Below are 143,286 nucleotides of genomic sequence, written 5' to 3' on the forward strand. Positions count from 1 at the left end.
CTCAGAAACACCAGTACAGTTTTTTATTCTTTGCCAACATAAGTGGAAAGAAGAGGAAACATTAACTTAGGATCAAGCTGGCTAGCTGAGGAATCTACAATTGCAACAAATTATTTACTGAAGGAACTACAAGTGATCCAGGACTTTGAGCCAGCTGTGAGCTGGAACAAGCACAGAGACTTCAACTACACAATATTTACTAGCAATGTGGGTAGATGATACACAATTTCAGACATCTGTGGTTTCAGGTAAGAGTAATGTGGTGGGCGCCAAAAAGGATTGTGGTGGGTTGACCCCATCTGGAAACCAGCTTCTCAGCAAAGCCACTCTCCAACTCACCTCCTTATCTAGAGGTGAGAGAGAAAACAGAGCAAAAGGATCATGGGTCAAGATAAGGACAGGGAGAGATCACCCACTAATCACCATTACAGGCAAAACAGACTCAACTGGGGGAAATTAGTTTATTGCCAAACAAATTAGAGTAGGGCAATTAGAGATGGAAATGAAATCGTAAAACTAGCTTCACCTTACCCCTCACTTCTTCCAAGGCTAAACTCCACACCCTTCCACAGGGACAGACTACCTCAGTGCAGGTATCCCACAGGATCACACATCCTCACCCCCAGAGCCCATTCCACCCACAAACCAAAGCTACCCACCCCACGCCGCCCCTGGCCGGTTTTACACCGAGGCACTGCTGGGCGGCCCCGGGTCCATTTCGGCAGCTCCATTGGGCAGCTGTTTCGTCAGTCACTGTGAGGGGAGCTGCCCGCGGGCCGGTTCTGCTCGCCGGGCGCTTGCGCGAGGCCCGCGGGCGTTTCCCGGGGCGTACCGGGGCCGGGCCTCGGCCGTGTCCATGGAGCCGCGCCGGGGGAGGGGCCGGAGGCCGCGGCGGGGCGGCTCGGGAGGGCCGGGTGAGGCCGGCGGGCGGCGGTGTTGCTGCGGGGCTGCGCGGCGGGACGGGCCCGCACCGCCCCGCCCGGCCCTGCGCGTCCCGCCGAGCGGCGGATGGGCACGGAGAGGGCAGCGGCTCGGCCATGGCCAGCGGCGGCCCCGAGGACGGGGAGGCAGCGGCGGGGGAGGAACAAGCCCTGAGGAAGCTGGTCGTCCGGCTCCAAAACGTCCAGGAGAGGAAGCGGCTGGAGACGCTGGTGCAGACCCTGAGCGACCTGCTGGAGCTGGCGGCCCGGCAGAGCGGTGAGCGCCCTGCCCTGCCTTGCCCTGTCCCGCCCGCCGCCGGTCGCTAACGCGGTCTCTCTGTGTCTCTGTCCCCTCACAGCTCCTCGGCTCTTCAGCGGCAAAAACGTCCACGTGCCCCTGCTGCTGGTGGTGGATCTGTACCCGGGAGCGGCGGGCGTGCAGCAGGTCAGGGGCCGGGCGGGACGGGGCCGCGGCGCTTCCCCCGCTCCGGCGGCGCTCCGCGGGATGAGCGCGCCGCCCTTCCCGGGATAAAAGTTCTTGTTCCGCTTGTTGATTTATCCTTAACTTGCTGTGTGTCTTCTGGGCCGCTTCATGAAGTGCTCCAAGCTGTAGAAGGGCGCTGTCACCGCTGGCATTTAAAGGGACCAAACGTTCCAACTTATTGCAGACGCCACTGTCTGAGTCTCTGTTTTTACCAGCAGGAGTCGAAATAGAAAATAAAAAATAAGCCACGTGAATACTGTGTAATGTAGGGTTCTAAATTGCCAGTAATGTTATCTAATATATTTTTGACGAGTCCATATTGAATTTTGCCATAGTTAGACAAACTTCCGAAAAGCAGGATTTTATACTGTGAATATGTGTAGCCATATCCTTGAGACTTGTGTTAGCACAGTTTTTTAAAGGCAGGGGGAATATTTTAGCTAAGAGTAAGTTTGCAATTTAAGGTTCTACCTGCCTGCTCCTGTAATTTAACATTGGCCCATTTGGACTAGGTGTGGCACTTGCATAATTTGATGTTATACTTATGGTACAGCTGCCAGACTTGTCATATGAAACAGCTCCTTCCTGGCAGGCATATACTAAACTTCTGACTATGCTATGCATAGAGGATGTTTATAACATCCAGATTTCTTTGCATATCACTTGATTTATTATTTTTTTTTAATTATTAAGCCCATTTATTTAGTTACAATATTTTGGGCATGTTTTGGGGATTTTTCAATTCAGCTGGAAAGCAAAACATAAATTATATTGCAAATGCCTTTTAAATAATAATATATTTTAATGTTTTGAGTTTGAGGATTTTTCTGTGTACTAGACCATAGCTAGAGGTCAAAAGCCCAAAATCCAGATTAAGTATGAATTTGTATATCTGTAGTGATTAATCTGAAATAACAGTGATTTCGGGTTTTCTTTGAAGGCTAAATATTTGTGCAGTGTCTTAAGGTTTTACTTATTTTACTGTTTGATTGTCAGTTTGTTAACAAATACAGCTGTGTGAATCAGCAGTTATTTTCAAGATAAAGCACATTAGATATATAACAGTTTATAAAAGCTCTGCCCAGAAGTCTAAACTTGGAAGTAAAACATCAATCACAACAAGAAATTGGTGTGAAATAATAGCACAAGACTCTCAGAATTGCATAAGGATTATAGTGATTAATTTTCATTTTAACTCTCATAAAATACTTCATTCTAATGCAGAATTTTAAAGTTAATATTCTACCTGCCTAGATTTGCAGTTATACGGTGTTTCACTTTAGAAACTCTGTATCTCCTTTGCATTACTATGTTGTGTTGCAGTGGGAAATTCATAGACATTGCAAAGCTCAAATCTCATCCCTCATAAAATGTTTTGGGCAGCTCTTCTTTCACATTCAGTTCTGAGGTTTATGAACATTCACACTATGTAAGTAGAGCTGTCTTCTTGCTTCATTCACTGCTATTTGTAATCTTTGTGAATAGATTCTCACTTCACAGCAATGGCAAAGTAATGAGGTCCTGATTTCGGTGCAGTCTCTTCGCACTATTAGAGGATTTTTTTTATTGAATAAATAATTAATCATCCTCCTTTTACTTTTGGCATTGTAAAAAAAATTACTCATAGAAGAGAGTAAACACAGTCAGAAACATAACTGAAATGAGAATTTTCTTTACCTCTCCTCCTTAACTGGTTACAAAGCATTGTGGGTTGCTACTGTTCCACTAACTTGTACAGGGTTAATTTGCTCAGTAGATCAATATTACAAGGACTGGCCCAAGGCATAAACCCTGCAAGTTCCTTCAGAAACAGGAAGGTACTGGTGTGGAAAGCTAGGGGTTCCTGTAAGTAAGATATATGTCTTTAAGTAAATAGAGTAGTTTTCTACAGTTTCTCTGGCAATGATTGGAGCAGCTTAGAAACTCTAGAGCAAAATATGAGTGCACTTGAGTAAAGAGCAGTCAGCAGAGCTGTATTGTCTTACGTAGATGGTGGAACCTAATGTAATATGAATTAATTCATGCTAGCAACAAAAAGGGTGTCTGGTTTAAATATAATGAGTTTCAGTGCTGCTACCAACTCTTTCTGTGTATAGGGACCTGTTTACATCTTTATGAGGTCTTTGTTTGCTTTATTTCCCTTTCCTGTAATCTTTAGGACTTCTGTTATTTAAAAGATCCTTGCTTTCTTACTTAAATATCAAGCAGCTAGTAAGCTCTTTGTTATCTCAGGTTGTGATTTTAATATTGTAAAATAGACCACATATCACCAGGTCAGAAGTTTCCATTGGTCTTCTCTGGATCCACAGTTCTGATAAATGTTTTTCAGTAATTGGAGTCCTAACAGTCCAAAGAAAAATGTTCAATGGGAATATAAAATTAATCAGAAACAGTTAATACAAGAAGGAATTTTCTAAAGTAATTAAGCAAGTTTTAATCAGTTTCTAAATTTTATAAGAACAGTTAGGATGCTTTTATAAAGTGGGACTTTAAAAATGTTTTCTAAGTTTATCAATTAATAGTCACCTCTACAATGTTTTTGAAATTTGTCTGTCACCAATAAACTCTGTTGTGCTTGGAATATGTGCTTGTAAAGCTAAGGAATTACATATCCTCATCTTGGACTGATGGTTACTAAGACTATTCATTGTACCTACACTTAGGACTCAGTTGCACAGACCATCCCGAATGTCCGTAGTAAGTGATTTGTAGTCTCCTGCAGGGCAAGGCAGCTTGCTGTTCAAGGAAGAGAAATGCATGGAAACTGGCTCACAGTCAAGCTCAATCTGCAGACATTAGGGTTGTAATTGGCTTAAAACGTTTGTCTCTGCAGATCTAAACTGAAACAGAAACAAAAGTACTGCAGATATGGGCTATGCTCACACTGCAACCAAGTATGTGAAAGACAAAAGCGGAATTCCAGTCCCCAGGGAGCTGCATCACCTTTTGCACACTCTACAAAGCTGTCAAGAAAGCTGTCTAGATTCAAGCTTGTGCTGTTCATGTGGCTGACTCTGCATTACCAGACTTTTAATTCCATGTCTCTAGTCTTACTGATTGCAGGGTTAGGGATCATGCACTTTGTATGAACTTTGCTGTTAAACTCTTTGGAGGTAGCGATTTACATTCCTGTAGTTGGCTGCCCCATCTTGACCTCTTTGCTTTACATAACTCTTCTGTAAAAAAGTGATCCAGTTATGCAGAGTCTTTGTGACATATTATCTTCTGCCTTGACTCTAAAAGCATAGAGGCCTGCTTCCACTTTTTTATTTACTTAGAGGTTCAAAGAAACTCACATGCCTTGTTGTAATTCCTTTCTGTAAAATCTGCTTCATCTTGACTTTTGGCATTTCGAATCCCAATACAGAGGGATTTTCTTTCATCAATTATTTCTTTGTACAGATTTTGCTTACTGTTTTCTCACTGCAGCCTATTCAGTCATATCAGCCTGTAAGCATTCATAAGAGAGCAGATTTTTCCAATACAGCAGATCAAAGAGGAGCATTTTTAGCTTTTTGGCATTATTTACGGACATTTGAAAGTCAAAGAATTTGCATAGGGTGGAACTGGTAGTTATTAAGAACAAATACATTGGGTTTAGTTGTCTTTCACTGCTTATGATCTCAAAACTTCTACTGCATTCCTTACATTTTGAAAGCATACACTACTGAGTGTTGATGGCAAGAACATGAAATGAATGGTAATTGTTTATGTATCTCATCCCCATTTAAAACATTGAAGAGCTTTAAAAACCTATACTCTATCCTTGTGATTTGCAATTAAATGGCAAGTTCTTATGAAAACACACATTTTTCATTAAAGCTGAACCACCTGTAATAGTGCAGGGGTTTGCCCTGGCCAGTGATAACATACTATGGAGCACATCATATATTTCTGTCTGTCAGCATCTCATTAAACTTTGTGCCCTTTAACCTCAAGCAATGCTGAATCTGATTGGGAGTGATGTGTTCCTGCAAGCAATGCAATCAGAATCATTAGCATATGTTTTACTTCCATGTTTTAACTTTCCATGCCATTTGTCTTGCATTAATTAATTTTTCCTTGATTTCCTTGATTTAGCTAGGTAACAGAACAGCTGTCTTGCAAAAGCCAAGAATATTAGAAGACAATGTACAAGTTCTAAGCAGAATATCTATTCTAAAATAACTGCATTTTTGTTTTACAGATGGGCTGGTCACTTCTTTGTAAATTAATAGAAATTTGTCCAAGTACTCTACAAAACATAGCTCCTAAGGATGTTGGGAAGGACTGGGAAGTACTGGGTGTTCACCAGTAAGTATTTTGTATAGAAGGAGTTTGCCAAAATGTTTGGTCATTTGCATGTATATGCAATGAAATATATAAAGTTATTACATCAGCTTTTTTGTGCATTTCTTCAGCTTTGAGTGTGACATACACAAACAAGGATCTTATCTGTGTATTTAAATACCTAGTGCAGAAAGTAAAGGATATTGAGCCAGGCCTTTTTTAGTGACACTATGTGAGAGAAGCAAAAGGCCCAAATTGAAATATAGGAAATTCCACTTACACATTAAAAAAAAAAAAATCTGAAGTAACCTTTTTGGCAGAGGCAGTATTACCTGGATGTTCATATGTGTTTTTTCAAATGTGAGGCATTATATCCAGAAACCTAAAGTAGTGTAAATCAAGAAGAGGCGGTTTTGTCACTCCTGTTATTATTGTCTTAAAGGTAAGTATTTACACTGATCACCTAACTGTGTGAATTCAGTGGATACAGTTATCTTCAGAAAGGATGGTTTGTTCTGTCTTTTTAGTAAAAGGAGCAAATTGTGGTTTGGATTTGCTCAGCTCTCATTCATCAGCTGTCAAAGGAAGTCTAAGCAAGTGTTTTCTGGATGTCTGTGGTTAGATGGGATGAACACCCACACAGGTGACTGAATTGTTGCCCAATGGCACACATGCTAATGGTAGATGTAAGCATGATGCACGTGGGGTTGGTTTGGGAGCTTGGTTAGGTGCTTTCCCTCTTGGACAGATTGCTGCCCTCAGGGTTCATTATGGCAGCATCAAGCACCTACAGCCTTATAACCCCTGAATCTGCCTCCACAGTCCTCTCCACACCCTTCCTTGGAAAGGTTGCTATTGAAAAATAGCATGAAGATGCATTTTGATTTTGGGGGGAGTTTATTTATTTGTTTTATAGTGACTAGAATACATGGTCAGTAAGGGAATGAACTCCCTTGAAAGATGCGTTGGCAGTTTTTGTTGGAAAGCAAAAGTGATTTGGGTTGCTTTTCATGAGCAAGAAATAACTGAGCTGAAGCTGCAATTCTAGTTACAATTATTTTGGACACTTAAAAGCTTGTAAACTGACTGAAAGTTATCCTGAGAGCTGGAGATACTGCTGCTCTTTCTCAGGTCCCAGAAAAATTACTTTCTGGAACTGATCTTTCCCACAGCCTCCTCAGCACCCACGCAGTGTGTGTAGTTAACAAAGCATCCTTTTCAAACTCAAACTTCACTAAAGATCTGATGATAGCATTGCTGTACATGATTCCTTCTCAGTACCAGTATTTCAGCCAACTGTGCATCCCTGTCTGACAGTTTTCCTTGCTGTGGAGAGACTTTTGTGGGGGAGTGGGCTCAGGCATTTCTGTCAGTGCCAGAGGCAGAACAAGCCAGCTAAATTATGTCTCGTGTTCCTTGAGCATTGGTTGTACTAGAATTGCAGTGAATCAACACCATAATGAATCCATGCTGTTTACAGCAAGGCAGGAAATAGTTACAATAGAGAAGAAAAGGTCATTTTTTTTTCAGATTTTTCCTTTTGTGTGTGTAACTATTTTAGGAGAATAGGAATATTAAACTAGAAACAGCATTTCTTTCTTTTGTCTCTCAGCTATAATCCAAGTTGACTATACTGCAGTTATGCTTACAAATGGTAGTTTGCTAATGATTTAGGTGTTTTTGACAGTGTAATAAATATTTAAATTTCCTGAAGAGAAATGAAGAGAATTTCCTTCAGTGTGTTTGCATTCTTTCCACAAGCTTAAATAGACTTCATGAGATATTTTGTAATCTCTTATGTTAAACTTTCCTACAGCAGAAGAAGTTCAGAAAGTTTACATCCTTCTTGGTTATACTTGAAATGGGAGGATATATGGGAGGGAATTCTCTAAAGGTAAATTTAGAAAATTGATGTTATACCTATAACTGATGTTCTGCCTCTCATCAGATTTTGCCTCTCGTGTCTACTTTGGTCATCATAGCTACAGAACTAGTGCTACAACAGAGCAGAGAGAAACTAGCAGCATCATAGTATGAAGGGAAAACAGTGACACATTCATTCCAGCTTATAAATTTAGGCTTCAGCAAGGCAAACAACATCACTGCCAGAGCTGGGGTATGAAAGTTCGATGAAACTTCAAGTGCTGCCTATGTTTTACAAGACAGGTCAAGAATATCAACTAAAGTATCACTAACTACTGCACAATCTATTTTTATTTATTTTATACATATTATATATGCAAAGATTCACATTTTATTATTAAAATTGCAGAATCAAGCTCTCTAAAATAAAGTAAAAAAAAGTTTCTTTAGATTTCTGTGTGTAAGTCTATGCATTTTAATTTTTTGAAGAGGCGTTACAGATTTTTAGGGTTACAGACAGTAGTTTGAGTGAAATGTGTTAAAAATATCTACTGATTTTTAAGTGCCCAGTTTGATACATGACCTGAGTTTTGCAGTACTTGGCATTGTTTGGCTCTCTCTGTTTAACAAGTCAGAACAGACTTACAGAAAGTACAGAGTGTGCAGCTGGCAGTCTAGGAAATATTTCTTTTTAATGATTTGTCCAGCATCATGTAAGTGCTGTAGGGCTGATACGTAGGGTAGAGTTCACCAAGATGCTGTTCAAGTGCTTCAGCTGGGAAACTGCTGCTTCTCTTCCACTAAACCCTTGGTTGTTCAGTGTAACTGAGCTCTTGCTGCAAGCAGAGCAGTGCTGTGTTGTCCACACTCCCTGGTGCTCTGGAGAGTAACCACCTCCTAAATGACTCTCCAGAATTAATTTGTATAACTGACTAAAAATTGAAGTCAGTTGTATAAATTATACATCAGTATGCTAATGAACTATGAGTACATTAAAATTCTCAAGTAATTATCAACTAATAGTTGAAATTGCAATATTACTTCATTTGTAACTTGAAAAAATAGAAACTGAAATAAAACTTTTTCTTTAAATATTTGAGAGCTTTTTAAGGTTTTGCTAATTTCTGTAACTACTTCTGTTTTCAAAGTATATGTTTGATAAAAATTTGTGTGTCAATATTTCTTTAGCTATAACTCTTTTTTCCCCCCTTTTTTTTTTTTTTGTCTTTAATTTTTAGGCAGATTCTTAAAATGCTTACAGTCCACAAAGGAAATGTAAATCTTTCAGTAATAGGACTGAAAGCATTAAATCTACTCCTCATGTCAGGTATTGTATGCTTTACTTTCCTGTTTCGTCTAAACCTTTAAAACACAAAGCTGATACTAAGTATGTGACTGCACATGGCAGACTGGATTTTCTCTCTGTTTTACTCCATAAAGTCACTTGTCATTTATACTTATATACAAAATAATAAGAGTATTATTTTGCACCTTTTTTGCTAGGTAGGTGAGAACTGTCATTTGGTGGTAAAGTTTTGGAACATTGGTATTATGGTAAAATGGTACCTTAAGAGAACTTTTTCATGGGTTATACAAAGTTGAATTTAAACTGTCAGAGTAAACTTAAGGATAGTATTAAAGAATTTTTGATTTATAGTGTTTCAATGAAAATGTTGAGAAATAATCAGTGCAATGTGTAATCTCTTCTGCTGTTCAGACATAATTGCTTTCTTGCTCTTGGAAGAAGAGGTGGATGTGTTTTCCTTGATATTTAATGCCATGCACACCTTCCCTAAAAATGAAGAGATCCAGCAGCATGGATGTAAAGCGTTACACAAACTTTTTGAGAAAGGTATTTTATCTTGTAGTTATTGACATTAGAAAAATATATAGATTGGGAGGGATGACAGATATTAATTTAATTACAGTAAATGAATTTTTGCATTCTGTATTGGTTTGTGAATTATGTCTGTTCTTAAATGAGCTAGCACAAAATAAACTTTCCAAGTGATACCACAGATTCTATAAATTAGAGGAATGAATATGATATCTTTAAAAAAATCAAAACCTCCCTTCATTTCTAATTCCAGAGTTAACTGAAAAGATGGATTTAACATTGGTCAGTAACTGGAATAAAGAATAGTGACATTTGATTTTAATTATCAAAACCATTGTGCATTTAAAGACTGCTAAATTTTAGTAATGTGAACAGTTCTAATATCAAGCAAAATGTTTGTACTTTAGAAAATTACTTGGTTCTGCTTTTTGCCTTGACAATGCTAAAAGATGATCATGTGGCCCTACAATATTCCCATTTATTCTGAAAAATGAAGTCACTGTGTATTGAATTTTTGCAGAAATTTCAGGAACTGTGCATGTTACTGCCAGAAGTCCCCTTGTTTTGAATTTAATTTCTTGATTCAAAATAAATATTGAGAAATGCTGTCTCTCTGCTGTACTCCTCTGCTTCCAAGATAGTCTTCAGTTCTCCAGATTGGTTCTTCTTGGCACCATTCTGTATTACTTTTTTAAGTCTTTCTGCCACATGTGTGCTTGAAATTATCTTTTCTTTTCCTTTTCCTGTGCCTAAATACTTTTGCCCTGCGATATTTTCTCTTCGGTCTGCTCTAAACTCTGAACTTATGTTTTCTGTGCATGCTTTTTGTAAGTGCCAGATTTTCACAGATCTGGCTGCAGGTACAGCCCTGCATACCTTCTTCTTGATGGCATCACCAATGTGACAAGTTCCTAGGCTGTTCCTACTTCATTTTCTCTACCTCTGAGCCACCTTGTCAGTTTTTGTTATGTGGATGTTTGCATAACCTTATCTTGAACCAGATTCAGGAAACAATTCTGCTTGTGAAACTTAAAAGGTGCTCTTTCTCATCCCGGGTCAGTTCCCTTATCTGGTTCACTGCACAGCCAGACAGCTATGTCAGTATGAATAACAGGGGCCAGGAAGAGAAAAACCTTAAGCCATTAAGGTATGATATTAAAGCATTTATGGCATTAAGGCTTTATGTAAAAAGAAGTTCATTATTACAAAAAAAAAAAAAAAAAAAAAAAAAAAGAAAAAAAAATCAGAGTATGTGAAATGGCATTCCCTTATATTTTTTTCTCACTGTATGCTTAGCTTTTCCCTCACTTATTTACTGCCTTTGTTTGGACTATCTGTGGAAACTTGGTTTGGACTACCATTCTGTGAAATAGACTAAGATACTTCTAAAATACAGATTCACAAGGTAGCATTTAAAAGTCAGAACTCAATTACATAAAGTGTAAGCTAGCAAAATATGTTTATAAAGTAGCTCAGTTTTTAGTTAAAAAAGCCATAATCATGAATGTATATGGAGAGTACTTTACTTTCTGTGAAACATAGGAAATAAATATAAGGAAACTTGATAAAAACATTTTCTCAGGATGTACCAGGATAAGAACTATTTCCTCAAAACATATTGTATCTCTTGCCTTTCAATTTAGTTACAGAAGAGCAGCTGACTGAATTTGTTGAAAGCAAAGATCATATGATCATACTGAAAGTATTTAAGGAGTTTCCAGAGAAAGAAGAGGTGATTCTTCCTGCACTTTATTCATTACATTCCTTAGCTGGTCCACGTAAGTATTTGAAGTTATTTTCAATTCCTTTTCTCCCACAGTGTGCATCAGCTTATGCTTTCTGTGATTGCAAAAAAGTAATCTTTGTGTGATTGCAAAAAATCATTGAGAATTGGTTGGGAGTTGCCAGAAAATCACCTTCCTGTTTTCTTTGGGAATTTTTTTTTTTTTGTGGGGTATTTTTTATATTTTAACTATTAAAAGCAAAAATCTCTCCTAAATAACAGAAAAATATTTTCTTCCACTTGGAATAAGTGGAAGCAAAGATGCTTATGATGGTTGCAGGGACTGAAGTTTAAGACCCTGCCCTGTTATCTTTTATTACTTGAAAAATAAGATATATTTATTGACTAAATAAATCTTCAATGAGTTCAGGCCACAGATAAAGAATATTCTTGGCAAAGTCTGTCCCACAAAGGGAAAATTGCCCTTACAAATTCAGTGGCCAGGCCTGGGAAAAGATATTTGAGTTCAGGCACCTGGTGTGGTCATTCAGTGGTGGCTGCAATGGTGAGTGTTGGTAGCCCTGTGCATGTGGGAGTCTTACAGTGTCCTTAGGTATTGTGCAGTAAGACTGGAAGAAAATATCTTTGTTATCTCTTGTCTTCTGGTAGCAGCAGTCCCTGTTCTATGCAAAATCAGATCCTGAGAAATGTGACACAGAGGCAGCTTTTGTCAGCTTCCTGCTGACAAGTTTTGGGAAGCCTAGAGCAGGATTCTGCACTCCCTGTCTTTCATGAGGGGTGTAATGCAGGAGGCTGTACCTCCTGCAAATGTGTTTACTTACACATTTACTTATTTACGGAGTCTTGCTCATACATCTTGTCTGGCTTTATAGGACCTGTGCTGGCCCCATGAATGCCTACTGAGCAAGAACTAGACTAGAGTGTCCCACATAACATCAGACTCCAAGCTATCTAGTTCCTGTTTCTTAAAATTCTTGCTGTTTCAGTTTGTGTTTGAAAAGTTTAGTACTCCTTGAGTCAGAAATAATTTTACCCTAGCCCAGAAGTTACTGCTGTTTTTGAGGGAAGAAGATGGCAGCTTTTAAGTCCTATTCAAAACAGTAAATAAACAACATGAGAAGGCATGAAAAAGACTTGCTCTAAAGTAGGTATTGAATACTCTCATTTATAATATTGAAAGATTGAAAATAGCCAGAGGAACAGAGACTGCTTGCACATGAATGTTCAGATCTGGTATTCATACTTTTGGTTGGTGACATCCCTCAATAATCAACGAAATATATTCCTTTAAGGCCACCATGGAGAAAATAATTCAGGGTAAGTATGCACTGTAACTTACCCAGTAGCAAAATGTCTCCCCATACACTGAAGTTCAAGTCTCTATTGTGAATGAGTGCCTCACTGTGCCTTTTTTCATTAATACATACCTAGACTTAGTTCTGACTCATGTCATAAGAAATTGTACGATAAGTATTTATTCCAGTGCTGTACAAGAACTCTTAAATCTCAGTAGTATTTGTGGCATGAGAAACATGCTTTGCTGCTGACTGTCCTCCAAAGTGGAGTGGTGGATCACAGAATGTTACCCATCTAAATGGCAGGCATAGGGAGCCAGCCAGGCTTGAGCTCTGTTTGGTAGGGAGAAGCAGTCACCTCAAGAGGAAATTTACCTAACCCTAAAGCAGCTGGGATCTCCATACAGAGTGCTCAGATCTCATCATCAATTGTTGAGAGAACCTAAATCACCGAGTTTTGGTGGTTAAGATTAAATGAGATCTGTTCCACCTCTTTTTCTCTAACTTGTTCTGGGAAACAGTGATTCCTTGCAGATGTGCTGTTGCTTGGATCTTGCAGATTGCAACATGTAGTTCATTCTGCTATCTCCATAGTGATCAATTTTGGAATCATCTGCCTACTTTACTATATTCATAAGTATCACCTTTGAAATCATAACTTACTGTGGAATGATGCAGTACTGTCTTGTGAAATGTGTGTTTTCAGTTGAGAATGACATGATAAATTGCTGTCATATTAAATCATTGTGAAAGGTACCCTCCTTCATTATCAGATAGAGTGCTTCAAAAATACTTGCCACTCAGAGCTTGCTTTTTCATCCAGTAGGTTGTCATTATATAATATTTAGAGATGTATTATTTTAAAGATTTGCTGCTCTTTTAAAAAGGGTAATTACCTTTAATAATACTGTTGTGAATATTTCGCTTATGTTGTATCCAGGGAAGCCAAGCTGTTGAAAGAAAAATTAAGAAAATATGTAGACCTCAGCAGAGTAATGCAGACTCCCTTGGAGTTGGTGACAGGACTCCCTTTCATTAATTTGGACCAGGATTTTGGCCAAAATTTCTTGAGTTCATATTCTGTCTCATACCCTGGATAGAAAAACTACAAGAATGCTTTCATATTTCATATGCTATTCATATGTATTTTGTCTACCATGTTGCTGTTTTGCCTGAAATTACTCTGTGGGATCGTTCTGTCCTCAGTTGGAATGGATACATTCTGTCTTTGTATGGGCTCACATGATTGTTCTGTTGGTTTCTGTATCTGGCCTGAGTAATAAATAGTAAACAGGGTGAGAGTGACCAAGCTCTGGCACAGTTTCTTTGGAGGGGCTGTGAAGTTTCCATCCTTGGAAATACTCAGAAACCATCTGGACAACCTGTTGTAGGCAGCCCTGCTTGAACATGTGGGTTGGACACTGTGACCTTTTAGCTGTTCCTTCCAACATTAACCTTCTGTGATTCTGTGGAATACAGAGTGTGTAATAGCTTTCAAAATATTGCAGGAACATTAGGTGAACATTTCAGTACCCTCAGTACACAACAGGTATACAGTAGAGCTCATTTATATGAAAATAATAACTTCCTAACTTGCCCCCTAAAAAAAGAAGGAAAATTCAGAAGTACATTATTAAATCAAATAAATTACTACAGAATCAATTTTATGAGAAAAAAAAAATTTCTAAGTTATTTCTTAATTCTATGCCCCTGGGAATATTATTGAAATACTGTAAAATGTTCACTTGATCACAGTCACATTAGAAACACCATTTATAAGATTTATATTGTAATTATAAAACTGTTCACATTTAAGAAAAAAGCTGCCTAAGATTGGGAGGAGGTTTCTGTTACATGGCCTGATACAGAAAAGGAGAAAACCAGAAATGTTAATCTGAATTTTGACTGCACGTTGAAAACCACTGGCTAGATAGGAAGAAAAATCCTAGCAGTTAATTACCATTCTCTAGGTTATAATGAATAACTTCCAGATGTTCATTGTCATTTCTGTCTTTTATGGCCATGTCAAGAAATAAAGCCACCTTTCTTTCAAGATGCAAGGTTAAAAACTGCAATGTAGTCACAGTTCTCTAAATAAATCTGTTTAACTGAAGTCTGAATTAGAAACCAGAGAATTTTTTTTTCTCTCTCTTAAAAAGTTTTTGTTTCTGTTTCTTTCTTTAGCCAGCAATGTTGAAGTGCTCATGTCGGGAAATGTTCGCTGCTACAATGTTATAGTGGAAATGATGAAAAGTTTCCCCAGTAGTGAAACAGTTCAGGAAGTGAGTTGCTGTTTGTTGCACAAGCTTACATTGGGTAAGTTCACAGAGTTGTTTATATAGAGTCAGCTTGTTCTGACTGTGTAAGAGTTGGAGTTAACTGGGAGTGTTTACAGGCAGCAACTGCTATTCCAATAAATCCTCAGGATGGTGCATAGATCCTTATGCCTAATGATGCAAAACCCTGGCCACAGTCAATATGGTGTCCTTATGTGGTAAATATAAGTAACAATAAGCAGTTGCCATAAAGGACTCAAGTTAGGGGGAAATAATGAGTTAAAAAAGGATGAGAAAGCACAATGGGAGAATGGGAAATCAGTAGGTCCGATTCTGTATAAAGTTACTATAGAAAAGAAGAAAATTACTTAGAGATTTCATTTTTTGAAGTGCCAGTAGTGAATGAATGTGTGAGAAACAATTGGTGCTACAGAATTAGTTGAAAAGTGTTGTCTAAAACTGTAGCTTTCCTTCTTGCTATTCATTTATCTTCAGAGACCTGTGCTGCATTCCTGACAGTGATGATGCCTGTCTTGGGGCCTCCCTGTGCTGCAGCAGTGAATCAATCACTGGGTTCTGGACTTGCCTTGACTTGGGCAAAAGTGCTTTGGTTGTCTGGGCTAAAATGGGCAAGAGAAATTATGTCAGTGGCAAAAAGTTGTGCCTCTTAGCAGTTTTGTTCTCACACTTGTGACTATAATAAATCCATTTGAGCACTTGCCAAGAACCACATAGTAGGAAGTTCAAATGAAAATAAATATGTTTTTCCCCCTGCTGCATACAAATCCACTGTAGGCAGCTGCCTGAGCAGCCCTCACTCCATGGCTGGTTCTTCTTCAAGAGTTAGACTTCCCAATTTTTGCAGGTGGTGGCCTGAAGCTACTGCAGGTGCTGGTACCGGTGCATGACTCCCCATAATAAAGTTGGTGCCGTCTTTTCACCATCTGTTTCCGCTTCTTCAGGCACATATGGCAGAAAATACTGATCAGACTTGAGTGCAACCCAGAGCAACTTCCCATTTCCCTTCAGAAAGCCAGATATGATTTTTAAAAAAATGTGATGGCTGCTGAGGTGGTAATTGCAGGGTTTTTTTGGCTAGAGGTGATGCTAGCCTTGAATGGTTGGCTGTACAAGGCTAACTGAAGATTGGCAGGGAAACCAAGCTCTTGTAGGGACACAGCAACTTGGTTGAAAGGCCTTGATCTTGCCATAAGTGCAACCAGCCTGGTTTCAGTCAGATGTTTGCTGTGTGTTTATGCTGACCAACAATGAAGACTGGCAGAAAAGCAGCCACAAGATCCATTTCTTCTTTAAGCCCCTCATCTTAATAAAGAGCTGCTGCAGTAGAGTTATGGAAGAGGTGTTCACAGCACCACACAGTTATGGGAACAGATGTGAAATTGTTAGGTGCTCCTTGAAATAGTCTGGAAGATTTTCATGTGTATAGCCAGTGTTTCCTTCCAGATTATTCTGATGGACACTGTCTTCCTAAACTCATGTTAACTGGCAGTGAAATGGTAAAGTCAGCATCTACTAGTTTACAAAATCACCATCAGGCATTCTTGCTAATCTCGTAATGACTATCCTAAATCTGACTGTCTTTGGAATTTTAACTGGCTCATACCTGTTTGGCCAGCCACAAGACCAACAGAAATACTCATCACATAGCCTAGGTTTATTAATTTCTTTAGCTAAGTAATGCATTTACACAAACATATTTTTTCCATTAAAATATGTTAAGAAACAGCAATACTGATATAAAATGACCACATAACTGATCTTTCACATTACTACTCTGATTCTCATTTTTGCTAATCAAGGTTTAAATGAAATTGGATATCAAAATGGAAAGCATAGCTATCAAACCATATTTGACAAAGTGAGTGCTGATCTATTGTTTTCTGCATGATGTTTCCAAACAAGGAAGTTATTTGAATTTGCTTGCTTTTTGGAGAGTGCCTTCTATTCAGCCTATACTACAAAATACTATACAACCTATAATAATTGTTATGCTTTAAATATATTTATTATCCAGAGGCTTTCTTCTGTTTCAGAAGGAATCTATTCTATATTTATAATGCTGGTCTTGATTTATTTAATGAGGAGGGCAAAACCAGAGAGTAAACTAGGGTTAAATTACTTGTGTCATAAGATAAATCATTGCAGGAATTCAGTACCAGGATTGCATTTGCTTTCTGGGCAGGAAGTGAGATACCAACAGTATTTTTCTTATTTTGATGACAGTGTTTTTATCCTTAACCTCTTCTTTCCACAAATAAAATTTTGGTGTGTCAAGCCCTGTAATAAGAAAACCAACATTTGGTACAAAGTTTGTGCAATGTGTGCTGAGAAAATCATGTTAAATGCACGTAAAGCTCAAGATATGTGTTTGTATTAATTTGTTATCTTATCTGGTTTCAGGAAACTTTTTCAATATCCTTGTATTACATAAGGTTCCAGAAGTCATTGTGAAGGCTGTTACAACATATCCTGGAAATACAAAGTTACAAGCAGCAGCTCTCAGTTGTTTAGCTCTTCTAAGTGAGTAAATCTCTGTCTGCTTGTTAATTTTTTCATTCTAGTAATTTCCTCTAGTAATTTCAAACTCCGTTTCTTTAGCACAAAAGCCTCAGGCAGGGCAGCTTCAATAAAGCTGGATTTCCTACATTATTATAGTTTGCTGTTTCACTGTGATAAGACTGTGTTCATATCATATGCCAACATCTGCACAGTGTTCAAAGGTGGTAAGTTATATTGACAGATCTGAACAGAGCAAACTTTTTATTCATAGACAAATTTTGGATAATCCCTTCTTAACATAAAGTCTCCAGTGATAACAACACTGATTTGATGCTGTGTTTGCCAGGTATGGCAGTACTTGAATTGTGGCAGTTGATAGCAGCACAAAATCAATGCTTGTGCTTGAGTTCTGAAATCAAGTAAGAGAAGTAAACTCTTCCTCGAGTACGGTTCAGACAGAAATTAGTTAGCTAGTGGGAAAAAGCTAAGAATCTGATCTTCTTTGTCCTTGAGTAATTGCTGCATATAAAAATCAGTAGAAATGCTGTGTTAGAGTCCCCAAAATAGCAAAGATTAGAAATCAGTACACATTCCATAATGCCTCAGATATTATACTCAGTGTTGGTATCTCTTTCTCTTAATTGCTGAAAAATCACAGGTAGAAAATTATATATTTCAAATTCAGTTGTACTTTCTGGGATCAGATATTTCTCTCTTAGCAACTGCAATTTGCATTTTGTTTTTTAACAGCATTGCTTCAGAGTGTAGATGGCTCTGTAAGAAGTGGTTCCATGCAAATTATTCACAGTTATATTTCATGTCTGTGGTATTCTGTACATAAATACACAGCAAAAAGAGGTACTTGCAGGTCTTTTCAGAGCCAAACCTAGACTGATCTGTAACTATGTGACTCATTTACTCTACTACACTTAAGTTTTTAACTCTCTTTATAGCCTTTTTTCAAGTCTGTCTCAGAATTTATGTCAAAAAGATTTCTCTCTTCCCAGAAAAGGCTTTTCTTCCCACTGATTTTCACACATTGCCACTGTGAGTGCCTCCATGACTACAGAAAGGTTAAGACATGGATGTTTTGTTTTCACATAAGAATTTATTGTAAATATTTTATATTTCAAGCTGAAACAATATTCTTAAACCGGGACCTAGAGGAAAGAAAGGAAGAGGAGGAGGAAGAAAAGTTATGCTGGTTGGAAGCATGTTACAGAGCATTAGAACTGCATCGAAAAAATACAGATGTGCTGGTGAGAAATTATGGATGATGGGAATATGGAAAGACTGTTATGTATTGAATAAAACGTTTAGAGACATACTTTTCTCATCTATATCCCCAGGCAAAAAAAGGCCTTAATGTCTGGATTAGATTTAGAGTAAATCTTACCTTTCTTGCCTTTCTTTGTTCATCTCAAGAAGTTTTAGTTTTCCTTGGATCAAATGTAGGTGGTTAAGCTGAGGCTTGTACCTGAAACTTTGGCCATGCAAAGATTGCTGTTTACATACCTCCTCTGTAACCAACAGCTAAACACAGGCCCATCAGCAGAAGAAGTAATCTTGGCCTAAAATAGATATCAAAATGCAAATCAAATAATGAGATGGTCACTCGGGCCCATTTGTGCTATAAAGAATGTGGCAGTGTACATTTTGTTCTATTTCCACCTAAAGTAACTTGTACCTCTTTTGGGAACTGAAAAGCAGTCAAGCTATTTACATTTTTTCTTATGTTTTTAATCTTCTAAAGATAGATTTTCATAATCTTTTTGTCTTGGTTTATATTTAGGAGGCAGCGTGCTGGGCTTTGAAAAATCTGTTTCTGTATCAGCGCAACCTTCATGAGAAGATTGGAGATGGAGATAATCAGTCAGTGTTGTCTTAAACTGGATTTTTGGAAATGAAAGAAATGAGTGCCTGTTATTAAGCCATTTGATGTTTCACTTTTATTTTTAGTTCTGTAGTAGATGAAATGCATGATGGCCAGCCACACCTGGGAAAGTTTCTTCCAAAGTATGTTAACCTTGACTCAGGAAAATCTGCTAGTGTTTTCAGAAAGGGTCAGAGCACAGCCTGTTAGAGCTGATTTTTGCAGTTCATAAGGAATTGTGTCTTCAGTTGCAACAGGGATAAAGAATGTAAAAATTGTGAAAACAGACAGGATTAAGATACATAGCATGTAAGGAGTGTAGAAAAGCAGTCCTCATTTTCCCACAAATCAGATGAAAAGGCACTGTAGAGAGAATGCTACCTCATTAGGGAGAATCTACTAGGCATGGATAAGACACAGATTTCCATTTTAATTAAACTATTTCTCAGAGGTCCTTAAAATTTTAGTCGCTCAAGTTTTGTAAGCCTGTTCATACCCCTTTCTGGACCTCAGGTCCTTTGGAAAGCATGGTTCCAAGGAATTCAGTGAGGCTCAGACTAGACAAAGTTGCATTGGTTACAAAGGGTTTTCTGTCAGCTCTGGAAGCATTAGAAACCAAGAGCAATCACCTGAAATTTTCATTATGTTACATAATACCTTTTTAAGAAACTGAACTGCAATTATGAAGTAACTGGTGTAATGCAGTCAATGTGCAGTGATTTGTTTCTCTCTGAAAGGTTCCCAGTAGACAGAGCCGTGATGCTCTCCATGCTGATGCACTCCTCTTCAAAAGAAGTGTTTCAGGCAGCTGCTAGTACCTTGGCAATTTTGTCACAACAAAATGGTAAGGGACTTTAGTTATCTTTTCTTTCTCATTCAGCAGAAAGTTATTGCAAAAATATTTAAGAGAATTTAATGTACTGTTGAATGAATACAATACTCCCTGTGATTAGAATATTATGTTGTTGTGATAAGTAAGAAATTTATTCCTTGCTTTGAAAAAGTTGTTGGCTATTATCAAAAAATATGAGGAAATAAAGAGCTCTCTGCCAGTTTATATGTTGCAATTGCTACTTTTTGGAGCAGGAGACATGAAAAAAACTGTGCTCTCTTTGTACGTTTGTTTAAAAATTTATCACATGCTTGAATTTCGTCAAGAGCAGCATTTGTTGGAAAATCACATGAATAAGGAACACAGCCCAACAAATACTACTTTCTTGCTTAACACAGTCCTGTTGACTTCAGTGGATCAAATTATGTAGAAACTTAAGCATGTGCATGACAGTTTTCAAGATTGCTTTACTCCTGATCATGTCCCTAACATGGTTTCCTAACTGTTTTCAATTTACAGACCCCCTCAAAATTTTTCAGTGGAGATGTGGACCCCTGAGTAGAGTATTTAAGCCTACTGACAGTTGGCCTGCTTTTATTAGATAACTTTCACAGAATCCTTTGAAATGGTTATGGACCTCAAGTGGTTTGCAGACTGCACATTGAAAACCACTGGCTAGATAGGAAGAAAAGTCCTAGCAGTTAATTACCATTCTCTAGGTGAGAAAGCATTGTTTTATCACCAGTTCATTGAGCCATCCAAGTACATAAAACTTAACGCAGAAAAGGTTTTATAATTATTTATGAGATCAATCTGTATCTATACTGAGAAATAGATCTCATAAATATATGCATACTATCGTCATATACCAGCTACTTTCTTTCATAACATGTTACTGACAAGTGGGCCTCTGATTCCTTTTGAAAATCTAAAGGAAGTTTTTCTTCCTTTTTATCTTTTTTTCCCTGAATGAATGTGCTTACAGCAGAAATAGGCATAAAGAAGCAGCTTAGTAAAACCTGGCATAATGCTTGAATTACTTGAACAAACCATCTGAAATGGTTGTACTGAACTGCAAGTAACAAGATTTGGTGGTAGTTACTATGATAATTTTAATAGTACTCTAATTTTTATTGGTTACAGTTATAGGTAAAACATGTGCTTGGATATTTGGATTTACAAGAAATGAACTGATGAAGTAAATAGAATGAATAAATACAAGCTAATTTTTAAAGTGTAATTTTGCAAGTTAGAAGGTTTTTTGAAGTTTTAAGCTCTAGCTTTCCTACATGATCATAGAATGCAATTACAAGAAAAAAGTTTAAGAATAAACATTTCTGAAAATATAAGTAAGGCTATACACTCTCCTTCCCATATGTTAACTTTACCTATGTAAAGCAGATGTATAGAAACTTCTTTGATAGTCAGAAATTATGTGTTTGATTAAGCTATGCAAGCAGAAGTCAGCTTCAGCTCAAATTATTTGCTGTTTTAATTTATGCTATTATGTCTGTTTCATGAGGCAAAACATTGAAAAAAAAGAAGGGAAAAAAGAAAGAAAGATATACTTATAGGATGCTTGCTATTTTGTGTTTTAGTAAGTATTAGGAGGACACTCCTGGCAAAAGGCATACATATGAATGTTTTGGAAATAATGAGGAAACATCCACATTCCCCTGAAGTGGTTGAAAGTGCCTGCAGGATTCTGAATCATGTTTTCGAAGGAAGGTAATAATATTAAAAATGCATGTCCACTTCCATGGTGAGGGGTTTTGAGATTCTGTGCCATGAGTGATTACATTTAAGTTGTTGACTGGTGGTAAAATTGACCACAGACTGACAGCCCTGTTTAAGACATGGAATTTTGTAAGTCCTGTAGTCAAATGCCCAAGTGGGTGTGTGTAGGGAGCTGCACATTTTTCCTTTCATGGTTCTTGAGCAGTGAGATTCTAATAGGCAATTGCTCCCCTCCTGAATTCCATTGAGAGATAAGAAATTTCCCACAAAATTACCTCTGATCATTAAAATAGCATTTTGTTAATACTACTTTCTTGACTGGGATGCAATTATTTATGTAGACTGAATTAATGGAATGGCATGAAAATAATTTGCTATAATGAAGAAAAGTACAACAGTTTAATTTATGTTTCAGATTTAGTGTTCCGAAGGGTTATCACACTGTGTTAATTAAGGACAAATATGTGTAAAATTTAGAAATGCATTATTTTTATTTGTTTTATAAAAATTATTTTTAGTTTCCCTCATCTGGACGTAATGACAGTAGCTGTATCAGAAGTTGTAAAAGCCATGAGGAAACATGAAAAATCACTCTCTGTACAACTGGAAGCACTTCGAGTCCTCTTACACTTCATGATGCCCAGTAAGTTATCCAAAGGCATACACCAAATCAGATACAGACAGCTGGGTTTTAGTTTTTCTTATCTAATGAGATAAGCTTTAATGGGACTTTAAAAAGTTATTGTAGTTCTGTACATAGAGAGCAGCTGTAAGTCTTTAGGAACATACAAAATAAGAGAAAATATTTGAGGTATTGAAGGTAACAGACCAAAATTATCACTGCTGATTTCCCCTTGATTTCATCAGCGAAGAATTAGCTCCATTACTTCTAAGGAATTCCAGGAATGAATGTGGAGTTATCAGTGTCATTGTGATTTGCATCATCAATTCCCTTTAAGTAAGAGCAAACCATGATAATGACATGAACATTGTTGTACCACAAAATGCAATTGTTTTGATAGTATTTATTGGAAGAAATGTAAAACTGGACAGTGATCTTTATATTTAAAGATATAAAATATACAGTTATATACTATTTTCTATCAAAAAGAAGAAACCAAACAGACTAGTTTAGAAATTCCTTTCCAAAATAACCCCTCTTAATCAGCAATCCAGAGGAAGGAAAAATGTTCTTTATTAGTTTTATGCCTTTAGTAGAATTTTGGAAAAGCGTTAACTCTTTTTGTCCATGTACTGCTGTATATTCTGCTTTTTTCCTCTGATATTGAGTATAGGAGTACAGACATGGGGTACTGATTTTTTTCAGAACAACCTTTTGCAAGTATCTCTCAGCAGTTTTAGCTAAACGTTTACTAAACAAATAACTCTGAAAATAGTAACCTGATTGATATGCAGACTGATTGCAGGTTTTCAGTTTCCTTCTATTATTTGAGTAATAAACCTAATACTTTCTTCTTTTTTCAATGAAAAGCAAGATTTAGACTTGATATATGTGTTCTAAAATGGAGGCAAGGCATTTTTCTTGCCAGTATCCTGGAAATGAAGCCCTTCTAAGGTGTTATGAAACAGAGAATCAACTAGATGTTGGAACTTCCAGGTTAATTAGAGAATAAAAAAGTAATTCATGGGAAAAATAGTAATCATAATAAATATGAATGCTGAAGTGACTTTGAAAGGATCTTTGGGTGCTTTCTGTAGTGGCACTTGGCTGCAAGTGTCAAAAGCTACAAGAGTAAATCTGAAAGACCTTTCCCTTTTTTTTTGTATATGCTCACATTCCACTTAATGTCATCTGTGTGTAAAATTTGTGCTATGATGTGCTGCCAAGTGAGCAAGAACAAATACTTTATAGCTTCTCTATGGTGTCTCTTACCAGCAGGAAGAGGCTTTCTGAAGTAGGTATCAGGAAACTCCATAGCTCAAAAAAGTATTGTACTGCAATGTACCTTAGAACAGATTCTTTGGCATGATTTTGTATTTTCATAGTAAGCAGTGAGCAAATATGTGGTGAAATTTTCCTTTCAAACACAATGTACTCACGTTGCAACGTAAATCTGGAGGGATTCCAGTCTCTGCAATACAGTGTTCTGAAAGTGCCATAAGATCTGAAATATGCTGAGTCACCTCAGTGTTCATTTGACTGTTAGATTGTATTATTGGGTTAATGGTGGGAAGAATATGAAATCTGCTATTCTGAGGAAGGTTGTTTTCCATTGTTGCAGATACAAAGAATGAACACCAGAATGGTTCTTCCAGAGATGTGGGAGATGCTGCTTTTGCACTTACAGGAAAAGTCATTAAAAGCCAGTGTCTGTTGGAGGGAACTCACTCATTGGTGCTCAACGCTTTAAACAGGGTATAGCTAAGCCTTTATCCTAATAAATGTTGTCATTATTTTACGCTAGAAAGGGTGAATCATTTATAAGTTTTAGTTCTGCTTTGATTTTCTGACTGATTTTTATAGAATTAATCTTAACTCCCAAGTTTCATTAATGTTTTAGGGTTTCTTCTTTTCTGGAGTGTATTAGGTGATTCTTTATACAGCATTTCCAAGGGATATTTATTTTTTTAAAAACTAGGGTTTTTTTCAAGGATACAGTTTATTTGGTATTTCTTTTTTCTTAAAACAGGCTAGTGTGTATATAAAAAGTGTCCTTGTGCCTACTCCTCAGCTAGACATAGAACTGAGTGGACAGCTCAGTTGTCTGCATTCTTTTCACTGTTCAAGTTTTTCTAGACCCTGTAAAATGGAATGATCAGAGTGCCTTGAAGGAGAAATTGAAAAATGAGAGGCTGAAGAAGACTCAGCCTCTGCAAAGGAATGAGAACTTTGCACAGCAAATTAACCTTAAATCCTAGTGATCAGAAATGTTTAACTTCATGGCCTTCAGAAGAATCCAATCTCTGCAAGATTTTCAAGGTTCACATGATCACAATCAAAATGTAGCAATTCCTAATTTTTTAGAAGTCCCTCTCAGGAATTTTAAGCTTGCCAAACAGATTCAGTCAAGGAAATTTATGTCACTTACATTTATTATAAATTCAGAGCAAGTAATGTATCAGTGAAATAGTTCTAGACTGTCTAAAGGGCATCTTGTCCCAAAGATATCATATATAGAAGTTAACAAAGGAGGTAAAATAATTTTTGCTTCTGAAGGTCTTCAGTATTTTGTGATCATCCTGATTGCATTTTCCAATGCAGCTGGTTTGTGGTTGGGATTCCACACCATATATCAGCCAGAAGGCTAGAAATTCACACATTTAATTAAAACTAGAGACAGAATAAGGAGGAAGATAGGCATAACTCCACTGAAATGATTTTGCAGATTTTGTAGATTTGTGATGGCTGTGACACTCTCAGATCTAGGCCTCATCTAGTTTTCCTCTGCTAAAAGTAGGGGGTGGTATCAGGTATATTTGCTTCATATCTTTTTCTTTTCATACTTTTTCGGTTACCAGCATGTTTGTCACTTGTACCAGTTCTCAGAAAAACCAAAAACAAACACACCTTTGTAACCACAATGGAAGTATGTTTTCTCCCTCTGCTTGACTTAGAAAAGTTGTGTAAACTTATCAGTGAGAATTTGAGGGAAAAAACTCCAATTTTTCATCAGAAAAGCAGCTAGGGAATATTTTCAGAATCAAAGATGAAAATCTGGGGAAGTTATGAGTAGCTGAAACTAGTAGTTGATAAGAAAATATTTTTGGAATTGTGGTTGTTGTTATTTATTGTCACATCAGCTGTAATTTCACATACTTAAGAACAACTTTCACTTCTTACAGACAAGCTTTAAGAACAAGCAACTCTTCTGTTGCCATTGTAAGCAGAGCAATGTTTATCTGATTTTATTTTCCTTTCTCAATTAGTTTATTGGAAACCCTAGCATTCAGAAGTGTGGATTAAAACTGCTTGGTGCTGTAGCTGAGTGCACTGGTGCCCTAGAAATTTTAACCCAGCAAGGAGCCACTGACACTGTGCTTCACACCTTACAGATGTATCCAGATGAACAAGGTAGGGAAGGTGTTTTCTCAGCAGAGTGTGAGAATGGCATGGTAGGAGGGTTTGTAAGAGATCTGTTGCTCTCTTTAGTGCTGGATGTGATGTAGGTTGCATGGCAAGAGAAGGCTGCAACTGCACAGTCCTCAGATTCACCCCATTGTAGTTTGCCTGGCCCTGTAATAGCTTCTGCAAGTTATGGATGTTACTAAAAGACTACTTAAATCATGGGTTTATTCCACTCAGAATGTCTGAATGATCCGTTTCTGAATGATATTTATTTTTCTTCTAGACATTCAATGTTTGGGTTTGAGTCTTCTACGCTCTTTGATTACGCGGAAGAGTTTGTGTATTGCAACTATGCATGTCCTGTCAGCAGTTCTGGTTTCCACTCTGCGACGATTTAAAGAAGTCACTGAAATCCAGATGCATGTATGTGTCATTTCTGTCTATGAAGATGAAAACAAAGCTCAAAACCATAGAATATCATTTTAATATAGTTATATTTGAAAAATAATTCCATATTTGACTTACTTGATTTTGATTTTATTGAAATTACTACATTAGTATAAACCTTTGTAATTAAACTGAGACAGTTATTGTAGAGGTGTTTTTCTTGGAGGCATATATTCAATCCAGAATGTGTAAGCATAGGTTAAGTGTTTATCTAAAGCTTCTGAGATCTGCAAACTAGAACAAATTTCTCAGTCATGATCCATCTGTCAATCTGTAACCATTTCATGAAGCAGCCATCATTGGAGTACTATTGCCCTTCTTTGAGAAGTCACAGAAGATAACTTAGTTTCCAGCCTTGTCACCAGGAATGAACTTAGTGTAGGAATGCTGTATTTAAGAAAAGATATTACTGGAATACTATGATTTTGGACCCACATTTGTATATGGAAGGAAAGTTCTTAGTCTGTAAACACACATTTAATCCTTGTGTAAAGTTCCTTTTCCTCTGCTTCAGAAGTTTTCCCTGTTTGTTACAAGTTTCATTTTTCTAATGGAATAGAGTGTGTATGTGACATCAGCTTTCTGTGAGAGTTTCTGTATTTCTCTTTCAGATGAATATGAAAATATCACATGTACAGCCTCCCTTCTTTTCTGTTGTTTTTCCCCCAGGCTTGCCACATTTAGCTTAGCAACCAATGTAGAGAGAAATAAAAATAACATGCTGGAATAAGGAAGTTACTTTAAGTGATTTAGTTTCAATTGGATTTGGACAGAGGCCATAATTTACCCAGTTCACTCTTCTAGGTGAACTTTACTTGCAGAATCATGGGATAATTTTTTATTTCTTCTTAGTTTTAGATACACCTGATAATTTTTTCATTTAGTCTAAAGTTCTTTTCAAATTCAGGGATTACAGAGCAATACACTGGAACAGGGGTTGTATCTTCTTCCATATCCTTAGAAGGAGATTGTTTCCTCTTTACATTTTCAGGAAATCACAAGTACATTTGTCACTGGCAGGCAGGACGTTGTCAGATATTATGGTGCATATTTGACTTTTCAAACTGTTAGTTAATATCTATTTAAGTGGGTCAGCTAAACAAGCATGAAACTACAGCTGTATAAGCAGAGACACCTACTATTTCTCCTTCTCTCCCAAACTTCTCCTATTTGTTAACTATTGCATGTTTAAAAGTAAGACAGAAAAATTAAAGCACGAATCTTTTGGTTGAAATTGGATTTTGTTGCCTGACCTGTTTTTAAGTGACAGTTTTTAACACTGTACTTCTTTCAATGTTTTCATTTTGTTCTTAGGGATTTCATGCAATCTTGGCAATTCTTGGTTTGTCACCTTGTTTTGCAAAGCTGCTGGTAAATGAATCATTTGACACAGTCATTTTCTACCAGATGTCTATGTGTTTCACTGACCAGCGAAATCAACAGGTATCTTCTTTCTGTGACAGTTCCACAGCTGAAAAATGTTGGTGCTTTTTTGTCCTAACTTTTATTCTTTGTCTTTTCCATTCAGTTTCAAAGCCTGTGTTGTAAATGTTTTGCTAAAATAGCTGAAAATGATGATTTAAAACATACAATGCTGGAAAAAGCATGTATGGAGTGCAATAGTATTATGGCTGAATGTTTACTTCTACTGGGAGCTGATATTAATAAGAAGACAAAAACTAATTCTTTGATCTATCAGGTAACACATGGAATTATATGTACTATTTTATTGCTTAAAAGTTTGTGCTTTTGGGTTAATTTTTGTTATCATGTAAATATTTATTTGGCAGAACAGAGAAGAGAGAGGCTGCAACCACAGGCCCACAAGTGCTTCTTGCTAACTGTGACCACCTTAAATTTAATTATTTTTTTAAGTGATATGCATAAACACTTCTTTATTTTGGTTTAGTGTCACAGTTTTAAATAGTCTGAGAGAACCCAACCAATACTGCCTGAAGAGAATTAGGAAGTGTTCAGTTCTGCTGGTAGAATTGTCTGGGTGATGAAGCACAGCTGGGTTTGGAACTGACCATCCATTCATAGAGTGTGAGGTAGGCAAATCAGGGTTAGCACACCACAGTGGACATACTGAAGTAACTGAAAGTATTCTAGAAAATGTTTTTAATGTTCACAATCAACACTGGTCTGTGTAGCAATGCAGGCTTGGAGATTAGGAGGAGCTGACTGAACCATAGAAGCATAAAGTTTGGAAAAGACTTCCATGATTGTGAAGTCTAAATTTGGCTGAACATCACCTTGTCAGCTAAGCCAGAGCACCAGGTGCCACATCCAGTTGTTTCTTGGACACTTCCAGGGATGGGGACTGCACCACTTAGAGTTTCAATGCTTAACCACCCTGTTAGTGAAGACATTCTTCCTGATGTCCAACCTGAACCTACCCTGAAGCAGCTTGAGGCCATTTCCTCTTGTCCTGTCACTGGTTGCCTGGGAGAAGTAGGTGATCTCTACCTGGCTACACCCTCTTTACAGGTAGTTAAAACCAGTAGAGCTGAGCTCACTATCATTAGGCAAGGCTTGACGAGACTGATGAGACTTGAGACTATTGTTGCCTGTTAAATATCCAGATGATAACCCTCAAGTTTCTATTTTCCACTAAACAGATAAATAAATGGAGTTGCACTAGACCACATACAATAACCAAACTAGATAAATTACCATTCATTTCTGCCTGAAAATTGTGTGCACTCGTGACAAAAATTACAACTGCAGATTCTAAAGCATTTGATACATTTGGGCAAAGCCTTCATGAAAGTGGGAATTGGTACTCAGAAGTCTTAGGCAGGCATATCCTCCAAGGAGTGAGGAATTGTGTAATTGAGAAAGAGACACAATCCTTAAAATAAAGTCACTCTGAATTTGAGACAAGCATCTTAATATAGTCTGAGCTGTTACTTGAATGCTTCATATTCTTGGTTTGTTTTAATTTTTTCTCTATTAGGTTTGTGAGAAAGGAAATAATCCTAAATTGGTGGAGTTGTTATTAGCCAATGGTGCTCGAGAGCAGGATGTTCGGAGTGCTTTGGCCATCTGTATAAAGAAAGGAGATAGCCAAATCATCAGCTTGCTCTTGAAGAAGCTTAGCCTTGATGTCACCAACAGCAGCATATGTCTTGGAGGATTTGGTTTTGGCAGATTAGAGCCTTCTTGGCTCATTCCTTTGTTTCCAGATAAACTTACTCAAACAAGAAAACAGAGTGAGTATATATAAAAATTGCTGTACAAAATGTGTCAGTATCTTTTGATGATACTATAAATGTGTTTTGGGTGAAGACTATCAGTTGAGAATCTCTTCATAGCATTTATCTTCCTATAGAAAGTTTGGCAAAACTTGAAATTAAATCAAGTTTTCTGTTATTTTGTTGAAGCTACTTAGATTTCTTGGAGATTATTTTATCTTTTCCATTTCTTGTACACACAGATGCAGGATCTGCACTGGCAAGGATGGTGCTCAAATTCCAGATGAAAAACATTTCAGAGGATAGATCAAGATATTCCTCTGATCCAAACTTGTCTGAAGATGGAGTGGATAGAAACTATGATTGGAGTTTCATACCTGACCCATTAGTGGACAGTATTTTTCCTTTAAGTGATGACATTGATAGTGAAGGTAATTGTTTTTTAATTTTGTTTTGTTTTTCTTTTTATAATCCAAATCTAATGTACTATGGATAGACTGTTTCATAAGTCAGTTTATTTGTATTTGAGATTTAATGCCTCCCATGATGAAAAAGCTTCTATCTAAAATTTTGTTTGGAATAACATTGGAAAACAGTTTGTGGAGAGTATGTGCTTCATCTACAAAACTAAGACCTTGAAGAATTTTATTCAGCTATACATTTATAATTAGTTTGTCATGTTTTCAGTTTTTTTGTAGAGAGAAAGAGTAAGACTCTTACAACTGAATTTAGATTTTAACTTTTTCTATCTGTTTCTGAGCTGCCTTTATAGTCTTTGACAAAAAGGAAGAACTTCAAGAGCCCAGTTTGTCTCATCATGAAGTCAGGTATATTGTGATCTAGAAACCCATCTGCTTCCTGGGTAGTTTGTAAATTAAGTTCTTACAACCAGATCTTGTATAGAGGACTCTGTTATTAACAAATAAAGTAGGTGAAACAAGCCCTATCCCAAAGATAACTAATTGATCAGAAAGTGTAAATGGCAGGTTTATGTTCAGCCCAACACAATTCTTTGTAGCCAGGACATTTGAATGCCTTTAATTTATAGGAAAACAGCATTTCTGTCTATAATACCAGCAACTTAATAATGAAAATAGCCTTAATTTTTAACATGTTCAAATGTTGCACTCTTTTAGAGCAGCTGGTTACTTAAAATCATCACAGATGAAGGATTTGAATTTTTGAATGAGAGAATCCTAAGGAAATTTTTATTCTGCTTTATTATTTTCCTTATATCATTCAGCACCATTTTTAATTTCTGTAAGTCTAGATTTACCCCATGTAGAAAAAATGTAGGAGTGATTTTAGAAGTTTTGAAAGTAACTTTGAGAAGAGGAACATCAAGTGTCTCCAGGTAATGACACAAAATGTCTCCTAAATCACCAAATCCAGAGTGGCATTTGATATTTCATTCTCAATAAATGTGAGAGTGCAGATTTATCTATTGAAATTCAATCCTTTTCTATTTCAAAAATTTATTTATGCTGAAGTAGCAGAAAGATGGGCTATGAAACATGCAAATTAATCCCAACCCAATGGAAGTTTTGTATCATAACTCATAAGTGCAGGTCCTACAATCAGGTCCTACTTGAAGAATGTCAGGTGAGTATGGCCCCTCTACTCTAAAACACACTTGGCCTATTGCACATAGAATTGATCAATGAGATCCTGCCAGTATTAATGCACCTCTTCTTTGTATGTCAGCAGTTATATTGCAGTTGAATTCTGAGCCTTATTTTTAAATACATTTTCTTATCTATTTCTGTTCCTCTGTTCAAGGAAGTGAAGGTTCGCTTTTTACAAAGAAGAAGTCCAATTCCATTGCAGTTGCTGATTTATATTGCAGGGAAATGGCATGTCAGAGAAGTTCTCCTACTTTGCTGCGACATTCCTACTCTGTGGTAAGTCAGATCCATGTTCATTCCAGGTTTTTAAGTCCATCTACATAGCCTACTCCAAAATTGTTAATAATCAAGTGTTAGGAAAGGTCATGTAGCCATATGGGCTTTGTCTCACATTTGCCATTTAGTGTTTACTTCTGTTGTGGTGCATTGTATGGAAGAGTTAATGTCAGCAAAAATGTATGATCGCTAAAAAGCAGACACCCTTTTGAAGTGTTCAAATTTCCCATCTAGTGTTCAAATGGAAATACAGGGATTATGGGCATTCACAAAGACTTAACTTCCCCTTAGTGAAGCTGATCTTCAGTATTGATCAATGGAGAGAGACTGATTCCCTAACAACACATAAGATGACAAATTGCTGCTCAGGAAGGAGTCTGTCTCTTTTCATTGGCTGTAAAGGGAAACTGGAGAGACTGGCTTTTCTAGAGAAAGTTATGTTTTGTAATACTCTGCTCCATCCTATTACTGCACCCCAGTGAAAGTCATTCTGGGTTGCCAGAAATGCACTACTTCCACTGTGCCTTAAATCTACCATCTTTCATATTGTATGGATCAATGTTTCATAAAAATGTGACCTATTGGTACTTTGAGTTCAAGTGTATAGTTTTTTTGTCTTCTCCCTTTAAGCTCAGGTAAAAAGAAATCACAATAAAAAGAGTTTTAGTGAATTTGGATGATTTCAGAACATTATGATGTTACTCTTGTATTTTGCAGGGACCTGGCTCAGATTATGAACCATTAACAAAACAAAGACGAAAATTCTTGCTCTCAGATGAATCCTCCAGTAAGTAAATTATACAATTTAAGGTATATGACATATTTTGCATCCTTAATGCTTTCACAAGTATAGCATGCAAAGATTTGAGACAGATTATATTTTGAAGAGGAGGATACATTTTGGAAATATTATAGTGAAGTACAAGTAATGCATATATAAGGGTTTTATTTCTTGGGTTTCACAAATAATTTATGTAGGCAACGGAATTTCATAAATGCCCTTATTACCTTTAAAAAGCTCCTTCTGTTGTGCAGTTCATAAACATTCACCTCTTCCCCTTCCCCACTGTCTTATAAATTTGTGTGTCTTAATAGAATTCTTCCTGGATTTGGATCTTAACCAGTATGCAAACATTCACTCCATTCTGCATCTTTAGATCCCAAGCTAAATGATGGTAATTTTACTTAAGCAATAACTGAAATCATGGTATTTTCACATTTTTGTTTTAATAGAAGGCATCTCAAAATTGTCATCACATATAAAACCATCAGACAGTCTTTCTTCATTGATCTCAGAGAAAGAATATATTAAATCACTAGATCTTTCATCAAATGAGCTGGAAAACATTGATGCCGTCAGCCAGAATAGCTGCTTAACTAGTCATTTGGAACACCTTGAGAAACTGGAGCTCCACCAAAATGCTCTTACAAACATTCCAGAACAACTGTGTGAAGTAAGTCTGAATAATTTTATGTAACAAAAGTTGAAATCAGTTAAAATACAGTGTTGATCTCTAATAATGTAATCCATATATATTGTAATAATGTATCCATAGCAGTATTACTCAAGAATAAGGATGTATGTTTTGGTGTGCCTCATATATTTACTTAACTTTCATTCAGTGGATTCATGTTCATTAGAAATAAAAATGGTTTCATGGGTTTGTTTTAAGTCATTTACTGCAGAGAACTGCTTTAAGAGGTGTGATACTAAGTTGGATAATAATGGCAATGGAACAGAGAACCGCAGGGAACTGATATCTTAAATTTTATTAAATGGAGCTAATTGTTTTTTAATAATGCCCTTTATTTTTTCATATAAATATTATAGGTTACATTGGTATAATTGCTATTTTCTGCTACTTTTCCATGCAAGATAAATATAAATAAATGAATCATATGTATAAAAATATAATTCAGTTACAAACATATAAATTCGTATTTTCTTTTAACTTTTTACAAACAAGTTATCCTTTTCTTTCAGAACTTGAAATGCTTGACTTACTTGGATTTGCACAGTAACCGATTTAATTCTTTCCCAACTCACTTACTGAAAATGAATTGTATTGCAAATCTTGATATCTCACGAAATGACATTGGACCTTCCTTTGCTTTGGATCCATGCCTCAGATGTCCAACCCTAAAGCAACTTAACCTTTCATACAATCAGCTGGTGAGCATTCCTGAATTTCTTACAAGTGTTGCTGAAAATCTGGAGCAGCTCTTGCTGGAAGGGTGAGTAGCATGAGTAAATGGACTTCAGTATAACAAACATAATAGGAAACAATAGATTTGTCATGCAGAACAAAGACTCTTGTAGCATGGAAAGGATTATCTCATCACCGGTGAAACACTGACGTTGTCTTCCTAATGTGCAGATTGCTAAAATTTTTGTAGTTGGATTGCAAAGTACAAGACATGAGAATGATTTGGACATTGATAGAATCTAATAGTATTGCTGCTCCATTAATATAGTAAATATGTTGTAGTTCAGTTTCTTTCTGTTAGCATACTATGAATCTACAGGGCTGTGTAGTCTGACATATTCAACTAGGTTTTCTGTATACACAATACAGTTTCTACTGTATTTCATATGCATAAAAGCTGTTCTGGAAGTAGTAGTAATGTAATTTTAGGTATTGGTATAAGCATGTTTTAAATGACAAACAAAACATGTAGCTTTTTGTTTGCCAGCTATCTGGCAAACTTTACATTACTATCATATTTCTTAGTGAGGTAATTCATACCTATGTGGAATTCTAAAGAGTGCACTTGGGGATAGCTCTGTAAACTGCAGAGACTCATTCATTTCCTACTGTTCATGCTAAGTGAGATGGTGAACTTTGTTAGTAATGCCACCTTGGCAAAACAGTGGATGGATCTTTTATCTCTGTATTTTCAGGATCTTTCTCTTCCTCTTTCTAGTCTTATTCTCCCCAGGATACATTGTGTAAAATTATATACTCATCCTGAATTGTATTCCATAGAGAAATCCATTTTTAAAAGATTTTTACATTGTTAATAATTCTGTAATTAGGATATTGCAAATACATATTTTTAGTACATAGAACCTCTCACAAATGCAACAATCCTCTCTGTGTGGGATTGAGCTCCAGTATGTAATCAGAAAATTAAACCTTGCAATACACTTTGACACTAGGTCTCTAAATTAATTAAACTGATTTTAATATCAGTCATGTTATTCCATATTGCCACATGTACTAGTGTTTTTGCTGATTGGTCAGTCTTTATGTAGATAAAGTTGGTTTTTTTTTTTTGGTTTACTGGTGTAAGGATGACTTTGTCAGATCAACACTACTTTCACCTTTTACCTGATAGTTTATTAATAAAACACGGATTGTCTTTTTTCTTGTTGTTATCATAGAAACAAAATTTCATGCTTATGTTCACCCCTATGCTTGAAAGACCTGAAAATTTTAAACATTAGTAAGAACAGTATTTCATCCCTTGATGAGAAAGTCTTCATGGGCTGTACAAAACTGGAGCAATTCAATGCCAGGATGAATGTTCTTGGTAAGTATCTGTGAAAATAGGATTCACCTTCTAGAAACTATTCCAAGTCACAAAATTCCTTTGCCACAAACATTTGGAGTTATGGGAGAACAGAAAAGAGTAATGCCACATGTACTTGTCCTTGTTTATACAGTTTCCTAAGCATCAGCTTTTGATCATTGAAGCATGGAGTATGCTTCCAGTCATTTGATCTGACTCACCTAACTCATCTTGTTCCTACATTTGGAGTGGATGCTGTAAAAATGATTGAGTATACTTGAGACTGTACACACTGTTGAGGAAGGTTCAAAGAAGGGAAAATAACTCAGATTAAGCTTGCAAATCTAGTACTAATACAGGTTTAATACTTTTCTGTAATACATAGATGCATCCTGGCTTGTACCAGCAATAGTGTGTCCAGCAGGATGAGGGTAGTGATTGTCCCTCTGTATTCAGAACTGATGAGGCCACACCTCAAATCCTGTGTTCAGTTTTGGGCTCTCACTGCAAGAAAAACATTGAGGTGCTGGAGTGAATCCAGAGAAGGGCAGAGGAGCTGGTGAAGGGTCTGGAGCACAAGTCTGATGGGAGCATCAGGGGGAACCTTAGCACTCTCTGCAACTGCCTGAAAGGAGGCTGCAGCCAGGTGGGGGTTGGTCCCTTCTCCCAAGGAACAGGCAATAGGTCAAGAGAAAATGGCCTCAAGTTGAGCATGGAGAGGTTAGATTGTGTATTAGAGAAAATTGCTTCACTGAAAGAAGCACTGGAATAGGTTGCACAGAGAAGTGGTTGTGTCACCATCTCTGGAGGTGTTTAAAGGATATGTATGGTGAGGCCTTTAGTGGTGGACTTCGCAGTGCAGGGTGAGTGGTTGGACACAATGTCTTAGAGGTCTTTTCCAACCTAAATGATGTTATGATTAAATATTTACCATACTATAATATATATCCAGCATTATCTTCAGAACAAGAGAGAATATTTGGTTCAGTTGCCTGCATGCAGGTGTCATTTAAGATGCCCTGAATCATCTCCCTGGGTTTACAACTTCTGGTCCAGAAAAGGAGGTCTTCTATAGCTCCTGTGTTTTAACTTTAAACCTTGTGCAGAAAGCTCAGGTAGCACAGGGCAGATCCCCTTCACTAAAACCCAGTGTTAAGGAGCTGAATTGAGTCCATCCAGGGTGTGTGTCAGTGGTTTAGCATATTTTTTGCAAACGTGTCAAAATCACTTTATTTATGCAAATTAAAAATTATACAGATTAGATTTTCAATGATACTGTGAGAGTTCCTAAGTTACTGTTAGAATTGATTCTTTTTTCAATACATAAAATCTTCCATTTAGAAATTATTGTCACATTATTTCAGAAGGTAACTCTTAGAATTCCATTAAACTCTGCTGAACAATTAGACTCATTTCTATAAGAATGAATGAACCCAACAAATCCTAGGTCACATGGGAATCTTTTGTATACTTGCAGTACAGTGAAGTGTAAGTAAGATTATTTTGGTGTTTAATGCCACCAGGAGATGAAGGATAACAATATATAATTCGTTAAAAGCCAATATATTAATTAATTTTGAGAGTTTAGTTTACAATAAGCTTTAAAAAACACGTTTTGAACTCTGCCTTTGTTAGGTGATACCTTTGTATTAAAATGGTAGACTGACCTTTTAGTCTGTCTAAACTCCAGTCTTCAAAATAATTTAAACCATTCTTAAAAATCATAAGATTAACCTCTTTTTCTGCTCTAGAAAAAATACCTGACTTGTCATCCAGCATAACAAGTTTAAAACTATCCCAGAATTGTTTTACTAGTGTTCCAGAAGCAATTCTTCTTCTACCACAGTAAGTTACTCTATTATTCATTGATGCTAATGTCAAGTTCTTGATAAAGAATCTGAGGAGAAAATTGTTGTTAAGCAGAAAATTATGCATGTTTTACTGATTTTTCAGGGAATCCTCCCTGTTTAAATCCAGAACTTGATAGTTTTTAAACTGAGGACAAATTAGTCACATTTCCTTCACGATTCTGAAAAAAATCTGTTCCTCAGATTCAAACTACTGTTGTTGAAAATATATTCCTTGACAGCTGAAGTTGACAATTCTTGATGAGAATACTAGAATTAATTTCGTATTTCCTTGGAACCAACAAAAAAAAGTTACCGATTTTTCCTATTTGAGTTCTGAAGACTACTGCACAAGACTACTGAGATTAGTTTTTCACTTCCCAAATAACATGAGATACTTATTCTCAAAGAAAAACACTTCCTCTAGAATGAGTTGTGATAAAGATGCATGTGACATTTATTTTGCTATACCTTCAAAGCATTACTTATGTGAAAATAGGACTTCTGCTTTTTTTATAGAAGTTGCTGACCTTAACATAACTAGAATGAGATTGTGGGAGGAGTGCTTGGAAGGGGTGATCCAGTAGGTGTGGGGAGATGTGAGTGCTAATGGCACCATAGAGAATGCAGATCCATGGATTTGGGAATTTCTATTAATGAAATTAATATGATATTGCACAATTTCAGTATGCTAACATGTTAATGTTTTTGTTGAAAAAAATGCAGTTTTCAGGTTCTGCATCTCCCAGCTCAGACAAATCAAAAAGGTCTTGTATGCATTTTTGTGTGCTTCATGTTTAATAGTAACATAAACAGCATTTTTGTCCAATAGGTGTGGGTGAACTGTGTATTTTCTGCACATACATGTGTTTGCAAAAATATCTCCTTGTATTTGGATTTCAGTCAGAAAACCATCTCTTCTGATAGCTAATCCACTTGCTTATTAAAAATTAATACAGCTTTGGTTCCAGCTAAGCTGGTTTTATATTTTCATTTGCTAACTTCTCTCTTTTTATTGTTTTTGTGTTTTTAGTTTGCGATCAGTAGATTTAAGCCAAAACAAGATTGAAAGCCTGCCTGGACCCATGCACTGGAAATCACTAAATTTAAGGGAGCTGTTATTTAATCATAATCAAATAGATGTCTTGGACTTGAGTGAAAAGGCATCTGCATGGTCTAGGCTAGAAAAGCTACACCTCTCCCACAACAAGTTAAAGGAGGTAAAGTGTAAGATTCTACTGAAAGTGAATGTATTTGCTTTTCAGTTGAATGCAATTTTTCAATGTTCATTTGATTTTCGTGTCACCTCTCATACCATTGTACACTGTATTAGTGAAATGGTACGTGAGTGACAATAGTACTGTCTGTGAAGGAAAATCACTATATTCAGCCTTTCTGCCTGGAATGTGTCATATAATCAATTTGTATACTGAATTACTTAGAAGGTCTTTTTCTCTTACTGTGGGACATTAGACCTGTTTATTAAAAAATGAACTACAGAAGTAAAAATAATACCTAATTCTGTTAAGTAATTAATATATAAATGGTCCTCATTTTTTTTTTATTTAATTGCTCATTAAATGTTTTTCTATTTAGATTCCTCCTCAGATTGGCTTTCTAGAGAACTTGACTTCTCTGGATGTAAGTCATAATCCTGATTTGAGATTCTTTCCTGATGAAATGGGAAGACTGTCCAAAGTCTGGGATCTTCCTTTGGAAGGACTCCATCTTAATTTAGACTTCAAGCATGTGGGATACAAAGCCAGAGACATTATCAGGTTTGTTGCCTGGTTGTTCTTGAGTATTCCTGGTTTGCTTTCTTGGGATTTGCAGTAAGCATTGAGAAAATACCATGCTGTTTTGAAAAGACCATACTAGTGTTACCTCTTGAATTTGATGCTTCTATAAACTGTGCAATAAATGGTGCTTACCAATTATTTGTAATATGTGTATTATTGTGTTCCCCCATGCACTGCACAGAGCACAATTTTGGGACAATTACAAAACAAAAACATACTCTGAATTAAATTTTAGCTTTCAAATCAGAAATGAGAGTAGACAATTAACAGAACAATAATATCAATACCAAGATACTGAAAATCTGAAGAAAATGGTATAGTTCTAGATTTTTCTTTGTTCTTGAGTTCTGTTGGTCTTTTTCTCTGTTTTACACTTCTGTGAGTTTTGCAAACTTTTTTCTACCAGATTTCTTCAACAACGACTGAAGAAGGCTGTGCCTTATAACAGAATGAAGCTCATGATTGTTGGAAACACTGGCAGTGGGAAAACTACCCTGCTACAACAGCTAATGAAAAGCAAACGAACAGAACTGTGCTCTCCAAAAGCTACAGTAGGCATTGATGTGAAAGACTGGATCATTCAAGGGAAAGGCAAAATGAAGAAGGAACTTATACTAAATGTGTGGGACTTTGGAGGTATTTCCTGAGTTTATTTTCCTTTACTATTGTCTTTTCTAACACTTTAATGCATTACTTATTCTTAGAGTCAGCCTCTGGTAATTCAAACTGGAGACAGTAGAATCACAAACACACACCAGAAGTCCAATGACCACTTAAAAATTAGTGAATTCTGTAAATTAACAGCTAATCCCTCAAACTTAATAGAAAGCCTCAGGAATTTATTATCACCAAATGTGTTTTGAGCACTCATTTCAACTATAATACTTCAGAATAATAATTTCAGAATAGTAAGAAACTGCTTGTAATCACCAGAAGAATCTTTCATTCAACTCGGTTTCTCCCTTTTGTAGTCCAGGTCTATCTAGACTCTGCAGTGTCACAGGTTTGTAAGGTCACAGACAACAAAACACTTAGAATGAGTCTTTGAACCTTGTGTTTCTGGAAAGCTTTCTAAGTTTGGGTGACTACAGAAGCACTTCTAAAATCCAGGGCTATTTGGGGCTGTAGAAAAGTTAATTTTAAGCAGAGGTTTATCATCATTTAAATACAATCTATCACAATGCATAAGCACAAACCAGTGCCATTCAAGCTGGATGTCCAGCTTTAGTTGTAATTTTAAATGCTTAATTATGTGAATTTATTTTGAAGTTGCTGAAAGTATAGGAGAAAGGAAAGGTAGACGGAAAGAGTGAGGAAGAAATTCAGTATTGGAGTTTCAAAAAAATCACAACCTTTTAAGTTGCCTATGCAGCAACCATATTTATCCAGTTAAATCTTAACACTTGGTATGAAACCAATATATGTGTTTTAACATTACACTTCAATCAATAAGCTACCACAGAGTGCCTTCCTAAAATTCATAGTTATTATGGTTTCCTGTCAATTTATGTAAACTTCTGCAAACATTATTTCATTTGTGAACTCATGGTCTGGGGACATGTGTTCCTCTGCCTTTTTGTGATCTGAAGATGTTCAGTTGAGGAAGTACTAAACAATGGACATTTTTGATCATTAGGACAAGAAGAGTTCTACAGTACCCATCCTCATTTCATGACCCAGAGGGCTTTATATCTTGCTGTTTATGATCTCAGCAAAGGACAAGCAGAGGTGGATGCTATGAAGCCATGGCTTTTTAACATCAAGGTAAGACATACAGAATGGAATTCTCCTTTCCAGGGAGCTGTAGGTGAACAGCAAATTAACCATAAATATTTATATAGGAGAAGAAGAAAAAAATTCTTCAGAAGGTAAGAATAGTACTAAACAAGAGCTGAAATACATCATGTTTTGGATATGGAAATATTTTTAGATATAAAAAGACATGATCGGCATCATTTTTGACTTAAAATTGTACAAAGTGATGTGCAAAAGAGCAGTTTTTTTTATTCTGGCAATATTTTTAATTTACTGATAGAAATAAGAAAGGAGTAGTATTAAATTTAATGAGTTAAACTTTTATAGCACTATGATTTTGGGGAAATCAGAATTAGACTAATTTAAAACTGACTAGGTACAGGTTTGAAATCATGCTATTAAGTGCATGCTTAGTATCCTATTACTAATAGGAATGATTCCACAACTATGGTAGAGAATTGACCTGAGAATCTGCCTGTATATTTGTCATTTTTTCTAAGTATTTATCTCTATCTATGGAGCCATTCCATAGTGAGTGGGCATTACTTGTCTTTTCTTTTTGTAGGATTTTTAGCCATGACTGGGCAATACACTCACATAAAGAGTTTGTTTACTGATCCTATTAAAGAACTTGTCATTTTCACTCTACACCTTGAGCAGTGATACAGGACACAGTGTTGCAAGCAGTTCGGTGTTGATGAAAACCACTTCTGATGTGTTCTCCTTTGCTATGCAATACTTGCTGATGTTTCACTGCTGCCCTGTTCCAATGACAGCTAGCAAAGTACCATTTCTTTTGGCTTTTCCATTTTGCTGGATGTTCTTAGCAAATAATGTCCCTCTGTTTTACTGCCAATAGTGTTAATCTACAAAGAAAGAAATCCAGATGTACATTCCTTCCTTTTAGAAAAAGCTGATTTTTTTATATTTCCATTTTAAAATCAATGGCTCGCTAAATGTTTGACTAAATTGCTCTCTTTTGTGTGAATATGAAACACTAAAATCAACATTCTCTATTGAGTTAATTAACAGTATGGATCCCACTAACAGGCTCGAGCATCAACATCCCCTGTCATTCTTGTTGGCACTCATTTGGATGTTTCTGATGAAATGCAACGTAGGGCCTGCATGAGTAAAATTACTAGAGAGCTGCTGAACAAGCGAGGCTTCCCAGCAATCCAGGATTACCACTTTGTCAATGCTACAGAAGAATCTGATTCCATTATCAGACTTCGGAAAATCATTATAAAGGAGAGTCTTCACTTCAAGGTAAGCTACACGCTGTTTTTAATGTTGAAAACATCCTTGTTTTACTTTAGTGAATACATTTTTGAACATTAATACATAATTAAATAAATTTCTGTGTGATAGCAAAGTCGTCTTGCCTTCTATCAAATGTTACTCGCAGCAAAATAGTGAAGGAAAATAACCAGTTTTGTTTTAATTTTATTTTCTTCCCAAAAAATCCCAGCTAATTTCTGTTTTCAAGCACTAGGGCCATAGATCAAATATTTAATTAAAAATGATCCATCTTTGTCTTACAAAGAAATTAAATTAAAACCTTGGTTTCGTGGGAAGCATCATATGATCACAGTAAATATTGCAAGATTTCAGGGGACAGGAAATAAGATATTGTTGTTTGTGAAAACCAGCTGATTTCCCATTTACTGATTTCATTTTACATAGCATGAAGCTATTTCTATAAAGAGGAAAGTGAATTAAAGCAGGAAAAGAATATCCTGTGGACTGAGTAATCCTCCTGGGTGTCACTGCACTTGTAATTCTGCTGGCTCCAAAATCATGCCAGCTCATTCTCTGCTCTGTCTTTAGCCACTGCATGAAACCCTAAGTGTGAGTGAAGACACCAGCCCAGGCATGAAGCTCATAAAAAGACAGGATCTTATCTGTAACAAAAAGAATATACTTTTTTTTTTCATTTACACAACAACAGTATTATGTCATAATACATTAAAAATAAAAGGTGATGTTCTGTGCTACTTAATGGCAGAACTTCATAAATCAAACCAGAACCCAAATTTCTTTTGAATGACTGCTTGGAAGATTTTATAGAGCAAATGATGTATTTATGACTAGTCTCACACCAGTGGTATTACAAATAAGTTAAAGTGTACACACCACTCTCATTTCTCTCACGATTTAGCAGCTTAGCCAGATCCAAAATCTCCCTAAGTTCATTCCACAGTGCAAGGAACAGCTAACCAGATCTAAATGGCAAGGGGGTGCCCTCCTCAAGTGAAATGGGTTAACTCATCTCCTCATACATCCAGTAGGCATGAATAAAGCTGGTGGTTTTTTTGTGGCTCTGTGTCTCACCATACTTACTCAACACTCAAGAGAAGTTCTGCTTTTTGAAAAATCTTGTTCCTTTAATGTCTACATCTCTTGAGACTATGACTTAAACTGATGTTTAAACTTCTACACAGATGTAAGGTGGCCTGAAGGAAATGAGATAATTACCATAAATTATGTAGGTAGTTTGTAGAAGGAATGTTACAAGGTATTTGCTTAGAGGTTAAACAAAGTGAGTTTGGTATTCAGCATTGTCATCAAGTACTCTGAAGTCTTTGAAATTACACAAGGTACTAATTTCATCTGCACAAGGTACCAATTATATTTTTGACACATTAAAAACATCACAGTGCATTGGTGAGAGAAAGATTACAGTTAAGAAGCCAGTTTGTAAATATTGGGAAAGTTGTTTCCCATTTCCTTAAAAAAGTTAGTAGGTCAGCACACATGGAGAAAGGAAAGCCTGACCGGGTACTAGTGATTACCAAATATCAAAGGGTGTTTGCAGGAAGGAATGGAGGCTCAGGAAATAAGCACAAAGCACTCATTTGCATCACTCATGTGCCTAAATTTATTTCATTCTCTTCTCTTGTCCACTGACTGCCAGCAGTGGAGACTTTTAATTGAGCTACTACTCTCTTCCCCCAGGTTCACCTAAAGACATGGCTAGAGATATTACATATTACAAGGAGTATAGGGTGTTTTTATTATTTTGTGTTTCGTTTTAGAAGATGCATCATCTGCTTATACAGTGAATGTTTTCCTTTTACTTTGAACCAAAGCTTCTCTTGGAAATAACATCTTCTGAGAGACCTTATTATTTTTTATGTACGAGTAATATGGAAATATTTTCTTCTCTGAGTATTTACTTATAGAAAGACATTATAATTCTTAAAGAATAACTGCATCTACCTTTCAGAAGCCATGTTAGTCAATAAATGAGTGTTCTTGTTCTTTTCTGCTACTATTGAGTAGACATACACTTTATACCTTAGTTTTATTTTGTTCATTTCACATGAGTAAATTAATGCATTTAAGATTATTATTCCTAATTTTACAGATCAGAGATCAACCGGTGGTTGGTCAGCTAATTCCTGACAGCTACCTGGAGCTGGAAAAGAGAATTCTGCTGGAACGTAAAAACGTCCCAGTGGAATTTCCTGTAATTGATCAGAAACGCTTGCTGGAACTGGTACAAGAAGGCCAGTTACAGCTGGATGAAAATGAACTCCCTCATGCAATTCACTTTCTGAATGAATCAGGTAAAAAAATTCTCTTCAAAGTGTGTTTAACACTTTGTTGTAAATCTGCAGCTGACAGATCTGTACACATTTTTAATTTTTTCACAAGGTTGCCACAAAATGGTAAGCTGAAGTGTCTAAGCTTGGGTAACATTAGTTTGTTAAACCACTTTGTTAGGAAGGGAATTCCATGACATGAAGGATCAGCATTATAACAGTTTGTATCTCTTCCTCTCTCTTACCCCTCCTTGAAATATTCTACTGCTGATTAGGCAGCATAGTTGCTGAAAAAGGATGTAATTGCTCCAATAGTTAGAATAGCGATTAGAGGAACACATGTAACAGCTTGTCTCAGTGCAGTACTGATTTCCTAAGATTAAATAATAAACCCCACAAAAATGCAAGTCAGATTAAAAATCTAACAAAAAGTCTGAAGATAAAGGTAAAGCTGAGCAAGCTGTGTTTGCACTACACTGTACTGAGATAATGACATAAATATAGCTGTATTTATTATTCAAACTGTTTATGTCAAGTCATATAATAAAAACAGCCCATCATGGAGTGCTTACTTTGCTTAATGTTGATCTTGAGCAATGCATTGCTAATTATAGTATTCTTTGTGCAGGTGTCCTCCTTCATTTCCAAGACCCAGCACTACAGCTAAGAGACCTCTATTTCGTAGATCCAAAGTGGCTGTGTAAAATCATGGCACAGGTCAGACTAAACACTCCTTCTGTATACATTTATGGTACAATTTCCACTGTCTAAAGCCACTGTAACTTATCAGTGTTCCTTCTTCACCTTTTCTTTAATGTTCTATGGTCTAGAATTTTCTCAAGGCCCACATTTTTTACCTGATTCTTTCTATTTCTATTGCTTTCTGGACAACTGACGGTGTCATTGCTTGTCTGTTCTTACATTGTAATGTCCAATACTATTTAAACTGCAATGGAACCAAGAATGCATGTAGAATAGAAAAACCCTGTGAATGCGAGGTAAACCTGCAATATGTTGCCACCAGTTGGGATGAAAGCTGAAACTTTGGGCTAAAGGCTGCAAGAAGGGGGAAGAAATTGAATGCTAGGTACAGATAGCAGAGAAAAGTGAGTGGATATGGAGATGGAATGGAAGAGGAGCAGACTGACTGCTTAAGTGAGACCCTTGTTGAGATGTTGATCTAGAAACACTCTCAAAATTTATTATATGCATTCAGAATTTCTAACCTCTGAAACTTTCATCTAATGATGAATGTACACCTGAATTTTTTCACTTTTTTTTTAAAGATACTGATGGTGAAAGTGGAAGGCTCTTCTAAATACCCTAAGGGAATTGTAAAGCGTTCAGATGTGGAAAAATTCCTTTTGAAGAAGAGCAAGTTCCCTAAAATTTATATGTCACAATACTTTAAGCTTCTGGAAAAGTTTCAGATTGCTTTGCCATTAGGAGAGGACCAACTATTAATCCCAAGCAGGTAAGCAAGGAGCTAAACCCACAAAAGACAGGCATAGAGAGAGATCAAAATAGAAACCTCCCATCAGGCTAACTAGTTTCACTGATCAGCAGAGCAATTTGGTACATGAAAGCATGATGTAGTCTTTGTATATTACATTCTAGTAAATGCTTTCAGAAGAGACATGTTAAGCTGATCTTGTAGCAGATAAAGCGTGTGTTGTATCAATGTGGTGGGTAAATGGAAACTATAAATGATAGAATACTTTATGAGGATAGTACTTCTTTTGCAGTTACCATGCTTCAAGACTACAGCAAGGAGATTATAATTTAACTTCACACAGCAGTGTGCCAGCATTACAGATATTTATTGCAATATAAAAGATAACAAAACATTTCCATAACCTGTTTGCTTGAAGTGAGAACAAAAGACAAGTTACTAAGAGGCAGTATCTCCTTCAAAAATTGTAGATACTAAATATGGTGACAAAAAAAGTATTTTGATTTTGAATGTGGTATTTTTGTTTTATCTGCAGAAGATAACTCAGATTTTCTGCCTGAGTTACAGATTTCTCTAATGTGTTTAGTAATGTTAATGTTGCCAAATGGAGAGAGTGTAGCATGGCTGCATTGGTGCATGGCTGATTAGGATTTTTATGTCCTTCAAAGCCCTGGAATAGGAAGATTTTATCTGAATGCCTAACCTGCCTTATGTATGTCTCAGATTTTTCTCATATTTGCATTAAATAACTGATGATCCATTAGTGAGGTGCTGTTGGGTTTAAATCATAGTCAGAACTCCACTTTTACACAAGCAAGCAGAATAAACAAGCACACTGCTAACTCCCTGAGCATCTGAACCATGCTTTCATTAATAAATAATGCATTTTACATGATAAATAATATATGTCATCAGCTCAGATGTATTACATCATCAAATACTGTCTTAATATTTTTATTTTTTCAGCTTGTCTGATCACAGGCCTGTTATAGAGCTTCCCCACTGTGAAAATTCAGAAATTATCATCAGGCTTTATGAGATGCCATACTTTCCTATGGGATTTTGGTCCAGGCTGATCAACAGGTTGCTTGAGATATCACCTTACATGCTCTCAGGAAGAGGTACAAATCTTGGTCTTCAAAGGAGTAGTGTGCAAGTTTTCCTTGAATGCATATTGAAGATTTAGTCCCCAACACTGTTTTGCTTTAGCTAAATTCTACACTTCACAAATGTAAGAAAAAGATAGTGGTCATCTTTGTAACTTATAAGTATCCAGAAACAGGTAAAGCCTAATCTTCACGGTGGTGTGCAAAAGAAAGTAAAGGTTGTAAGTGGTCCATTTCTCTCCTTCAGATGCTAGAGATAAGGGAAATCCTTATGTTTATGCAATATTGCTATTTGCTTTGACAAAGAATACAGGAAGGGATGTGTCTTCCACACAGAAAAACTGCTTTTCTTCAGGTTCATTAATTCTCCACTTATGTAAGTCTCAAAGCTTTGCTTTTATCAGAAAGAGGGGATATGTCTTTACTTTTTTTCCAAAAATTCCATGCTTTCACATTGTAATATTCTACAAATATCACTTGTAAATGCCTGATGTCCTAGAATTCTAGTTTCTTCTGAGCATCCAATTCTAGTTGAGTTCTGCTATTTCATGAGTGTGTGACAGGAAAAATTTAAATCACAGCTTTTTGTCATATTTTGTCTGAGGTATTCTGTGCTTGAACCTGAATGTACCTAAGCATTTCTGTAATGCCTACCTGCTGCATGACTTACCATCTAGTTAAATATTTACAGTTTGTGGATTTGCCTTCTAGAACTGAACACAAGTTGATGTATATTTAGTTTTTGTGGGGCTATGCTGCCTTCAGGGTTGTAGCCTTTCTTTTATTTGTTATTTGGGTAAGTATAACCCTACAAACATAACTGTATATTCCAAGTACCATGAATTATTCTGAATATTTTAAAATTGACATTCATATTGGAGACATTCATTATCAGACTTTTAATCCAATTTTGTGTTTTCTAGAGCGAGCTCTTCGTCCTAACAGAATGTACTGGAGACAAGGCATCTATTTGAACTGGTCTCCTGAAGCTTATTGTCTAGTGGAATCAGCAGTATTTGACAACAACCCAGACAGTTTTTTGAAAATTACAGCACCTTCTTGCAGAAAAGGTTAATTATTCCTGAGCCTAAATTTTGCTCCAGTTTGATTGCAGCTTGGCATTTTGGTTTGTTGTGCTTTTGCTTTTGGAATATAGAGCTTGTCTTTGCAATTAAAAGTATGGCAGATTGGGTTTGTAATTTCCCTCTTTTTGTTTCTTAAAGGGTGCATCCTTTTGGGGCAAGTTGTAGATCACATAGATTCTCTTATGGAAGAATGGTTTCCAGGTTTGTTGGAAATAGATGTGTGTGGTGAAGGGGAAACACTGTTGAAGAAATGGGCTCTGTACAGCTTTCAAGATGGTGAAGAACACCAAAAAATACTGCTTGATGACTTGCTTAGAAAGGCTGAAGAAGGTATTTATTTATGCCAATTGTATCTACACAAATACTATACAACATCCTCATGGATTTCAGTGCTTTTTCAGCGATGCCTACCCTTCCTTTTTTTTTAATTTTCTCTTTTTTTTTTTCCTTAGGTGACCTTTTGGTAAATCCAGATCAACCAAGACAGACCATTCCAATTGCTCAGATTGCTCCTGATCTGATACTGGCTGATTTGCCTAGAAATATTATGTTGAACAATGATGACCTGGAATTTGATGAAGCTCCTGAATTTCTCTTGGGTAAACATTATTTTGTAGGGTGAGGGGTTTTTTTACAGAGATAGTGTAAACAAATCTATTTAAGTCAGTTTTGCAAGATATGAAAAGCATTTCAGAGATTTCTTTTCTGAAGAAATGCACTATTTTAAGGAATTCTGAATTTCAGGTTGTTGAGTTTTGAATTTTCCATTAACTTGCGCACTAGGGCACTGTTTTTTGTGTGTTTAGTTTACTGATCATGATTCTTAACACAGTAGATGATCCACATTGTTTTAAAACTGAACCCTTTCAGCTATTATTTTTGAGAAATTGTTGTTATCCCTTTTTGTACAATACTCTTCAATTTTATTGTTCAAAAGGTGATGGTGGTTTTGGATCTGTGTACCGTGCATCCTATGGTGGTGAAGAGGTTGCTGTAAAGATTTTCAATAAACATACTTCCCTCAGGCTCCTAAGACAAGTAAGAAATACTGCCTTTTTTTTGTGTAGTGCTGCTCTTGGAATACCAACCCTAGCAAAGAGTTTTAAAAGTTTAAGTAAATTACAAAATTTACTTACTCCAAAACATTCCTCGATTTACTTCAGATGCAGAGATTATGCTGTTTGCACTATTTCATCTAATTTTACAACTTACAGGAGCTTGCAGTGCTTTGTCACCTCCACCACCCCAGTTTAGTGTCTTTGCTGGCTGCTGCAATCCGTCCCCGGATGCTGGTGATGGAATTGGCCCTCAAGGGATCTCTTGATCGTTTGCTTCAACAAGACAATGCAAGTTTAACTAGAACACTTCAGCACAGGATAGCTCTACATGTAGCAGATGGCTTAAGGTAAATGTGACTTCTTCATTGCTGAAAAACAGGATATGGCTTCAAAGATGATGTACTGCAAATGAAAAGCTTCTGTTCTCTCACATCTCAAGCAGAATATTTCCTGGGTCAGACAAATGCTTGTATTTTTATGGTTGATTGGCTGATATGTAATTCATATTTTCATTACCTGTTGGTTTTTTTTTCCTGCTAATGAGTGATGCTCATGTAAGTAGAGAAATTGTAAGATGATGGGTGCAATTTCCTTGTGGTTGTTGATTTCTTACTGAAATGTCAAAGAAATTAATTTAGTGCATTTTTCAAGTTCTGAAAGTCCATGAATCACCTCACCTCATTGCAGTGTGACTTTAAAGTGACAAAATCTGCAAGAGGATTAAGCTTAAGGTTCTAGGATGCATTTTTCAAACTATTAGTGACTCTTCAGATGAAACTGCAATGTAAATAATAAAGTAGTAAACAGTAGAATTATTCTGAAATACTATTTAAAGTCATTATCCAAAAAGGCTATGTCATGTTGGTGATGTTTAACATATTTAACACAATATTTCATGTGTGAAAGCACAATTTACTTGTGGGAATAATGCATTCAGTGTGTGTATACAGATGCATCCCTATCTTATGAATGCTTTCAATAAATATTTTTGATTACTAGGTACCTGCATTCAGCAATGATCATCTACCGTGATTTGAAGCCTCACAATGTGTTGCTCTTTACCTTATATCCCAATTCAGCTGTTATTGCAAAAATAGCTGACTATGGCATTGCCCAGTATTGTTGCCGAATGGGAATAAAAACCTCCGAAGGCACACCAGGTATGGAAATATGATTTGATTTAAAGTCCATTATGTCCAAAAATAATTAATATATTTTTCATGTAATCTGTAAGAAGTAATGCAAATCTATATTCTAGTCAAAAATCAGAAAAAGGAGTCCTAATCATATTACAAGTTGTGATGCCCAATTTATGCCTCTTGGCCTTTCTTCCTGTTCATGTTTTAACACCTTTTAGAAGAATCAAGTAATATATTAAAGGCTTAAAAATAAGAAATTAAATTACATGCATTCATAATAATTTTTTGTTGTCTGGTTATTGTGATATTGAAATTATACTGCTAAAATATTTTGCTTTAATTTCCAGTAATGCATACATAAGTCTTAATTTTTTTTAAAGGCAATAAATTCCCAGCTTTAGAGAGAACCTTTTAGCATCCATTCTAAAGCACTGAACGATTCAACCACTTTGAAAAGTTTCTTTAGGTCTTTTAAATTGTGCTTGAGAGCATCACTCCAAGTGTTAAATGTTAGACCTTCAATAAAGACTGCAGACTTGCCTTGATTTTTGGTATTCATTGATAAAGTAATTGTTTTATATTAGAAGGGGCAGGAGCTCTGTAAGTGATGTAGTAGCCCCTTCCTTTATACTTACTGCTGATATTTTTGGACATCTGCCAAATACAAGACATTGCCAGCCTAGAAATAATTGGATGTTTTTCCTTGCACTTCCTCTGTAATTTTTATCAGTAATTGTTTACTTTTTAAAGTACAAAGATGGCTTCATCTTGATATGAAGCATACTTATTAATGAATGATTTATTTGCAGGATTTCGAGCGCCAGAGGTTGCCAGAGGAAATGTTATTTACAATCAGCAAGCTGATGTTTATTCATTTGGCTTGCTGCTTTACGACATTTTAACAGGAGGAGGTAGAATAATGGAAGGCTTGAAGTTTCCAAATGAATTTGATGAATTAGCAATACAAGGAAAATTACCAGGTATGCCTTGTTTCTATAAATTTTAGCATTTGTTCTGCCTCTTCCAGAAATAGCATATCTTATGAGTTATGTTGTATCTAACAGTGATCATAGAAGAAAACTTAGAAAAATATAACATTCTTCATATTCCTCATGCGTTCCAGTACATAATTATTCTCTGCTGGAAGGAAGATATAACAGGCTCTCAGGCTGGACATGATGTAATCATTTGGACAGTGTAACTCAGGACAACATAACCTGGGCAATTTCTGCCAAAATGTCTAGAGCTGTTGGATTTTTATAGCACTACAAACTTAATATCTGGTGTTCTTATTTACTGCCCGGGAATAGTGGGCATAATCATTAAACATTGTTTAAGGAATGTTTTGCTCCATTTAGGAAAGAGAAGCATCACTCAGTTTGGAATAGCTTCTTCATTATGAGAGACAGTGTGTTCATATATTTTCTGCTCCTTAAGGAGAACTGTCCAGTTCTAAGCTCAGATAGTTTCCAACCCCTTCCTGAAGAGGATATCCCAGGAACTGATGACTAAGTATCTCTTAAATGTAGCTGTATTGACTGTATTATAAGCCCCGTGGAATAAATGAAATATTAGTTTCTGGAGATAGTACACTTCCTTCCACCTATGCTCATCATTTTTACATTTCCACAAAAATAGGGGACAAGCAAACAGTGCCTGTCTTTTGCTGCACTGAATGTGTTCATTTGCAAGTGTTCATCACTAATGTTACCTTTATCTGAGGTAGGACTGGAATATTTGCTGTGGATTACAGTGAACTAAAAGGAAGAGCAATACAGGCACCTTCATGAATTATTTGTTCTCAGAGAGTTCAGCAGCTATAGTCGTAAGATGCATATTCCAAGCACTAAGTGGGAATTTAAACTTCCATATCTTGTAAATGCTATATGGAGTTGTTTATCTATTTGCTGTATCTTTTATTGAAAGTTCATCTGTATTCCATATACTCAGAAGAATAAATGTTGAAAACAGTGTTTACAGGAATTTGAAAGACTGTTGGCTGAAGTGACATACCCTTGAATGGTCAGCATTAATGGAAACACAACCCACATATATCTGCAATTCAGTCCCAGGCACACGGGCATCAAAGAAAAGATAAAGCAAAATCCGTTTGCTTTAACTGCTGTTAATTCAAAGGACTCTAGTTCTAGCATTTCATGCTGTAATGTATAATGGCAGATGAGCAATTCCAAGCTGTTCATGCTGACATTTTACTTAAGAATGTGATATTTCTTAGAGCAGCTCAAGAAGAAGTTAGATGAATTCTAAAAATAAGAAGGTTAGTTAGAACTATGGTAAATTCTGGTTAATAAGTTAAGTAACTTTACATTCTAGATCCTGTCAAAGAATATGGGTGTTCCCCCTGGCCTGAAGTTGAAAATTTAATTAAAAAGTGTTTGAAGGAAAACCCTCAGGAACGACCAACGTCTTGCCAGGTATTACATAGTTTATTTGGTTTTTTATGATAGATGGCAGTACAAAGTTGTGGTTTCTGAAAAGGAATCAGGCATTAAGTTAATGAGAAGCACAGGTTTCTTTCTGTTGTTCTTTTCGGGAATGGAAACTGCCATGAAATATTGCCTGCTCTCGCCTTCCAGAAAAAACTGTTCTATTGAAATCTACCAACCAATCTGCCAATGTTCTAGCTGGCTGCTTTCCCCTGTGCTGCTGTGTAGCAACACAATTCAGGTTACTTCTTGGTCTTTACTATAGTTGTGCAAAAAGGACTTTGTTAAATAGTGTCACTGCTGTGCACTGTTCTGTAGCAGTACAAATGAGCCAGCTGAGATACTGTGCCCATATCTAAAAAATATTGTTATCTATTGCTTGTTATTTATTGCTGTACAAGCCATTGTTGCCACCATGGGCATGCTGTGCCTTTCTTTATAGGTTTATGAGATCCTAAATTCTGCAGAACTTATCTGTTTGATGAGGTATGTCTCCATACCCAGCACATCTACAGCAGAGTGCATGGTGGCTGCCAATCAAAGCTGCAAGAAGGCAGGAGTCTGGATAGGCAATGGGAACACAGAAAAGGCACAGCTTTCATTTGTTAACCTAAACACAGATGGACATACTTGTGAGGTATGTGGGAAAGTTGACATTTATTCTATTTTTTCTGGCAGACAGATGTATTTCAGAAAAATTAATTGCATTTTTCATCAGGATATTACTTCTGGAAAGCTAAGCTTTGGGAGAAGAGAGATTGCTCATAAGTGAGTCATCATTGTATCCATGAAATAAAGTAGAAGAGCAGTTGCTTTTTACTCTCTTCCTGCTATCCAGACTGAACATTCTCATAATACTGTCTTTCCACTATTGGATTACTTTCCTCAACTGAAATGAAAATTATTTCTAGTATGGAGATCCCAGAAAGGAGTTAATAGTTAGGCAGACCTTCATATCTCTACTACATCATCAAAGTTGTTTCAGTTCCATTTCCATCTGCCATCTGTTGACCATGATACATCTGAATTGGTAGCTTTGGTTTAAATTATATGGATTTTTTTTCCAAAAATAAAATGAGAAAAAGAAATATTAGGCCAATACATTCATTATTAGCAATTAGTATTGCAATAGTTCTGTTTGTTCAATTCACTGATGGCTTTGAGACCTTGATTAGAATAAAAATAATATCTTTTTTGTCAGCATTCAGCTGAGAGATTTTCCTGTGTACTGTTTGATGGGTCCTTCACAGCACTTTGAAGATAGGTGGCGCAGTTGATGATGTATTCTGCTAATGGGGAATTGGGTTTCTTAAAGGGGAAGTTAGATTAAGGGTCTGTCCAGAATCCAAGAAGATTGTGCTGTTTTTTATCATCAGTAATTTACTAGCATTTGCTGTTACTGAAATCATGACCAAGTTGTTTTTCTTCTTCTTTTCTGACTCAGGATATTGCAGACAGTAAAATTATAAGTTTGGCCTTAGTGACTCTTCCTACTGAGAAGGAAAACTGGATTGTAGCAGGAACCCAGTCTGGTTCACTGTGGGCACTTAACACAGAAGATGAAACAAGAAGGCATCGTCTGCAGAAAATGTCAGATTCTATCACTTGTTTGTACTGTAATTCTCTTTCAAAGCAAAGGTACAAGTGAATTTTAAATGTTTCGGGTTGCATTTTGAAAATACTGCTAAACTGAGGTGTTCAGAAAATGACATCTCTGCACTTTTGTTCTGACAGCTGCTTATTTTGCCTGTGTTTCCACTTAATTTTGCACCCAATGCAAGTGGGGGCTACATTCATGATCATTTGGGTTATGTTTGCTTTTAGTGTTTAATTGTATACTTGAAATACTATAAACTTCTCATTTTAATTTTTCTTATGTTATTAAGGCATTTCTAGAATTAATTATTGTATTTTATTTCAGCAAACAGAAGAATTTCTTCTTGGTAGGCACAGCTGATGGCAGACTGGCAGTTTTTGAAGACAGAGCAGTAAAGGTAGCTGTCTGTTCTACAAAGTATTATCAGTAATATCTAAAGGAGCTACCACGTGTAGATTTATTTCACAGCACTTATTTTTAATTGCTTCTCTAAAACGAATTTTAATTTTAATTTTAATTGCTTCTCTAAAACTCAAGTTAGTTTTCTACTGCAGTCTGAGAGGAACTGCACATTTGGAATAGCTGCTTTAAACAAAACAAGTTAAGAGGTGGAAAATTCCTTTGAGAGGCCTGGCACACTGACTAGAGACTGACGTTTTTAGTTGTTGTTAAGAATATTCTAACAGTTTCAGTCTCCTTTATTTATTGCTGTAATAGCTCCTTTTTCCTCTCATTTAGTAAATTTTTGTAAAACAGCTGTGTTCAAAAATAAAATATTGTTTAGGTTTTCTGTAGATCAGAGTTCTGCTTACAGAGCAGATGAAGAAATACTTAGAGCTGTTTATATCATATGGCACCTGAAGGTTTAGTTCCTGACCATATGCATTTAGAAGAGATATGGAGTTGCAGTGCATTTCAGAATTAGAATATGGTCAGTGTAGGACATCTTCGAACACATAGATGTGTCTTTCCTTCCAGTTCTTGAATTGTGCCAGGGGTTGCAGAAAGTGTCAATCCCTGCTCTGGCCTGTTTCTGCTCACAGGCTCTCTGTGGGACATATCTAATGGGAATATGGTGCTTTTCAGTCAGTAACGTTCCGGAAATGTTCTGAACCATCAGAAAATCTAGACGTGTAAATTTAATTCAGCAGGCTGTGTGGCCTTGTTTTAACAAGATTCTGAGTGTCTGCATCCTCCTTGTTTCTTATGCTATATTTTTTCTTGCAGTGTAAGGGTGCTACACCTTTGAAGATACTGAATATAGGAAATGTTAGCACACCCCTGATGTGCTTAAATGAATCCTCATGCTTATCTGAAAAAAATGTAATCTGGGGAGGCTGTGGAACAAAAATCATTGCTTTAACCAGTGACTTCTCTGTTCAAAAGCTCATTGAAACAAAGACAAGTCAACTGTAAGTTTTTGATTTTTATAAGGGATGTTACTTGGCTCATTTGTTTTCACTGAAGATTTCTGACACTACTTTGATATAATGTCTTGTTCTAGAGCTCATTCTTTGAGTTTGCTTGTTTCTGTTCTTTTTTTTTTTTCCATAATGCAGATGGAGTATCAGTGTGTAATGTTAAAGTATTTGTTGCAGCTTTTAACCAAGGAAATACATTTTACTTCATAAAGGATTGATTAAGTCAGTATCTATGCAACTGATCGGTTTTCTTCTCCAGTTTGCCTAATCCAGGCCCTGTTTACTTTACTTAGAATTACACATACATATTTATCATAGTATTTGTCCTTCCATGTTTCTCAGTACGATATGTGTGCGTGTCTTTGCCCTATATATATTTAATCATGTCTGATTGCTGACTTCTCACTGTTTAGAAATTGTTGACTGAGGGTTTGGGAGTGTTTGATGTAATTCTCACATGGACAAATCCTACTCTGAAGTTAAGGGGAGTTTTTCCTGAGCAGAGAAAACAGTGTTTGATGAGAAAGATTTATTAATAGACTTTGAGCATTAATGTGCCTCCAAGGATGTCATCAGCCTAACTCTGTTATTGTGAGAATTTATGTTGAACTGTAGGAAGATTAAAGCAAAGCCTTTCAGTTGTATCCTAGCCTAGTTTGATTTTATGGCTGAATGATTCTGCAAGAGTCAGAGGGAAACTAATCTCACTCATAGTAGTCAAGTTTTTCTACTAGATATTTTCTGTGTATCTAACTGGAGTTCTCTCTTCTAGGTTCTGTCATAATGCTTACAGTGACGCAAACATTATTTCAATAGCAATAGACAAATCCATCTACTTGGCAAAGAAAAACAGCCATTTTGTGGAAATCTGGGACAAGAAGACAGAAAAACTTTCTGAATTAATTGACTGTGCACATTTTCTTAAGTAAGTGTTTTATTGTTGGCCTGATGAATAGAAAGCTGAGTATCAGGTTGCCTTCTCTAGCATGGCATCCTAACCTTTCAGAAGTAAGGGATTTTCCCAGTTTGTTGGGCAAGTGTGGATTTCATATCCTGTATTTTGGCCCAGAACTTCAGAATATTCCTTGCATAATCCCACTTTTTAAATGCCCTTACTGTATTTCCCAATTTCTCTATGATGTCAAGAAGACTCATTTAGCTCAAGAAAGAATAAAGTCTTTTGCTGTCCTTCAGGTACTAAGGCTAATCCACTTACTTCTTGCATCCCCTGAACAAGAATGTCTTTTCAGTGCACAAATTCAGTAGGAAATCAGATTTTTATTAACTGCAACAACTTTTTAATTTGCATTTGAATTGTTCCTCTGCCTTAGCATGCCACATCCATTTCTTTTTTATGGTGAAGTTAGAAGCAGGTGTAGGTGTGCTCTTCCCACTTTGCTGTGACATTAACCACCTGCAGACTGGGGGAGAACCAAGAAGTGTTCCTACCTTCTATTTAAACGCCTTCTAAAGCAGACTAGATGGCTTTTTGGAGTCCAGTAGTTTTCATCCCAGTTTGTTTGCATGAGAATTTTGTGATCTGACTTGGTGAATGATTGCTTAAAAGTCTGATATTCAGCATCGTTTTAGCAGCTGCAGGATAGGGTGTCACCAAATTCCAATGCAAAATCTTTCCATACTTGTAGGAACAAAGTGGAAAAATTAAATAAGGAATCAAAACATAAACTGGCTTATTCTGGAAGAGTGAAGACCATTTGTCTGCAGAAGAATACTGCACTGTGGATAGGGACAGGAGGAGGACATATCTTGCTGCTTGATTTGTCAACACGTCGTCCTGTACGAGTCATAGACAAGTTCTGTGATTCTGTTCGAGTCATGATAACAGCTCAGCTGGGTAAGTAAAACCTTCAAGTCATGAGTACTTTGAAATCACGGCTAAATTTAGGTTAGCTCTGTACTCCTTGTTATGGTGTTCCAGGAACAGATTAGTATTATCCAGGAACTGTTCATTCATTCTACTCCATGGCTGTCCTTCTCCATCAGTGTCACACTCAAGGGTGTAAACTGAATACCAGCAGGCTGAATACCTGTGCCCACATAAAGCAGCAGCTCTTCCCTGGCTTGTCATGAACCTTCACTGCATCCCTGTGCTGGGCTTCAGCTCTCACCATCCTCTGTCACATGGTCTCCTCTCACGTGTGTCTGCCTGTGTTCTTTCTCCATCTCAAGTGTTACACTTCTGGCTTCTCCCTCTGTGGACCATGTTGAATTTTAATTTTTCTTTCATTGCTTATTGCCTAGTTTTCTTCTCCCATTCTCATTCAGGAACAGTTCTTTTAGGTTTGGGTGACAGGCAGATCACAGAAGAGCGGGGAAAGTGCTACACATCTGGGCTTGGGGTATGGACTTGTACAGATGTTCTGCTGCTGTCATCAGGGACAGTTGTTTTGAGCTGCTGTAGGCAGACAGGAGTTGTGGAGTTTCAGTGGTGACCACGAACAGCCCCAGGAACACAGCTAAGGAAGGGACACTCCTTGGCTGTTGAAACTTCCTTCATCTGTACACTGTCCTGCACTTTTCCCAAAAGTAATAAAGGCCATATCAACTCAAGTTGGTGGTACTGCTGTGGTGAATACATTCAAAATACACATTACTTCAAAAAGTACTTTGTGGCACGATATGCGGATTCCCATCACTTTCCACTGTGTTTTGGAAAAAACTCTTGAGTTTCCCTGTCAGTGTTATTTCAAGGTGTTTGCTGTCCAAAAAGGAAAAAAAAACAAACAGTGAAGCTATTGTGAGTTCAGCAGCACACTCTAATTCTGCTAGCAAATATCAAAGTTGCAGGCTGTGGATGTTTTCTCCTTACCATCAGGAACTTATTCTGCAGGCTGTTTCTTCCTTTCTGGCACTGGAAGAATCCATGGACTACAGTCAGTCCTAGTGCTGGCAATGTTGTATGAGTCAAACATACCTCAGCTTCCTCTGACTTTCCTTTGCCTGAAACAACAAGTGTTACAGTCTGTTCAGAGTCCAGGTGTTAATGGTGACAGCTATAGCACAGTATTATCATTCCATCTAGTCCTGATAGCTACAATGTTTGTATTATAAAGGGACATTTTATTTTTAGCACTTTGTAAAGAATAGTTACTATGAAAACAGTAATTTTTGCCTTTCTGCTGTCATTGATAGGGAAAATACATTGTATAGAGTAGTGAGATTTAAAAAACCTTGAGGCTAAGTCACCTAAACATTTTTAATCAAAATTTTATTTATAGAAAAATTAATATTCAGGAGTTTAGCTGCATTTGCACAAATCTCCAGAACAGCAAATAAGATTGATGTATGCAGTTTGATGTGTACTTTTTTCTTTTGATCATCTTTTTGCAGCAATTATTTATAAGGGCTAGGTTTTTTTTCCTGAATTCAAGGACTTGGTTTCTACTGGAATCTCTGAAAATGGCACTGAGGCTGCTGAGCAGTTTTTCAACAGTACCACATTGCTTATACGAAATAAGAGAAGACAGAGGGAAATATTTTTGTGTGAAATCATTTCATTTAAGGTTAAAACTTATCATGTCAAGCAGAGGGAAATATTTCAGGAAAAAGAGACTGCCAGACTTTGAGACATTAATTTTATCTATACTTCATATATTAATATAGCAATACAATGTTGTTTTCCAATTCTGTCACCAAACATTGATGTTCAATAGCAATGAGAATTACCATAGAGAATAATTTAGATGTAAATCTGTAGTTTATTTTGCAAGTGCAAATTTAAATTTCTATGTAGTAAGACAGGACCTAGGTCTAAATAAGAAACATTATACTTAAGTTTCAATCAATTTTGTAAGGAGTATGGATAGGACTGTCTATAGAAAAAAATTAAATTTATGAAAAATCTGAGCATGGAAGGATGTGTATGGTTCCAACCATCCCTCATCTACTACAACCAGATTTACATCACAGTCAGAGGAGAATATAGTGCTGACCTCTTCAGGGCAGGGAAAACCTCTTGCTACATTGCAGAGGTCCCAGGGCATGTTAAAAAACTTCCCAACTGCTGCTTTCACAGTTAAGCTGTTCTCCAGTGTGTTTCTGCCCCAGAAACTGCTCCCCTCCTTATCTTTGCATGGGAGTGTAGGGCTCCATGTATGAAGCATTGTGAGGCATGGTGCTGCACTGGGGTGTTTGCACAGTGGGGCTGTTCCTGCCCTGGCCTGACCCTGACCCAGGCACCTGGGCTGGATCCTGTGTTCCTGCACTAGCTGAAAGCCAAGGGCTCTCCACCCTCAAGCTGCCTATAGGAACAAGAGCTGCTGTGGCAGGAGAACTTATGACAGCTTCTATCTTTGCAAGACAATTATAGACATGTTTTGTTGGAAATAAAATAGGAAGTTGATATTGAAATATTCGCACATTCTGTTTATCCTTTTGTGATTTAACCACTCCTGTCTTCCAGGTCTTTTTCTGCATTATTCAGTAGACACCTTCTTATGATCTAATCCCTGTTTACACTTCCCACCCATATGCCATCATAAGTTTAAAACTTTTAGTTGATAATTTTTACTCAGTTTTTTGTCATTTTTGGTTGGTTTGCTTTTTTTATAACTGAACTGGTATGTTTTGCTGTGCACTGGTGCTTCACTTGCAGCCTGTGCTGTTGCTGTGACATTTATTTCCTGTGACTCTACCACCTCTGCCTGTGCTGTATAATAATAGGGTCCTTTGTTCTTGGGCTTGTTCAGCAGGCTGGTCACCTGATCCTGTGCTTATGCCTTGGAATCCTGATAAACCCTGACATTAAATGGAGATGGGAACTATATTGTCTTTGTGACTGGGTTTTTCATGGTTAATGATTTTGAATAAAGGGTCCGGATGATTGAACTCCGCTTTCTGTCCTCTTAGTGCCTTGATGTCATCTATTCTTTCTGTCCTCAAATTACAAAATTCACATTAATATTAAGATTTGACATTTTATTTCTTTGAAAAAGGGAGTCTCAAGAATGTGGTCCTTGTTTTGGGATATTGCTATAAAAGTGACACCGAAGACAACAAATATCACAAAGGTATTTTAATTGTTTTTTATTTACTTGTATTATTAGTGGAGGAGACCCTGTTGTGCTTGACTACTCACTAAGAGTGAGTCATAATTTGACAAAATTTTATTGAAACACTACTATTAAATATTTTGCTTCCTTTTGCATATCTAGACTTATACAAATTAAAAGTAACTTCCAGAAATGGATCTGAGGAAGCCACTGTTTGAAGGATACAATACAATTTGTTGGGAAACTGTATTTGGAGAATAAATGTCATTGTCTAATTGGAGAATGTATCAAATGGATTTCCAGAGGAAATTCCTAGGACAGGAATCCCCAATGTTTTCATGAGTGATGTGGATGAAAGAATAGTGAATGTACTTTTCAGATTTGCAGACAACTCACAGCTAATCCTGGAGGGCAGGATTAGAACTCAAAGCGTTCCTGACAAATGGAACTAATGGTCTGGAAGGAAATAGGATACAATTCTGTAAGGACAAATGCAAAACCTTTTATTTAATTAGGAATGATCTGCTGTACCAGCATGAGGAAATGACCAGCTTAAACAGCATTGCTGCAGAAAAAGGGTCAGAATTGATTGGAGGCTGGTCATGAATCAGCCATGTCACGTGGGTGAAGATGAGGCAAACACCACTCTCACACCATGAAAGTGGTGTCTGTAAGACATGAGCTAATTCTTACACTCTGCTGAGTGCTAATATGGCCTCTGCTGGAGGAGCTAACCATTTATTGCTGAATGATCTGGACTATTGGGAATAGTTCAGAGGAGACAAATGTAACATGTGAGGAAATGTTGCAGGGAATTAAATTGGTTAATATAAATAAAGCTTTGAGAGGACATAATAGGCTTCAAATATGTAAATGAAGAGCAAGCAAATAAAGACTTCTACATATTCCCTGTGGGTAGGATAAGCACTAACAAGTTTCTGTTACAGCAAGGGAGATTTCAGTCAAACATCTGTAAAAGCTTCCTGACAATTAGGATAGCAAAGTTCTGGAAGATAGAAAATCTTCATCTTTAGATTTTTCTAGGAACAGTTAAAGTTGATGCTCTGATCAATTCCCTTCTTCACCTTTATCTCATCCCAGTTTCACTGACTCCTAAAAATGTGGCAATGATAGTATGAAGTTAAGGAGGGCAGGTGTAGATGAGCTGACTCAGTTCCTGTAACTGTAAGAACATTTATTGGCTTATTAGATTATTTTATTTAAGAGTGACATTATTACAGAGAAGAATCAGAGACTTCAGAATCCTTGGGGCCTTAGTTTGTAAGCCTCAGTGCCTGTAAGTGCTTTCAATTATCCCTATTCCACTAAAAACAGTGTGAATTCTTCATGAATAAAGAATGGTTTGCATGCATGGAGACTGAAGAAGTGACCTTTTCTCAGTATATTCACTAGCTTATGAAATCAGTTTTTATTTTACAGTGAATGGGCTTTGAGTCTTATAGGCATTTAGGATATATCTGCTTGGAAAGATTAAATTTTAGCAGGCACCTCAGTATTAGCATTAGCAGTAGCTCAGGCCAGTACCTTAAGGCCCACAAGTACCAGAAATGGTTTTTCAAGTACTTGTAAATGGGATACTCTAGATTTAGGAACTAGAATCCAAATCTTTGTGCAAGTACAAACAGTTTGTAATCTATAACTCATCACATCACACATGAAGTATCATAGAACTTGTCTTCTGGGTCCTAAAGATCATGCTTTATTGGATATATTTATGAGTAATTGAGGACAAGCAGATAAGCAAAATGCAATAACTCATCTCTGTTGCATTTTTCAAATTTTCTTTTTTTCTCCAGAGTTACAATCCTGCGTGTCAGTGTGGGACATTAACCTGCCACATGAAGTGCAAAACCTGAAAAAACACATAGAAATGAGACAGGAATTAGCAGAAAAAATGAAGAGCTTTTCTTTGGACTGAAGAGTCACCCTGCAAGTGCCATTCTTTTTCTTGTCTTCCATGTTAACATACTGTGCAATATTTACAATTTCTTCTTCCTGTTGTTTTTAACCTAAAGCAGGAAGAAAATTACCATGAGAGTATTCATAGGATACCAAGAAGAAAGAAGTTATTTGTAATATTTGAAAGGACAGAAAACTGTTGAGAATTTCTGATTCTAAAATGGTATCATGTATCTGTCATTTACCTGTGAAGTTCTGCTCTCTGCAACTATGGCTCAACTTCAGTATAACATCGTTCATCTAATTTTTGATGCCAGTAAAACTGGGAATAAGCCAGGAGACTATAAATGGCTCTAATTTACTTCATTATCTCTACTGAGTTGACACTCTAATAAGAAGCAAAATTTAAGCCTCTGTGTTTACTGTGGTTTGCATGTATGAGTTTGCTCCTATGATTCATGGCTTAGTAATGTCAGAGCACGTGACCCTATGAAAAACATCATATTTTATCTAACAGCAGTGTTTAAAAGAATATATAATTACTACATTACTCTCTGAAAACAACAGGCAGAATTGCCTGTTTCTTCCATGAATAATTGACTTTTTTTTTCATTATGACCAGAAAAAAACCCCAATGTGCTACAATAATAAAATAGCTCCAAATTGAACACACCATGAGGCTTCCACTTGCCAGTGTCCTCCTGCAGCACTGCAGTCTGCTTGCTCCTAGGAGATGTAGTCACACCTCTGGGAACACTGCCAGTCATGTAGCTCTCTTGTGCAGCTCTCTTGGAAGAGAGAAGGGAAAAGCACAGGATGAAGGCTCTGATCTAAATGCTGCTATGACTTGCTCTTAGTCCAACTTGCTGGTTTGCTTACCTCAGTCTAAAAAAAAGGGGAACTTTTGCTTTGATTTTTCTGACATGCAAAATTTCCACTTACTCATTCTTGTTTGAATTTGTTGTTTTGGCGGATAATCAGGGGAATCTTGAGGAGTCTAAGAACTGGCTGCCTCTTCCAAGTGTTTCCACACATCATCATTCAAGGGTCACTTTTTTGCTGTTTTCTGGCTATAAGTCCAAGCTGCTGATGACAGCCCACACTGACCTGCTATAAGGAAGTGCCTTATTTCTGTCCACCTAAAGAAAGACACAGTTCTCTTTTTTTTTGATATCAGAAGAATCCACAGGGTACTCCCAGAATCTCAAGGAATGGAATATCCAGAGCCATTCCTGAATCTAGGGAGCTGAACAAGGTTGAGCAACCAAAAAGTTCTGTTTTTAGTTTGTTTTTTAGAAAATTACATACTGGGACAACAGCATTTCTTGTGTCCAACTCTAGCATTGTTCTATTTTCTGCCAGTTATGGAATGCATACTCAGGACTCTTTTCAGATATGCATCCCAGTTTCTATGTATTCTTGTACTGAGAAGAATTTGCTATTTATATGGGATTTTATAACTCAGAAAATATATATTATGTTAGAATGAATATGGTTGTTTTTTAAAAAGAAAAGAATATATGCATTGTAATTAAGTTTATTTGTAAGCCATTTTGAAATGTAAGCCTAAACATTTCTATTAAAACTGTGCTTTGTTAATAATGTAAGTCTACTTTCTCATCATTGAATTTTATGGAAGAGTTCTTCTGAGCAGCTTTTGTAGCATTTAATTTCTTCAGGATGATGCAAAATCATTTCAAATTATTGACACAGCTGCATCCCCTCTTGTGTTCTGTCTCAGTGCATGTCTTGACCCCTTTTCCCTTCCCATTTGTCTTCTGCTTGGTGTTCCTCCAGCCTTCCCCAGAGATGGGAGGTGACCTGTGGTCATTCCTCACCTCTCCAAGACTCTGCCTAACACTGATCCATAGACTGAATTGGGTCATGTATTCAGTATTACAGGGAGGGCAGAGAACAAAAGAAACAGCAGCCAAAAGTCAGGAGCTCATTGCAAACCCAACTCAACTGGCCACTGCTGATTTATCCATGGCTGGAGAGAAAAATTCTGTCATGATGGTAGCCTGCTGGGATTGTTTAGTAATACAGCACTCATTCACACAGAGCACAGTGATCCCACTGCATCCTCACCAAATACTTTTTAGTACTGCAAGAAAATATTTAGAGAACTTCTTGTATTGGTGCTTCTTGTTAGAAGCACTCAAGGTCTGGCATCCCCTCCCCAAATGGCACCTTCCACCAAGGGCAGGAACAGCACCATTGAAACCTGCACTATAAGGAAACCTGTTCCCAGAAACATCTCTACTGACAAACTATAGGGAAAGAGGAAAAAAAATATCTATAACTTTGTGTTCACGCTGGTTTCAGTGGAACTGTTTGAAAACCAGTGGAAGCTGATCACATAAGAAGACAAGTTCTGTCAGACGTCATTTCTTGCATACTTAGGAAAACATCCAACATGTGAAACAGATAAGCCTTACTTCAGAAAAGAGCCTGTCAAGGAAACAAGCATGTGGTGTGGTGTGGTGTGGTGTGGCTGAACACCTGAGCTGGGACAGCTGAGTAACCCCATGTCCCTCAGTGCAGCTAAAGGATGCTGGGGTTTGAACCTAAAGCCAGGGAGACTAAAAGTACACAGTGAGCTGAATGCTTGATTGGATACTCAGGGTTTCTTTAAGTATCCATCTCCTCCTGTGCTACTGACTTTAATTAGTCATTCTTTTTTATTGGTTGCTTGCTAGGATAAATTACATATGCAGATTCACCTGGTCATTAATTTTAACCTCATTTCTTTTACAAGCAGTTCCTGTCAAACCCCACTTTAAACAAGCTGCACAGTCTGATTTAATGCACTTCTGGTATTATGTCCTGGCATTCCTCTGAACTCTCATACTGCCTCTAGTGTCCCATATTATTATCTTATTGCTTTTTCATGCACCACATTGGGGCAAAACTGGGACACATAAGAGAGGAGAGAGAATGAGGCCTCTTAGGTGAGGCTTAACCCCAAAACGTAGGCATTTGCAAGATAAATAATCATTTTACAATGAACACTTCAGATACCAGAGACATGAGAAAGTAGTAAAGGAAAATAATGAGTCTAAGTGAATGAAAAAAAGACAATGACAGTCATATTTTTCTATTAGTCTTTCAAGTAGAAAAGAATATGAACAGTTTCTGGCTTTTGTCAATAATTAAAAATAAAAAAAAAGCAGGAAAGACCTCTCCTTACCTGCCTTAAGAGAACAAAATATCCTGATCACAACTAGCAAGTATTCTGTTATTTCTGTCTCAATTAGTTCTTCATCCATATTATGAACTGATCCCAGGACTGTACTAACCTGCACATTCTCCTATGTAAAGCTTTCTTCATGGCCTTTGGCTGCCAGCATACTATTTGGTAACTTTCCCAATTTTATTTTTTTGGTAGGTAGGCATGTGTCTGCAACAATTAGTTTATAAATACACAGTAGCATAATCACATGAGAATAGAAGATCATACTTATTGCATATCTGTATTTTAAAATTAATTATTTTAAGAGGAAGAAACCACAAGATGTATTAATCTTTGTTGTATTAGCAAAGGGAAACCTCATTTACCAAAAATTTAGAAATGAACCCAGGTGAAATTTCTAACACAGTTTCAGGAATGTTTTTGCTGCGCCTGTGAGATGTGTAGGCACTGTGAGGACAGCTGTGCCTTGAGCTTTAGGTACCTCAGCAAGACTCCTCAGCACTTACACTGGTCCTTGTTCAATTAAGGAGCAGAATTACAAGAATTATCAAATGGTGATACAACTTTTTCCCTTGCAGTGACTACAATGCTGACTGGTACCTGCCTTTTTACATGGGTTGTTTGGACTGAACAGTAATGATTTTTTTAAGGTTATTTAAAAACACCAATAGATCTATTTTAAAAACAGTAGTTTTTTAAAACTATACCAATATGGTTCTAGTGAAAACATGATGGAAGTCAAAAAGCAAGTGAAGGTCTTTGCTTTTTCCCTTTCTACTGTGTTGCTTCGCCTTTCCTGCTGCCAGAGGTTTAAGTACTGCCGTCAGTCCGTAGAAAAGGCTGTCATTAATTAGTGAAGAGAGACTTAAAAATCAATGTGCTGTCTCTGGCATATGTGATTATTTACTTCACTTCCACCACAGCCCTTTAGTGTCACTGACATGAAAAGTTAAAGCAGACAGAAAAAGGGAAAGAAATTAAAATCTCCTGGGACCACTTCAGTGTTTCGCCTTTTCTGAACCATTCTGAACCATTTTTTCCCGTGCAAAGGGGGAGAGGGAGAGAGAGAGAAAGAAATAAATAACAAGCAGGAGCTGGCAGTGTCAGTGCCAGCAGCCGAGCCGGCAGCGCTGCGGGGCCGGGGCCCGGCCTTGGTACTGCCAGCGCCGCCTCACGGATCCCCTCAGAGCCCCCAGCAGCGAGGTCGGGGCGTCTAGCTCAAGGATGGCTGGGCAGGAGCGAGCAGGCTGGGATCCCCTCCAGCGACAAGGGGCTGCATCCCTCCGGGAGCTTCCAGCTCCTCCTGTGCCAACACCGGAGCACCGCGGCTTGCCACGGCTCCCTCTCTGGGGCACCGTGGGCCGCGCTGGCCCTACACGCCTCGCCTCTGCAGACCTGCTTAACGCGGCTGCAAAGGGGACAAAACCCTCCACGGCGAGCTCCCTTTTTAAGTGACGGCTGAGCCACACAGTCACAGCCGGCAGGGAGAGGCCCGGTCAGCCCCGCGCAGGGGCCGGGGGAGCAGCGCCTCAGCCGCAGGGTCGCACAGCTCCAGCACAGCCCGCCCTGCACCGTGAGGGGACACGGCGCGGGGCGACAGGCCACGGAGTGACCACGGAGCGGCGACGGGCACACCTGGCTTTTCTCTATACACAGCGTAAGGTCGGTGAGTCAGTTCTGCTTTTTCTTGCCGCGACACCTCTGCAGTTGCCTTGAAAACATCTGTTTTCTGTGGAGTTACAAGAAACAGCCACCCCCGCCACCATCTGCCAGACTCCTGGGCTCTGCAGTTTGGACTTTAAGCTAAGGCTGAGGCCCCGAAATGACAACTTCATACCAGTATCCTCAGAGGTCACAATAAATAAATAAATAAATATTTTTTAAAAGCTGTAGAGCAGCTCTCAAAGCTGTGAGCCCTTGGATGAGCAGCAGAAGCTGCAGCTTGCCATGCAGACGGTGGGTTCAGGTGCTGCTGCTGGAGTTCCATCAGGTGCTGCCAGTTCGTTCCCCCTGAGGTGATGTTGGCCATATAAAAAGTATTTTGTCTCACCACAAACCTCCAGAGACTGCTACAGTGACCACTCATTTGCATTAGTGAAGCACCATCAGGTTCAAGTGAAACTCAAAGGATGCTGTTAAACCGCATATGTGTACGTAAAGGTTTAATGAGCTTCCTATTATTCCAATGAAGTCCAAAATTTGCTACGTGAATTTCTAAACTTCAGGGAGAGCTGCCCACTAGAACCCACACTACCTACTGAAGCACAGCAACAGCAGCCCACCTGATGCATGCAGAGCCAAAGGCTGGGGCCACCCTGCCCAGTGCAGTGGCCCTGCTCCATTTAAATGCCACCATTATTCACAGTCAATTTTTATAAACAACCACTAGCCAGGGAACTAAGCTTTGGTAAACAGTAATTTTCAAATATTATTCATGAGTCAAAACTCAGCTCCCTCTGCTTTTTTTTCTTTTCCAAAAATAGTCCTATGTGCTGAGCACTCTACAACGAGAAAAATCTCATGGCAAAATACATTCTCACCTTGTAATTACAGGAAAATTTTCAAGGGCTAAAACCCAACAACCCCAAACCCTTTCAGTTCTGTTTTTATGGCTATTAAGTTAAACCCAGGAAGAGAGACAAACATCTGGGCTCTGCAGAGACCCAGAAGCAGCTGAAAGTAGGTCCTGCTGAATTAGCCTGAAATCTGCTTTGCTGGAGCTGGGGGTGGAAGCAGAGCAGGGGAGAGCAAGGCCCAGCTCAGAGCAGCCATGGCAGCTCCTGTCTGTGCCTGTACAGGCAGAGACACGGGCACAGCAGCCTGGCTAGAGAAACTCTGCTCATCCAAATTCTGGCCAGCAGCTGTTTGCCATGGCCTCTGCCTCTTGCCCCCAGACCACGACAGGGTCCTCCTGACCCCAAACCAGTCTGGCTTGCTGTTTCATTTTTCACAAATCAAATTACTGGTCCTTCAGCTCTGAATATTTCTATGTATATACACATAACAAACAAACAAATAAACAAACAAACAAAAACCAAACCAAGCCACAATAAGATTTTGCTTGAATTTTGGTAAGTGGAAGCCCCACAGAGACACGTTTTCAGAGCATGCCTTCAGCTCTCACCCAGGGGAGGCTGCACTATCCAGCCTTGAAGGTTCGTGTTTTCATTATTTCATGGACCAGCTCTCACAAAACTCCTCTGGAAGGCAGGGAAAGATAATAGTGCCCTTTCTCCTGAGCCAGCATCAACCAGAAATGCTTTGGAAATGATGCTAAACTATGGCAGAAGGAAAAGATGAAGTATTTCACATGCTTTTAACTAAGTCAGCTCAAATGCATGCCAGTGCCCTAGCAAGGTGTGCAAGGGCAGATGGTGGACAGACCTGCATCATCAAACACTTGCCAGAGCACAAAAGACAGTAGGCAAAGTCCCTAAAGGCTTCTTGAAGCATTAATTGCTAAACATTATATTGCAAGCATGGACATTTTCTCTAACCAGCAGATCCACTGCCAAGGCCAAATATCAGACACAATCTGCATTCACTGAGCATTGGTGGAAAAAAAAGCCTTTACAAGAAATATCTTTGCACTAATCTGAGTAAGGAAGGCATAAATGAACCCCAGCTTCTGAGGTGCCTTTTAAAAACAGGGATCTTAGCAAGTGTCCCTAAACAAGCTATTCTCCTTTCCCTCTTCCCAGAAAAAAGCTGCAGCACTTAGCTGCCTCTGAAGAAATAGGAAGCAGAGAGCTTTAGTATCATCAGTGCCACCAGAGATGTGACAAGGTGATCACAATCTCCTGCTTGTGTTACTACATCATTACACAAGTCACCCTTAGCAACAGATCTCCTCACAGAGAACTCAATAGCAAAAGGACAAGGCAACAGCTGCCTTCCTGACCTTGGTTTTGTCTGTTCAGTTAATCACAGATGCATTTATACACCGAATATAATCTGCCTCTGACCATTCCTAAGCAACTATGCCCTCTACTTAGGCCTTGGTTTATCAAATCAACCCCTGAAAAGCTTAAAAAGGTCTTGCACAGGGCAGGAAGGAAAGTCGTTGCTCAGTTCCATGCAGGACTGACTCCAATAGCACATGTCCCTGTCCTGCCCTGACCACCCCAAATAGCCAACCCAGGAAGAGCCAGCAGCTGAACAGAAAGGTTGAACCCCATACCTGCAGTACAGGTCCTCACCACAGAGCTTTTAAGAGGGAAAGAGGTGAATTTTCTTTCAAATTACTTACCTATTTATAGGATGAGAATTTCAGGGGAAATGGGTTTGCTTTTTTAAAAAATGCCTGCTACATCTCTTAACGTAATCCCTTTCCAGCTACAGACATTCATTTCTTCCCCATCTCGCTACTAGCAAGGGCTCCAGAACATCTGCTAGAAAAGTCAGGGAAAAGAATTAAAAAAGCCTAAAGCAGGGAAATTTCCACTCCAGTACCCACTTCACTGTCTTCTTGTAGTGTGTCCTGCAGTAGGCACCAATGCACAAAACAGAGGTGGTAAGAAAGACAGCAGCCATAAAGCACAGCAGCATCCATGCCAGCCTGACTCCCACAGCCTCCCTGTCACACTGCCCACCCACACCCACCACAGCCCCTCATACACAACTCAACAGCACAGAACACTCACCTAGAAGCACTATTATTATAAGTTACAATAACTTACCCCTTCTCCCAGCTCATGACCAATTTTTCCCCCTGATGTTTTCTCTCATAGCTAAAGGTTTTGATCAGAGCTTGTCTCTGCCCTGCCAGTTTGCTTTTGCTGCCTTGCCCACCGAGCAGGTACCTGTCCCAACAGCCTCCCTGCCCACTGAAATGTCTCATCCCATCTTCTGCTGTACCATAAAGCAGCAACCCCTTACTGAGGGAGTCCCACAGTCTTGCCTTTCCTTTCTCTAACCAAAAATCTTTTGTGAAATACACCCATGAGCAGAGTAGTGAAGTATCATCATAACTCAGAGACCCTGTAGCAACTTCTTGTCAATGCTGTGTGATTCTGCCTTGCACGTGACATGGCTAAAGATGGTCTGTTCTGCTAAAAACCCAGATTGGTGCTTCCCCTTGAGCCAATAAACTGTCATTGGAGCAATATCCATTCCCATCCTCTCCCCACCTCTTGGGGCTGGAACTGGCTTCCCACAACACTGGGGTGAGGCTCAAGGGCCCCAGGGGACACCCCCAACCAGGCACAGCACTCCAGGTCTCAGAGGCAGGCACGGTGACAGGGCTCTGCTAATACAGCCTCTCCCTGAGGAAGCAGGGCAGCAGCAGGACACAACCCAAACCACGCTGGCTGGGAGTGGGGAAGTTTTTGGCTGGATAGACACTGATCTGCAAATGGTGTGCTTTGAACACACTTAGGAAGGTTAAAACTGTCTTCCCCTGGGCTCTCTTCAGCATCGCGTAAGAGCAAAGCATAAAAATATATCATTTTTACCATCTTTCCTAACTCATAAAATGGTATTTTCATCTGCTATCCCCCTTTCAGAAAATACACATCACATTAACATCTGGGGCTTCTGTTTCCCTTTGGACACCCATTCCTCCCACTTTTTCATCCTACACTCACTTTTGCATACTGCAAATAAATGTGACCCAAAAGAAGGTCCCTGCAATAAACTATTATTTTCTCCAGGACTCCCCTGCACATGCTGGTTAAGGTGCTGACACATGGTATCAGCAGTACTGCTCCAACTTCCAAACTCACTGCAGAGAGAAAGCAAACAGTAAAGGGTCAACTGATCCAGCATTCACCCTGCAATGCAGCAACCTCACATCTGCAAGCTGATCATGAATTTTCTTCCATTAGCAACCAGCCCTCACACAGTATTCTTTAGATAAAACAACATGAATATGCCACACAAGGATTTAAGACACATCAAGCCGCTTGGCTCTTTTATGTAAGAATAGAAAATAACATTTAAAGTTCTGCTACAGAAAGTCAACTGAGATCAGTCTCTCCCACCAATACAGTCTGTTCCAAGCAGATAAGAAACAAGTGTTAGGAAAAGCCCAAAGCAGAACCAGTCTGAGCAGAAGTAGGAAAGAAACCTCAGAGAGAAATGCCAAAGAGAAATGGGAACCAGAGTTTCTCAAGCTGCTGGAGTTTTAATCAATATTAAAAAAACAAAGCACAAAAGAGAAAACTCCAAACCTGGCTGTCATCCCCAAGGACCTGGCTTCCTTGAACTTTTTTCCCAATAGCCAAATTCAACAGAAGTCTTTCCTTATTTCCCACATTTTATTTAGTATTTCATTTCTTGTTAGGAAGCCCTTCACTTTGCATAGCAAATCACCTGTGTTATTAACACTTTCCTGATCAACACAGTCCAAAGTACGTAATTGGAAGTCAGCAAAATCTGACAACGCCACAGAGATTTTTATTTTTCTGTAATTAGTCCTCTTAATTAAAATATTAATTCCATGGTGAGTAAGGCCAGGATCAGCATCATCTTCTAACATGTTATTAAATCAGTTTTGCTGAGAAGGAATCATATTAATAATTTTTTACACTGGTGGAGTAACTGTTTAACCACAGGTGTACACCAGTAGTTCAGCAGTAACATGATGTTCCATTTCTCAAAGCACCATTTGCATTAATAACATTCTTTCTCAGTAGCATATTTACAATACAATATTGCTCTCTTCATTTAATTTACAAAACCCTCCATGAACAGCAAGGATTAGTTCTGCAGATCCTGTCTCATCACCTGTCTGCAGCAATATGATTCATATTCCCTGAAGTCATCTACTAACAGCTCCACACTCCCTGCCTGGCTTAGCAGACCTCCCAGCTGCCCTGAACTGGCAGCTTCTTGCCCCCTCCTCCCTTCACCTCTCCATTTCCAGGATGTGGATGCTCCCATGGCCCCCACATGAGCAGCACAGCTACAATGATTCCATCAAAGCAATTTCTTTACCAAGAAAGAGGCATTCAAAGATTTCCTGATTTTTATACTAGGGAGTCTTGCCTTTTATCAAAACTACAGTCAAATGCCTTACTTAAAGGGCTTCTTATTCCAAGTCCAAAAGCTGTGCAGGCTGGAGCACATTCTTGGAGTCCTTGGGCACATCCACACCCATGCTGGAAGTGACATTCTCACTGTTGGCACAGTGACTGTGTGGAAACATGGAGGAACTCCTTTGCTCCACATGTTTCTTCCATTAAGGAGTGGTGGGACTGCAGAAAGGCAGTGGTTGTGACCAACATAATGGCTTGGGCTACATCTTACTTACTCCCTTGTTCCTCTCTTCTTCAGGATTTTTAGGATCGCTCCCCAGCTGTATGAAAGGCATCTTAGCCCTCAGCCCCAGCACTATAAAAAAAAAGCCAATCCCCCGTTTGCACACTTAAGAGAAACTCCAGCTCTGTTACTGTCCCTCTGTGGCTGCTGCCAGCCCTTCCACACATCCCACTTGTACTCTTTTCTCCTTGGGGCCTGCAGCCTTCCCAGACATCACTATAAGATGCTTCAGTGGTCATGGGCAGCCCACAAAGGCGTTCAGCTCAACCACGAATACTGTATTGGCAGCAACACTCCTTCAGTCTCCAGAAGATCATCCACCTCACTGGTCTCACAATTTCCTATGTCTCCACGTGCACTCAAAGACAAAAAATTACACAAAGTGTTTTGTTGGAGGGTTTTTTTTTTTTGTAAAGGCTTCATTTTTTTTTGCTGCCCATCAGCACTGTCTCAGCATATTGCACAATGTTTTCTTTATTATAAAAAAGTCTGTATCAAGCAGGAAGAAAAATTTTTTTCAGGAGGCTAATGTGTACTATTGTCTGTAATTAGAGGTAAGTGGTTGCTTGTGTGGCCATCAGGAAGTGGGACCTGGTGAAACAAAAACAAGGTGTCATACTGGCTTGACCAGAAACAGAATCTCCACCCTCCCTCCTCAAAAACACACACTTCTTTATTCTTGTGCATTTCCTGGATGTCTTCTTTCCTCTCTCCCCACTCACATAATCTTGAGAGCTGGCAAACTTCAATCAAATTTGAAAGAAAGGCAGAGGTCTCAAAGGCTATCTATAGGCTTCAATGGGAAAAATAAAAGTAATATAAAATCAAGTAGTTGCTAGAGAAGCAATTCTCTTATTGCTTAAGGAAGGGAAAGGTAAAGGCTCAGCTCTTTCACACTGCTTGGCAGTAGCCTGCAGAGCAATAAGGAGCACCACTGAACCCCTGCAGCACACAGTGATTCTTCTTCAGTGTGCAGGCCAAGCAAAAGGCTATGTGAAACCAAAACCAGGACAGAGAGACTGACCAGGCCTGGAAACGTGCAATTTTTGGAGCATTATGAAAATAAAAAGAATATAGTAAGGACAATGAAGGGAATGTAGGACATCTAAGAGATGTTTGTTAGATGAACAAATGTTTGTTAGAGAACAAACAGATGTTTGTTAGAGAACTCTGCTTCTTTACATATTAGGTTTTCCAACTATTTAAAAAAGCTGTTGGATCTCTGCTAATATGCATGTCAAGGGGAGGATTTATTGCAAATATCTCAAATTCTCCTGGGACCAAATCCCAAAGCTGTCCTTATCATCCCATCCTCAGGTGTACCACTTAGAGAAATACCTAGAGAAAGTTTTCCTTACCAATGTGGATCTGTAAGAGCCCAGTCTGAAACGGCAAAAAATAATTTCTGCTACAAATCTTCCAAAGCCATGTAAAATTCCTGCAATGTCAAACAAGATTTATTTATTTATTTATTTAGTAAAACTGTATTATTTATGGAAGCATTGCAACAAAGTTATGCATGATACTTAAACAGGACACAGTGCAGTAAAACCATATATAAAACACTGAGAAATTAACATGATGAACAAAATATCAAGGGCAGGGCAGGGAAGAATTCTAAGATTTTGATATGCATCAAGAAAGCAAAGCTACCAAGTAAATATAATTCCCTCTGCCAGCTTTCATGGCTGAAAATATATTGTGTGGGACAGAAATATCTATTTTGAAAAGCAGCTCTTAGTTTCAAGCTTCTTTACTGAGCTCTCTTCCCATGAGAGCCAAGGAAAGAAGTAACTTGTAATCCAGATACCCTATTATGTCTTGACCAATAAGTGAATTGTGCCTTTTCAACTTGGTTTATTTTCTTTGTTGAAGCAAATCCAGTAGTACATTGAGAAGGAAAATCTTCCCAATTACTTCAGTTGGAAATTTTATCTCAGCTTGTCACTGATTTAATAACTGGATCCCAACAATAGGAAATACACAGAATATCAGTATGTGTATACATACATATACATAGATACCTATATACCTACAGACAGATATACCCTTGCTCTTTCAGAAGTAAATAAACTTTGCTACAGTTACCAAAAAGGAAACATCCAAGCCCTCAGAACACCAGAAATCCCACATTGGGACACCAAAACTGAGTAGCTTTCACAGCACATCTCAGTGTACCCAATCGAGAACTTTGTCTTAAACCTGCTAAAAGGACTGCCTGTAACTTATCCATAGCAATCACCATGACATGAAAAAAACCCAAAACCAATACAACTTAAGAAAGAAGACACTGATAATCACCTGTAGTTGAAAAAATTCCACCAATAATGCCACAGAGCCTCACCAAGAACTGCCAAAAAGGCATGTGTTCTTCTGTCACTGTCACCATAAGTGAACTGATGTCATATTTCATGAATATTCCTGACACCCCATGGCTGCCAGCTGCATGATTAATTACTCTTTCCTGAAAAAAAAGACAGAAACACTTGGTAATCACACTTGTTATTAGTCACAAGAAAATCAGTTTTACAAGATGCGATGGCAAAGAGTTATTTAATCAGAATTAGCAATGAACTGAAGACTGGGGAGTATCAAGGTCACTTTGACAAGTACCTTCTAAAAGTCAAACCTCATAAAGTAAAAATTTACTTTCCTGGTCACTGGTCTGCTGTGTTGCATATCAATATTCACTATTGTGCTTTGCTATTATTCTCTCAAGACTTGCTCCCATGGTCCTTTAAACAGGATTTTTATAACTGGATTGGTGTGGCTACCTATGAGGATAATGCCACAGCCTGTGAACTCAGGGGAGTGCACTGGTGTAATACTTGCCACAGCTCTTCCTACTTTATCAGGCACTATGAATCACTTAACTCAGCGTGAGACCTTAATGTGTTTTACATTGTTGAACAGCCTTAGCAATGGCAGAATTCCCAGAGGATTTATATAAATCATAGAATACCAGGTTGGAAGGCACCTCAAGGAACACTTGGTCCTCTTGACAACAGTCACACAGCAAGAAATACACCTCAATAAATAAACACCCTAAACTATGACTACCAGGCACCTCAGTCCTAATCTGAGAAATTTCTAGCTTATTTTCATTTGCCAAATTCTCAAACCAAAAGACACCAAAGAGGAGAGTGTGGCTGCTGTAAATACCTACTTTTAAAAAGGTTTCAGGAGAGAACACACCTCAACACAAAGCTTCTTTTAAAAGTTTGTTTTGTCATTTTGTTGTTAGTGAAAGGTGTGTTGATAAATGCACTGCCAAGTAAGTTTGGCTGAAAATATATAAGGACAGGAGAAAAGAACATAATGGACTGAAGACAAACTCAGCCGTGCCTAAGCTAGTAAGAACCAAAAAGATAAGATAAACAAGACTAAACAGAAAAGCAATGTATCACAGTTCCATTTCTCTGTATATTTAATAGTTAATACTCAAAAAACATGCAGAATACGGTACAAAAAAAGCAGAGTACCACTTTGGAAAATGCAGGTTAAGCAACTTCTTCAATCAGCTAACGTTCTCAAAAACTATACTGCTTTTTATGCTACCACACCAAAATTAAAAGGATGTCAAAAAAATGTATCAGTAATGGGAACAGGTCCCAAAACTCTGCAACGATTAAATAAATCAGTAGAAAATGCTTTTCATATTTCAAAGCATGATAACTGTTAGCAGACTGAAGGTAGTTAAACAGAACCTTGCCTCTAGCAAAGGACGAAACTACTTTTGTTTGCTTTTTCTCTGTTATTTCCCTAAGTCTTACTGGTCTTTTGAGGTGAAATGGTGGAAAAAGAGTATGAAGTTAAATAGAACACACAAAACTCCACCCTTAAAAGAAACAATTCTATTTCTGCAAACCATTTTGATCTACTTCCAGCTTCTACTGCTGCAGAGGATTTAACTTTTGATTGCTAAAATCTGCTAAAAATTACTAACCTTGCATCAGATAGCTCAGTGAAGCCTTGTTAGAATTAAATCTTTTTAACATAAATAACTACAGTATCTCAACCATCAAGAACAGTGGAGAAGATTCGGCCCACACCTCAAACTCTGTTTCCCCATGTGCCCAACACTGGCAACTAAATCTCATTGCATTCAAGTTTGAGCCATGGCTGGCTGACCACTTTTTTTCCATGTCTGCATATGCACCTACTCTTTCAAAATAAATGCACTAAGGTGTTCAGTGAATAGTTGTTCTTAGTAACCTTTCCCAGCTCATCTAATAGGAATATTTTGTTCCCTAAGAACAAACACAAATAAGCTTTGGAGGCAACAGGTTGCCTACTGATGCAGAGAGAGCAAACAAGTACATAATGGACACTTTATCTCCAGTATTCACAGGCTCTTCTCCCAAGCAACCTGTGGTTGTAGCAATTTTTATAAAAATACATCCCCACAAAAAACTGAAGAGCTAACTTAGACTGGACAGCTAATCAAAAGAACCACTGTTACACAGGAAGAGAGAAAAACTGAATACAAGATGAAAAAAAAGGAACAACAAGATAAGCTGTTGACTGACATGCAAAAGTTTAAGGAATGCCTTAGCTTTCACAGATTGTGCAGAGAAACACAAAGCAGATTGCTAAACCAGCAGGAGGTGGGAGTATACTGCATTATGAAATTCCTCTTCATTCTTTCTCTAGTCCAGCTTTCACAAGTTTTGCAGCAAACCTTTCCCTTCAGTGGTCTGCATGTCCAAAGTTGAACACTAAGATATCACCTCTATCTTACTTCCCTTACCTCAGCATTTTTCAGAAACACAAAATGGAATTGCGAGGAAATAAAAAATTCTTCTCCCTTGGAGAACATCACAAGCTGTAATAGAATGAACTGCCATCCTAATACCCACATTTTCTTTCAACCTAAGGCTTTCTTCTCACCTCTTACTTTATCTGTCATTTTTAATTAAACCTTTGACAAAGGTTTTTCTTCTTTGGCTTTTGAATAAAAGATGACAACACAGTTCAGTATCTGAAAATAAGACACGTAGCCAGTTCACCCAAGGCTTTTTTCTTATTCACAGCAGTCTTTCAATTAGTACTTTATGATATATACTATGCTGCATTAACTACCGTTGTTATGGATTCAGAATTAAAAGCTTCTCAAAACTCAGAAGTGGAAGCTCTCTAGTTTTGAGAGTAATTAAATTTGGTGGTTCAACAAAGGTTAAACAAGACAGCTGAGACACTTACTGTGTGATCAGTTTTTCACACAAACTACCTGTTTTTGTTTCTTACACTCCAAGTTCAGGATATTCAAGCGAGCATCTTTGTTCGCTTCCCACATGGAAAAAAGCTAAAGGTGAATTAAATACTTGTAAAGCTACACACTAGGTTACAGACATAAAATTTGGAGGATTTCACCACCACCACTATTAGCATCCAGCGAAGTGGAAATTACTGTCTATCATTAATTCTAATATCAGACTCCGGATCTACAGATCGAAAACCTTAATAGAAGTCTGCATGTGTCACCAAGCACATACATATATATTTTACCATCACTACTCTATGATTTACAGATAAATCTAGTGTACTAGAATTTTCTACAAAGAGTCTCTTCATGCTAGAGTACTTTTCAAAACCATAGTACTATTTTCTCATTTGAACTTTTGTTATGAACAATCACCTTTAGATTTTTTATCTCCATGTTTTTTTCTTTCTTCTACTTACCCTTTCTGTCACTGAAAATTGATGAGTTTCTGCTGAAATTTTGTATGTATGGAGTTTGGTTGGCACAACTGTGATAAAATATTGGAACATCTGATTGTCTACAAGAAAAAAAGATCTTACTGTTGAATCAGGAACAGAGTCAAAGGCCATCTAAGATATTAAAAAATAAAGCAAAGAAATAAATCAGCTATGCCATTTGCACTAGAGACATTCTTCAAGGAATGCCAGCACTGCCAAAACTACTTCAGCACCATCTGCACAATGTTAGTTTCCATGGAAAAGACATATGTCCCATTTATACTCAGAAACTTACATTTTTCCCATGTAATGAAAAGACTCATTAAGGTCAGATCACTCAAAGCTTCAAATGAAACATGCAGGTAGTGTTTTCCAGAGTTCAAGAAAAAGTTTCACACTGTCACATGTTTCATGATACATACAAATCTCAGAGTGGTCTGAGTAGATTTTGGCCATTGAATTGTATCTACAGTGCTGGAAGCCCTTCTAAACTGGTTACAGATTTTCTCTTGATTACACTTGTAGAGAATTCTTCTAGAGCCATCAGCATGCTCATGCATTTGATTGCTCTTTGTGCAATTCCCTAAGGGAACAAACATCAATAGACCAAAGCAATTTATTTCAACTACACTAAACCATTCTGGCTGTAAAGAGCCAAGGAACCAACTGGCTTTGAGACAACAGCAGCTGTAGAAGGTTTTGGGGTTCACTCTCACAGGGAATGCCAATGGTGGGAGGAGACAGATTACTACTCTCCTTTGTTTACATGAGGAAACAAAGTGCAACACAAACCCATCCTTTTTCATCACAAAACACACTGTGGAAAGGACAAACCAAATAGAATCCAAGACTCCTGGTGCTATTTTTTAAACCAAATCAGGCTTATTTTTCCCCATTATGACAACAATCAGATCTATGATTCTCCACAGTAACATACTGATGCAATATGGTCAGACATAGTGTAACTTCAACATAACAAACCTGGAAAAAACCACAAATCATCTTCAAGGAAACAGCAGAGAACAGCAACACAAATATTGGAAAGAAATGCCCCTTTAAGATGTCACGTAGGTAACTGAACAGGGCATTGCTCACTACCAAATTTAGCCTAACATGCTGCTGGTCAATCACAACATTTATGAAAAATGATAATAGTTTAAATGTAACTATTGGGAAACTCAACAAAATAAGATTTTTTTTAAACACACGACACTTACGATCTGATGCAATTTTTTCTGTTCCATCCAATGGATTAATAATTCCTGGAATAAGCTCTCCAAATGACAAATGATCTATTCTATGGGAGAAGTTATAGGCTGAAAGACAATATAGAAAATGAAGCATTTTTAAACTATGAGATTCTGTACTTAGAGAAAAAGATGCACTCATTTCTGACACTGAAATATTCTAATTAATGCATTTACCAAAACACCACTGCACACATCATTGGATCTACCCACACTTCAAAGAAAACTCAAATCCAAAATATTTAACAAAAAAAATTAAATTTTTCTAGAAAATAGGTTCTAAACCAAATTGTAATTATATTTGAATGGTGGAGCTGAACAGAGTTGTAATTTTACAGCAGAGAATTTCTAGTTAGCCAAATACTTATACTTCTCGACAGTTCACGTTCTTGTAAGCAATTGCATTACAAAGACTAAAATTTAGTAATTCAAATGTACAAAGGAAGTATAAGGCAGCCACCAAGTTATTACACTGCCTATTCTGCAGGTACTTAAGAGGTACAAAATTAAAGTTGTGTTAACATAAATCCATGGCCAGACATTTAGAGGCTTAACCAACTGTAACTGGTTTAATCAAGTTAATTTTTCACACTAAGTCACCTTTGCCTCATATTAAATAAGGCAGCAACACACATTTAATATCTAGACTCATAACCCAAAAATTAAATTTCTAAGGAAAAAGGTCAGAAATTTTGAACCTTTTAAGAAGGTCTTTGAGGAAAGAGGGAGTTTGGACTGAAATACAGGAATTTTTTATGGCGTCTATGTTACAACCACGTACATCTGAGATTTCAGTATTATCATTACTACAGAAGCAATCTAAAGATAATTCTAATAGCGTTAAATGTATGAAAGCAAATTGTTATGGAGTCAGATAATTGCAAATAATATTCTTCCCTTTTTTTTTTTGCAATGCGATTGCACAGCTAGAATATCTTTATAACAGCAACCTAAAATGAACTAGGAGACAGCAGTCAGACTGAAATGAATCATGTTGGTATGGAGATGACAGAAGGAACTTACACTCATGGCTTACAAGGGCTGCCAAGTGTGCATGGCCTCGGGGGTGTGGTATTGCCCTGAAGAAAGCAACAAATATTTTATGAATCCACAAGAGGACTGTGTAGAAAAATTACCTTTTCTCCTCTACTTCAATAAATACTCTATAAGATATGTACATACACACATATGTAATATAATATATGTATGCTTAAATATATGTAACATACACATATATATGTTTTTAAAACTGATATCTATTCTGTATATCTATATAAAACCCAAATATGACATTTTTATTACTGTCAAGTACAGACAGACTGAACAGTAAGGTCAGGAATCTTAGACTCACAAAAACCTTCTTACATAAAACAGTGACTAGTGTCACTGTGCTTTTGGAAGAGTCGCCAACTCCTACTGCATGAAAAGCTGCAGAACTGCTCAAGCAACTAACAAAAGTTTGACCATACTTGTTCTATGAGTAAGCAAGGTAGCTGCACTCTGTATTTGCTCTCTGACAAAGCAATTTTCAAAAGTTTCCATCCTGTAAAACACTGAAGTTCATAATGACTACATTACATGCCACAATGCACTGCACGATTTTGGTAACTTATGAAGAAAATTAACAGTGCAAGAATAGATATTACATGGAAAAGAATACCAAGCAAGAGTACAGGAAGGTCAATAAAACCTAGCCATTAACTGAAGCATAAAAGCACACATATATATCCAAACATGCACTATACAGAATGTAGAACTCAAGGGATTTTTTATATTCAAGAATTGGACAGAACATACTTGCCCACAGTTATGTGAAAATTCCCTGCCACTTTATTGACATAGAGATGACCATGAATTCTGCATGCATCTGGAGACTGTAATGAATTATCTTCCCTGTTTAAATAAAAACAACATTAAAAGTTGAGAATATTCACTGCCTAGCAAAAACAACAGCAGTACAAGTTAGATCCCTTTTTCCTAGCATAAAGATACAGCATTATAATCTACCTGTCCTTATTGTATTCTCCTAGAATTATAGCAGAGAAGGTGGAAGGGAGGGAAACTAGCAAAGGTCAGTTTGATGAAACCAATGAGCTTCTTACTTTTATTCAAAGCTCTGGACTACAAGCCTGGCTTATGATACCTGAACACGTGAACAGAGAACATTAAACCATAAGTATATCTGCCCCAGGGATTTTTATTTTCCCACTTCCTTCTACCAAAAATAGCTCAGTGGGAAAAGTTTAATACTAAAATGAAAAAAACCAAATACATTTTGGTCACACTAACAACACTCTAGCAAGAAGAGCTTTCAAATGTGATTTTTAAAAAAGCTTCCACGCTTTGCTCATGTTGTGATGTCCTAAAATATCTATTTCTAAAATCTGCTCCTTAGAGGAAGATGAAAACCAAATCTTTTTCAACACATCTCAAGGATAAATACCATTTCAAATACTGCACTAACAAGCAACACAGAGGCACAGAAGGACTTAATTAATCTGAAGACATAAAGCAAGTAAGAAAAAAAGATTTTTTGAGCCATCTTTAGGCTTGCCTTAGGAAGGAAGAATATATTTGATCCTCAGACAGGGAGATTACAACGCAGGAAATGTGTATGGCAGCTTCAGTGTTTGTTTTGTTTCATTTAGTATTTTTTTGCTTAGTGCTGTTTCTAAGTGGAGAGAATTTTAGCTTTCATGTAGAAAGTGTTTTTCCTTTAGGGGTAAAAAAATAAAATCACATAGCATCTAGATTCAGCAGACCAAACATTCTATGCACTAATCTCTTAACATTTCTGAGTAGCTGGAATTAGTGAAAACAGCAATGTTTCTCCACACAATCTTAACAGTGTTATCTTAGACACAGGATTTTACTAATAAAACACATTTGTATTCAAAAGTCGATTCTTTTAAAATTATGAAGCATTACAACACAGGTAATAGCAGCACTGCTGGACAGAAAGGTAGTTGTAAAAAAAGGCTCTTGTTTAGTATTGCTCTGGTATTACTAATTCCCATAAAGAAGACGACATCAGACCAAATGGAATAAAAAAGTGTGTGCATATATTTACTTATGTCTGTATATGTACATGTAAGCACACAACCTGGAAACCTTCTCCAGTTTGGAAACCCCAGAGGTTTTCATAAAACAACAGCTCTCCAAAGCAAGTATCAAACACACTGTTTAAAAATCAATTAAAAAGCAGTGAGATCTTTTCTTACAACCTTGTTCTCTGGGGGTGGGGTGTAATCTTAGCAACAATAAAAGTCTCTGTGAAGTCTAATTCACAGAGTTGGAGGAAAGGGGAATAATGACACAAAATACCAGTTTTTCTTACCGTGGTGGCAGTGCTGTAGAAGCACTTTTAAATGCACTTTTGAATATCACATCTTGAAGAGAGTGTTCTTCCTGCAGCCTACTTTGAATTACTTGCAGCATCCTAAAGATTAGAGACAAGTATGAACGCATGCAACACTAAAACAAAATCTAGCTTCACAATTCATTATTGGCTTCAGTTGCAGGTTGCAAATCAAGAATTTAGCAAAATTGATGACAAAATAATAAAGCATTACATTAAACTTTGGGAATAATATTTTATACAGAATTTAAAGCTCAGGTGTTCACAGCAGTGTGTTATCTAAATACCAAAACTAATCAAACCCCCAAATAAGCTTCAGTAGTATTACAAGACTAACAGCATAGTGGGTCCACACAACACCAAGATATTAAAGTGATGAACACTCTGTTTAATTAAGTTATAGGAAATAATTAATTTGTTTTTGCAAGAATGTGCCAATTTGTTACAATGGCTCAGCTTTGACATTTAGATATCCATTTTACACATTTGATTCCATGATTTTAACTTGTGCTACCAAGCATTCACTTGGAAACAGAAGTTGAGTGAGTCCGTACATCTTGGCTTGCAATGGCATGACCCCCATTGAACAGGTAAGTCCAAAGCCAATTGTGTTTTTCCATAACAGAGATCTTAAATAATGAGGAAAGCAAAGTGACTCAGTATTTTTTTGCAGGTTTGCATTCTTAAATTACAAGCAAGAACTGTTAGACTCAAGACATAGTTGTGTTATATGGCTCTGGTGTACTTCAAAGTCACTTCCAGTACAAATAATACAAACCATAAACATGCCTCTCAGTGCTTTACCTTTGCAATTCTTTTTGTTGTGGAGTGAGCTCAAACGGTACCTGAAACAAAAATAACACATCTAATCAAACACATAGAAAGCATCCCTTCCATGAAACTCAGAAGAGAATTGGGGTGTGAATATAGAGCTATAATTAACTCCACATTTGGTACCACAGAGTAGTTTATGAAAGGACTTTGCAGTTTAAATAACACATTTTGTGCCCAAGTATAAAAATTTCCGTCCCTTCTCACCCAGAATTGCAAAGGAGCAATCTTTTAAAAGACAAGGGCCCAGGTGCAGATTGCATATTTCTTAGGTTCATCCCACATGAAGCACTAAAGACAAGCTACCAGACTTGCTATACTTCATCAGCATTAGAGGATCACTAGTAACATCTGTTCAAGTTCAAACCTAAATATTGGTTAATACAAATGTAATCAGTAAATTCAATTGCAGTTAATGCTCAAATGTACCCAGAAGGCCAAAAGAGATCAACTACAGAATGATCCTCTAAGAGGTTGGTGGGAAAAAAAAAACCCGCAAGCAAACCAGCCCAGTAGTACTTTGCAACAAGAGGAATTCAAATTTTAATTAAAAAGGTCAAAATCAACTTACTGGTTCATAGATTAACCCATCTGCAGAGGCAACCATTGTTTCTGCTAAATCCAGAACATCAGCCCCTACATCTATTTTAAATAGGGAGAAATATTAAGTCACACAGATGATCAAGGACAAGCAAAAAAAAATTCAAGCTGAAATCAAGTTTCACAGTAGTGATAAAGTTTAGTATATGTTATTCAACCTTCCTTCAACCTATTTAACCTCCATATCAGCTGATAGACATTGACCAAAAACTCTCCAGATTTGCAGTATTCTCACTGATTTAACTCCTACAGAGAAGTTGTATGAACCACACATACAAGCTTTCTAGGATCTGCTATGCATAAATATTTTGTCCTGTTTTACAAGCACTGAACAGTGACCAAGACTAGTTAAATCAAAGTTTATTTGCAAAAAACAACAAAAAAACCACTGATGTACCATACAATTAATGCAAGGTTTAAGCTAGGCAACAAAAGTGCATCCTGAAAATTTGCTTGCGTTCCTGGTAGAAGTAGTATTCTCTCTTCTCTCAGTCCAGGACAAGCAAGACTGAACACAATAAAAGCACATTACCTAAATGATGTCAAAATAATATTAAGTATTGCCTTTAATAAGGAAGGCATACCTCTCATGTTCACAAGGAGGATGAGATTACAAGAGGGTTTAAGCGCTGTTAAACAGCAGATCAGCTTAATATATCCCAAGTTTATAAATAAATAGAAATGGTTATAAATTCCTGCTGCTGTGTTTCATGATGAGCTTTTAGAATATTTCAGCTAAGAGAGACTGAAAAACAGATCCTGTTCCTGCTAACAGACATAGCAAGGTTCTGCAAGATGAGAATGAGATGGCACAGATATTCTTCTTTACATTTCTTACTAATTCCTTCAATGAGTCATATGCCATCAATCACTACATGCCATTAAGATCAGAAGAAATTACACTGGTAAAATACTCTGAACAATAGCCAACTATACTGTGAGCAAGAGTGCTCTCTGAAGAGGTTTTAAAGTGTTTAAAAACTTTCATTGATGGAATACTTACATTGACACCTCATGGCAACTGTAATATCAATATTGATCCTTAATTTACTGGAAAGAAAAAAAAGGCAAAAATCCATTAAGTAACACTGAGTACAAGTATCAAGAAAAAAATCTCAGACTACTTGCAGAAATATAGTCAAGTACCAGAATTTATACGAATAAATATAAAGCTGTTTAAAATATGGGTGAAGCAACATGGATTTTTAGAGCACATTAAAGTACTTGTAACTTAAGAGATAACCTCCATCACACCAAAAGGCTGATTGTGTGGCATTCCCCACTGGTTTTCATGTTCGTTTCACAAAAGTAATTTGTACCATAAAGAATAGATCACCTCACTATAGTCACAGGGTTCTGTTCTCAGGGAGCTTCCTCTGGGACTTAGCTGACCTCAAGCAAATCACATAAGCAAGGGATTCAACACTGGCTCAACTTGAGGTCAGACAGGGTCAACAGAGAGGAGAAAAGCAGTTAAAATTATGCCAGTCTCCATTGGTCCAAACTGTCAAGAACCACAGGCTGTGTGATTAGCCCACAATCAAACAGGGGAATTTGTAGTAGGACATATCCCAAATCCCGTAACAGTCTCTTAAGTAATAGACTACCCTTCCCGTATGGTAGCTTCACCTGGGATATAACCTACTTTAGCAAAGACCTAAATGTGAAATCCCAGCTGTCTGAATGGATTTACTATCATTTGAGTTTTTGATGCATCTCCTTCAAATTTTTCCTTTTTTGTTTTTCATTACAGAAACTTTCTTTATTTCTGATATACTAAGCATCCAATTAATATATGCATCTTTAGCTTGTTACCACAGCAACTATCAAAATGGCTCTTAAAGTTATTTCAGTTCAGTTCCAGTTAGTTCAGTTTGTGGGTGCCAGCATCAAACCACGACACAGACACAAAACATTTAAAGGCGTTCAGGGCACAAAAACTGCATTAACTTCACAGGGACTCACGGGTGCCTGACCAGCTCTGGAGGAAAGGCAAACACAGTCCTGACAGGCACATGAAACCAACAGCAAATACATCTTCAGGGGGATGTATCTGGAGTCAAAATTAGTAGCAACCTCTAATTCAATCAAAGTTCTGAGTGCTTCAGGTTCACCTTCAGCAGCACAAAGTATAATGGCAACATACTAACCCTATGAACTAGAGAAAGCCTCGAGCCAAACTGGGAGGATTTACCTACCTGATGTGGAGTTACATCTTACAAGGTTCTCTGAATTGTTAGCAAGTAATTCCTCAGAGAGCTCCTTCAATAACAAACCTATACTATTTTGACTTCTTTATTGCAGAAATCTCAATTTATCTTTTTCATAGATTACATAGAAGAAAAAGCCCCAAAACAATCAACAGATGAAAAATCAAATCCCTGTAGTATTTAATTTGTAATTTCAATTATAAATTGCTTTCAAGCTACATGAACATTTTAAATCTATCCTTTCCTGAAATGCAGGCAACTAACATTTTAAAAAGAATTATAAAAAATAATGTTACCTAGTAAAATCCTTGTCTACTTCGTATTCATATTTCATCCATGTGTCCCGGTACACCATGAACTCCATTATAGTCAGGAAAGCTATCGTTGTAAATGCTATCAGAGAAACTGGTCAGAGGAAAAAAATGTAGAAATTCAGACTGTGAGAAATGCTATTCAGAAACATAAGCAGAATAAAATTCTAAAAATTCCAATAGTAGAGCATTACCAGTACAACACTGGTATCTTTGATTTATAAATCCAAAACCTGCTCTTAGAGTGTTGCTTTCATACTGATAGTATTTCATACTGATAGGAGCAGAAAAAATAAGTCCTACCTTTGCATCAAGAAAGTACTTTTTAAGTATGGTCAAATATAGGAATGATTAGGAGGCTATGAAATCCCTGTATGGAAAATTTAAGAACAGGCTACATCTTCCTCGATACATAAAATGCACACAAATCGCTGTCAGGGATGGTCTAGGAAAACTCAATCCTAACTTCCAACATGAAAGAAGAAGGTAGTGCACCTTGAAATCCCTTCAAGCCTCTACTTGTCTACAAGTTAAGTCTTTATAACACCTTTTTAATATCAAGTTTTAGACCCAGGACGCTAGCAGACAAGAGAAATAAGATGCATTATATTACTTGTATATAGCTGCATAGTCATGACTCCCACCCCAATATTTCAAACAAGACTCCCTCTGGCAACAAGCAACAGGCAGCTATCCATTCTACCAATAAGTGAAGAACTTGAAGTTATTTTTAGGATGAAAACTAATTGGTGTATTTTAGTGGTACATGTGCTTCACTGATCTCCAAGGCAGCCTACTCATCACACTTGCAAAGTTGTATAACTCTGCTGCACAGTCAGAAAGACAGTAACAGATGCACAGAAGCACCTGCTATGCCCCTTTTATTAAATCATGGCTTTTATAAGCTTGAAAACACTTCAGTTATGGAGCATAGTAGCAATTTGTACAGCTTATTGGCATTGTAGATTTTTTCATTTATGTTCTGTGGAATATCTCTATGGAATCCATGAAGGACAACTTGAGAAAAAACAAACTCATTGTTGATAGGCTTCAACTCACTACACAGTGGTCTACAAGCCAGAGGTGGGAGCAGAGAATAAAGGCACTGTTCTCGGGGATCAGAAAAGAAAATATTGACTTTTGCATTGATCAGCAATGTTTCCAGTTCTAGCTTTCAGCTGACACTATGTAACAATCAATCACACACATGAAACCTTTCCTGTCAACTGCACTGATCAGTCAATTATTCTGGCTCTCAACTTCCTTTTGGAACCAGAAGGCCAGACTCACCCTGGCTATGCAACAGTAGGAAAGCTGGAGCCATACTGGCAATCCAGAGCCACACAAACACAATTAGAGCTGCAGCTGCTTTCTGGATAATTCTGAGCAAGCCTATGTGTGGATCTGAACAGGAAAATAAAGTATTGTAGAATTTTCTTTCCTGAAGGGTCTCCCAGCCCCAGAGCTGGAGTCTCAGTCTGTTTGAGAGACCAGTACTTCTTCTGCAATAGGTTTGAAGGCCAAGAAAGTCTGAGAATAGAGTCTTGGTATGTTTTAGATCCCTATCACATCAGAAAGAAAGCCTGACACTTTAATCCTGAATGAAACAGGAATACTATTTTCAGATTTCACAATTGCATAGAAAAAGACAATCCTATATTGTCATTTACAAGGTTACTGGGATAAAACCAAAGAATGCTAAAGTAACTTGTGGTGCTGAGAAATCCTTAAGGCACCATTCACCAAAGCAAAGGTCTTATGAAAGATGGTGCTATACTACAAAAAAGTAGTATCTTTAAGCATTTGGTGTTTTTATGCAAATTACAACATAGAAACAACACACTTGTTTCCTCAGGAAGTGGGACTAACATTAACAAAGAATTATTTAAACACTTCTTAAAGATTATTTTATATACAATAATCCTTTAATTATTAACAGTGCACTTGAGGAAACAACAAAGTAATATAGAACCTTCTGATATTTACTTCTACACTATAAGTAGTGTAAAAACTTCAAAGGCTTATCTGGAAGTTGCAATTGCTTCCTGTACTTTTTGTTCAACTGAGTTTCAGACATAATCACATACAAGAGAGATATTTGTCCTCTACTTCTAAGTGCTAGCAGTTTCCTATCTGCAAATAATTCCAACAGTCCAAGAGATAAAGTCACTATTTTCAGATCATGCTACCTCTAACTCAGCTCAACTTAAAGACACAATTTTATGATAAGATGCATAAAGAAGGTCTTTTTTTACAGCTCTACCTTTTTCAGAGTGGCTCAAGTGACTAACAGGGACAGTACAAGCACATATTCTGGATTAAAGTGTTTAGTTCTTCAAAGGGCTTTCCTTAAAAACTTAAAATCAAGTACACCTTCAAGAGAAAAGCTTTAGAAAACTGCACTTTATCCTGATGTTCAACTTATCTGTCTCTGGAGAATATTTTTCTACTTTTGCAAAAGCATAGTGTTGAATCCCACCATCATTTCAGGTCATGCTCACTCAGTCTTACCCAAAACCTGACACCAAGAGAAGAGCTTGGGGAGACAACAAATAAGAAAGTTTTATTACAACCTTAGCACAGTGCACTTCCAGTTGCAACTGGTAAAAAGCTTTTATTTCTAACATTTACAATAGATTGAGTCTCATCAGCTTCATACAAAAATCTCCCTTCAGATGAGTGATGGATTCATCTTTTTGGATAAGATACTATGTCTTTACTTGAAAGGAATTAACTCAGTCCACCAAAGAATTCAAGACACCAATTTTGACTAGTTTCAAGTGAACACAGATGCCTGTCTTCCTCATGCTGAAGTTTCTATCAATATCAGCATCTCAACAAGGCCTACCTGTGCCTCCACTCGCTGAAGTCTCCACATAGCTTTCAGGAACCTTTGGAAAGGCATCCAACTCTTTTATCAAACCCAAGGTCTTCTTCCGATTCAGTCGCCTCATCTTCAGCACACTCCTCCACCTCCTCCTTCATATATTCCCTCTAATTTGAGAATAAATTGTTGTGATTAAAAGACACAAGGAATATTGCTCAAACTGACTGGCTTTAACATAAAGCAATAATAAGGACATTCAAACCCCAGAAATATGTTTTCAAGAAACTGGATGGTCACTCTTGCTTCAAGAAAACTGTTAAGATTGGCCTGGACAACGCTGCTTACAGTCCAGCCACATCCAGCACGTTCACCATTGAATTACTATGATTAATTTCTTTCTCAACTAAGTTCTTATTTGTAGTAAATATACTTCATTTAAAATATTAAAAAAAAAAAAAAAAAAAAAAAATCAAACTCACTCCTGAAGTAAACTTGCTAAACAGACCTGACAGTGCACTGAAGTCACTGACTTAGGAGGAAATATTTAATAGCTGCCTACACTTCAGAGGACGTCAGACTGCTCACAGCTCCTGCATTCGACCAATGTGGGCACAAACTATAGTCTAAAGGAAAAAAAGGTGCATTTTACATTTTTACAGGAGTAGAATATTATGATCATAAAATGACCATTTTTTCCTCTATAAAAATATCTCCCAAAGCACGTTATGGATCAAATCCTAACTCCATCCTTCAGAATCATTTCTGTACATGACAGGAGTCATGCATGGAGTCATGTTAAGCAGCAGGATGCTGAAAAAAGCAGCTTGCCATGGAAATACTGTCTTAAACCATTTCCAAATCATGCAAATATGCTCACAGCCTGGTCCTGCCAATACACTGCAAGTTTTAACAAGTTGACATAGTTGTTTTTCTTCTGGGGAACTGCTGAACTTCACCCTGAATTTCTGAAGCTATGAAAACCATCATACATTTACTGTATCCTGAGAATATGTCATCTTATTGCTCCCTATTTAAACACTATAAGGTGGGCAAGCTAACCTACACTGCCAACACATGAGACAGTTATCATCATCTTGTAGAAAAATCTGTGAACTCATCTACCCTGTTTCAAGAGAACATCAAGTCTCCAGCATGTTCTAGTGAAACTATTCAAGACCTATTCCCTGCTCTGCCCCTTCCTGCTGCTGAGCAGGCTTTGTACTATGCAATAAGAAAGCAATAGGCTCTACTGGAAACTAAAGTTCACACAAGAAAAACCATCTATGCCTGCAACTTTCTCATTACACGAATTGACTTCAGACACACACTCTGTACTTGATCAGGCTGCAGAGATCAACAAAATGGTACCGTGTGTGTTGCAGAGGATTCAAAGAAACCCCAGCTGGAGTGGGCAGAGAAGGTAAGCACTGGAACAGGCTTTTGATTATACAGCATAAAAAATACTCAGGCTGTCCTTACACCACCACATAACTGTTTAAAAAAATTAACTCAGAGTAGCTCAAGGAAAAGTTGGAAAACTTCAGCGCAGAGATATGGCAAATCTTGGTCACAACTGAAGTCATAACATTCGTTAGCACAGAGGAAACACCAGCAGGGCTTGCCTGTTATCCTACACATATAGCAATGAAGCCAAGAGAGCACCCTTTCATTTTCCATGTATCTTCCCTGCTATCGCGTGTGTAAGAGCACACCGTAGAGAGGCACGTGATAAACACAGGGAATTTGAGAGCACTTTACTAAAAAACTTTATAAATCACCCTGCATCAGGAAGGCTGTGGATTTTTGTAATCCAGCTAGAAATATGCAATCTGTTAATTGTTTTTTTTAATCCCACACAGACTCACTTTCAGCTACAAACCCAGACGGAGACCTGATCCCCTCCTCCTGCCCATCTCCACACATGTGCTATAGATACGCTAAAGAATTTGAAGTCCATTGCTATGAAAGTAAGGTATTATTAATCCAAGAGCCAATTGCGTTAAGAAACATTATTATTGTTGTTGTTGTTATTATTATTGGTAAATAAGGGACAAAGCACAGCACAAATGCCACTCAAGCCCAGAGGCCCGCTCGAAGCCACGGCAGCTCCGACTCAGCTGAGGGGCTCGGGCAGTTTTCGCTTTCTCGGACAAGCTGGCAGTGAAGCCGCTATCGGCGCGTCCCAATGCCCGCTCCCGCGGGCGCGGAGCGGCCCCACGCCTGAACCCTCTCCGAGGGGCTCGGGCCCCAGGCCGGAGGAGGCCGCGGCCGCCAGCTCGGAGCCCGCACACCTGCGCGGGCCGCGGGCGCTCCCCGCCGCCGCCACGCACCGGGCAGCCGCGGGACGGGACAGGACAGGCCGAGCCCCCGCCCTCCCCTACCTCTCGCTTCTGCCGCCACTGCCCAGCACCGCGGGCGAGGCCAGACGGGGGAGACGAGCCGGAACGCGCTGCCCGGCGGCCGCCCCGCTGAGCATGGCACCGCCGGCCGGGCGGGCTCGCTCCGCCGCCGATGCCCGGCGGGAGCCGCGGGCCGACGGGAGCGGCGAGCGCCCCGCCCGCCGCTGCGCGCATGCTCGGGGGCTCGGGCATGCGCCGGCCGCCGCGGCCCGGGGCGGGCTGGGATGAGCGGGAGCGGGCGGGCAGGGGGACTGCGGGAGCCGCGCTGCCGGGCCGTGCCGGGCGCTGCCGCGGGCCGAGCTCCGGGCCACAGGGAGTGCGGCCCCACGCCTCTCGCGGGGCTCCCTGCACTGCCTCGCCCGGTCCCGCAGGCGCGTGGGCTCCCGGGCACGGCAGTGCCGCCTCCGCCGTGACTGAAGGGACGTGCTGCTCCGGGGAATCTGTGACCCTGCGGGGTATTTAGTGACCTTTAAAAGCGATGGATGTCAAATACCTTCCAAAGCAAACTGATTAAGGACTGTCACGGGGCTTGCAGTGTTAATACTGGTTTGGACACTATTGATATAGAAGCAGGCAGCGTTTGAAAAGACAGCATCTTGCGTTAACTATGAAGGAAAAGGCTTTAAGACGGTGGCCTATAATAGTGGGGAGGGAAAGATTTTAAGCTCACAAGCCAGTCTTCAGAAATGAAAAAAGTAAGAGGGCTCATGTATACCCAAAATCTCTGACCTTTTCCCTGTGCTGCTGGAATTAATAGGCACTGCCTCTCCACAAGCTTTATTCCTTAGTAACTGCGGCATTAGTTTATCTCCAAATTTTTCCTTACAATCCTAGCAACTCTCTTCATGCTACTGCCACCCTGCCCACAAGTAGCCGGCCCAACCTAGACACCTTGCAGCCAAAAAGGGAGTTCTCCCAATGTCTTCCAGGGAGTACCAACATCTTAGATGATACCAGAATTATTTTTAATTGCTAAATATGAGCTTTTAATAAAAGAAATTATACTAGACATTTATCTTCATATATCTGTAAAGAGAAGAGACTGAAGACTCCAGTATTTTTGATAATGAGGCAAGCAAATAAAACCCACACTCTAGAAGCAGAGATAGTGGTGAATTCCGCTGCATTAATTCAGATTTTCTCTTTTTAATGGTTTAAAGGAATAAGTAGATCCATGACAAAAGAGTTTCAATAGCATGCCAAAGTATACACAATTTAAATTAAGCATCTCCAGGTAACTACAGCATTTGAGAATAAAAGGAGCCTGAAATAAGAAAGGAGTATGAACAGATTCCGTGTATTTTTTTGCTTTTTAGGTATAGGCAGTAAGAAAGGAAACAAACATGCAGCAACATGCCAGTGTTCTCACTGAATTGTGATTGGTCTGTTTCCATCATTTTAGCAACTATAACAACAACTGGACCAGACAGTCAAGAAGAAAACAAAGTGGAGGGGAGGAAGTATGATATTACAAGAGATAAATAACCAGGCTAAAAATATGTTTATTTTACATTTGTTCCCTAATCTCAGAAAAGGCAGCTTTAGCTCCAGCACATAAAGCTCTTACTTTAACATGCCTGGGTCCTAGGGTATAATTCAGCAGCCAGGGATTTTCCTAGTTAAGCCCTATTTTCCCTTGAAATGCTCTTGGCATTGAGGCTTGGAAGGAGAAACTGATAGATGTGGTTATTAGCTGTGCAGCAGAGATGCTCAACAGATGTTTTCACAGGCCAACAATCTCATCTGCTCACAAACATGGGCTCAGCCTTAGTGCTCAACATCACACTGAGATGCCTCTTACAGAGAAGTGGCACAGGACAAAACTGCTTGCAGCTTTGCACTACTATAGTCTTATTTATAACTACAGATGTCTCCAGGCAATTATGTGAGGGAAAACACAGGGAAAAAACCAAACAAACAGAATTTAGGAAAATCAGAGAAAAATTATATAGCGATAACACTGTCCATTACACTAACACTGTGTATTTGATTGCACTGTGCTAAAGAGACACAATAGTGGTTGTTCTGCACCCATCAAGTACCAGGCTACTCCAATTCAAACAGAGCTGCTTTTTTTATGCCCAAGTGTTTTCTGCTCTCCTGAGCACACCTAAGTCGTGGCAGCCTGTATCTGCCAAATACCCTCAGGGAGCCTGATGAGGAGGAAGAAATCCAGCTGCCAAGAGCAAACCATGCAGGTAAGCCAACAGGCAGCCCCTTAGCTGCTGCTTTACACGTTTGCTTCAGTTCAGTATTTAACAAAATCCCAAAGCACCCCCAGACTTAAATGCAGTCATCTCTGCAGAAATACAACTGTCTCCACAAAAACTCCCAGCACTTCTTAACACTGGTGATTTATTAAATTCCTTCATGTGTGCAAAGAGAGGAAACCATGTATCATATCCGTACGGATTAGCAAACCACAAATTTCGTAGGAGAGAAAATCTTCCCAGGAGTATGGGCTATGAAGAACGGTGATATCAAAGACAATAACAAAGAGGACGGTAGTAGACAAAACAAGAGAAACAAATGTAAACAGAAAGATATCGCCCACCTGTGCTTCAACGCACTTGAGTATTAGCTAAAACGCTGGAAACCGTGTGTGGGCTATACAAACTAATATAAAAGCCTGGATTAAGCATGTCGAGACTAAACACAAGCCCCCATCGTTTACTGCTGCTACAGTCACCTGAACAGGTGGTTCATGATAGCTGAAAAAGCATTTCGTTAGCGCGAAAGGGAGAGGGAAAGGCTGGATAGCGTGAGTGGGATCGGCCAGGAGCGCTGCAGGGACTGAGGCGAGGCAGGGATTCAGAGCAGGGAGCAGCCGCTTTACCGGAACGTGGAGACATCGAGGTGGCATTTAGCGAGGAGGAGGAGGAGCAGAGGAAACAGGTGCAAAAGAGCGAACATGGAAATGAACGGTGGGAGTGGCTGGAAAGGGGTGGAGGAGGAGAAAGTCCTGGAGGTTGAGAGGTGAGGGCTGGGAAGATTGGAAAGGGTATGGCGTGAGGGAGGAGCAGCGAAGGGACAGCGGCGGCGGTAGTGTCTGTGAGGAGCGGCCGTGAGGGGCGGCCATGAGGGGCGCGGGCCCGGCGCTCAGAGCGGGATGGGGCGGGAGCGCCCTCGGCCAATGAGGAGGATCCACGCTCCAGGAACCGGGAGCAGGGAGCTCCGGCCCGCTCCCCGGGGCCCGCCCTCTCCCCGGGGCCCGCCCTCTCCCCGGGGCCCGCCCGCTCCATGGGGCCCGCCCGCTCCCCGGGGCCCGCCCTCTCCCCGGGGCCCGCCCGCTCCATGGGGCCCGCCCGCTCCATGGGGCCCTCCCTCTCCCCGGGGCCCGCCCTCTCCCCGGGGTCCGCCCGCTCCATGGGGCCCTCCCTCTCCCCGGGGCCCGCCCGCTCCCCGGGGCCCGCCCGCTCCCCGGGGCCCGCCCTCTCCCCGGGGCCCGCCCGCTCCATGGGGCCCGCCCGCTCCATGGGGCCCTCCCTCTCCCCGGGGCCCGCCCGCTCCCCGGGGCCCTCCCTCTCCCCGGGGCCCGCCCTCTCCCCGGGGCCCGCCCGCTCCATGGGGCCCTCCCTCTCCCCGGGGCCCGCCCTCTCCCCGGGGCCCGCCCGCTCCATGGGGCCCGCCCGCTCCCCGGGGCCCGCCCGCTCCCCGGGGCCCTCCCTCTCCCCGGGGCCCTCCCTCTCCCCGGGGCCCCCCCGCCGGTGCCGGCCCGGGGCCGGGAGGGAGCTGTGCCGCCGGTGGTCGCTGCTGCGGGGTTTGCTCACGGACTGCCGTTTGCTTGGTCTGTCTGTAGCTGGTGTCAGTAAAATGAGCTGTTGATGAAAGATTTGGTCCTCTCTGATTTTAACATCAGTTTTCCAACTCAACCGGAGCTGCTGGTCTTCTGAGAGATCCTTTTTTAAATTATCCTAGGGAAGATTTCTTGTCATAGGGTCTCAAAAGAGCAGTCCACTCAGTGAAAGCAGGACGATGTTAAAAGTACTGAGGGCATCTGAAGCAATCCTATTTCCCATTAATTCATCATGTAAACAGAATGACTTTGTTCTACCTAGTCACCATTGTTTTCATACATACTTACTTACTACTACAATTTTTTTAACGATAAATTAATCCTAATTCTTACATTGAATATTTCTGTGACTTAGCTAACATTTAAGATGCAATTTATACAGCTGTTTCATGAAGCTCATGAGGAGCTCACAAGCTGAGCTAAGAACTGTGTTGTGTTGCAGAGAAGTACTGTGAAAGCTGTGCTTTGAAAACGTTATGGTGTAATCTTCCTGGGTTTTTGCCCTTTTCTTGAGAGTTTAAGTTGTTTGATGCAGACAGATAACCGACTCAAAATTGTGTCTTTCATTCAGCAGAGATTTGCTGTATGTTGTTGATAGATTGTATGGTATCAGTGGGGAGGAAAAAGAGCATCACTCACTGAACTGAATTCCTGTCCAGATTTCAAAGGTCAGGTTGGTAATAAAGCCTGTTCTTTCACTGCTTAGCTATTTTTAGTACTTAGATCATGATTACAAAACAGAAATATTTTGATAATTGATCAAGTTGCATAAAAAAGCAATCCTTCCACATAATGTTCTTGAATTGTCTTAACATAGCACAAGGACATATGAGGAGATAGACACAATAGCATATGCTGTGACCTTCAGTATTTCTTTTATTTTAATGTTCTATTTTCTGTTCTTTAGAACAGTTTTCCTGGGGAAAAAAAAAAAAAAAAAAAAAAAAAAAAAGACCATTAAGAACAGGTTTCTGAAAGTTTCTTTGAAACTGTATTTACAAATATACTATATTTTATTCCCTTGCTACGAGTTTGCTCAGTCCCAACATAAAAGTTAGTCTTGAAAAATATCATTACTCTTAAAAACATGGATGGTTGGAAGTATTTGGCCTTCTGCAGGGTTACCTGGTTGAGAATGGTGTTAGCTGGTGTAGTCGAGAAACAAGAACCATTTGCCCTGATAGAAGACAGTTATTTATTAATTGCATTAAAGACACTGAGTCTTTCTCAGGGTTTGGCAGAGGTCTGGATAAGCTCTATATAAGGTGATGGTGATACTAGGATATTCATAAGTAGTATGACATAGTCTTACTAGTATTTTATTTAAAAAAAAAAAAATCAAGTTGTCGCGGCACTTGTGGGGGTTCGAATTATACTAGTAGTACGCATATAAGGTGATGCTTATTCAGCAGAAATCAGCATATTTCTGTTACTGTAAACTCCGTGTACATGCGCATTCGGTTGTTTGTGCTCTGTCAGTCATCCAGGGATGTGGCACGGTCGGCGGGCTCGGTTCGCGGCCGCAGGACGGTGCTGCGGAGTTCTCCCTTCCCTGGCGCCGGCAGCGGCGGCGCGGGGCCGCTCACACCCCTCTCCTTTTCGGTGCGGCTGCCCGTCACTTGGGACCGGCTGATCTGTATTTAATTGCTGTTCATCTAAGAGACCTGGTGTAGATATGGGGCGGCGCAGAGGGTCTCCCCCGGCCCCGATCCTCCCCGGCCGCTGCAGCGCTGTTCCTTTTTTTTTTCCCTTGTCGGTGAGGACGCCACGTTTTATTTACAAAACAATGTGGACAGGTTGGAGAAAATGCCGGGGACAAGGACAGGAGACAGCCCGGGGTGACAGAGGGCGGTGCAGGGTGAGTGACAGTGAGGTGACACCGAGGGGACAGCAGTGACATCTAAAACTTGAACTCCTTGTACTTCTTGCCGCCCCCGCGGGCGTCCTGGGTCTGAGCCTTTCGCTTCTTCTGCTTGGCGGCATGCTCGGCCACCATGTCTCTGAAATCATTCTCCACCTGCTCCCGCTGCTCCCGCACGTGCTCCTCGTACTTCTGTGTCATGGCCGTGGGGTCCAGCTCCAGCTCCTCGGGGGCCAGCGCCACCTCCACGCCCCGGGCCTTTGCCACCGGCCCCTTGCGCCCCATCACCGCGGACACGTCGTAGATGTGAGCGGAGCCCATCATGGCTGTGCCCACGGTTGCCGTGCGTTTTTCGGGGACCACCGTGAACAGCTGCGGCCTCTCGCTCCCGTCCATGGCCTCCTCGATTTTCTTCTTGCGGAGCTCGATCAGCTCCGGGCTCTCCAACCCTGCTGGCACCGAGGAGAAGCCCCCTGGGGTAATCAACCCGCTGTCGGCAGGGGTGATGAACCCCGTCTCGTCGGGTTTCTCTTCGTCGCTCTCCTCATCCTCCTCCGAGGATTCCTCGTCAGACGGCTCCAGCTCCCCCCAGGGCGTGCGGTCGATCTTCTCCTCCTCCTGGAACTCGGCGGCGTTGGTGCCGAATACGTCCCCATAGTGCGGCTTCCCTGCTTCGTCCACGGGGGGCTTCCCCCAGGCCCCAGCGCGGTACCCGAACGAGCAGCCCTCGGGGATGGGGGAGTTGAGCCCCGGGATTCTGAGGTTGGGGTACGAAGGGGGGGGTCCGTAGCGCTGCATGGCGATCAGCCACGCGGGGGGCACCTTGTGGGCGTTCGGCCCCACGGGCATGCCCAGCGCGATCCGCAGCTCGTCCGAGAGGTCGCCCGGCTTCTTCTCCTTCAGCCGCGTCTCGAACTCCTTCCCCTCGTAGTAGAGGTCCCCGTGGATAGTCAGCTTGGGCTTGGTCTGCCACTTGAAAAAGGCGTCATGGAGTTTCTGGTAATCGATGTCGATCTTACCCATCTTGGGCCGCACCTTCTCCCGCATCTTGGACTTCATCGTCCTCTGCTCCTCCTTCTCCTTCAGAGCCTCGCGCATCTCCTGGATGCCCGTGCGCTTGATGAACTCGGGCAGCTCGAAAGGCGGCTTCTCGATGCCCCTCGTGCCCTGCAGGTATTTCCTCTTGAAGCACCAGTGCCGCGGCACCGGCACCGAGTTCCGCATGCCCTTCAGGTGCACCAGCAGCTGGGGGTCTTGTGCGGTCACATCGTGCATCTCCACCACGTCAGGGCGGGCCACCAGCTGCTTCAGCTCGGCTACTGTCAGCCTGTTCATGCGCCGCAGCTTCTTCTTGGACAGCTTGGGAACCTCCTGCTTCTTCTCCTGCTCATCGTCGGAGCTGTCCCCGTCGCTACCCCTGGTGCCATCCTCGGGTCCCTTTTTCAGTGGGACTGTGGCGCTCTCTGCCCCCTCGGGCTCCTTCTTGTTCTTATTCACGTCGCCCGTCAGCTTGAAAGCCTCGAAAACGCTCTTGAAGAACACGAAGTTGGGGTCGTAGATCTCGGGCTCCTCGGTCACGTACTCGGTCTCCACCTCGGGGGCGTCCCCGGGGAGGTGCTCGGGGTCCCACCGGGCGGGGGTCGGCGTTACCTCCCGGGCCTCGCGCCTCCCGCGCTTCGTCTTCTTGCGGTTGCGGCGCTTCTGGTTCCGCTCCTTTTCGGACGTCTCTATGTCCTCCTCAGCCTCGGAGGCCGACACCCACGCCTGCAGCTGCGTCTCCATCTCGTCCTCTGCCGAGACCGCCGGGACCGTCACCAGCTCCTTGAACTGCAGGACCTTCTCCAGAGCCTGCGGGATCTTGGGGAGCACCCCGGAGTCCTCGGTCTCTGCTGTCGTCGCCGGGGAGCAGGGGGGTCCCGCGGAGCTGGGGGGCTCCCATGGTCAGGGGTGCTTCCATGGGGCTGCCTCAGGAGGCCAGGGGTGTCCTGGCACCCATGGGAGCTCCTTCGGGTGGGGCGCGGGGATTAGCTTGGCCACTGCGGGCATCTTGTCCGACCATCTCCCCTGCGCCTGCACCCAGCCTGTGGCTCTTCTCTTCTCCCAAGATCATTTGCAGCACAGTTCTTAACTGAATCCTGTAGCCTTGAATTTTATCTGCAGCAGGTCTTTAAAGTTTATAAATCTTTAGCTCACAAAAAAAAAAAAAAGAAAAAAAATTGTACTACTCAAGCAGAAAAAGTCAGAATACAACCTGATAGCTCGCTCATCAGTCAGGGTGTTGGTAGCAGTCCCAGTAAATGGTGTCTGCACCACCTCGAGTCCTCCTGGACTCACAGATGTGGTTCATTTGAAGCAGTGGTCCTGCAGAAGAGTGTAGTTTTCCTCTGGAGGTCCAGTGGTAGCATAGAAGAGACTGGACTTCTTCTAGAATCCAGTGGAAAGAGGCTGCTCTGATCTTCCGAACTTCAGTTTTTATCTAGGTAGGAAATACTTGGCTCCTCCCCCTGGGTGGAGCATCTCACAATGGGATGATGTAATTTTATCAGTCATGCAGTGGGACCCAATGGCCCATTAACAGAACATAATTCTTGGAGGGAGGATGGGTTGTGGAAGAGATAACCATAAGTTTTGTTGATTATAATCAGTCTTTTATGTATCTTATCACATATGTAATGGATAACCAGTGATAACCTTAATGGGATAATACCCCTACAAGAGCAAGCTGTTTTAACATCTGAACATATGAGCTTTTTTTAAATTAACGAAAATGGTGAGATGTAGACAGGTAGAAGAATTATAAAAGAAAGGCCTTATGAAATCAGGCCTCACTCTGCTCAAATTGCCAAAGCTGGCCTTTTGTTTCTTCTCAGTGCAGCTAACAAGCAATTTGCAAGTCCCCCTTGTGAAGCTATTTTGACAATGAGAAGTTCATTTAACACAACTATCCTGAGGGTGAAAAACGAAGGCACCTCTGTAAACAATAACATTTTTCCCATGAGAACCCACAAAGGAAAAATGTAAACATATCTTGAGAGAGAAAATTTGTTAGACATATACAATACCCTTACCGAGCAATGAACTGAGTTTCACAGTATTGCTGACTAATTAGGTTGAACACAGTGCCTTCTGATATTTCCTATAAATATGAGCTTTGTGAATATAGAATTGGCTTTCTGCATGAAGAAAATGCAGTCTCGGCTGATTTATTACAGCATATAAGAAATCAGACTTTTGCGTTTTCTTGTAAGTTATTCACGTGATGTTCCAGTAGGCCAAACAGATTATAAGGAACTCTTGACAAATTGGTAAGAAGGTTTTGCTTTATAAGAATATTATTTTTATTTTAATAATAAAGAATATGAACTCCATATATTGCTGAGGGATTTTAAAATTTATTTTATCATGCTTGTTGCTTTCTGTAACAATTTGAATATGATTGGTGAGAGCTGGACCTTGCAAAAATAAGAACTGGTTATTAAGCTTTATATAGTCAAAGCATAATCTGGCAATCACCAGGGTTCCAATTAATTTTCAAGACACTTCTGCAAGGCAATCTGAAGGGGTCAGGATACTCTTAAGTTAGCACTTCATCATAGAGAATCTATGAGGGCAGATTTCTTTCATTTCAGAGACCACTAGTTCAGGTGATTTCCTGGAGGGTGGGAAAGCTGATTTCACTTTGTGCTTCCGACTGGAGGACTAGAGCCAATGGCTCCCATGGTGGCTCTTTAACCACTGAGCTCTGGTAGCTCTGCAGTGAATGCTTTTGCAGGCTGCTGTTGTACTCCAGTGGACATGATCTCTCTACTGTTTGCACTTGTCAAACTGAAGCTGTCATCCTTCTGTCCGTCAAGCTTTTCACCTGATGATCTCAGTTTCCTAGGGTTTGGGGGGAAGCTTGTGGAATTGACTGTTTTCCTTTGATTAATTTTAAAATTGTGGTATTTTGGCTTCTGATATTTGTTTGTTCACTCCCCCCCTTCCCCCTGCCCCCTCAGTAAAATCCCCCCAAAATACATCTGACTTCCCAAACAGACCATAGTATGAAAATTTTCTGTATTGGTAAGAAAATGTTTCTAAGCCAGTGGAGCAGGTGATCCTCAGGGGACAGAGAGATCTTCTGAGCACAAGATAATTTCTAAACAACATCAATTCAACACTTGCAGAAGAATTTACTTTAACCTAGAGAAAAATACTTAGGGCAATTTAGGCTGACATGTATGGAAAATCTAATAATGGGGATATAAAACAGGACATGGCCACAAATTTGGACAAATAGAAATAGGACAATCTTTTCTTAGCATTTTCAGCAGTACAGAGACCATTAGCAGAATAAGAGCACTGTTAAATCCTATTAACAGATACTGTTGTGCAAAAAGCTTTGCGGTGAGAAGCTTCATGTTTAAGGTTGCAGTAGCATATTCCTTTTCTTTTTTCTTTCTAGTTCTCTCTGTTGTGCTTTCATCTGCAATAATCCTTCTTTTTATTCTCTCAAATTTAGAGAATAATTATTTCTGATTAATAGGTCAACATAGGAATGAAAAATTAAAAATTTCAACTCATTGTTTATTGGTATGAGTAAGTTCCTAGACAATCTTGTGCAGTGGTACTGCATGAACTCACTGAGAAAACTTAGCATGAGACTGCAACAAGGTATGTGACAGATTTCTCATCCTCCCAGTCCTACTGCCAGCAGGGAAATGTCAGGACCTTAGTAAATAACGTGAAACATTTTATCTTGAATATATGGTATTTTAAAATGAATACACTGTCTTTTTCTTTGTTTCTGTGCTTTAGGAATGTTATTCTCCAGTTTAGTGCTGCTGCTAAAACCTGCTGCTTCCCCCCTCCCCACCCCTCCAACTGGAGGCACAATAGGCAAGGCACACAGGTTGAGATAAGAACAATTTACTGGAAACAGCCATGAGATAAGAAAACCAACAGTAAGAACAACAATATTAACAACAGAGGCGTACAAAAGAGGGAGTGATTCACCTGCAAAATGCTCCCCACGGATCCCTTGACAAATTAACAATGCTGGAGGGATTCCCCTTGCCATGTTTACTGCACTGAAGGAAGGAGAGTTCCCACCTCCTGCCCCTGCCGACGACCTGAGCTGGTATTGAATAGTATCAGGGTCCTCTCCCAGCTACTGCAAAAAATTAACTTGTCCTGGCTGAAACCAGGACAGTCTTTAGTGTTGATTGCTACTATCAACGCTGTGCCTGCCAGGGAAATAAGATTCGATTTGAAGCTGCATTTCTTGTTTGTGGTGGAAAAATCAAAGCCTTCAAACTTGCACACTAAAGATGAAGGGCACTGTGGGGTGCTGTGACTGTAAGAAAAAGAAGAAACATCTCATAAATTACAAACAGACTTGACATCCTTTTGAATTGTGTAAGGGCTCTTTAAAAATATTTATTGAATGCAAGTTTAAAAGTAGCTGTTTCCTTCAGGGTGCACAACATGGAGGAGCAGCCAGCTGAGGGGCTGAGGGGTAGGGTACCCGTTCTCTCCTGTCACATCTGAGTTCTGTAGCCTATACCTCTGCTGTACTTAACTCTCTCCTGATCAGATTTATTAAAAAAAAAAAATTAAAATCCCCTTCTCTTACCTGATTGTAAACTTACAATTCATTCTGGTTTTATTATGCAATGCTACATTGTCCCAATATGTAAAAAATGACTAAAGCTCAGTCTTTGCCTTTGAGAAATTATACTTTAGGCATAAGATATTCTTGAAGAAATGAGGGCAGAAACAAAAGAGGGGAGAGAGAATGTAAGAAGATAATTTTGGTTTTCGGACCACTAGATTTTGTTCAAGATTTTGGCCACGGATGGAATTCATCTGAGTACATTTTAGTTGCTTAAAATACAGTCATTTGTCCTAACTAAGGAGCTGAGCTGCCCATAACCAAAGAAAAGCAGCAGATACCTCCAACAGGGGATTTATCCCTTTAAGGTGTCCAAAGAAGGTGGTAGGATGAACTCTGTAGGGTTCCCTGTCTTTCCCCATTGACATGAAGGAAGCCTAAATGATTTGTTTAGACTAAATACTTACTTTTCACACAGCAAGAATAATCCTAGGCTCAAATAATTTTATTTCTTGAAAAATATATTGAAAATTTAAAGTGGTGGTTCTACTCCTGCCCCTTCCCCCACTGGTGGTTGGTGTCTGTGAAGGGAATATATGCTGCAGTGCTAGCAATTCCCATCCTTTGTGTGTACTGAGGATATGCCCTGGGCCTAAGCAATGACAGCCCTTGGACCTGTGATGACATGAAAAATCACACACCAGTGCTATCTACCCTCCAGCCAGCATGGGACGAGTGATGCATTATAAATCCAGATCCCTTACCACTGCAGAGATTAAAGAAGCAAGAAAGAAGTTTCTTAATCCCTGCCTCAAGCAGTTTAAAAACTCCTTCTTGCATGGGGTCCTACATAAATCAGAACAGAGGACTGGCTATATTCTGCAAATAAATCTTCCTTGATATTTACTTTTCACATGACTTCTCTGTAACAAATTCTGAATTCCCTAAGAAATATGTTAATAAAATGTCAACCATTTTATAATTTAGTGGCATCATAGTAATAATACTTTCTTCAGTTATATGTGTCTCTTTCAGGCAACATTTGACATACTGATTGCACATAAAAAGTAAAATTAATATCTTAATATATAATTTAGTCTTTTTCCTAATATTAAAACCCACTAAGTATAAACCATCTGTACAATAATTAATCGTGCATGAGTGCAAACCATGCAGATTAAATCAGCCTGAAAAAAGTCTCTCACAAGTAATTTCCACATGCATTTGAGGAAAATAATTTTTAAAAAATTAAGTATAAGAATTATTTCTGCTAGAGTTAATAATCATTATAATGGCAGAGGACATTTAGTATTGAGCATTGCAATAGGATTAAGGAATACACCTTTCTTTTTTTTCTGAAAGAATATGAAGAACCAAAAGAAAAGGCAGTGATTTATTTATAAAATATATTTTATTCATATAGAAAATCTTCTGTTTAAGGATGTGTGATGATAATTGACAGACTATCACGAATTAAACCTTACAAACAGTCAGAGGGGGACTGATAACAAGTATGTCACCTCTAAAATTGTGTATCAAGGCAACCTGCCATTGTGAAAACTGGAATCACAGTGCCACAGGTTTCAACAAAGGCACCAGAAAACAGTGGCCAGTTCTGTGCTGAGAACAGCACTGTTGAACACTATTTCAGAGCTGCTCTATCACGTGTTGCCCATGACTGTGCTGTACCCCACACATCAATCCCTCCCCTGTGCTTGCTTCTGGGGACAGTTACAGGCAAAACTTGTGCTGAAATTCAAAGCCATGACTCAAGTTGTCATGTTGTCTTCAGCTTTAAATTGAGAAAAACCTAGTGCTCACACTGATGATCCAGAGTTTGAACTACTTCAGATTTGGCTCAATATGTCCACACAAGTGCAATCCCAGCTGTCTGGCAGGCATGCTTACAGTCACCTCAGAACCCCAAACAGCCCTCCAGACCATTCACACTCCAGCTGTGAGGAGTTATCCTTTTTTTATCCATGCTCAGATAATCCAGAGCCACTAGACTTCTGTTGTTAACTAGCTATAAAGAATTTGATGTTTGGTTTTAAACCAGATCAACTGAACAGATGTTTAATTAAACAACAGACAAGGAGTTGTTTTCCAACACTTTAATAATCTCAGCCTTCTGTTTTCAGTTGCATGAACTTTTTCTGCCATGATCTTAACCTGTCACAATTGTCTTTCAGTGAATATATTTGCTGATGCCAGAAGCAGAAGGAGTTCACAAATCAAGCTTTTGACAGGTTGCAGGCTGGGTCTCATTCTCACCTACACCTTGGTGCCTCGGGGGATGTGCTGTCTTCTCCAGCTGAAGTGAACAGGTATGCCTTTGCTTGCTTCCCTCACTCAGCTCTGTTCATTCCCAGCTGCGACACTCAACTGCCTGGAACCCAGGTAAGACCTCTTCAGTATTTAATTTTCCTTTAAGCATGGAACCAAAGTATGTTTGGGTTTTCCTAGTCCTTGTTTCTCCATTAAGGGGAGTCAGGTTTAGAGAGAATCACTGGTATTACATGTCACAGTGTTAGAGTAGGAATTGGATGTGTACGTGCCAAGATCACTCACCATGGGCACCTGTATTTCACTACAGTGCTGTTGCAGTGGTTGCAGCTTAAATCATCTCTAAATCTGTCCATTATTCAGACAGAGTATAAGATTTAAAGTCCAGCACAGTGTGGGAAGATAGGTTGAAAGGCTAGTACAGAAGGCAATCTCTCCTTACAGCTGTACTGATTATTGAGGAATGGAAACATCTGTGCCTGCCCAGTGAGTTTGGGTGTTATAAAAGTGTGGGTTAGCCAGCCACTAGTTACAATCATAGTTTGAGTTAGAGCTTGAGACTGAGGGTCTGCTGCAGTTTGGGATGGAGTCTGCTGGCTGTGCTGTGAGGAGGTAAGGGACGTGTGGCCATGCAAGGGATGGATAAGGTAAGAAGATGCTGTGTGAGGCACAGTCAGGTTAAGGCAGCTGGGAAAGGGTTGGGATTTAGTCAGTTATGCAGAGAGGAGAGAAGGAGTCAGAGCTGTGTGAAGCTGCCTATGAGGGAAGGAGTCAGAGTTGTTGGAAAGAAGTACACTGAAAAAAGGTGTGAAAGGCTTTCTAATAAAGGACTGGTGCTGATGCCAGTCCAGTCTGTCTCGACATAACTACTATAGCACAGGAAGAAAATACTTGCTCAGTTTTGCCTTGGACATGGCTCTATGGCCAGGTCTCCCTGTAGCCAGGGAGCCAGGCACAGCTGCATGGATGGTCACCAGCATCATCTCCCTGTCACATGCCAGGCTCTCTGGTTGTGGCAGGTGAGAGTAGCTGCAGCAGCTTGAAAGCCTGGTGGCCCTTGCTAGCTTTCCCTACCTGTGGTTGCTGAACTACTCATCTAGGTACAGCTGTTGTGTCATGTGCTGTATAGAGCTGGGTGCACCAAGCCCACATGGAGCTTGTAACATCTGAAGTGCTTTTGTTCATGTTCCCACTACTCTGGGGGTGTATTTCATTTAAGCTCACTCAGTACAGTGATGGCTGTGTGAAGGTGAGGAACAAGTACACAGCTGGGACATGGTGCTTGGGGCATGCTTGTACAGGGATGCCCCAGCAGCCAGAACTGTTACAGGACATACCAGCCTCACTGGCTCCTACAGGATGCAAGGACAGTTTTGGTTTGGGAGTTCTGCTTGGTGGCAGGATGCTGGATTGTCTTTTATACATGGCTGCCTTCTCCAACAGAAGTTTTGTGTTGGCAAATCTCACTTTCCTTCAGGTAAATAGGAAGGGGAAGGATGCCACAATCAACCTCTCTCAGACCCATGCTGAGTTTCCCTGTGCAAGTTTTTTGCATTGATGCTGACATTATCTGGTTTTCTTCACCAAACCTTAAGATGCACTTATACCAGGTCTCTGACAAAAATTGTAGCACCTGACATCAGGCATTTCTCAGTGGCATCTTGATTAGGACATCTGACTATATTTTAAGTTAATGAAAACAAGCAAGAACCTCCAGAGAAAGAGCTAGATTTCTGCAAACAGCTTGATCCACTTAGAATACTACAGTATTTTAGCCGATAGTATTCTGCTTATATTTTACACTGTGAGAGTATGTTTTTGCAGTCTTCTCTAAAAGCCTTTGTGAAGTGTTCCTCTGCTTTCATCGCAGTTTCAGCACTGAAATTTCCATAATGAGGTTTGGTTTTTTTTCTACAACTAAATCAAATCCAGGGTTTTGTTTTAGTGTTTATATTTTTATTACATCTCTGTCACTTTACTGAAGACTGTTTCTGGATACACCTGTGTGCCCTGGTGAGAGAGCACCAAGTGATGGACTAGTTTTTCTCTTGCAGCAGTACCAGTCAGAGTTTGATGGGGAGACATGAGGCTGGGACTGGCCATCCTGTTACACCTCAGTAAGTACAGCTGCTACAGTGACTCAGGCCAATTTTGAAAATTGATTTACACACCTTTCCAAGATTTTGTTAAAGTGCTTCTTTTAAGAAAATGCTGTTGAGGAACATGTGACAGTGAATCTTTATTCCTCACTCTTGCCAGTGAGGGACCTATAAGTGATATGAAACCTTTAAGTACAAAAAAAATACATGTTGTAATTGAGTCTGATTCAGGTCCTGAAAGGGGCAATCAACATCTGCTAATGAATAATGAGCATGGATTTGTATAACTAAAAAGAGGAGGTTAACTAAACATAGGGATTTCTTTACATTTTAAGAGTCGAGTGTCACTCATTGTCTGAATTATAGTCTGAGCCATAGACTGAAATCTGTCTATAAAATGCTATATTTTTACTGTTGTAGTTGTGTTTCTAGTGTTCTGTGGGATCTTTGAGTGTCAGTTGTTGGGATTTTTTTTTAACTGCACCTTTTCTAACAAGTTGAGCCAAGTAAAGCTGAATGGATATAGCCTCCAAGGTACCCATTCCTTTTCAGAGTTTCAGGACAGAACTTGTTTAAAAGGAAAAGCCCTGTAAGGGGTGTCTTAATATTATGGGGAAGATACTGAAAGCTGTTTTCAGGCAAAACAAGCAAGAAGTCCTGCAATTATTCAGAGAATTCAGAATTACTCTTTTTATTTACTAATGACCACTCCATGGGGTCTGAGAGGGTTCTGACACTGGACTAGGGATTCATTGCAAATTAAAAGAAAATCTGAGGGATCCCTGATGTCAATAATTTCCACTATTATAACTTGGAAGTCAACAGAAATAAGTTGAATTAATTCAAATTTGTCTCTGTTCAGAGTCAATTGAAATGCTCACTGTTCTTATGTAGGATTGCTGGCAATGGGAATGTCAAGGTGGGAAGCATAATAAATTATTGCTCATGGCAGATTGGCATATTTAGTCAAAAGTAATGTGCTGAAAAAATAAGTTTTAACATAGATTTGCAATATGCTAGCTATATTTTTAATGATTATTTTGTAGCAGGTGTATTCATTACTGAAGTTCTTTAAAAGACTTTTAACTAAGGACAAAAGGGGTACAGGCAAAGGATAATTGAGTTTTCTGCTTGTGTTGGGATTTAACTGATTTCATCTGGAGAATACTGTTATGTATAGAAACCAATTTAATATTTCTTTGATCTTCTTTTATGCTTAGTGCTGATGAGACCCCAGCATGCACAGCATGACTGTGATGCTGGGTCCTGCCACCCAACCCTTGGAGACCTTCTCCAGGGCCGCAGCAAGCAGCTGACAGCCTCATCAACCTGTGGGATGAACAGCCCTCAGAAGTACTGCATTATAGGCTACCTAGAGGTTGGTTTGCTCTTTCTTTTTTAATAAACTGAACTCTTCTTACTAACCATGTTCTCACTCCTCCTACTAACCATCTTCTCATCTGCGTAGGGAATTTGCCCAGACTAGGAAGTTCCTGTGGGAGTTGCCTGAATAATTATCAGACAGTGTGGCAATAGTCTGGTGGAAGTCTCTGCAGCACATATGGAGGGTTTGGCAGCAAACTGCCTCCACAGTGATGTGTATCTTCTCAAGGGGGAGAAACACCCCTGAGATGCACAGGGATTTCTGAAGGAGCTTTGCTCTGCAAGTCTTCCCACTCAGGCCCCAGAGGTGAAGCCCACGGTCTGTGTGTGTGAGTGCAGGGGTAGTAGGGTCCCACAGGCTGCAGGACCTTCTCCAGAGGACATGTCTGCATGCTGTTGAGACCTGAGGAAGCCTTTTAAGGGATTCAACTATACACTTGCCTCTCTTTTGATCTGAAAGCAGAAAGCTGCCTCTGAAAAGGGAAGAACTAATGCTGTGGTCCAGGCTTTGGCCATGTGGGTGGGTCAGCAGATCCAAAATGTGGCTGACCAGAGGGATGCCTCTCACTCCCTGGCTTCAGTGATGAGGGGGAACCACTCTTCATGGAAGGTGTGCTGAAATGAGGATTTCCCTGTACATCCTGCAGGACTTGGCCCCACTGAACTAATAAATTGTCACAAATAGAAATATTGTCACTAAATACAGCCCAGGCTAAAGAGGAAGTTAAAATACAGCTTAATTTATAAGCAAATAAAAATAATTATATTTTATGACCTTCTAGCCTAATGTTGTGACACATTTGCAGAGTAAAGGATGGACGTGGAACCAAGCACTTCTCCAAGTTGCACATTGTTATCTACATTTTTCTGCAAAATGTAAATATCTCTTTCCTTTGCTGAAATAGCCTGAATCATCTTTCTGGCCCTAAAGCTGGATGATTTCCTTTTATTCTTGCTGTTTAGGAGGAGATCAAAAAGCAATAAAAATTAGTATTTTCACTTGCCCGTACTTATCCTTTGAATTATGTAAATGTAGACTCATGAAAATAAGCCCTATGATTTAATGCTGCTTCAACATATCTTGACCCCTGGTGGCTGTCTCCTCAAGAGGGTGAAAGCTACAAACTGCTGCTTTGCAGAACTTGAGAGAGAGATGCTCTGGCAATGTATTCTGTTCCATCAGCTTGCCTTAAAAATATTGTCGCCTACAGTCCATCAGAGTCCCACTTCACTTTCAATTTGCTTTCTCACCATCACATTTTGAATTCTTTGCTGGAGGCAGACCAGGAAGTTTTGCACCTTGTAAAACAAAGTTCTTCCTCTCCCAGTTCCCCTCCTGATGACCTGTGTCAGGCTTTGTAAAAGCAAACCTTACTCATGAAAATGGGTATTAATCAACGAGGCAAGCTACCAAGAGCCAGGATTTAGCTGGGGTTCAGATGGGGAAAAAAATAGAATTTAACTACTTTGTGTTCAGAAAGCAGCACTACAAATAGTTTTTAGTCTTTAGTATGTCTTACTGTTTTTAAAATGTGGGTTAAATGGGTTTTAACTCAATGTTTGGGTTTGCTACTTTCACATGTTTTGAAAGGAAAAGACAGGGTACTCAGTGTTGAGGAAAGTATAAAGCTGCACAATTCCGGGGCAAATCTGATTTGCCAGACAAGGACATGCACATGCTTGTCCTTTGGAGCAGATTTTTATAGAGCAACCTTAAACATTAATAATCTCAGTGTCATGTTGCATGTCTCTATAGATCAGAGTGTAAGTGTGCATGGTCCTTCCAACTGCTTCAACAATCTGAGCTCTCCTTACCAGACCTTTGTGAAATGACATGACAGAGTATTTTTTTTATTTTTCTCTTTTCTAAAATGTGCATTCATACACTTGTCAAGTGTAGTATAGAATGACTGAATAAAATACGTAATTACCACGTTTAAAAGACATGAATTAAACCATATCTGTATATCTTCATTTATTTAAATGCAAATAATTCCCAGGTGATTTCATAATGCAGAGATGTTAAAACCATTCCCAATTCTTCTCTATGGGTCCTGAGTGTGCCAAGTGGGGTGCCTTTCCACCCATCCCTTTCTGGGTCATAGCCAGGGTCCCAGCCATGGGCACTGAACTCATGTCGCCTCCTTCAGCTCCCTCTGGAGTGCTGTGTCATCCACTCTTCTTTCTGCCACTGTCTCCACCAGCCAGGTGCACAGCTTGGGCATCACCTTCTGCTGTGGCTTATTCCCACACTCAAGCTCTGCCCAAATCTCCTGGAGTCAGTCTGTGCAGTGTGTCCACCCCTGCCCACCCTGCTGAACACTTCCCTGGGACTCTGCTGGCTGTGATGGCTGCTCAGACTCTCTGCATGGCTCAGCACAGGCCATGTCCCAGCCTAGCACATCACCTCTTCTTGGTCTCCTTCTTAATCCCCATTTTATCACCTTAAACAGGAACTCCTTGCCCTCGCTATCAAAGCCTCTCATTCAGAACTGAGGTATTGATAAGTCATTACCACCTTCATCTTCTGCTTGTAACATTTTCATCCTATTGATATCCTGATTTTTCTCCTTTGCATTGGTTTTAAACTTTCCCAGTTTCCCTATGCTTCAAAAGACACTGACAGCTCTCAGGGTGATGATGTAATCCCAAACCAGCTACTTACCTGGTCTTACTAAGATCCCTTCTCCACAACTGAAAAAGTGTAATTTTTATAAAGTAGCTGGGGAAGACCATGACCAACTCTTACTGCGTGCATGCTGTGTGCATATGATGGTTCTCTTGGGCTTGTATATGAAAAGCCTGAGTAATTAAAAGCACAGACATGCAAGGGAACAAGACATGTTCAAGCCTTGCAGTGGCATAAATATGTGTGCAGCTTAATTTTTAGTAAAGAATCCAAATTAAGCTTTTATTCTGCTCATTTTGTTTTCTAGGCTGAAGAGAAGTGCTTTCTCTGTGATTCCAGATACCCATATAATCCCTATACCCAGCACAACAGTCACATGGTTGAAAATGTTATCACGACGTTTGAGCCTGAAAGGAAAAAAAAGTGGTGGCAGTCAGAAAATGGTAAGTTTCTTAGAGAAAATACTACTACAAAATGTTACTGTGAGGTTTCTTTATGCAATTTGCTTTCACAAAGTTGCCTTCATGGAGAGATGAAAAAAACTGCATCTGTTCTTTAATTAAGTAATACGGAGTGATTTAAACCATTTGTGTGTAGCAAGATAAGATTTCAGAAAGTCTGTTTTTCTATGAACAGGTTTCAAACTCAGCACCTCCAAGAGCTGAACAGAGGACCTGTGGCAATGCTGGGTTATCTCTGAAAGTAATTTATTTTCCACAGGGTGTCTGCCATCAGAGAATTTTCATTTGGGGCAAAATATACATTTGCCTAGAGATGTGATATAAAGACAGTGTGTAAAATACAAATACCCTTTTTTTAAAAAATTATTTTTAAAGCACTAATAGTTTAGGGGAAATAAATAAATAAATAAAGTCTGACTATCAGTTCCCTTATTCTGATACTCCCAAGTTCCTTTTCTGCAGGGCTATTCTGGATCCATCCATACCCCAGCTTGTATTGATACTGGGGGTTGTCCTAGCCCAGGTGCAGCACCTTGCACTTGGCCTTGGCAAATCTCATCAGACTCCCATGCACCCAGCTCTCGAGCTTTTCCAGGTCCCTCTGAATGGTCACTGATCCTTCACAGGTGTTGGCAGCACCACTAGGCTTGGAGTGCTCTGCAACTTACTGAGGGTGTGTGTGATCCCAGAATTGATGAAGATAGTATCCTTACAGCTTCTCTGGGAAGACATGCTAGGAGGAATAACATTTACTCTGTCTTATTTGACATACAGTGATTATGTGAAAAACATTTGACTGGTTGGAGATGAAGGTATAGAAAAATAAAATAATATGTTACCTTTGTTTTGAGTATCCAACTGAAAATCCATAAGCCTTGTTTTTTCAGGAAGTTTAGCAAGGATCCATCACCAGCTTTGAACACCACTGCCGATAAAGCTGTGGGCCAACTGTGAGAGGAGCTTTATTTGCTCTCCCTTTCTTCTGGGATGAGGTCTCATTCACAGCCTGATCAGCAGGAGTCCTGAGATGGTGCATGCAGTCATGAACAATGGGGATATCAGCTGAACTCCTGGAACTCTCTACAGAGAATGTGTGACTTCTGGAGTTTTTTTCCATATTTGTTGCAGTTTTGGAAGATGCCTGGTGCAGTAGCTCTGCTCATGAAAAATTTCACTTCTGGAAGTATAGAAGAGTTTAACAGTTCTGTTTAGTGTGAAGAAAACATCTCATTTTATTAGTTCTCTTTTTCTGTCTTAGCAATAAATAAATTATTTGATTGGATTACAGAAACACGCAAATGCAGAACCCTACCATGACCATCTTTTACAGTCTGAATTATGTGAGCAGGACCTTCAGCTGCCTCCTGCAGTCTCAGTGACATGCAGCATTGCTGATGACAGGGCCAGGAAGGCAGGTCATCGTATTGCCCCAGGGAAAGGAGACCAGCTGCACGGGTTTGTGCACACAGGATGTCCTAAAGGGTCTAGCTGCTCTGCTGGAAAAGGCATCTTTAAATCCCCCAAGGGAAAACTGTCTCAGCAAGCCCTTCAATGTACACATTGTGCACTTCATTTTCATTCTCTTTTCAGGCATTGACCATGTCAGCATTAGATTGGACCTAGAAACTTTATTCCAATTCAGCCATCTTATCCTGACCTTTAAGGTACATTTTTTACCAGAGCTTTTATGTAATATTATACACTAATTACTTAACCACAGGAATAAATTGCTTAGAGAGACAATGAAAGCTCCATCTTTAGAGATTTGTAAGAACAGGTTAGATAAACACCTGTCAAGTATGGTTAAATTATAGTTGATCCTGCCTTAGGGGAGGAGGATATCTTCCTATTCGTGTGCCTTCTGGTCCTATTTTCTATAAGTCCAAGAATTAAAACTGAAAAAATACTTTGCAAAATAAACTCTGAAAATGTAGGACATATCTGAACTGCAGCTGCTTTTTCAATTTAATTCAGTTCATGCTTATCTATTATGATCCAGATTACTACAAATTTTTTTTGTACAAAATTCCTTTATCATTAGGGTAAACTTCCTTTTATAATCACATATCTATATGAAATATTACCATTCTCTTTTGCAAGAGAGAAGTTCTAATGAGCTTTTTCAGAGACCCTGTAACCATCACAGCACCTGCAATGAGACTTTAAACTCCCAAATACAAAATTTTAGCATCCTCCAAAGAAGCATATAATATAGCAACCCTTGAGATGTCTTATTAATGCCTGCTTAGAGAATTCTTGAAATGTTTCTTACAGACATTTCGGCCTGCAGCAATGCTGGTTGAGCGCTCTACCGATTTTGGTCAGACCTGGAAAGTGTTTAGATATTTTGCACATAACTGTGCAGCTTCTTTTCCCAACATCTCTTCTGGTCCAGCAAAAAGTGTTGGAGATGTTGTTTGTGATTCAAGATATTCAGACATCGAGCCCTCCACTGAAGGCGAGGTACTGTCAAGTGTCTGTATGAGTTCAAATAATTTGTGGAACTGAAGGTCTCTGGTCTGTGTCTGCTAAAAGCAGAAGCCTGTCCTTTGATCCCTTTGGTGGGTGCTCTACCCATCTCTAGAGCTTTATTGATTTGTTTTGCAGATTGTTTTAAAAGCTTTGGATCCCAGCTTTGAAATAGAAAATCCATATGTGCCATATATCCAAGGTATGGACAGTACACGTTTTGTCCAGAGACACTTTACTGGTATTGTTTGTTTTGTACACTGAAAGGGTCAAGAGCTCAGCTGGTGTAAATCAATGATATGGAAAATTAGGTACCTAAAGATCTTAGGGAGACATTGTATTAATAAATTAAATGGGCTTGTCTTGTTCTCTAGCCCTGGGGGCAAATAGCAAAGCTCTGCAGATCACATCCATGAAGCTAAACTGTCTTTCCCTCTGGGTTCAGGCCCAAACCATACTGCTTTTTGAGAGCAGTCCCAGAGGTACACGTGAACCCATGAAAACAGTGGCTGGGAAAATGCAGAGCCATACCAAGTAGAATGCTAACACTTATGCAGCTGTATGCCTGGAGTGGGTCCCTGCCCTGCCACTGTAGGCATTACTGATCTTGGCCAATAGTGGATTTCATTATTTCTTCACTATGGGAAAATTCTTGGGTGACTGATTCAAGCTGAAGATTTCATACTGTTCATTTTAGACTGAACTCAGGCTCATGATCTCTCTTCTTTTCTTCCAGATCTCATTACATTGACAAACCTAAGGATCAATTTTACTAAACTCCACACCCTTGGAGATGCTCTGCTTGGGAGGAGGCACAGTGATCCCCTTGAGAAGTACTACTATGCCATCTATGAGATGGTTGTGAGGGGCAGTTGCTTTTGCAATGGCCATGCCAGCCAGTGTGATTCCGTGCAGAACTTACGGGGAGATGTTTTCCACCAGGCTGGGATGGTGCGTCCTTAATGCAGGCTCCAAAAGGGGGAGTCTTGATTGGTATTTGATGAGAAGGAAGAGATGGAGGGAGGGAGCAGAAGGAAGATCTCTGATAATCTTTGGATTGACCATTTGCAGCTGCTAGTTGTTAAATGTTTCAATGCAGACTCTTCCTTTAAAACCCTGGGTTAGAATACACTGAAGCTGTCTTTCTTGGCACTACTGTGGTGTTTAAAAAGCAACTGGGACAAGACCTGTTGATAATAGCAGCAAAATTCCAGAGCTGTAATGGTGCAAATGTAATGCACTAAGTAGCCTATGGTGTGTGCAGACTTGAATGGCCTCTTGTTGGGTGCATTCCACACTCCAGCTGGGCCTGGAGGTTCTGCAAAGGAGAGGAGACATTGGCACAAAGAATAATTGATAATGCAAAACTAACCCGTGAAAAATGGATTATTAAAAATCTCAGGAATGTGATTGCAAGTTCTTTCCCTCTGGGAACAAGAGTTTTTTTCTCCTGGAAAATATGTATCTCAATATGAAGATATATATAGGGGGAAAGAGAGAGAGAGATAATAAAAAATGTTGAAGTCTCCTTTGATATCTCTATAGGTAATTTTTTTCTAAATGTTACTCAATGGCTTTAAAACTATTTGTTTATATTTTCAGGTATTCTCCAGACCTTTTGCTCAAATAATTGAAAATTATGTCAGTTGAGGGAGCCAAAGAGCTTCAAATTTTCCTGATCTTGCTGACATACCTTAAACAAATCTCCTCTCCTCTCCTCTCCTCTCCTCTCCTCTCCTCTCCTCTCCTCTCCTCTCCTCTCCTCTCCTCTCCTCTCCTCTCCTCTCCTCTCCTCTCCTCTCCTCTCCTCTCCTCTCCTCTCCTCTCCTCTCCTCTCCTCTCCTCTCCTCTCCTCTCCTCTCCTCTCCTCTCCTCTCCTCTCCTCTCCTCTCCTCTCCTCCCCTCCCCTCCCCTCCCCTCCCCTCCCCTCCCCTCCCCTCCCCTCCCCTCCAACCTTATCTCCTCTGTTCTCACCACATTACAGGTCCATGGGAGATGTATCTGCCACCATAACACTGAAGGTTTGTCTTGTGAAAGATGTAAAGATTTCTACAATGATGCTCCTTGGAGGCCAGCTGAAGGGACAAGAGATAATGCTTGCAAACGTAACTCAAACATGATATTTTCCTTTTTAATAGCCAGGAGTGGGTGTAGCATAATCCTAGTCCAAGCCATAGTGGGATGGCCAGGTTTCTGGGAGGGAGACTTTTCATGCCTCATCCAGAAAAACAGATTCCTGCATCCATAGGTGAGGAAGAGCTGTTTCATGTTCTTATTCTTCATACAGAGAAAGAAAACAATAAAGAGGCGAAAAAGCAGCTAATGCAAAAAGGATCATTCACTGGTTTGCACAGAGGTTTTCATGTGAGTGAAAGAATTTAGACAAGACTAAAGTATTTATTTCCATAATGATGAGTAATGTAGTATACACAAGAATAATATATTAGGGTCCATAACAAATACTCAGCTAGAGATTTCTTCAGCAAATACTCAGCTAGAGATTTCTTCAGCAGAGAACTGTTCCTCACTGCATATCAGGCACACTCACCTGCATTTCCAAGTTTAGGATAAAGTTCTGTCCGAAGACTCCAATTTTATCCTCCAGTTGTAACACACAAGGACTGGGAATAATCTTGCTGGGCACCAAAATCATACAAACAGCTAGTAACCCTGTGTTAAGTGTAGACAGCAATGTGGCCAGACCACAGTATTTACATGGTGTGAAATACCCCACTGCTTGTTTTGGTTTCAGGTTGTAACTGCAACAGCCACTCCAGCAGATGCCACTTTGACATGGCCGTGTACCAGGCCAGCGGCGGGGTCAGCGGTGGTGTTTGTGAGGACTGTCAGGACAACACCACCGGCCAACACTGCCACAAGTGCAAGCCTTCCTTTTACCAGGATCCACTCAGAGCCATCTCAGATCCTCAGGCGTGCCTCCGTAAGCTTCCCTCTTGAACTTCTGTAAGAATGATTCAAAACAGGGTTGTTCTGGCTCCCTTTGCTCTGAGCCCTGTGGCCATCCCCATGCTCAAATATCCACATGGTTGTAAAAATGTTACCAAACTTATCACATCCAAACCTCCTTACTAAGTAGCTGCATGACAGCATCCTCCAACCAGCACTGTAAAAAGAGCTGCTTATTCCAACTCCTTGCTAAACAGAGCTTAGAGATCCAGAAAAGCTATCATTTTTCTTTAAAAAGGTCAATATAAATATGAATAGCAGTAGTGATGTTGCTTCTGTGACCTTCAGTGATTACAGAAGAGGTTCCAAAATGAGGGGAGGGGTAAGTAACTTTTGCTAGATACTTGCCATATGCAAGAAAAAGAATCTTTCAGAGATGAAAGCTCTTCTGCAAGATGACCTCAATTCATTATTAACATAGCATGGAGAAAATTCCCTGAGCGTTATTTAATTGTAGCAATTGGTTGGCATGAAAAGTCCTTAAGGTGCCAAAGACAGATTACCAGCAGCTATATAATTGCATTTTCATGCTTACATCTACATGTGCTTTTTTCATGTGTCTCCTTGACCCTGCCTGTAGCATGCAGCTGTGACCCGGCGGGGACGGTGCCCGGGGCCGTGTGCGAGGGCCGCACGGACCCCGTGCTGGGGACGGTCGCCGGCCGCTGCCCTTGCAAGGACAACGTGGAGGGCGCTCGCTGCGACAGGTGCAGGGCAAACTACCACGGGCTGAGCAGCAGCGACCCCCTGGGCTGCCAGCGTATGTAATCCTCCTCCTCCAGTCTCCTTTCCTTTGCATTTTTAAGGCATGGACGTGGTTGAATGCACAGATTTGCACGCTGACACTCTATTCGAGTCACAAAATATCCAGTTGCCTGCTGTAATTTAACGTCAACAAAATGCAAGGTTTCTGGTGTAGCATCCAAGACTGAAACAATACAAATTCTCTTTCAGAATGCATAGTAGAACAGATCAGGCTATTGTTTTTCGAAAGGCTGTTAAATATGCAACTTAATTGAAAAGGGGTATTGAGATGGCAGGAGCTGCTGCTTTGTCTAAAGAACTTCCAGCCAAGCATTCCTCTGAGAAAGGCTTGGTGAAAACACATCCCATCCCTGCCCAGGTGCACTATGGGTTTGTGAGCACATTATGCCCACACCAGGTGCTCACACACAAGGAGTGCAGTGCAGACCAGGACACAGTGGCAAACCACTGCAGAGGTCTTCTGGCAGTGCCTCCGCTCCCCCCAGAGAGGGACCCACCAAGGAAATTGTCCATTTCCAAGGGCAGCCTGAGGGCTGGAGGGTGCCAGGGTACAATCATCTGCAGAGTGTCTGTGTGGAGGATGGAGACTGCCTGTCATGCTGATGACTCATCTAATGTCAATGCCAATCCTTCCGCCATCACTGGGGCCTGCAGAGGTAACTGCACTTTTCTGTCCCTGCAGCCTGCAACTGCCATCCCTTGGGCAGTTTGCCCTTCTCCATCTGTGATCCTGCCACAGGAGAGTGCCTCTGCCAGAGGTTCACCACAGGGCAACGCTGTGAAAAATGCCTTGTACGTACTCAATTTTTGGTTTCGCTTCTGCATGTCGTTTTGGAAGTCTCCTCACCCACCTCACACCTTTTCATTGCCAGAAAAGTAAACAATTAGTCAAAATTCAAAATAATTTTATAGCTGTATGCTCCCATTTTGCATTGACACATCTGCTTCTCTTTCGCTGCTCTCGGACATTTGTGCAATCAAATTGCAGAGGGAGGAGCACTCCTAGGAAGGAAAAGAAATGCAAAATTATGCCCTTGATCCATCTTTGCTGTTTACAGAGCAATTTGCTTGTACAAGTGGGTAAATATCTGGCTCTTGCAGTGGCTGAGCACCCCTGCTATCCAGTAAGAGAAGCAATCTCTTGTGGCCAAGCACAGTAGTGCTCCAGACTATTGTTCATCCAGCAGAACGAGTTTTGTTTTGCTTTGCATACTTAAATATTTGCCATGAAAGAACCTTTCTTTTTATACCAGGCAGGATACTGGGGTCTTGGCACCAGTTTGTATGGCTGTTCTCCATGTGACTGTGATATTGGTGGATCCCAGAATAACTTGTAAGTTAAAGTTCTACAATTTCTTTCTTGGTTTTAATTTTTATAAACCCTTAGGCTAGATTTTTTGGTTAGATTAATGCAGTTACAGTACAGATAAGAAAATACAATGTAGATGGAATTTTATCATATGCAAACAGTGTAAAGTTGGGTGGAGATTTTGGAAATTTATTTATAGTAAGAGGATTTACCTATTTCCTTTGAAACCAACCATGAATCAGGTTTAGCCAAGATGTATTTAATATGAAATATAAAACATATGCCTTGAGGGAACCAGAGGCCCTAATACTGTTAGAAATTAGAAGTAAGTTAGAGGTGGCATTTTTAACTTAGCTTCCTACATGTACCTTAAATGCTAGAATTCTTTTTCTGGCTCCTATTTAAAATGTATAATTTTAGAAGCAAGGTTGGTTTCAGTTGGGCTCCTCCAGAAGTCTATTGGGCAGGGGTCTTCACTACTGCTGTTACTTCAGACAGAGGAGCACACAGTCCCATGCTGTAGAGCAGCTCCTTGTGAGCAGGTAAATCCCCTTGTTTGTAAGTATATGAAAACATTCCATATCACATCAAAGGTCGTTCTGATCTCATGTCCTGCCTCCATAATTGTGGGTGACAGATTATTAAGAATTGTGATATAGTGATCCTTATAGAAAAAGATACAAGATATATAAAAGATATAGAAAAAAATACAAGAAATTATACAGGAATAAACAGTAACAGATGCTCAGGAGACAAAAGAATGGAACTTCAGGTAAGGAACAGACAAAGACAAAGCAGGTTGTAGACTCTGAAGTCATGGAAAAGTAGTATTGAATAAATCCAGCATCAGAAACAGAGGACATGGGTGATAGCAAGAAGTTTAGTAATGGAGGTAATCCAGCAATGGGGAAATTAAGCAAAGGTGGAATGAGGGTGGGTCTGAGCTGTCCTCATGCTGTGAGGACCCAGCTGGGTCATGCTGATGTCCTCCCTTTACCAACTCCTCCCATAGGTGCTCGCTGAAGGACGGTCAGTGCGAGTGTCTGCCCAACATCGTGAGCCGCCAGTGCACCGAGCCAGCTCCAGGATACTTCTTTCTGCCTCTGGATTATTATATTTATGAAGCTGAGCATGCAAAGCCCCTTTCTGGCTCTGCACCCTTGGTAGGTATTTTGCTTTTTTAGGTGTTGTACTGAGTGGGGATCACTGCAGTGCTGGCATGGGGGCTGAGGCTGAGGAGAAGAGCCCTTGCTTGGGGAGCAGCTCTTTAGCAAGAAAATGCAAAGCAAGTCCCCGGACCATAGTCAGTTTGTCTTTGTTTTTCATGGACATGACTATTCCATAACTGGGGCTGTTAAAAAGGGACAGTCACTGCAGCGTGGTATGACCTGAAAAGCTGCCCTTGCTGCTTCTCAAGTGCACGCATGAATTAGAGAAATTAATTTAATTATTTAAATTAGAGGAAAGTATTTGAGTTGCTAATAGTTCTCATGAAATGTTTTATTTCTGGGAATCTCCAACAAGGGAAGAATCAAATTACTCTCTGCTCCATTGGACTAATTCCTGCTGCCTTATATAAAGGCATTGATTGTACCCTAATTTCCTCAAGAATTTGGCATCCATCTGTAATGTTTATAGAAATTTTTTTTTTTTTTCCCCCTTTAAATGTGAGGGTAGCTGTTCCCCATGCTGAGTGCAAGCCTGGGATGCATCTCTTTCTATGCTTTTGCTAACATTTTTTCTCTGGCATGTTGTACAGAAACTATAAGGAATAATACAAAAATGTTTATTTTCAGGTCACATCCACAAATATTTAGCTATCATCACAATCGGTAATTATCCTACAGTCAAATAATTAAATGGAAAACAGATGTCTGGGACATAGCTTATGAGGGGAAAGTGCAAGTTAATTTTAAGGCAGTGAGGCAAAAAAGGTTTCCAGCAGCTGCTGGGCCACAGTTTAGAGTTTCTCCCAGTGAGAATAGATCTTGTTTTAAGAATGTGGATTTTCATTTGCTTGCTTACCTCCCTTCAACATTGTTGAGATAGTGCTGCTCCTGTTTTATTGCTTCATAGGTTCAGCCAAGCACTCTTCCACGGTGTGACACCTACTTCCAAAAGAAAGGCTATGAGTTCATGATTGAAAATGGAAAGATTGTGTTAAACAGGAACAAGAAACGAACTGTAAGAAAATCTGGACTGGAACAGGTAAATTAGTACTTGAGTATTTACTTAAGTTTACATCAAATAATAATTTTATTTTTTTTTTGTAACAAAGGGCAAGGAAATGCCTGAGCACATGGGATTCACAGTCTTAGACATTACAATCCTGATGCAAATTAATTTTTTTGGTACACAGCTGGGTTGGACATTTTATAATTCACACTGACAGGCTTGTTCTGCTCTGTCCAGTGACTTTGTGGACTCAAGTTCCATGAATTTTTGGAAAAGTCCTTATGAAAATTTTGTTGGTTTTTGTTTGTTTGTTTGTTTTATTTGTTTTGTTTTTGTTTGTTTTTGTTTTTGTTTTTTTTTTTTTTTGTTACAAGTCATTTCCAGTGAGTTTACCATGGTACCTCCTGCACTTAAATGCAGCCATTTAAGTACTGATATTTATGTATCTAGCCATGTTTAAGGTTTGCAATGTGAATGTTTGGAGTTGCCAAATATTCAGAGGTGAGTGGATTATTCCGTTCCCTCGTTTTGCTGTTGCTGCAAGGTTATAGGAAGCTTTTCTTCACACGTAACTCTAAATATTCTACCTTTGAGAGAGTTCTTAGATTGTTGATCTCAAGCTTGTACAGAAAATGAGACTGATAGCTAAAATAAGTAAACAATGTGGCAAAAATATTTCCTTTCTTTGTTCCGAGTTTGGTTTTTTTTGTGATTTGTCTCAGTGTGTTGCTGAAGTGCCGGTGTGTGGTTGCAGGGCGCGATGCAGTTCGGGCAGGACGCGGATCCAGCGGTGGTGTTCCGGCAGCCCAGCGCCGGCCGGGCCGTCACCTGGACAGGACACGGCTTCGCCCGCGTCCCCAGCGGAGCTGGGCTGCGATTTGTTATCAGCAACGTTCCCTTTGCTATGGACTTTGACATCACAGTTCGTTATGAGCCTGAGGTACTTGTGTCATGTGTGTCGTGTGTTGTTCTGTTAGGTGCAGGGTCTATTCTGTGAATAATAGGATGAGCAACTTGTCCTATTCTTTATATCTAAATTTAAAATTGCTTAGCTTTTTATCCAGTAATAACTTGCCTTACCAACCAAATAATATGTCCTCCACTGTCCCCCTTAACCCTTTCCACTCAAATATGAAAAATCAGCAGTAAAAGTGTTTTCTAAGCATCAGACAACATTTCATCTTCTGAGTGTTTCTCTTTTGGCACCTTTACTTGGACTGGACTTTTACTCAAAAATCAAACACGTGGAAAATGCAGTTCCTTTTAAACAAGTATCCTGTATTCTTAGCTGGGATTTTTTGGGCAGTAAAATGTGCACAGGCAGGAGTGATTGCGTAGATATTTAACCAGGGCTTTTACAGGCATCCTGCTTCCCAGTTGTCCCAAATGGACTCTGAGATATGTGAAAATTGTAAGAAAATAACCAAATTACTATTTTTCTGCCTGGAGAAGATTTCTCAGTGATGATGACATGTCTAGGGAAATCTGGTAACTCAGGTCCTCACCCATGTCTTCAAAAACACAAGCAAGGGTTTTATTGCTACCAGCTTTTGTATACTCCTTACTCTTTTGTGATTCTCTAGGACAGTCCCACAACACAAAATTTTCCTGCTGTCTATTGTATTTTGTTCTCTGACTGTCACTCTGAGGCAAAACAATCTCCCAGTGTCTTAAAACATGGGAACAATTTTTCCGTGGGCTGGTTTGATGCAGCTTTTTCTGTCTAAGCATTGAAGAGTTGGGTTTTAAATACTTTTGTTACAAAGTCTTTTATGTTGATTATTTCTTATTAGATGTGTGACAAGGCAGGTAATGAAGGTTATCTCCAGAATAACACTGTGCTAAGAAAAGAAACAACTCCAATGACTCTAACAGAGCTGTTTCCATTTGAACCAGCTGAGGTCCCATTTCCGTCTCTGCTTTTCATTAGCCATTGCAAATACAATGAATTTTTCACAAATAACATTGTTTTTCAGTGCTGTAAAGAATAAAGAGAAAATCTGTTTTGTCACTGCAGCATGCAATCATTCAGATGGCTTTCATTAACGCTTGCAAAGAGAAAGCAGGTTTTTCAGATATAAAATACAGACATGATTTTTGTCTTTTGTTTATAGCTCTTGGAAGACTGGCTTGCAAGTGTTGCCATCCGGCCTGCTGGTATCTTGTCAGGTCAACACTGCAAAAACAAGGGCCTTTCACAGGAGCCACATGAGCTGACTCTCCCAGCTACAAAGAGGTCTGACTGTTGCTGTCCTTTTGCCTGTAGATCTGTGTACAAATCATTTACTGAAGCGCTGCAGAGCAACACATGTGCGGGGAGTGGGAATATCAGAAACACATGTGTGGCCTTTTCTCTTACTTTCACAATACTACTTGGGATTTAAGGAGGAGTCTGATGCCCCAGTCCATAATCTGGCAAAGGTTTGCCAAACCCAGGAGAGCAGCCTGAGATCCAGCTAGGGTTGGTTGCTCTGGTGAAGATCCAACTGCAGCTGCTTCAGTATAGAAAGGAAATACTGACTTAAAGTCGCTGTCCTAGTCTATTTTCAAAACCAGCTTTTCAGCTTGGACCTGTGTAAAGAATAGAGACAAGCTAAGAGGATGTGAGCAATGTCTTGATCAAATAAGGACAGGAAAGGATGAATATGAACAGTGAGTTGCAAACCCCCTTGCTAGAAGTAATAAAACCTGCCATTTTCAGTTTGGTCTCCCCAGAATCATCTGGCAGAAGTCCTGCAGCTTTCCCAAATCCTGCAAGCATGGGGCTGGGTGTGCTTCTCAGTATCAGGGCTTGCTCCAGGCTGCAGGCTTCAGTTTGCAGTCACAGAGGGAAGGGAGAGCTCACAACATCCAGTAAACTTGCCTTGTCCTGACTCCTGGCAATAACTGTGCTTCATTTCTGTGAAACAGGATTGCAATTCTGCAAACTCCAGTCTGCCTGGAGCCGGAAACAGAATATTTTGTGGATGTGTATTTTTCTCAGCTCTCTGCCTCTGACACAAAGGCAAAATCATTCATCCTGATTGACTCAGTGAGTAGTTCTATCACAAGTCCCTTGAGGTTGTATTTATAGATGGTGTTTTTTTACAGACTTATTAGAAATATTTTTAAATCATGTATAGCGTGTTTTGATAGAAATTCAGCTTCTGTTTATCTCCATTGGTACTGTTTGCATATTTTTGTACGGAAAGGCAGAATTGTATCTGGTTAAATTTTTATGGAGCATTACAAGTCATACTTGTTGCATATGTCGCATGTATCTCTACCTGTTGCTCATTGATTATGAACACAGTCCATATATATGTGCTGATGAGATGCTGTGGCTATGAATATAAATTTGTGCAGCTTCTCATCACTCAGGTTTTTAAAAATATCTCTAATTTGTCAGTATCATGGATATTTTTAAAGATTATATTGGAAAAGTAAAATTAGTTGTGTACTTCCTGGGAATCAGGTCCAGATATTTCCCAAGTTTCCATGAAGTCAGGGACTGGGTGTTAGTTTTGGGTCCTTCTCTTGAGAAAAATATTTTTAGGTCTATTTCTCTAATTATTCCTGTAGAATTAGACCCTTCAGGGGCTGACTATATACTTGGATGTAGAACTTTCAGCTGATTTTTCCTTATCACAATAATACTAGTAAAAATGTTGGCCCGACACTGCTCCTGGAGTCGCTAAAACAGCACAGCAAGACCAGTTCTGAGCATGTATCAGAGATCTTATTATAATTTTATTTTTTTAAACACAGTCTCTCTTATTTGAAGAACTCAGGGAATGTTTAGACCTTCAGAATAAATGTGAATTTAGATGACAGAATGGCACAACTGCAGATTTGGAAACCCAGTGCTCCAGGCCACTTTCGTTGTAATGGAAAGCACATTAAGAGAATGTGGGAAATTCTGATTTTCAATATATCTAAGCAAAAATATTTTTCTTTTCTCTCTTAATGACAAAGCTTGGACTTATTCCCAGGATTGGCTCCGTGGAGAACTTATGCAGTGAAAAGGATTTAGATGAGTACCAGAAGTATCACTGTATTGAAATTGCATCTGAAGTTGGGCCTCACGTCCTGCCCGAAGCGTGCGCACGGCTCATAGTGAGCTTGTCAGCCCGAATTCACAACGGCGCCGTCGGTAAGGACTAGCCTGCACAGGCAGCTCCTCTGGGCAGCTGCTGGTTTTCCACAGAGTTTGTAGGATATGTTGACTGTAGAGCTCTCAGCCTGCAGTGCTGTAGAAGTGAAGCAGGTCAGCATGTGATATCCATGGATGCACAGGGTATATCTCTCTGAACCCTGTGTGTGCTGCAAACACCTCTTGGTGGCATGAATCTCAGAGTTCATCACTCCTGAGCATGACAGGGGCCATGGCAGTGGTTTTGTGCCTTCTGAAAAGCATTTGAATCAGATGCCTTTACCCTATGGCCAAGGCAGCAACTTTCCTACTTTTCTGGATGCTGTTAAATGACAGAGATGTTTCTAAGCCCTCTCTCTAGATGCTGTAGGCCAGCTGAAAGCCTTGGTAAGATTCCAGACATGATGGTACAACCTGGTGTACTTGAAGAGATTCACCAAGAAAACTTTAATAATATTCCAGCAAGAAGGCAGTGGCAGGTGGGGTTTGAAATCCCTAAGCAGCCTCCTGGATCCACCATAGAAAGATTAGCTGGGCTTAGTAGCTATGGGAATTTCCCAGGTATTTGGCCCAGAGAAATGCACTGCACTTCTCTACACTTTAAGTAACAGTGAGGGGCTTTTCTGGATGACTTTGGTGGTCAGCTTCTTTCAGGGAGCCTAGCATGCCTCCAAAGTGATAGCATCTGCTTGGATGATTTTTAGAAGGATTCATGCCTCACTCTAATATCAGATAATGAGGTCACATCTGTGCAACCAGTGAACCCCTCATTTAGGCACAGGCTGTGCTAACTCCCTGTTGGCCTGATTCCTAAAGTGATGGGATTCTCCCAGTGAAATGTGACACTTTGGTTTTCTAGTGCTTTCCAGACCATCCTGGGCAAACATCCTCTGTAGGTTAGCAGAGCAACCTAGAACAAGTTAGTCCAGGGTGTCCAGAAGGATACAAACAGTACACAGATGCAGACTGAATACAGCTTGCAGGTTATGTCCAGTGGTCCAGGTAGATGCAGATTTATAGCAAACCTCTCTAGACTTCAGGATGTCTTTATTTGGATCTACTTTGCCACTCCCTTTCTGTCCTACCCCAAATATGTGCTGAAGGCAGTGCCTTGAATGTGGCAACTGCAACACCAAGACTTGTGCTGGTGCCTGATACACCATCACCACTGATGCTACACCATCAAATGATCTAAACTATGACCATCACCAGGTTAGTGAACCCCTGAGAAGAATAATCATGCTCTTTCCTACCTATTTTAAAGTGTGAAACCTGCAAGCTGATGAGAGCAGTAGAACTCCTTGACAATCAAACCTGTTTTGATTTTCTTTCCCCTTGCCAGCATGCAAGTGCAATCCCCAAGGGTCGCTGAATGCCAGCTGTAGTAGGCTGGGGGGCCAGTGCCAGTGCAAAGCCAACGTCGTGGGACGCTGCTGTGACACCTGTTCTGCAGGCAGCTATGGCTTCGGCTTCCACGGCTGCTACGGTGAGTGCCTTGCAGCCAGCACCACTGCCAGTACCACTAGCATACCCAGTGTTTAGGGCTTTGAATCCCAGATTATATGTGAAGCTATATAAAAACGTTTCCACTAATAACAGATTTTCCACCCCTGCTGCCTTTGAGCCGCGCCAGGGATGAGGTGGGCTGGCAGGAACGCTTTAAGGACACAGCTTTGCTTTGGGTGTTTTCCAGCATGCGAGTGCCACCCGCAGGGCTCGCTGAGCGCGCTGTGTGACCAGGTGACAGGGCAGTGCTCCTGCCGCCGGGACGTGGGTGGCCAGCGCTGCAGCCGCTGCCTGCCCGGGTACTTTGGATTCCCCCACTGCCGGCCCTGTCCCTGCAATGGCCACGCGGAGCTGTGCGACCCTCTGACCGGAGAGTGCCTCGGCTGCCGCGGCTTCACCGCTGGGAGCCGCTGTGAAAGGTCAGTTCATGGGCGGGGCTGCTCCACCTGACACTGGCACTGGCACTGGCACTGACACTGACACTGACACTGACACTGACACTGACACTGACACTGACACTGGTGGTCTCCAAAATGCCTCTGTAGCTGGGGGCCTACAAATGCATCAATTAACAGGAAACACATACCTAAACCAGGATGAAACTGGGCCTGCTGAATGTCAGGTACCTTTTTCTTTGGCAAATCCAAGTGAGAATGTGCATGCAAAGCCTGTGGGTGGACTGCAGGCAGGGCATGCACCCAGCATTGCAGCAGGCTACCTTCAAGAAGGCATTTGAGACATGGACACTATGGCACCATGTACTTGGAGACACACACAAAGCACTGTGTGTGGAATAAACTCATGCCTGCCAGGTTCCAAATTGCCAGCTTTCAAATTTAAAACCCAGCACAAGGCTAGCCAAGAGGCTGAATATTTGCTGAATATTCATTTTAATACCTGCAATTACCTCTAAGGAGTTTAAGTAAATGTACCCTCTTTGCTGGTCGTATTAGTTCCATATCACCAGCAAATTACTTTTCCCATATGTTCCAGCTCCATTCAGGACACTGTTCCTCTTTTTTATTTTGTACACTGGCAGCAGTATTGCAGTTCAACATGGACATCAAAATTAAGTTTGTTTAGTTTGGTTTGGCTGGGCTGTACCTTGTCATTCATTTTAAGAGGATTTCCTCATGAAATCTGTTGAGCTTTTCCTGCAGTGCTTTTAGACAGTGCAGTCTTTGGCTGTTCTACCTGTAGATGGTAAACAGATTAAAAATGGGAGGGTGAAACACTTTTTCTCCTCTTGTGGCTTTGCAGGATCTCCAGGGGAAGCATACTCGGCTAGCCAAGTCTTTTAGCCCTGCCTGTATGCATATGAAGAACTATGTTCCCATTTGCCATAATAAAACAGATAAAAGACTGAGGATGCTTCAGAAGCCTCTGCTTTGCTGTTGCTGCAGCTGCAGGACTATGGGGGGTTGGGATGCAGAGGCATTGGTGGTGGGCAAGGTGTCTGAACTCCAAGGGAGCCCCAAAAGCCCCCACCAGTCTAGGTAACAGCAGAGCCACCAGCACCTTGAAAGAGCCGTTGCCCCAGGTTTGCAGAACATGTCAGACAGAACATGGCTCAATGCATATGTTGCATCTAAAATATGCAGTATTCTCTGAGTACTCTTAAGGAATCACTGCTTTCTTTGCCAGCACATTTTACTGTCTTGTCAACCATTCTGTGTGTGTGTCTGTATGGAAATAGATGAATATATGTACTGATAGGCAAATATACAGAACTTTTACATGGCAGCTTTTAGCTGCCTATGCAGACCATGTGTGATATGCCATACTGTAATCATTTAGATTAAAATAGTTCCAGAGTAGGTAAAGGTCTTCACAAGCATTTCTTGAAAGCAAAACATGTCTTTTTCATTTTGCTTCAGATTTTGAGAATGCAGCTCTGATTTTCCATTTTAGAACACCTTTGAAGCTTGACATATCTCTACCAGTTGATGGAGATAGCATTACAATGGTCTGGAATACTGATTTCAATATATACATATAAATTGATTCACCTGCATGAAGCACTTGACAATTTGTCCTGCTTTGGCAGATGCATGGATGGTTATTATGGAAACCCTCTGGATGGAGAAACCTGCCAGCCATGCATGTGTCCAGGGTCACCTACAAGCAATAGGTATTTTGCACGTTCCTGTTACCAGGACTCCCAGTCTGCACAGCTTGTCTGTAATTGTCTCGAGGGATATTCAGGTATGAAGCAAAATAAGGACTGGCTTTGATACTACTAAAATTAACATAAGAGAAAAAATTATCATCCTTCACCTGTTGGGTTCAGAAACAACAATGAGGTAATGCTAATAAAACAGCTAAGAAGAGTTATCCCTCAAGTTTACTGAAATTATGTGGCTAAGTTTTGATTAGGAAGAATGGGAATTGTGCAGTTAGTGTTTTAAAAAGGGATTCACCTATGTGGATACAGTGAAGTTATTAATTATTCTGATGTCACTCTCTTGAAAACTCCTCCTTTCCAGGGGCATTATATTAATCTGGTAGTCTGAGGGGGGGAACTGCAGTTGCTTGTTATCTCTGAAGAAGAAGCATTGCAAGCCCAAATGGGAATGATTAGGGCATCAAAAAGAGCTGATAAGATTTCCCAATCAGAGAAAGTCTTTCTCCATATGGAGTAAACTCTTTGACATTATGTCTTAAAGTGACTGCTTCATTGTTCAAATAGTCACTTTAGAAATGGGGTTTCTATTCTCAGTAGTCTCAAATGCAGATATTTTTGCAGCAAACTGATTCCTCATTTTCTAAGACCTTGTTGACTTAGGTTGAATTCCTGAAGGGAAAGCTGAAGGTACTTCCCTTTCCTTGGGCATTAGAAAGATCTCCTGTGATGGAAGCAAAGCTTAATGGGAAGCACTGCTGAAAATTAAAGCAATGCTGCCATCTTTACTTAGGCAAGGTTCCTTTGTAAGTCAAGAGTGGTTTTGTTTGAGCAATTGCTGTAGGGCCAAAATGATTCATGTTGGTGTTCACCCAGGGGGCTTCTGTCCTCATTAATCACTGCACTCCTCAGTTTTGGACTTCATTGCTCCTGCTCTTTTCCAGCAAGATTCTTGATCACCTTTGTAGCACTGGTCTCACTTTCTCAGAGATTGAGAAAGGCTCTGGGTCCTGAGGAGCACAGTGAAGTGGCAGAGTCCTTGGCTGAGGATGAACTGAGGATATGGTTCCAGAAACATCAGTCTGCCCAGAATGGTTTCTAAGAGGCAGAGGTAGCACCCAAATCAGGACGGGCATTGAGATGAAATGCAGAAATAGTTGTAATGCCAGCAAGCAAGGACAGAGCATCAGAGTTCATCTGATGGAAAAAGATGTTTGGAAGTGCATGATGTGGCACATATTTGCTAAAAGGAACTTCTTTGGTATAAACAGCTTGGGATGAGGAGGGTGTATTTCCATCAGATTTCAGTGGGAAAGATATAATTTAAACTGATCAGAAGATTAAATGGTAATGGATTACCCTTTAACAGGTGGATATTTTCCATTGAAAATATGCATTTGAACTGACAGTCTGAATATTTTAATAATATTACTGGAAATTACATGTTTCACTTGAATTGCCACCAGCCAGCAATATTTTCAACTTTCTCTAACAGGCAATCAGTGTGATGAGTGTCCTAGTGGGTTCTACAACAAAGCCAGCAGCCCTGGGCTTGATTGTGCACCATGTCCCTGTAATAACAACATTGATTTGACAGACCCAGAGTCCTGTAACAGGGTCACTGGGGAATGCACCAAGTGTTTACACAACACCCATGGAGCAAACTGCCAGTTCTGCAAACCAGGTTATTTTGGCTCAGCCCTCAATCAAAGCTGTCAAAGTAAGTAACAGCACTGCAATTCTGTTTTACTACCAAGAAAATGTTTTTAACAAAACAGGCTATAGGGAAAGGCTAGATCTTGGAGGGAGGACAAAACTAAAGCAGCTAAATAGAGCAAAATATAAGAATCACAAATGTATTTCTCTGTTTACTAAATATAAATATATCAGTGATACAAATAACTTAACATGGCATCTATGAAATTTTTGACATCCAAGTCTCACTAAATCTCATATTGAATATCACTCCTAGAAAATACTAATTTGTGGAATGAGCAGTACTCTCTGTTACAAAAATAAATGTGCATTCAGCTTATTCAGGAAGGAATCAAAAGTAAATGAATCAGTGATAATTGTTTATCCATGTTGCTGGCTAATTCCAGCTAAGCTCAGTTAGATCTCAGTTAACCAGATGATCCCTTGCTGAATTTCCTGCCTCACCAGTTGTTTTCATTGAGTGGCTAGAGTAAGGGCGTTCAGGCAATTTAATAGATTCCATGAGGGCACATCAGTAAGTCAGCACTTTGAACAGGAGAGTAGAAGTGTAAGGAAAACCAAGGCTCAAACTTCTTCCCAATTTTTCTCTATACTCATTTTCACAGATGTGCCTGACTGAGGATTTACTTTTTTATGGCTAAGATAATTATAAGTATAGTCAATAAACTGTTTTTCTGGGAATCTCTAAAATACAGTCCAAGCCCATCCCTCTTTCATTCTTGGAGGATGTCTGTTAGAAGTTGTTAAGCAAGAACTTTTGGCTTCTCAAAAGGAAGGCTTCTTATCTTACTTGGCTTACTGGGGATTCCCATGCTGGATAATGCTTACTGTAAATCAACTTATCCTTACCCAATATATTTAACATTGCATTCTAATAAGATTTAAAATTCAGAGTCTTCATTCTTTGTGCCTGTATTAAAAGTGTAGAACATTCACAGTAAGTTTTCTCAAAGCCATATGTAAGTTATTACAGAAAGGCAGGTAATGTGTATGAGATTAAACACGTTCAAGGTCACTAAAAGTAAACCTACAGCATGGGCTTTATATCCAGCTCTGATTGTCCATCAGCTGTCTGCATTACTGTCTGCTGTAGTAACTGTCCTTCTTTTTCCAGGCTGCATGTGCAATCTGGCAGGTGTTCTCCCTGCCATGTGCCCGGGGGGGGACGCAGCCTGCCTGTGTGACCCAGCCACAGGAGCTTGTCCTTGCCTGCCCAATGTGCTGGGTGCCACATGTGACCAGTGTGCCCCTGGCTACTGGCACCTGGCTAGCAGAAAAGGATGTCAGACCTGTGACTGTGATCCAAAAAACTCCCAAAGCAACCAGTGCGACCAGGCAAGAAAATTACTATGTTTTCCAGGAACCAGAGTTCTGGTGTTTTGACACAGCAAAGTGGAGACCCTTTTATAAATGAGGATTGTTTCTTTGTCATATTCCCTGAAAGCAAAAAATTCTTAGGAAGTTTGTAGTTGGTGCAATCACACTGAGAGTCATTAAATCAAAAGTGTTGTTCTGATAATGTGGCTTTGCAGGTTGGTCTTTGCATGTTGTTTATTTGTCAAGTGGATCTTAGAAATATTTTTGTAAAAAGATGTCACAGGAAAAAAACTGCCTCATAAATAGACTTATAGGGAAGAGGGAGTCTTAGGAGTATTTTTTAAGTGTTTATTTTCATAAAGTAGCAGCTGTGACCATTACATTAATCATGCCTCCTCTATCATACTGCTAGAGTACCTTTTCTCATCTTTGAGAATATTTTAGGGCTAGAATGTAGAAAAAAATAAAAATAAACCCTCAAGGTTTTCAGTTACAATTGATGTATTGTGTAGTTTCAAGTTGAAATGTTAAGATGAGTATTTAGGTCCAGCAAAAATAAAAAACAAGTCTGTTTTGCAAAGGAAAATAATCCTCTCAGATCATAGTCAGAGGATGAGTTCTCAAACAGCATCAGTAGACTGGATCATACAGAATCTCTGACATAAGTAAGGTAAAGCCATTTCTTAGGGTGTGTTTTGTTTTCAGGACCTTTAGGAGGAAGATAGGAAAGTTGGGCCAATAGTGGGTAAACTATGGTGTTCAAAGCTTGGGCAAGTAGTATTGCTGCAGGTCTTGTACAGCAGAAATAATGCATATACAGCCCTGTGGCTCTGCTGGAAGTTATTAAATCCCAACTGTCTTTACAGCTTACAGGCCAGTGTCCATGTAAGCCAGGTTACAGCGGAAGATGCTGTAATGAATGCGAGAAAAACTACTTTGGCAACCCCCAGTTGCATTGCGTTGGTAAGTATTATAAAGTGGGACAACTGGATTAGAAACTGCCTCAACATACATGTTTACCTTTTATATTCACAGGGGAGACAGGGAATGCATGTAGAGAAGCAGCCTTTCATATGTCTGTGCGTATGAGATGGACAAGAGTTTATATTATTTATCTATATTGTTATTTCAATGGTTAAGATGGAAGTCAGAGATGAAGAAGAGCCACTACTGTGCAGTCCACCTTGCTCTAAATCAAACCCTGGTTTGTTTTTACTGTCATGAAATGTGCCTTTTTCATGCATTAATCCCACAGAAAAGGAACAACTGGGTGTAACGTGCTGTTCCTTTCTTGCAGCATGTGAGTGTAACCTGGAGGGGACCCGCCAGCCCACGTGTGACAAAGCCACGGGCGCGTGTAACTGCCGCGCCGGTGTCAGCGGCCGGCTCTGCGACCAGTGCGGCCGCGGCTTTGAGAAGGACTTTCCCTCCTGCCCCCAGTGCCATCTTTGTTTTGATCAGTGGGACACTGAAATTGCTGCCCTTGCTCAGACCGTGCAGGGGTTAATGAGGTTTGCAGCAAAGCTGGAAGATAAAGGAAGACGAATGCCCAGCTGTGACATGCGCTTCAAAGCCTTCGAAGATGCCATTTCTGAAACTGAACGCATTCTGAGACATCCTGTCCTTTCACTGGAGGCCCTTTCAGGCATCAGGGATTTTAAGGGCTACCTTCAGTAAGGGCTAGGTTGCTCCTGAAAACATCCATTAGCTGAGAAACTGTCTTCCACCAGCCATTCCTACATATCAAGTCCCACTTCGGATCAGCACATGCTGGTCTACTGTTTTCAATAGATCTCTGAACAAAATAATCTTTGATATATGCCTAATCCATACAGACATATACTTAAATGATGGAATTTTCCAGTTCATACTAAGCCATTCAGTTAAATGTTTCTGTGTATTTATAAATGAATCTTTTGCCCTCTAAAATATTGTGTAGCTCAATTCTAGTTTAAGAACAATCTGGTCTGACTTCTGCTTAACTGTCTTCTCCCCTTCAGACAAAAAGTTGCACAGATGGATCCCCTTCACAGCTTGCCCTTTGAGTTTCCTGACCTTAACAAGAACATAGAAGATATTGGAGAAGAAGCTGACCTAGTGTTTGAACTTCTTCAACACAAAATACACCTACATCGAAGTTTTCAGTACTTGAGCTTCAAAGGTAAGCCAGCAATGAATTAAAATGGGTGGATATTTTCCCTGAAATTTTGGAATGTTTTCTCATCATTAAACCATACAACATTTCAAAGATTCCTAGATTTTAGCTTCCTATGGTAGCACAACAATGTTGACACTGACAACATTTTATACCGACTTTCCAAATTCTCTTTTATCTTAAAATGCTGTGATTTTTAAGAATCCCAAATCTCAGATGCATGTGCCAGGGTCACATCAGTCAGAAGTCTCATAAATCCAAATGCTTACACCAGGATATAAAAGAAACCCAGTTTCGTAGTACAGACTCACATGCAGTAGAACAGCAAAGGATTGCCCCCCATGTTTGACTCCTCTTGCTCATAGAAATACTTAAAGAAGCTTGTACAGGAATGATTTAATTAAAGCATAGTCTCATAGTGCAGCTTCTGAGTGTTCCCATGGGAAAATACTTGTAGCTCTTCGAGAGAAGTAGCACTCCATCATCAAAAAATATGAAAGCAGAACTGAGCTCCTTGGCATTTTTGAAAGAATTACACACTCTATGCTTGAGTTAAGTATAGTCTCTATCAGCTGCTAATAGCTCTAATGATGGTGTCCCACACTGGTTTCTGGAGAAAAATGGGGATGTATCAGGCAGGAATCTTGTACAGGTGCTAGACCACCCACAATGGCAGGAGATGGTCAGCAGAATCCTCTCCAAAGAGATGGCTGCCAAGATATGAACCCCCAGAAGGTAAGGACTTAGCACAGAAGACACAAGCTACAAGCAATGCACTCCTTACAGTGTTTCATTCAGGCAAGAAAAACTTGGCCCAGTCAAATTGTTTGTTTGTTTTTGTTTGTTTTTGTCTGTTTAAAAAAAAAAAAAAAGAAAAAAGAAAGAAAAAGAAGAAAAAAAAAAAAGAAGGAAAAGTCAACAAAATGCAAAGTGGAGGGAATGGAAAAAGGGAAAAGAGAGATTAACTAAGATTTAGGGCTCCCGTGCCCTGTTGTACTTGGCAGCCCCCTGGGGCAGCTCCTCAGCTCAGGTCCCTCTGCAATTAGCCAGCACAGCTCTCCCAGGCTCTGCTTCTCAAATCAACTGAGACTTGCAAGACTGGGGAAGGCAGAAAGGCAAAGAAACAATAAATCCCAGGGAGGTCAGTGGACGCAGAGCTGTGGCATCCGTGGTGCTCTCTGGTCACATTCCAAACTTCATCTTTTGGCCTCTGGAGACAGATAAACAGCCCTATAAAAAGCACATGGGAGTGTGGGGAGGGGAAGACCTTGAATTTAAGATGAATTTCCTATCAAGGCCGCAAATATTCATCGGTTCGGCTACCAAGCATATAATAGCACAAAAATATCATTTCCCTCAAGATAGCCAGCTTTTCTGATACCCAGGAGAGAGACTGGCTCCTCACTCCATCTTCCTTTCTGACCAGAAGCATATGGCTCTGTCTGCTTTTCCTCTCCTTTTTGCTGAGGCAGAGCAGGATATGGCCACATACACCATCTGAGGCTCATCTGGCACTTGTGTCTTAGACACACATTGAGAATGAGCTCCTGCCTATGTGTCTGCAGAGGATCAGGAGTCAGAGTCTTCCTCACAGGCATACATTCAGCTAGATGACCTGGAAACATCAGTATCTAATGATAAATTAAAACCATTGGAAAAACCAAGACTCAAGTGTCCTTAAAATAATATTTGCAGCCTATGAGATCTCATTAATTATGGCTCTCCAGCATTGCCCCCGGCTTTGCAGCCACTGAGGTACAGTCATGCGGTGAGAGAAGCTTCCTAGGCTGTAAATCAAGCCTGGGCTAAGGCACTGTGTTTAATGTAAGGGAACTCGGAATCTCTACAGCTCCATCAAAAACCAAATGTGGAAAATGCACTTAGGCCACTTAATGGAGAGCTGAACCACTGTGAAATATTCCTGCAATGAAACTGTTGCATGGAAAAAAGTCTCTGTCTTAGATGAGGAGTTACAGCAGTCTTTTGCCAGGTATTTTGTATTAAGAGCTAACTTTAAACTGTATATTGTTTCCAAGAATTGCAAGATAGATAAATAGTCCTGGTTCCACACAATAACTAAACATTGTTCAGCCAAGGGCTTTAGAGCCTGGATCAAAGCACACAGAACTAGGGTGTCTTGTCTTTGACTTCAACTAGTAACTGAGTCAGTTACCAGCACAAAGAGAGAAGTTATTCAGAGACCTCTAATGCTTTTTCACTGCTGACACATCAGTTCTGGCTCTGGACATATTTCTGCCTAGGAACATGGGGACAAATCTGGGCTCTCTGGAGATCTGGGAAACCTCGACAGCAGTGGGAACAGCTTTAAATTATGCGTGTTGCAAGAGACCTGAGTCCTTTTCTCAGGCTATTAATCTGCAAAAAATGTAATATTCTCCAACCCTTTTAAGCCAACTTAAGGCAAAGCTTTCACTGACCAAGTAAGACTCTTGCCAGAAAGCATTTTTTACCTGGCCTATGTGCTTATACTGGAAGTGCTTTTTTTTGAATGCATCAGTCCTGAAGCTGGACTTTCCAAAGACCAAAAGCCCTCATATTTTAATGTAAATTTTGGTCTCAGTCTAGCAGACCACTTAACTCTTGGGTGCTGTGCTGAACAGAAAGGACACATGCTTTCCTGACTTCACAATCAGGGAGCTGATTATTTCATGACAACTGGCAGAAACAGTTTTCCTGCCTAAAACATACTAAATGTCAGGAGCTTTTAGCCAATCAACAATGGCAGTAATGCACGAGCTACTGATGAATGCAAATCAGCAGCAGTTAGTGTCAATAATGGGATCTCCTTTTAGTTTTGTTTATTCTGTTGCTTTATCAAACACCTTTGGCATCCTATGGATGACATAGGATCCACCATATTTTCATCTAGTTTAGCAGGTTTTATGACCATTGATAACTATTTCTATTTGGCAGCTGGATAACTAAAGGATTAAAAAGCTTGGCTGAGGAAATGACAATTGCTGTCCTTCCCTGCTGTCCCAAATCGAACATCAGTGAATCACCTGTTACTCAGCAATTGTCCAGCATTCAAGTAAATGCACAAACTGAATGCAACCAGCAGCAGTTGGTGCTAAACCCTATTTCTGTTGGTACAGAGGCCGTCACCAACATTAGGAAACACTCTGAAGTATCACTGCTGGCAGAACAGAAGACCAAGGGGACAGCCCCTATTGTAAGACACTCAGAGGACACCAGGAACGAAGCTCTCACTATGTTGGACCATCAGGTCTTAAATGCAAGCAATGTGCTGCAGCAGCTCAGAAAGATCAAAAGTCCTGGCATCCAAAACTTGAATGAAAAGGTAGGCGCTGTGGATTTTGAATGAAAGCTGAAAAAAAAGCTCTAAAACCCAAAAAAAACCTCTCTTTTTTTTTTGATGTTGTAATAGGTTTTATTTTAAAAGGGTGCTTACATGCATTTTTAAGTCTGGAAAATGGCACTTTCTTGTGACAGCCATGCAATCACATCAAAAACAGCTGCACTTCTCAGCTGTAGTTATTTCCAACCTGGAAGCCATTGTTCCCAGCACAAGGAACTGTTTAAGCATTCTCTAGTCTCAAGAGGACATCAGAATAATTTCAGAAGGAATAACACAAACTTCCTCAATGAGTAAGTTAAACTAAGCAGAGTGACTTTGTCCTGGAGTGGATGAGGAGTGCTCACATATCCTTTGTGTAACTTCTGGGAAAGAAAGGGATTTCTGTTCTTCTGCAGGGCAGCAGTAAATACCTGATAGTTCCAATTCATAACAAATCTGGAAAACATCATCTACCTAAGCCTTTAGGTTCCATATCTGTGTCAAAATACATGGGGCATGAGACATGACACCTTGTTCTGTTAGAGGTTACCTGGCTCCTTTAGAAGAAGCCATTGACCCATGGGCTGGATAAAGTTAGGGAATGGTTTCAGCCCTTTTGCTAAAGAAGAGTGAAGCAAGGGTCTTAGTGCAAACATGGAGCCTAACAAATGGCTCCTGCAAGGATGCTCAGAGCCATGAGCTGCCATTGCATCCTTCAAATCAGGGGAGAGGGACCTGTAACTGACAGTCATACCCATCTTTATAAAGACCAGAAGCTGTGTCCCATCCTACATTCAATGTTCATATCATGTCAAACATCTTCCTTCCCTCAGGAGTGTACCTCAGGCCCCAGAGGAGTCCTGACATAAGCATCTTCCTTATTGCAGATCTGTGGTGTTCCAGGAGACCAGCCATGTGCCACAGCAGCCTGTGGGGGAGCTTTGTGCCGAGACAGTCACGGACTAAGGCAGTGTGGTGGCCCAGACTGCACTGGAGCTCTTCCTCTCTCCTCTGAGGCCTTGAGGAAAGCTGAGGAGACTGCTGTGTTGCTAAATAACTTGACTACTCAGCTACAGAAACCTGAGAATCAGGTGCTGTGTATTTAACCTACATTTGTTCAGTGAAATGGATGGAGGATGAGATTTGGGAGGTCACAAATCTACAAAAACTCAACTGCTCTTTGGACAAAGAGAATGGCTTTATCTAGATCTTCTTCCTCACAGCTGCTAAGATTTCAAAAGTCATGGTGCCCAGTGTCTGAGTTGGAGGTTTCCGGCTAGAATTGTTTATATTTTTACTGGGAAAGAGTCAAATGGCACCATTTGTCAGTAGCCTGACATGCTTATTGCAATGGGATTACTGCTGTGCATGGCGTTAAACTCTATTTATATATCTTCACGCTACTCATGTTTGCCAATAAATTAATCTTGAAAATAATTTCAAGATGAAGCTATTCTGCCCCCAGTAATGTTTAGGAGGGCATCAATTAGTCAACTATACTGCACAGTAGTAGTGAAAAATAATTTAAGCAAAGTGTGGCCAATGCAACATATGCCAAGGAAATAAAACACAAATCCCAAAGCACCAGTAAGGAGATTATTCTTATTAACAGTCAGAGATGATGCCTGTTACAGTTATAGGCAAAGCACATTTTCCAGCAGAAATTACATTCTGCTGTGGCTTTGTCCTGTCCCTGCAGGATGCCTGGGCATCCATTTCCTCTTTTTAAAATGCACTCGACAGTGCATCCCAGCCGGCGGGCTTGGCAACGAGCAATCGGGGCACCGCCCTGAGCCCGGGACGCGGAGGGGCGGCAGCCAAAGGCTGCGGAGCGGGAGCGCCGGCCGCGCTGCCGGGACATCGCCTTCGGTCCGCACAAGCCTCAGCGCCCCCGTGATAACGAGTGAACTATTTTGAGACATCCCAGAAATAAAAACATCAGCATTTTCCTCGTTATATGGGGAAAGACGAAATCTCTTCCCTCTGCAGACCACAGATGTACCTGAGCCATTCTTGAAGGCAAAGCCCCTACCAGAGTAAAATACTGTTGGAATTTGATAATTAATCTAAAGTTCTCATTTATATTATCAAGAATACTAATATAGTGGCTAAATGTAACTTTTAAAGACAAACCTTGAATTCTACCTTCCTTGTGTCCTATTTAAGTGTTTTTTAACAGAAGTCCAATGTGAAATGACAAATGAAATTACATTTTCTGTAGTCAGATCTGAATCTGATCACTGACAAGCTACAGTACTGCAATAACTGTCAGTACTCTATTTTAGAAACAGAAGGGGGCTGTGGTTTAGTAGTGGTTGCAGAGAGAAAAAAATGCTTGATTTAGGCTTTTTCTCAGACCATATGAAGACCAAGATGTAGCAGCTTCTGCAGTACCCCAAAGGGGTCTTCTACTACTTTTCAAAGCCACATCAAGTGATTTCAGCTGAGGCTTAGATCAACATTACCTTTGTGTCAGAGCTCAACTTTCAAAGCAATGACAGATAACCTCCAGAAAATGGCACTGCTGTTTCTAATAATATTTCCAGGTTGAAGGCATTAGAAAAATGGCAGAAGACAGCAAACAGAAAGGCTCACGATTCAATGGGCAGCTGGAGATGGCTATGAATAAAATTAAAGTTGATGGAGAGATCACTAAGGAGTACATCCAAAAAGTGAAAGACTTCTTGTTAGGTAAATATGCATTGTTCTTTTTGATTCATTTTTCATAAATATATTCCAATATAATACAGCATAATAGACAGAAGATGATCTAGCTGGATATCCATGAAATTTCTCATCTAGCTCCTGAGCTGTGAAAAACTTTTTCAATCCCTTTTTTTCTAGTGCTTCTTTCTCCCAGGTGACAGTACTTTGTATCAATTTTACAATATATCTGTTATGTTCCAATTATCATCTTTTATTACTGTGGTTAATTTGAAGTAACTCCCTCTGTTCCTGCTTTATCTGAGCAAGGACTACTAAAATAATTTCCTACAATATATAATGGCCAGGCATGTCCAATGCATCCTCAAATTGTTATTCCACCCCCTTCTTCCAGGCCCATAAATAGAGGCTCTCAGTAGGGAGCGTGGGAATTAGGACACATCCCACTCCATCGTCTCCATAAAGCTGTAACTTGAGGAATCAAAGGATTCTGGTAGAACTTCATAGCTTTCTTTAAAAGCAAACCAAAACAACCATATATACCCTAAAAATTTTCCACTCATGGGATTGCAGGAAAATGCTGTAGGAAACATCCTACATTTTTTTACCAGATGCACATCAAAGGGTTCAAACATGGCAGGATTTTCTTTAATCTTCAACATAGCTGATCTCATAAATTTCTGTGCATTGCAGTCTTTTGGCATTCATATCTCCACATCCAAATGGGAGCAAGGACAGAGGACAGAGGACTTCTTTTGTTCGGAAAAATTTACATTATTTTATTGAATTGGAAGTTTTAGGTCCATTTAATTCATTATGAATCTCAGATTTTTATTGATAGCCACTGAAAATCCCTTCTTTCACTCTTCTTCTATGTTTCTTAGTAGACATACAGCATTTATTAACAATTATAAAAGAATTTTTTTGAATCTTTGTTTTGTTAATTGAAGTTTAAGAACAGGAACAGCTGAGAAGCATATAGTTACATTAAATTTGCTGTACTTGACACTGATGTGAATGGTGATTTGGATGAATATATTTCTACAGGAAATAGCTCTCAGGAATGCACTACTGTTTGCACACTAAATGTCTTCTATTTAATTCTTGCTGACTTACTCTGGAGGTTAACACAGCCATTTAATACAGCTCAGCTGCTTTATCACACAAGTTCTTGTCTATAAATGGAAGTGAGCAGAAAACAAAACTGATGATGTGACTTCTCAAGGCATTGACCACTCTAACTGTGTGTGCCTCTGCCTCTTAGCAAAGAGCTAGGACAAGCTCATTTGTAATGGGAATTGTCAAAATATGTTCTTCTCTATTGTAAATTCCCATTCTATGCAAGTCTGACCCAGGTTCCTTCTGCAGCTTAGCCTTTCTCATTAACCAGAAAAGGAACCAGTTTCTCAATATTGTGGCAACTCCAGGGAAGGGATTATACCCACTGGCCAGCTTGGAAATCTCCATTCACACCCCAGCCTTGCCAGCACCTCTTTGATCTGTGGGCCAAGGGAGAAATGGGTTCTGACACATCTAGCTGTGCTGGGCCCTGATTTAAAACCCTCCATGGGCTCTGTCCTACATCAGAATTTTAATAACTCAGTTCAAAGTGGGTTCAAATCCTCATTTCAGCCAGTTTTGACAACAATAACAGCAGTACCTGGAAGCATAGTATTAAATTACAAAATGTTGGAGATAATTCTCTTACACCCTTGCTATGCCTGTCAGCTTTATTCTTCCACATTACTCAAAGGGTAGGCAGCCATAATGACCATTTACTGGGAGGAAAGAGCTACCTCAGGATACTCTCAGCTCTATTTCTGTTGCAGATGAGAGTGCACCTCCAGAAGACATTGAGAAGGTGGCAAACTATGTTCTGCAAATAAACCTTCCCCTGACTCCACAAGAGCTCACAGGCATGCTTGGCAAACTCCAAAGCATTATGAACCACTGTGAGAAGTACAAACTGAATAATAAGAGAAATATAAAAAGGGAGGATGTGCAGACACTGCTGGTGGAGGCACAAGAAGCTGAGTAAGTAGAGTTTTCTCATACTGGTGTGCAAGCTCCAGATGGAGTGGTACTGTGCACAGTAGGACTGCTCCACACCTCTGGCAGTATCCCAGTAATACTGAAAGGAGAGTCCAGGTGGAGATTTCACCTTGCCTTTTCCACAGGGCCTCTCCAGCAGGAAGGAGCCATTGCTGCTCAGGCTGCAGGAGCCAACGTCCTGAAAGGAAGCAGATTCTGACAGCTCTTGGCTCTTCTGCCTGCTGAGTCAGAGAGGCCAAAGCAGCTACTGAATTCCACCTTGGACCTGGTGGAGCATTACAACTGGCTCACTGGGTGGTTTGAATAAGGGTGAGAAAGACCCAACAAGAGAAAAAACCTGTTCACCCGTGAGTCTTCCTTACTAGCAGTGCACCACCAGGCAGCCAGCAGCATCCAACCTCACCCTGAGTACGGCAACTCAGGTGCTCCCCTACAAAGTCCTTTTCTGAGGTTTTGCTTTACCAACTGACCACAATTTTAATGGTTGTTGTTGGACTTGAGGAAACATTCCTGCATGTCAGCATGGGTGCATTTGAAACATGTTCTTGCTTTGCTCACCACACCATGATACTAAACACACTTCCTTTTTTCCATTTTAGCAAAGCAGCTAAAGCTCTTCTGCCAGTGGATGCAATTAATAATAAACTAAAAA

The 143,286-nt window shown here is 39.8% G+C and overlaps 4 protein-coding genes across 6 annotated transcripts in view; 2 read left to right on the forward strand and 2 right to left on the reverse strand.

Annotated features, from left to right (window-relative positions):
• The first annotated feature begins 455 nt into the window (after nt 1-455).
• LRRK2 (leucine rich repeat kinase 2) lies at nt 456-63,529 on the forward strand. Of its 2 annotated transcripts, XM_056510827.1 has the most exons (51): nt 456-1,197; nt 1,280-1,365; nt 5,591-5,697; nt 8,775-8,863; nt 9,254-9,388; nt 11,017-11,151; nt 14,597-14,728; nt 17,110-17,229; nt 18,343-18,467; nt 19,001-19,080; nt 19,819-19,925; nt 21,512-21,641; nt 22,169-22,293; nt 23,894-24,027; nt 25,539-25,683; nt 25,961-26,100; nt 27,439-27,567; nt 27,653-27,823; nt 29,084-29,339; nt 29,564-29,752; nt 31,101-31,222; nt 31,940-32,009; nt 32,456-32,676; nt 33,207-33,457; nt 34,608-34,756; nt 36,487-36,580; nt 37,616-37,802; nt 38,179-38,360; nt 38,788-39,017; nt 40,018-40,145; nt 41,187-41,405; nt 43,507-43,708; nt 44,313-44,401; nt 44,971-45,158; nt 46,104-46,258; nt 47,167-47,313; nt 47,467-47,658; nt 47,781-47,927; nt 48,266-48,366; nt 48,543-48,733; nt 49,386-49,546; nt 50,335-50,505; nt 51,860-51,960; nt 52,415-52,609; nt 53,417-53,610; nt 53,894-53,966; nt 54,797-54,981; nt 55,763-55,915; nt 56,637-56,845; nt 59,946-60,020; nt 61,820-63,529. In XM_056510827.1, exons 1-51 carry the CDS (start codon nt 1,038-1,040, stop codon nt 61,939-61,941), a joined length of 7,599 nt encoding a protein of 2,532 aa, XP_056366802.1. In that variant the 5' UTR covers nt 456-1,037; the 3' UTR covers nt 61,942-63,529. The 2 variants fall into 2 exon arrangements, with proteins under 2 accessions (XP_056366802.1, XP_056366810.1); XM_056510835.1 differs by lacking the exons at nt 456-1,197; nt 1,280-1,365; nt 5,591-5,697; ... (6 more) ...; nt 19,001-19,080; nt 19,819-19,925 and adding an exon at nt 20,562-20,632.
• Nucleotides 63,530-70,998: 7,469 nt separating this feature from the next.
• ERGIC2 (ERGIC and golgi 2) lies at nt 70,999-94,776 on the reverse strand. 2 transcript variants are annotated; one of them, XM_056510853.1, is made up of 14 exons: nt 94,695-94,776; nt 89,481-89,626; nt 86,618-86,726; nt 85,115-85,161; nt 84,083-84,153; nt 83,485-83,525; nt 82,660-82,761; nt 81,120-81,215; nt 80,346-80,401; nt 79,293-79,391; nt 78,058-78,155; nt 74,677-74,839; nt 73,734-73,813; nt 70,999-72,966 (listed from the first exon to the last, which is right to left on the reverse strand). In XM_056510853.1, exons 2-14 carry the CDS (start codon nt 89,584-89,586, stop codon nt 72,901-72,903), a joined length of 1,134 nt encoding a protein of 377 aa, XP_056366828.1. In that variant the 5' UTR covers nt 89,587-89,626; nt 94,695-94,776; the 3' UTR covers nt 70,999-72,900. The 2 variants fall into 2 exon arrangements, with proteins under 2 accessions (XP_056366828.1, XP_056366821.1); XM_056510846.1 differs by lacking the exon at nt 94,695-94,776 and adding an exon at nt 91,841-92,029.
• Nucleotides 94,777-97,500: 2,724 nt separating this feature from the next.
• SF3B2 (splicing factor 3b subunit 2) lies at nt 97,501-99,454 on the reverse strand. Its single transcript, XM_056510890.1, is given in 2 exon segments — nt 97,501-99,397; nt 99,399-99,454. Coding segments are annotated over 2 exon segments (1,899 nt in total). The 3' UTR covers nt 97,501-97,554.
• An 8,023-nt stretch (nt 99,455-107,477) lies between these two features.
• Nucleotides 107,478-143,286, forward strand: part of LAMB4 (laminin subunit beta 4) — a 39,153-nt gene continuing 3,344 nt past the window's right edge. The window contains exons 1-30 of the mRNA XM_056510875.1: nt 107,478-107,511; nt 108,714-108,871; nt 111,813-111,948; nt 113,557-113,630; nt 114,241-114,429; nt 114,574-114,637; nt 115,172-115,386; nt 116,420-116,540; nt 117,188-117,376; nt 117,983-118,162; nt 118,850-118,959; nt 119,421-119,500; nt 120,489-120,639; nt 122,406-122,591; nt 123,766-123,887; nt 124,562-124,682; nt 125,606-125,783; nt 127,126-127,269; nt 127,477-127,708; nt 129,337-129,494; nt 130,907-131,131; nt 132,242-132,462; nt 133,311-133,407; nt 133,742-134,117; nt 134,445-134,605; nt 137,716-137,921; nt 138,806-139,009; nt 140,465-140,609; nt 142,412-142,616; nt 143,234-143,286. The exon at nt 143,234-143,286 is cut by the window's right edge and continues 86 nt beyond it. Coding sequence (XP_056366850.1) covers nt 107,478-107,511; nt 108,714-108,871; nt 111,813-111,948; nt 113,557-113,630; nt 114,241-114,429; nt 114,574-114,637; nt 115,172-115,386; nt 116,420-116,540; nt 117,188-117,376; nt 117,983-118,162; nt 118,850-118,959; nt 119,421-119,500; nt 120,489-120,639; nt 122,406-122,591; nt 123,766-123,887; nt 124,562-124,682; nt 125,606-125,783; nt 127,126-127,269; nt 127,477-127,708; nt 129,337-129,494; nt 130,907-131,131; nt 132,242-132,462; nt 133,311-133,407; nt 133,742-134,117; nt 134,445-134,605; nt 137,716-137,921; nt 138,806-139,009; nt 140,465-140,609; nt 142,412-142,616; nt 143,234-143,286 — 4,735 coding nt within the window. The remainder of the gene's footprint in view (nt 107,512-108,713; nt 108,872-111,812; nt 111,949-113,556; nt 113,631-114,240; nt 114,430-114,573; nt 114,638-115,171; nt 115,387-116,419; nt 116,541-117,187; nt 117,377-117,982; nt 118,163-118,849; nt 118,960-119,420; nt 119,501-120,488; nt 120,640-122,405; nt 122,592-123,765; nt 123,888-124,561; nt 124,683-125,605; nt 125,784-127,125; nt 127,270-127,476; nt 127,709-129,336; nt 129,495-130,906; nt 131,132-132,241; nt 132,463-133,310; nt 133,408-133,741; nt 134,118-134,444; nt 134,606-137,715; nt 137,922-138,805; nt 139,010-140,464; nt 140,610-142,411; nt 142,617-143,233) is intronic.

This window comes from Oenanthe melanoleuca, chromosome 1A (assembly GCF_029582105.1).
Source record: "Oenanthe melanoleuca isolate GR-GAL-2019-014 chromosome 1A, OMel1.0, whole genome shotgun sequence".
NCBI classification, from domain to species: domain Eukaryota; kingdom Metazoa; phylum Chordata; class Aves; order Passeriformes; family Muscicapidae; genus Oenanthe; species Oenanthe melanoleuca.

Excerpts from the sequence above, each read along its gene's own strand:
- LRRK2 (XM_056510827.1), top strand. The coding sequence starts at position 1,038 with ATGGCCAGCGGCGGCCCCGAGGACGGGGAGGCAGCGGCGGGGGAGGAA. Across the intron at positions 31,223-31,939 it reads TGCGACATTCCTACTCTGTG|GGACCTGGCTCAGATTATGA; the intron begins GTAAGTCAGATC and ends TGTATTTTGCAG. Across the intron at positions 41,406-43,506 it reads AGGAGAGTCTTCACTTCAAG|ATCAGAGATCAACCGGTGGT; the intron begins GTAAGCTACACG and ends CTAATTTTACAG.
- ERGIC2 (XM_056510853.1), bottom strand. The coding sequence starts at position 89,586 with ATGAGGCGACTGAATCGGAAGAAGACCTTGGGTTTGATAAAAGAGTTG. Across the intron at positions 83,526-84,082 it reads ATGGGTTAATCTATGAACCA|GTACCGTTTGAGCTCACTCC; the intron begins GTAAGTTGATTT and ends TTTTTGTTTCAG. Across the intron at positions 79,392-80,345 it reads AGCCCTTGTAAGCCATGAGT|CCTATAACTTCTCCCATAGA; the intron begins GTAAGTTCCTTC and ends ATTGTCTTTCAG.